Below are 133,138 nucleotides of genomic sequence, written 5' to 3'. Positions count from 1 at the left end.
TTAGAATAACTGTTTGTCTACAGCCATGGCTCAGGAGTTTAACTCACCAATACATCCCCAATCAGCCAGTCATGACAGAAGACAAAGGCTGCAAAGTTGCACACTGAGAGTACTGGGTTAGGCCGGGCACAGTGGCTCATGCCTGTAATCCCAGCACTTTGGGAGGCCGAGGCGGGCAGATCACAAGGTCATGAGATCGAGACCATCCTGGCTAACACAGTGAAACACCCGTTGAAAGAGATCTAACATAAATACATTCCTCCATATATCTCAGCCCTGGGCCCAACACAAACACATTCCTCCATATACCTCAGCCCTGGGCCCAACACAAACACATTCCTCCATATACCTCAGCCCTGGGCCCAACACAAACACATTCCTCCATATATCTCAGCCCTGGGCCCAACACAAACACATTCCTCCATTTGTCTCAACTTCCTGGGCCCAACACAAACACATTCCTCCATATGTCTCAAACTTTGAAAAACACCACCTGGCAATAAGGCCACAACCGTTTGTGGTTTTACTAAAAGTGCAGGAACCAATAGAAAACTGCTAAATGTATAACTTAAAATGTTAACCAATTGTAATGCTGTAACCAAAAGAATTCCCTTGTTCCTCTGTAACCTTACATATCCTGTTTACATCGGGCTGTAAAAAGCGAGCACTGCATCGTTCGGGGCCCTCTTGAATGTTGTGGAATGGAGGGACCAAGTTCGAACTTGCAGTAAAGATCCTTGCCGCTTGGCTTTGACTCCAGACTCTGGTGGTCTTCTTTGGGGAACAAACGGTCTGGGCATAACATTTGGGGGCTCGTCTGGGATTCCCCAAGCCCACCCGACCCCTGGTCAATGGATCTACCAGGATCGATCTGCTGATAGGTGAGCCGGCTCATCTCTGTTTGTCTGTCTATGTCTGTTCTGAACCTGTTTGTCTGTGTCTGTTCTGAACCTGTATCTGTGACTCGCAAGGTCTGAAACTGAAGCTGGCACAGTCCTGGCGGACGCGCTATAGGACGGCCAGCGGAGACCGGTGGGAGACGTCCCCTGGCTCTCGCCTGATTTAGATTTCTATCTGAACTGATTCTGAACCGGGCTTCCGGAGCGCGCACGCGGCTAGATATTATTAATACTCCAGTTTTCCTTTGCAGGAATTCTAACCCATATTCTTTTGCAGAAAGAGACTACAAACTATTACAGAATGGGTAATACCCAGAGCACACCCCTACCTCTCCTTATAAATAATTTCAAGGATGTTAGAGCAAGGGGCCATGATCTTAGTGTGGAAATCAGGAGGGGAAAGCTAATTACTCTGTGCCGCTCCGAATGGCCCACCTTTAATGAAGGGTGGCCACCCGAAGGGACATTCTGCCTTCCTGTCATCACTAGAGTAAAGTCCAAGGTTTTCCTACCTGGGCGTGCTGGCCACCCGGATCAAAGAATCTTGTTCACAACGGAGGAGCGAGAGAGAATACAGGTAGAAGCTAGAAAGTTGGTCCCGGGGGACGACGGTCAACTGACTGCCAACCCTGACCTCATAAATGCGACTTTTCCTCTGACCAGACCGGCGTGGGACTACAACACGGCAGAAGGTAGGGGACAGCTACACCTTTATCGCCAGACTCTAATGGCGGGTCTCCGGGCAGCTGCTCACAAGCCCACTAATTTGGCTAAAGTATACTCTGTTCTGCAGGGAAAGGCAGAAAGCCCAGCTACCTACTTAGAAAGACTAATGGAAGCTTTTAGACAGTACACCCCCATAGACCCAGAGGCCCCAGGAAGTCAGGCAGCTGTTGTAATGTCTTTTGTAAATCAGGCGGCCCCAGATATTAAGAAGAAACTCCAGAAATTAGAAGACTTAGAGGGAAAACAGATTCAGGCCCTTCTTCAGATAGCCCAGCGAGTTTACAATAATAGAGATACTCCAGAGGAAAAGCAATTTAAGGCCACTGAAAAAATGACCAAGGTCCTGGCAGCAGTAGTACAGAAAGAGCATCTACAGCCAGAGAACCCCCAACCTAGGCGGTCCCCCAGACATGATAATCTGAACAAAGATCAATGTGCCTGCTGTAAGGAGGCTGGCCACTGGGTAAAAGACTGCCCCAAAAAGAAACAACGCAGAGGACAGGGACCCCCTAGGTCTACACCCGTACTAGTCACTCAAGACGAAGACTAGGGAAGACAGGGTTCGGACCCCCTCCCCGAACCTAGCGTAACTTTGCAAGTGGAGGGGTCCCCAGTTCAGTTCTTGGTCAATACGGGAGCACAGCACTCGGTCCTAGTTAAAACCAATGGAAAATTATCCTCCAAGTCCTTGTGGGTGCAAGGGGCCACAGGGATTAAGAAATACCCCTGGACGACACAAAGAACAGTAAACCTCGGAGCCAGGAATGTAACCCATTCTTTCCTGGTCATCCCTGAGAGCCCCTGTCCCCTATTAGGGAGAGACCTGCTAACTAAAATGGGAGCGCAGATCCATTTCCTCCCTGAGGGGCCCGTCGTGACCAACTCCCAAAATCAGCCCGTGTCCGTCCTGACCATAACCCTAGAAGATGAGTACTGGCTCCACCAGGAGCGAGCGGCCCCTGACCAGGACATAGCAACTTGGCTCCAACAATATCCAGGAGCTTGGGCAGAAACGGGGGGCTTAGGACTAGCAAAACACCATCCTGCCTTGTTTGTTGAACTCAAGCCTGGGACAGACCCTGTCCGGGTACGCCAATACCCGATGCCCCTAGAGGCCAAAGAAGGGATTGCACCACATATACGCCGCCTCCTCGATCAAGGGGTCCTCCGCCCATGTCACTCGCCCTGGAATACTCCATTGTTGCCGGTACAGAAACCTAATAGCGGAGAGTACAGGCCTGTACAAGACTTGAGGGAAGTCAATAAGAGGGTTATGGACATACATCCAACTGTGCCTAACCCGTACACCCTCCTGAGTACCCTAAACCCTGAACATCAATGGTACACTGTTTTAGATGTGAAAGATGCTTTCTTCAGTTTGCCTTTAGCCCCTCAGAGCCAAAAGCTCTTCGCCTTCGAGTGGACTGATCCTGAGAGGGGCATAAGTGGCCAACTGACATGGACCAGACTGCCGCAGGGATTCAAAAACTCTCCTACCCTGTTCGATGAGGCCCTCCATGAAGACCTGGGTGAGTACCGACGCAAACACCCTGAAATAACCTTACTACAGTGTGTTGATGACCTTCTGATCGCTGCCAAGACCCAAGAAGCTTGTATCCAAGGGACCAAGGGTCTCTTACAAGCTCTAGGGGACCTGGGCTACCGAGCCTCGGCAAAGAAAGCTCAAATCTGTAAACCAGAAGTCACATATCTGGGGTACCTGCTAAGAGGAGGGCAACGCTGGTTAATAGACGCCTGGAAGCAGACTGTTCTGCAGATCCCCAGGCCACAATCCACCCGACAAGTAAGGGAATTCCTGGGATCGGCGGGATTTTGTAGACTATGGATCCCTGGGTTCGCAGAGATGGCTAAACCCTTGTATCAGGCAACACGGGGACAGCAGTCATTTAATTGGACAGAAAAAGCCGAGCCGAGTTTCCAACAGATCACAACCGCCCTACTCTCTGCACCTGCCCTGGGACTACCTGATGTCACCAAGCCTTTCCACTTATACGTGGACGAGAGCAAGGGTGTCGCCAAGGCAGTGCTAACTCTGAACTTAGGCCCCTGGAGGAGGCCAGCCGCCTACCTGTCAAAGAAATTAGACCCGGTGGCTGCCAGGTGGCCCCCTTGTCTCCGAATGATTGCAGCCATGGCCCTGATGGTACAAGATGCTGATAAACTTGTCATGGGTCAAGAATTACAGGTCGTTACCCCACATGCCATCGAGGATGTACTCAAACAGCCACCTGATCGATGGATAAGTAACGCCCGGCTCACCCACTACCAAGGGCTACTACTAAACCCCCTCAGGATAACTTTCCTGCCCTCAACAACCTTAAACCCTGCCTCGCTGTTGCTCAACCCGGACCTGAACGCCCCACTCCATGATTGCACCGAGATACTAGCTCAGGTATACGGAATTCGAGAAGACCTGCAGGACCGCCCACTTCCTGATGCTGACCTCATTTGGTTCACCGATGGGAGCAGCTTCATACACCAAGGCCAGAGGTATGCTGGAGCAGCAGTGACTTCAGAGACCGAGGTAATCTGGGCGGAACCCCTGCCCCCGGTGACGTCGGCCCAGAAGGCCGAACTGATAGCGCTCACCCAAGCTCTCACCTTAGGGGCAGGAAAGAAATTGACAGTATACACAGACAGCTGATATGCCTTTGCTACGGCGCATATACATGGGGCCATTTACAGGGAGCGAGGGTTACTAACAGCCGAAGGAAAAGAGGTAAAAAACAAGAAAGAGATCCTAGCCCTGTTGGCAGCCCTATGGAGACCGGAAAAACTGGCTATTGTACATTGCCCAGGGCATCAGAAACCAATCACTCCGATTGCTCAAGGCAACTCTCTGGCAGACCAAACCGCAAGGAGTGTCGCAAAGGCTCCCAGCCAACTCCTTGCACTCCAGCTCCCTGATCTGGGTCCCGGGAACTTGCCATATCTCCCTGATTATTCAGAAAAAGATCTCCAGTGGATCGACAAACTTCCCCTGAAACAGATCCAGAATGGGTGGTGGACTGATACTAATGACCAAACTATCCTCCCAGAAAAATTAGGACAGCAAGTGTTAGAACACATCCACCGAACCACCCACCTGGGTGCCTGGTGGATGATAGACCTGATCAGACGCTCCAAGCTCAAGATCAGACATGTAGCTGAGACGGCCAGCAGCATCGTGACAAGTTGCAAAGTCTGCCAGCTTAGCAACGCCTATCCCCAACCCCAGGCTACAACGGGAACAAGGCTCAGGGGAACTAGGCCCGGTATCTACTGGGAAGTAGATTTTACTGAGGTAAAGCCAGGAAAATACGGGTATCGGTACTTACTTGTCTTTGTAGATACTTTCTCAGGATGGACTTGAAGCATTCCCAACCAAAAGGGAAACCGCTCAGGTTGTAGCAAAGAAAATTCTGGAAGACATCCTCCCCAGGTATGGCTTCCCCGTCCAGATAGGGTCGATAATGGGCCGGCCTTCGTTGCTAAGGTGAGTCAGGATTTGGCTTTCCTCCTTGGGGCAAATTGGAAACTACATTGTGCTTACAGGCCCCAAAGTTCAGGACAGGTAGAAAGGATGAATCGGACCTTAAAAGACCCTAACTAATTGACTATGGAGACTGGCGCTAATTGGGTGGTCCTCCTCCCCTATGCTCTGTTCCGGGCCCGTAATACCCCTTACAGATTGGGCCTTACCCCTTATGAAATCATGTATGGCAGACCCCCACCCCTGGTTCCTAGCCTAAAAGATGATCTACTCAAATCTGAAACAGAAAATGTCTCTGAACTCTTATTTTCCCTACAAGCTTTACAGAAAGTTCATCAGGAAGTCTGGCCCAAGCTGAAGGAACTATATGAGACCGGTCCCCTACCGACACCCCATCTGTACCAACCGGGAGACTGGGTCCTGGTTAAGCGACACCGACAAGAGACCCTAGAACCCAGGTGGAAGGGACCACTCCAGGTACTCCTAACCACACCCACCGCCCTGAAGGCAGAAGGCATCACGTCGTGGATCCACTACAACCACGTCAAACCAGTGGACCCGACCTCTGACCTCCTTGGGCCAACCACGGCAGTGACTGAAGCACTGGCCACGTGGACTGTGGACAGAGCTAAGAACAACCCCTTAAAACTCACCCTGTGCCGGCAGCACAGCCCACTGCAAACATGCAGCTAGGTAGTCTGACCCGAGCGTTAGTTGCCCTAGTGGCCGCTGGGGCAAATGCAAAACCAGCTCCTAATCCCTTTGCCTGGAGATTCTGGCTTTATGAAAACCAAACCCACCCTGGGCAACCTCCTAAGCCTGGGAAATTATTGGCCAGTGCTGATTGCCCCTCCTCAGGGTGCAGTGACCCAATTTTGCTAAATTTTACTGGTTTTCGGATAGCCAAACCAAAGGTGCCAATGATATGTTTTGAGTTTGATCAGACTAAGCATAATTGTAAACACTATTGGTGGCACCAAAACGCAGGCTGCCCCTACAGTTAATGTAACATGCTTTCAGTCAGAGGGTGAAACGAACAATCCGGGTGGAACTTCTACCAGCAGGGTAAAGGCGGCACCTATACTTGGATAGTTAAGGACCCTTGGAACTCCCGCTGGACCAAGCCTCAACATGGGGCTGTATACTATTCCTCTTCCTCCACGTGGCCTAGCAGTCACCTCTATTTGTGGCGCGGCCTAGTTCAGGTACAGCCCCTGGTCCATGGGGATATCCAACGACAGGAAGGCAGACTAACTCAAGATTTACGTCCTTTCTCCTGGTTAGAATTGTTACAAGAATTGCTAACCTTACAGGACTTCACAGCTTGTCCGGCTGCTTTCTGTGTGCCACCCTGGGGCGCCCACCACTAACCGCTGTCCCTCTGCCATGGGAATCCTCTGCCCAAACTAACAACCTTCAGAATCTCTCGCATGCCCCTATTCTTTTTTTTTTTTTTTTTGAGGCGGAGTCTCGCTCTGTCGCCCAGACTGGAGTGCAGTGGCCGGATCTCAGCTCACTGCAAGCTCCGCCTCCCGGGTTTATGCCATTCTCCTGCCTCAGCCTCCCGAGTAGCTGGGACTACAGGCGCCCGCCACCTCACCCGGCTAGTTTTTTTTTTTGTATTTTTAGTAGAGACGGGGTTTCACCGTGTTAGCCAGGATGGTCTCGATCTCCTGACCTCGTGATCCGCCCGTCTCGGCCTCCCAAAGTGCTGGGATTACAGGCTTGAGTCACCGCGGCCGGCCTGCCCCTATTCTTAATGTGCCACTATACCTGAACCCCAGTCAGGAGAAGTTTCCCTACTGTTTTTCAGGCACTAACTCCAGCCTCTGCAACATCACCGTAACGCCCCCTAATATCACCCTAAGGGCCCCGCTGGGCATATTCTTTTGGTGTAATGGAACATTATCTAAGAACTTATCTGGTCCCTCTGTTACCAGCCTCCTGTGTCTTCCTGTCACATTAGTTTCCCGGCTAACTCTACTAACTGCCGGCGAGTTCCTGGGGTACACCGGTAACCGGACTAGTACTGCTACTCGCCCAGCCCCTAGACCGAGACCTGCACGAGCCATATTTCTCCCCCTCATCGCGGGAATCTCCCTCACCTCATCCCTCATTGCAGCCGGACTGGCAGGGGGAGCCCTAGGTCACACCCTCATAGAAAGCAACAAGTTGTACCAACAATTTGCCGTTGCTATGGAGGAGTCGGCTGAGTCCCTTGCCTCCCTTCAGCGACAGCTCACATCCCTAGCCCAGGTAACCTTGCAGAACCGAGGGCCCTAGACCTACTCACTGCTGAAAAAGGTGGTACATGTATGTTCCTGAAGGAAGACTGTTGTTTTTACATAAATGAATCAGGGCTTGTAGAGAACCGGGTCCAACAGTTATGCAAGTTAAGCATAGAAATGAAAAAACAGCAATTTGCCTCAGCTGCAAACCAATGGTGGAATTCCTCTATGTTTTCTCTGTTAGCCCCCTTCCTTGGACCCCTGCTAAGCCTACTATTTCTGTTTACCGTAGGACCCTGTGTTATTAACCGAATTTTGCAGTTTGTCAGAGAAAGGTTTGACACCATACAGCTTATGGTCCTCAGAGCCCAATACCAACCTACAGACACTGAAACAGAATCAGACTTATAAGACCCAAGATTGGCTCCAGAGGCACCTGGGAAAGGGGTGAATGAAAGAGATCTAACACAAATACATTCCTCCATATATCTCAGCCCTGGGCCCAACACAAACACATTCCTCCATATACCTCAGCCCTGGGCCCAACACAAACACATTCCTCCATATATCTCAGCCCTGGGCCCAACACAAACACATTCCTCCATATGTCTCAAACTTTGAAAAACACCACCTGGCGATAAGGCCACAACCGTTTGTGGTTTTACTAAAAGCGCGGGAACCAATAGGAAACTGCTAAATGTATAACTTAAAATGTTAACCAATTGTAATGCTGTAACCAAAAGAATTCCCTTGTTCCTCTGTAACCTTACATATCCTGTTTACGTCGGGCTATAAAAAGCGAGCACATGCATCGTTAGGGGCCCTCTTGAATGTTGTGGAACGGAGGGACCAAGTTCGAACTTGCAGTAAAGATCCTTGCCGCTTGGCTTTGACTCCGGACTCTGGTGGTCTTCTTTGGGCAACAAATGGTCTGGGCATAACACCGTCTTTACTAAAAAATACAAAAAATTAGCTGGGCATGGTGGCAGGCGCCTGTAGTCCCAGCTACTCGGGAGGCTGAGGCAGGAGAATGGCGTGAACCCAGGAGGCAGAGCTTGCAGTGAGCCGAGATTGCGCCACTGCACCCCAGCCTAGGCGACAGAGCGAGACTCCGTCTCAAAAAAAAAAAAAAAAAAGAGTCCTGGGTGAGCGTCCTGTGGCACCACAATCATTAAAGAAAAAAAATATTCAGCCTTGTCAAAGCATGGTAGGGAAGGCCTTATTCAGGAACATTGCCACCGGCATATGGACCACAGGCAATGGGGTTTTGCTGCAGGGGAGAGATTCAGCTCAACTCTGAATACAGCAGGAACAAGCCTGAACTGGTGGAGGGTGAGTGGATGGAAAATTACTAAGAGGAAACGTGAGTGATAAGGGGGATTCTGGCTAAACTGACCTAAGAGGATTCTTGCTGAAGACAGGCTGGGGTGATCAGATATCACCTAGAGGATGGTGGAGGGATGAGGAATTTCATCAGTATTGTGGGGAAACAAAAGAGAGATCAGCCTGTTACTGTGTCTACATAGAAAGAAGTAGACAGAACAAGACTCCCATCTTGTTCTGTATTTGAGATGCTGCTAATCTGTGACCCTACCCCCACCTTGTCCTTGCAAGAAACATGTGCTGTGGTGACTCAAGGTTTAAAGGATTTTGGGCTGTGCAGGGTGTGCTTTGTTAAACAAGTGCCTGAAGGCAGCTTGCTGGTTAAAAGTCGTCACCATTCTCTTAATCTCAAGTACCCAGGGACACGTATACTGCCAAAGGTTGCAGGGACCTCTGCCTAGGAAAGCTAGGTATTGTCCAAGGTTTCTCCCCATGTGACAGTCTGAAATATGGCCTCGTGAGAAGAGAAAGACCTGATCCTCCCGGAGCCTGACACCCGTGAAGGGTCTGTGTTGAGAAGGCCTCTTGGCAGTTGAGATAGAGAAAAGCATCTGTCTCCTGACCGTCCCTGGGCAATGGAACATCTCGATGTAAAACCCGATTGTATGTTCTGTTTACTGAGAAAGGAGAAAACCTTAGGGCGAAAGGTGGGACTTGCTAGCTCAATGCTGCTCTTAATGCACTAAAAAGGTTTATGGAGGGCCGGGCGCGGTGGCTCAAGCCTGTAATCCCAGCACTTTGGGAGGCCGAGACGGGCGGATCACGAGGTCAGGAGATCGAGACCATCCTGGCGAACACGGTGAAACCCCGTCTCTACTAAAAAATACAAAAAAACTAGCTGGGCGAGGTGGCGGGCGCCTGTAGTCCCAGCTACTCGGGAGGCTGAGGCGGGAGAATGGCGTAAACCCGGGAGGCGGAGCGTGCAGTGAGCTGAGATCCGGCCACTGCACTCCAGCCTGGGCGACAGAGCGAGACTCCGTCTCACAAAAAAAAAAAAAAAAGGTTTATGGAGATGTTTACATATGCATATCAAGGCACAGCACTTTTCCTTAAACTTAAGTCACAGAGATCGTTATTCATATGTCTTACTGCTGACCTTCTCCCTACAATGATCCTATTATCCTGTCACTTCCCTTTTTCTAAGATGGTAAAGATAATGATTAATAAATACTGAGGGAACTCAGAGACTGGTGCCAGCCCGGGTCCTCTGTATACTGAGCAACGGTCCCCCAGGACCACTTTTTCTTTCTCTATACTTTGTCTCTGTGTCTCATTTCTTCTCTCAAGTCTCTCGTTCCACCTAATGAGAAACGCCCACAGGTGTGGAGGGGCAGGCCACCCCTTCAAGTATTGAGGGTGATCAGATATCAAAAGCAGGGTGGTTGTTGCTAAACTGGAATTCACGCAGATGGACCTAGAAGGTTTAGGAGCCTGATAAACTTTGGCCAGGCAAATAATCTTTTGTCAATACACCACCACAATACTTTTCACTTTTTTTTTTTGAGACCGAGTCTCGCGCTGACTGCCAGGCTGGAGTGCAGTGGCGCGATCTCAGCTCATTGCAACCTCTGCATCCCAGGTTCAAGCAATTCTCCTTCTTCAGCCTTCTAAGTAGCTGGGACTACAGGTGCGTGACACCACGTCCAGCTAATTTTTTGTATTTGTAGTAGAGACAGGGTTTCACCATGTTGGTCAGGCTGGTCTAGAACTCCTGACCTCAAGTGATCTGCCGCCTTGGCCTCCCAAAGTGCTGGGATTGCAGGCATGAGTCACCATACCCAGCCTTGCCCACTGTTTTTTTTGGAGATAGTCTCGTTCTGTAACCCAGGCTGGAGTGAAATCTCAGCTCATTGCAACCTCCACCTCCCAGGTTCAAGCGATTCTCCTGCCTCAGCCTCCCGAGTAGCTGGGATTACAGGCGCCCGCCACCATGCCTGGCTACTTTTTGTATTTTTAGTAGAGACAAGGGACAAGGTTTCGCCACGTTGCCCAGGCTAGTGTCGAACTCCTGAGGTCAGGTGATCCGCCTGCCTCGGCCTCTCAAAGTGCTGGGATTACAGGCCTGAGCCACAGGGCCCGGCTCACTATTTTTATCACTCAAGATTTTCGTCTGCAGCAGCTATTATTGGGGTGGCTACCTAATGGGAAATTTTTCTATTTCCACTATTCCTTCCACATTTATTGACAGGAAAGTTAGTCTAAGGAAGAGCTGTACCCTCACTTACTCATATCCTCCTTCTCCTTTTTTTTTTTTTTTTGAGATGGAATCTCACTCTGTCACCCAGGCTGGAGTGAAAGTGGTGCTATCTCGGATCACTGCAGCCTGGAACTCCTGGACTCAGGTGATCCTTCCACCTCAGCCTCCTGAGCAGCTCGGATTACGCCTGTAATCCCAGCACTTTTGGAGGCCGAGGCAGGCAGATCAATTGAGCCCAGCAGTTTGATACCAGCCTGGCCAATATGGTGAAACCCTATCTCTACCAAAAACATAAAAATTAGCCGGGCGTGCTGGTGGCGCCTGTAATCCCAGTTACTCGGGTGGGTGAGCCAGGAGAATCGCTTGAACCCGGGAGGCAGAAGTTGCAGTGAGCTGAGATCGCGCCACTGCACCCCAGCCTGGGCCACAAAGCGAGACTCCGTCTCAAAAAAAAAAAAAAAAAATGTAGATACTGGGGTCTCACTATGTTGGCCTGGCTGGTCTCGAACTCCTGGGCTCAAGTAATCCTCCTGCCTCGACCTCCCAAAGCTCTGGGATTACAGGCGCAAGCCACCACGTCTGGCCTAACCCTCCCTGTTTTGGATCTCCTGTTATAGTATTAGCAAATGAAAAAGCTCCAGACAGTTGAGCACACGCGTTCTTTGTAAATGATGACGTCTGATACAGTGATGCTTTTAACCGGGTCCTGTAACGCCTGTGTGTGCACAGTCTCTTCTGCAGTCTCCACTGAAGGTGGCCCGTCTCGAGTCCGCTCCTGGCTTACCCCGCTCTCCCTGTTCCCTGCATTCCCGGCGCTCCCCGCGCTTCCCGCGCTCCCCTGCTCCCGGCATTCCCGGCATTTCCAGTTCCCGTCGCTCCTCGCGGCCGCCGCCCTCCGTCCGGCGAGCCCCGCCCGGGCAGCGACTGTTAGCGCGACCGCGGCCTGGGTCTGGTCCCGCCCGCGCGGCCGCGCTATTGGGCCGCGCGCCGCGGACACGCGCGCTACGCGCCACCGATTGGCGGCCTCCGCAGCCCGCTCCGCGGCTCCCCCAATGCGGGGTGGCCGCGTGCGGGGATTGGCCGCACGCCGCGAAGGTCCGCCCTCCGCTCGCCCGGCGCGGCAGGCGGGTCCCGGCGGCTGGAGGGCCTGGACGAGCTTTCCAGATGGCTGCGGCGGTTGGTCGGTGAGGGTCTCCCGGCTGTGGTCTGGCTGCGGGCGGCTCGGGCAGCCCGCGGGCGCCTCAGGTAGGTGCGGGGCGCGAGGGGCGCCCCGCGGGCAGACGGGCGGGCGCTGCGGCCTGCGCGAGGGCGCGCCCTTCCCTCCCGCCTCCCTCCGGGACCGAGGCCGCGGGCGGGGCGGGGCCGGGGCGCGGAGCCCGGCCTTTGTGAGGCAACATGGCCGCGGGCGGTGGGGAGCGCGGGGTGGGGACCCCTCCGGGGCTGGGGGGCTGGCCCCGGGCCCAGGCGTTGCCGACTCTAGTCGCTGTCAGCCTGGGTAAAGAGGCTCCTCTCCCCGCGGGCCCGAAGCCTAGCATCGCCTTCAGGCGGGAAAGGTGTGGACAGGGACAGTGCTCGCCTGGGACCCTGCCGGCGTTAACACAGTTTGGGAAATCCAAGAAGTCGCCTAAGTCTTTTTGTCCATCAAATGCTCACGGGTTGAGTGTCACGTAGATAATTGGGATACGGTTTTATTGTAACAATGAGCATGGCGGAAATAAATGGAAGGTGGCAACCTGTTGACAGTGATGTCTGTCTGGTGTCAACCGATGGACTTGGCTTTCTTGTGGCAGGAGTCTGATTTGCCTTTTTGCATGTTTGCATGTACCTTGTTCCTGCACGGCAGTCCCGTCTATGGCTGTCGACTGTTCGAGGCCAACCACCAGGCGAGGATCCACTGTTTCCTGGCCAGACTAGACTCCTGGCTGTGGGAGTGGCCCAAAAAAAGGGAGTGAATTCACAAAAGGGAGTGAATGGCCAGCGCGGGGTACCCAGTGTTGCCTCTAAGTGCGGCATGTGAGGCCTGTTGGAGGATGACAAAAGGAACGGATGAGGTCATACTGCCGCTGGGTTGGGCGGGAGGCTGCAGCGGGAGAGACTTGACCAAAAGGCAGCATCTATGGCGCTGGCACTGGTGCTGGCCCGTCACAGCCAGTGCCTCGATTAGCCAGCACAGCAAGTGGACTAGGAAGAAAGGTGCTGTCCAAGTGTATGGGTTTTCTCCCCGTGCCAGGGGTCCAGGGGAGCTTGCTGTGAGCCCGTTCCTGTCTGATGGTCCTGTTGGCAAGTCAGGGTTTGCATCCGGTGTTTGGTCAGCTGGAGCAGTGGGGAGGCCTATGGGCGGAGAGCTCCCCTTTGAGCCCTTTGCGGCCAGGCACTGTGTGGAGCACTTCCCAGGGGCTGTTTTGTAGTCTCACCATGACCTTGGGGTAGGAAATGTACTTTCTGGCTGGCTTGCCCAGTCTTAGACTCTCTTGTTGTAGCCCCCTCCTTTGTGATGTCATCCAGCCTCCTGGCTTTAATGCCAACTTTCCTTGACGTCTTAACAGCTCCAGCCCTGGCCTCCCTTCTAGGCTCCAGCCTGGTGTTTCTGGCCACCTCTTCTATATCTCCGTGTGTTACTCTGGTGCCAAATAGCCATATCCAAACGAAACTCAAATCTTCACCCATGCCAAAACACTCCTTGGCCTGTCTAAAGTCCCTTTGATTCCTCTCTTTCTTACACCTTCATGCAGTCCTAAGGAGGCCCTGTCAACTCACCTATTTCTAAGCACAGACCGTTTTCCACCACCTCCAAGTTAACATCCTGGCCCAGCCTACCTGGTGAACCTCTACATCTCTTTACTGTCACCTTTGGTCCTCACTCTGTATCCACCACCTATGGTTTTTCTGGACACAGAGTGATTCTTCTTCTTCTTTTTTTTTTAAAGACAGAATCTTGCTCTGTCGCCCAGACTGGAGTGCAGTGGTGCGATCTCAGCTCACGCAACTTCTGCCTCCTGGGTTCAAGTGATTCTCCTGCTTCCGCCTCCCAAGTAGCTGGGACTGCAGACTTCCACAACCACCACGCCTGGCTGATTTTTGTATTTTTAGTAGAGACGGGGTTTCACCATGTTGGCCAGGCTGGTCTCAAACTCCTGACCTCAAATGATCTGCCTGCCTCAGCCTCCCAAAGTGCTGGGATTACAGGCGTGAGCCACTGTGCCTGGACACAGAGTGACCTTTTTTTTTTTTTTTGAGATGGACTCTCACTTTGTTTCCCAGGCTGGAGTGCAGTGGCGTGATCTCCACTCACTGCAATCTCTGCCTCCTGGGTTCATGCCATTCTCCTGCCTCAGCCTCCTGAGTAGCTGGGACTATAGGCACCCGCCACCATGCCCGGCTAATTTTTCGTTTTTTAAGTAGAGACAGGGTTCAGCATGTTAGCCAGGATGGTCTTGATCTCCTGACCTCGTGATCCGCCCACCTTGGCCTCCCAAAGTGCTGGGATTACAGGCGTGAGCCACCGCGCCCGGCCCAGAGTGATTCTTTTAAACCATAAGATAGAATAAAACAGAGGTGGTGTAGATGCAAGCCAGCTTGCCTGCTTGTAAAGCAGTTCCATCACTTAGCTGTGCGACCTTGAGCACATGAGTGAACCTTTCTTTCATAGTGCTATGTGAGAACTGGGTGAGTTAAAATGCTTAAAAGTGCTTAGAACAGGGCCTGGCTGAGGGTTGGTTGCCACCGCTATCCTGGAATCAGCTGATGCCACTGCTTGGGCCTTCCTATCCGGTGGCCCATCTCTCTCACTAAAAGCCAAAGTCCTGGTAGCAGCCTTGGAGGACCAGCCCTGATCCATCTGCCCTCATGGACCTGGCCCACTGTCATATCCCCTCAGCACACTGCCCCAGCTGGCCACACCACATTCCTGACCCCAGCCCTCTGCTTTTCCTCTTAGTGTCACGTGGAACTTCCCCTCCTCCCAGCCCTATTACCCACCTGGCTTACTCCTCTGCCTTCACGTGGACGCAGGCCATGAGGCCTTCTTGGATCCCCCTTCCTAAAACTGCCTCCCCTTCTTCAGGCGCTTTCCTTGTTTTGTTTTTGCTTGAATACTTCTTGGCATGTGACAGTGTACATACTCTTTTTAGTTGTTAGCGGTCCATCACCCCCGCTAAAATGTGAGCGCTGTAGAGCAGGGTTTTGTCCACCTTGTGTCTGCAGCATCTAGGATGGTGTGTGTGCGCGATGAATGGAGAAAGCTTGTAGAGGGGAGGAAGGAACTTGACCAGGACTGCCCACCACTGAGCTCTGGGACCGGGCAGGTTTCCTGCTTTCCCAAGGAGCTCACTCATTTGCATGGCGCCAGACTTCCCTGCTGTGCATTTCTTCAGGGCCGCTGCTCAGCCCCTATTAGCACCTTTGCTTGGAATGTCTACTCTGGTGGCTTCTTTGCCTTCTGTGGTAGCAGGCTTCCCCATTCCGCCACACTGTTGGTCTCTAATCCCCTGCTCCTTGTAGCTTCTTCAAGTAGCTTTTGTGTCCCAGAATCACGGATTGACTTACCAGGGTCTCTGTGGGACTGCCAGGTTCTGAGGTGTCTGGCACTGGTAATCTGTGGCACTGGGCGCATTGACCCCTTGGTCTGTTCTCTGAAATGGTCTTTCTTGGCTGCCAGGAGACTGACCTCACCCCACTTAGTGTTCCTCGTGCCTGCCTAGTTGCCGCCCACAGCCTCCCGAGCGTCTTCGGCACTTTATAGTCAGTTATTAGCTATGTGCTGTGTTTCCTGGATCCTTAGCACCTTTGATGGACACATCTTTCGGGACCTACTGTGTGAAATTCCCATTGGATTCAGAAATGTTAGGACATCCTAGAATCCAGGAAATGGGGTGACAGCACAGTGGTCATGCCCTGCCAGTGTGTCCAGGCCCTGTGACCTTGTCTCCATGTAGTGCGTTCCTTAGAGTAGATTGCAAGTGGATAGTTGTTCAGTGTATTGAGTAAACCTAAACTAGTCTCTGGTTTTCATGTCGTGTCCCCTTCGAAGTACAGCCACCATACCCTATCCCTTGTTAAATGCGTGATGTCTGCATCTCCTGTTCTTTCTGGGAATCTTGGGAGGATGTTATGTCATGCAGTGCGGTGTGCATGTGTGCATCTTTACTGGTGTGCATGCATGTGCATGCACGCGTGTTCCTATGCACGTTCTGGGAGTGTGCATGTGCGTGTGTCTGCATGTGCTCCTCCTGCTCTGATGCAGGATTTTCGGCCTGCCCCCTCAGACCCATCTTCCCTGTTTCATGTTGTCCCTTTCTTCATGCTTCCTCTGTAGTAAGGCTTCCTAGAGTTTCGTCCTTAACTCTCATCTCGAGGTGGCCTTCCTCCTGTGGGTTTGGCGACTACCTCCTCAGTGCATCCTGGCCTTCCGTATCTGGGCCAGTCACGGCTCCAGAGTTGTGGCCTCGGCACCTTCAGAGCCTGCCTGGAGGTCCCCTCCGTTCTCCTCGCTAGGCTCCTGCCTGCATGCTGGAATTTGGTTGTCCTTCCTTGTCTTTAGTTCCCTCTTTTCTCTGCTGTCCACTTCCACTGGGTCAACAAGTGCGGTCAGTTCTGTGACACTGTTCTTGGCCCATTGCCTGGGCCTCTTTCACACCTTTGTCCTCTGGCCTGGAGGACTGTCCCCGTGCCTCGGGTGCAGTTGCTTCTGCCTGGCACAGCTGTGGGTCTCCCCTCTCAAGTAGGAGCCTACTTGTGGCATGAGAGTCGCTTCACCTTCAGTGGCTCCTTATTGTCCCCAGGGCGGAACAGGCTGCAGATGGCACCCAGGCCTCTCTGTGCCTCGGCTCCAGCTGTCTCTTGTGGCTCCCCACCCCAAATCCTGGCAGGTCCCTTCCCCACAGCCACCCACCCCTCTCCTCCATCGGGAACAGAACTATGCTGCCACCTCTGGTGACCTCAGCACGCTGCATCACTGTCCCCGTCCACGTGCTACCCTGTGGGCCCAGGAGAGCCCTGGGGTCCCTGAGTAGCAGAGCGCCTGGCCATACCTCTGAGGCCCCTAGTGCCGCAGAGTTGAGCTGAGGGTCTCGCGCTCGCCCTTTGACTGACCCAGCCCTTGCAGGTGAGTGGATTGCTGTGCTCTAGTGGCCTGAGGGAGGCCACGTGGCTTCTGTGTGTTCCAGAAAGGGTGCCTCCCACCGCATGCTTGCTTATCTGAGTTAGAAGAATGCTGTGGTGGAGTTTAGTGTAAATTTTTAAAATATTTTTTGAGCCTTATGATTATATAGTTTTTGTGTTTCTGAAGTAGGAATTAAAGTGGGCAGTTAACAAAATATTTAACTTTGGACTTGTTATAATTCAGGTTCTGAAGAAAAAAAGTAAGGTTAATTTGTTCTGATGCCTAAAAGGTCCTCTTAGGGAATATTATTTGAAGCCCTTTACTGTGCTGTTAACAGTGCTTGACTTTTAACTTGGTACCAGGGAAGTGGAAGGTTTCTGTCATTTTGTGATGATATTTTTAAATTTCTTTGCAGGTAGAAGAAGAAAGGTGCCACTCCGGCATGAAGACAGACTCGCTTAGTCGCCAGTCACTTAAGCTGAGTGCATTGTGATTTCCAATAATTGAGGCAGTGGTTCTAAAAGCTGTCTACATTAATGAAAAGAGCAATGTGGCCAGCTTGACTAAGCCGCCAGCGCACAGCGCGGCAGGACGCGCCTGGGTCTCAGCGGACTTGTGCATGTTAGCTGTGTAGATTTATGTGAGGGCTTGTAAAACTCTGGTCTTGTAAACTAGTCTTAAGCGCTTTTAATATGGAGACAGATGAGAGCCCCTCTCCGCTCCCGTGTGGGCCCGCAGGAGAAGCGGTGATGGAGAGCCGAGCTCGCCCCTTCCAAGCGCTGCCCCGTGAGCAGTCTCCACCACCTCCCCTGCAAACGTCCAGTGGTGCAGAGGTAATGGACGTTGGCTCTGGTGGTGATGGACAGTCCGAACTCCCTGCCGAGGACCCCTTCAACTTCTACGGAGCTTCTCTTCTCTCCAAAGGATCCTTCTCTAAGGGCCGCCTCCTCATAGACCCGAACTGTAGTGGCCACAGCCCGCGCACCGCCCGGCACGCACCTGCGGTCCGGAAGTTCTCCCCTGACCTTAAGTTGCTTAAGGATGTAAAGATTAGCGTGAGCTTTACCGAGAGCTGCAGGAGTAAGGACAGGAAGGTGCTGTACACAGGAGCAGAGCGCGACGTGCGGGCGGAGTGCGGTCTGCTCCTTAGCCCTGTCATTGGGGACGTGCATGCTTGTCCCTTTGGCGGGAGTGTTGGTGATGGGGTAGGCATAGGGGGTGAGAGTGCTGATAAGAAGGATGAGGAGAATGAGCTGGATCAGGAAAAGAGAGTGGAGTATGCAGTGCTCGATGAGTTAGAAGATTTTACTGACAATTTGGAGCTAGATGAAGAAGGAGCAGGCGGGTTCACGGCTAAAGCAATCGTTCAGAGAGACAGAGTGGATGAAGAGGCCTTGAATTTCCCCTACGAGGTATGTTGGCAGTCCCTCCTTTAGAGGGCTCTTAGCAAAACCCAAAGAGAGATTTGGGAATTGCAGCATCTTTTGAAAGCAGGGAAATTAAAAAAGAAACAAAACCAAAATCGTCTCTGAGGTGGAATAACGTTAATGTGGAGAAGAGAAAGATGTAAGGAGCCCACGTTTTTAAAGTTTCCTCATGAAAAGTTTGGCCCATGGATAGGCCTTGCACCCCTGATCCAGCACCTGAGGCAACAGGTGCTGCTGAGACGCTCCTTGGCAGTGTGTGCCCCTGGACCAGGCGTGTTGGTGTCAGCTGGTAGCTTCATCCCGTTTGTTTTTCAGATGATCTTGCACCCTAAGGGCACATCTAGGCCCCGTGAGAGCACCTTCTTTCTGTGTCTGTTCTCAGGAATGCTGTTGAGCTCTCCTGGTGCAGGAGCATGAGCGCCAGGGGCTCTGGTGTCTGAACAGCGTGTTTTGCAGGATGACTTTGACAACGATGTGGATGCTCTGCTGGAGGAAGGCCTTTGTGCCCCCAAAAAGAGGCGAACAGAGGAAAAATATGGCGGAGACAGCGACCATCCGTCCGATGGAGAGACGAGTGTGCAGCCGATGATGACCAAGATTAAAACAGTGCTCAAAAGTACGTGGGTGGGTCAGAAGTGGTGGGTGTGTGGTGGGTATTCCAGGGCAGTGGAAGGGTGGTTACTTCCTTAGCAGAAATGCTTTGAGAGAGCTCTGGTACCAGGTAGTGGGCTGGGTGGAGGCATGTTTGAGGACAGGACAGTCATGTCTGAGGAGGGAAACACAGGATGTAAGGTTGCAAGGACGTCCTGGTGCATGACCCAGATTCAGATCTGGTGTGTGCTATGGAAACCACAGAGCAGCAGGCACTGTGCAGAGGAATGGGAGGGGACTTCTGAGGGGGTCAGGAGGAGATGTTGGTGCATGCCAGGAGTCAGCATGACCATCAGCTGGAGGGTGTGGAGGCCAAGGGCAGAGGTGGGTGCACAGTGAGATGGCAGGTGATAGTTGTGGTCCAGGTTCTGGTTCTGTACCAAGTGTCACAGGAAGCCACCAGAAGCAAGTGGTGTTACCTGATTTTTGTTTAACAACATGGCTTCTGGGCCGCACATGGTGCGTTTACTTCAGGTGGGCAGGGTGGAAGTGCCCTGGTAGATGTGGCACTTCCTCAACTTTGAGTTGAGGGCAGTGGGGAGAGCACTTGGGAGGCACCCAGAGTTGCGCTGTGAGGCTCTGTCGTTGATGTAGTGCAGGTGTTGGGGGAGTTGGAGTTGGTGGCTTGGAGGCACCTGCGAGGGTCCTGGTGGAGATGTGGGACTTGGTAGAGGGACTGAAGAGATGCACGGGGACTCTTGCTCACAGGTGAGACCCCAGGCTGAAGACTGAGGTACAGAAGGTGGCAGGGTGCGACTGGGAGCAAAGCAAGGGGCGGGTGGCACATGGCCATTCTCCTTGGGCCATTGAGGGGACAAGTCAGCCATGCCAGGTGCCACATGTTGCTGCCTATGTCGTGTTGGTAGCAGTTAAGCAGGAGGGCTTTTGGGCTAGAAGGTTGCAGGCAGGGTAAACCTGGGGCTTCCACTTCTGGGGCTGGGGACAGGAGGCTTGACCTCGGGGCCTCTAGGAGGCTGGTTTGGTGCTGCAGTTTCAGCAGGCTCATTCAGAAGGTAAATCCACGTTCGTCCTGCACAGCTCACAGGTCAGCAGCCATTCTGGCCTGGATGCCTGGATGCTCACAGATGGACAGCTGCATGTGATCCCTCCCTCAGGTGGCTGGGCCAACTTTGTGTCTACTCACAGTCACAGAGGAGCATCCCCAGTGGACCCGTGGCCCGTCTCTTGCCTGGCTCCTTATTCACTTTGCTTCTTTTCCTAACTTAGCCCAAAGCTGGCAGGAGGCAGCTCCATCTGGACCTGACTCCGTGGGGAGAGCACCCCCGCAGTGTGCGTGCACCCCGACCTTTAACACTCCCTTCCTGGATCATCACCTGATGGTGACCTGGGTGCAGGTGTCAGGTCCAGGGTCAGGGCCACTTGGTGGGGACCTGGCCCTGAGAGTCACTGGCCTTTTTTCCCCTTATGTATATTTTTTAAGATTTAATTTGCTTTCTTCTGTTTTCTAATTTTTTTGTTTGAGGTGGGGTCTTGCTGTTACCCAGGTTGGAGTGCAGTGGCACGATCATAGCTCACTGCAGCCTCAGCCTCCCAGGCTCAAGTGATCCTCCCCCCTCAGCCTCCCAAGTAGCTGGGACCATAGGTGTGTGCGGCCATGTCTGGATAATTTTTTTTTTTTTTTTTTTTTGAGACGGAGTCTCGCTCTGTCGCCTAGGCTGGAGTACAGTGGCGCGATCTCGGCTCACTGCAAGCTCCGCTCCCGGGTTTATGCCATTCTCCTGCCTCAGCCTCCTGAGTAACTGGGACTACAGGCGCCCGCCACATCGCCCGGCTAGTTTTTTTGTATTTTTTTTAGTAGAGACGGGGTTTCACCGTGTTAGCCAGGATGGTCTCGATCTCCTGACCTCGTGATCCGCCCATCTCGGCCTCCCAAAGTGCTGGGATTACAGGCTTGAGCCACCGTGCCTGGCCATGTCTGGATAATTTTTAAAAGGTTTTTGTAGAGTCAGAGTCTTGCTGTGTTGCCTAGGCTGGTCTTTCTAAGTTTTTAATTTGTTCCCAATACCTGTGAGAAAGTTAAGTTTTAGTTACATCTTTGCTTTATGCTCTTCCCAGCAGTCAGGCCTGGTGGCAGGTGGCAGGTTGATAAATCGTGAACCTCTTCCTCACAACTGCCTATAAAGCAAAGAAGGGGTTGGGAGTAGTGCATTAAACTGACTTAGAAACGGAATCATTTGAAGCAGTGTTTTGTATGCTGCTGAGAGTGCAGCTCAGTTACAATGAAGGCTTGTCACCTGGTCCCTGGGAGCAGTGGCTGACAGCCATGCAGTTTATTAGCAAAGCTCACCCAGCCCCAAGGCACCTCTGGCCATAGCCAGGCAGGCAGGAGAGGAGTCCAGTGTCTACAGTGCTTACCAGATGTGGAGGCAGGAGCTGAGGCTGGGACTTGTATCTTGCACGGACCTATTTTGTGCTCCTTCATGTGCTGGTTTGACACGTGTAAATTCCCACCTCAGGCCACATGCTATCTGTCCTAGGCCTAGAAGCATAGCAGTGAGCAAGGAGAGAGGAACTTCGAATCTTTGTGAAGACCCAGATAAACACATGCATAGTACCCAAGAATTTCTTGTGTGGGAGGTGCTGTGACAACAATTCCAAATGTTTTTACAGTGATTATAGGATGTTCTTTGTCTTCCTGTGCAGGTCGTGGCCGCCCACCTACAGAACCGCTGCCTGACGGGTGGATCATGACATTCCATAACTCTGGAGTCCCAGTGTACCTACACAGAGAGTCTCGGGTGGTCACCTGGTCCAGGCCATACTTCTTGGGAACGGGAAGCATACGGGTAGGGGAGGCATCAGTCGTGACTTTAGGCTTGTAAGTTCTCAGACCAAAACGTGCACATCCCCACACACGGCACCGCAGCCAAGCAGAGGCCGGTGAAAGGCATCAGAGTTTCAAACTCTCGGGTTGTCCTTGTAATCCATATTGCAATTTCACTGTCCACAGAAACACGACCCTCCTCTGAGTAGCATCCCTTGTCTGCATTATAAGAAAATGAAGGACAACGAGGAACGGGAGCAAAGCAGTGACCTCACCCCTAGTGGGGATGTGTCCCCTGTCAAGCCTCTGAGCCGATCTGCAGAGCTGGAGTTTCCCCTGGATGAGCCTGACTCTATGGGTGCTGACCCGGGGCCCCCAGATGAGAAAGACCCACTAGGGGCTGAGGCAGCCCCTGGGGCCCTGGGGCAGGTGAAGGCCAAAGTCGAGGTGTGCAAAGACGAATCTGTTGGTGAGTTTTTGAAGGACTCTTCCCTTCTTGCCTCCTGGGACCCATGAGCTTTGTTTTTCTAATGAAGGCCATCATTGTTCCTAGTTGTACTTGTCAGCAAGGGGCTGCGCACCTCCTCTGTTGATGTGGCTGAAAGGCTTGTCTTTCTGTCCTTGCAAGAAGCTGCCTGGGTGCAGCACCCTCCTGTCCCTGGGCTCTGCAGGGCCTGCATGCTGGGGAGATGGCTGCTGGCACTGGCAGTGGGCCCTTTTCTCTCTGGTTGTATGATCTTTCCCTAAGTCTTGCTTTTTCAGTAGGATGTGCTCATGTGGCATTGTTTTGATTTATCGTTTTTTTTTTTTTTTGATACGGAGTCTCGCTCTGCCGCCCAGGCTGGAGTGCGGTGGCCGGATCTCAGCTCACTGCAAGCTCCGCCTCCTGGGTTTACGCCATTCTCCTGCCTCAGCCTCCCAAGTAGCTGGGACTACAGGCGCCCGCCACGTCGCCTGGCTAGTTTTTTGTATTTTTTAGTAGAGACGGGGTTTCACTGTGTTAGCCAGGATGGTCTCGATCTCCTGACCTCGTGATCCGCCCGTCTCGGCCTCCCAAAGTGCTAGGATTACAGGCTTGAGCCACCGCGCCCGGCCTGTTTTGATTTATCTTGATGAGCTCAGTCAGCCTCTTTAATCCATGACTCAGTGTTGGGAAACTGTCACCATTTTGTGGATAGTTCCCTCTTCAATCCTGCAATTGCTTGATGGATGTATACTGGTGTTTCCCATTCTCTCTTCCGTGTCTTTTAGCCTAGTCCCACCACTTAAGTCTTAGTTCTCTCTTCAGGTGCGGCAGGTCTCTGTGAACCCACCTGCTGGATTACTTTCAAAGAGCACTTTCCATTTTCTAGGTTTCTGTTTGTCTGTACATCACTACCCAGCCAGTCTCATAACTCCGTGGAGTGTGGGGTGCCCTAGAAGAGCCTGTGATGGGGGCTCTTGCCGAGGATGGGGAAGTGGCCCGGGAGGAGATGTGACAAATGCAAGACCCTGTGCAGGGAGCTGCCTGGGTGTGTTGCTGACTACAGAGGTGGCCAGGATGGCCAGAAGGAAAAGAGGTGGTCAGAGGTGGCGGGCGCATGGAGCCCGGGTGCTGCTGGCATTTGGGCACCTGTTTTGATGCAGGGAGGAAGTCCTGAAGACCATCTGACTTTTTTAAGCTTTCTTTTTTCCTTTTTATTTTTATATTCTTCTTGCCCCAAATGTAGTAAAAGAACGTCTCAGAAATTCATCCAGAAGGGACCTGCCAGAATAATCTGAGCTGCTGTAGGGAGGGCTTCATTCTTTGCTTCCCTCCGCTTTGAAAGGGATGGGGAAGGGAAATAGTGTAACATGACCTGGGCCTACCCCACGCACTGGGCTGTGAGAACCTGACTCCTATGTTGGAAGTTAAGTAATTTGGTTCTCTGGTAAATACTGGGACAGATCTCGAGGAATTTCGAAGCTACCTGGAGAAGCGTTTTGATTTTGAGCAAGTTACTGTGAAGAAATTCAGGACTTGGGCTGAGCGGCGGCAATTCAATCGGGAAATGAAGCGGAAGCAGGCGGAGTCCGAGAGGCCCATTTTGCCAGCCAATCAGAAGCTCATTACTTTATCAGTGCAAGATGCACCTACAAAGAAAGGTATAAGCCTCTGCATTTTAACATCAGCAGACTGATTCTGTTTTTATTTCTAATGTGATGTGTTGAGGGCGTGTTTTATGAGTTGCATTTCGTTCAAAGCTTACGTTTATCCCATGAATGCAGGGGTCTGCCACATTCATGGTGGCGAGCCCCTAGTTACTGACATGGTAACAGGAAGCTGTGTGCTAGCTTGTGGCACTGCTTCACACTTGCTGAGATGATCCTTTTTGTCACAGAATTTGTCATTAACCCCAACGGGAAATCCGAGGTCTGCATCCTGCACGAGTATATGCAGCGTGTCCTCAAGGTCCGCCCTGTCTATAATTTCTTTGAATGTGGTAAGTCTAACCTTCCCCATGTCAGTCCTAAAGAATCACAAGGTGTCACTTCAGTCAGGGCTGGGGAGGCAGGCGCTGACCACTAGCCCTCCTCTACTGGGATGGGAGGGAAGGGAAGGTAGAGAGCAACGTGCTGCAGATGGGTGGCTGGTTTCCTGGAGCCGCGCCCCGTCCGAGTGGGTGGCTCTGCTTTCCCCTTCCAGTCTGTCCCCTCTCCCCACCTTCCTTTTGTCCTGCCCCATCTCTTTTGCTGGTTTCTGATCCTGTGTTGTCATAGACAGCCTTATTGCAAGCAAGTCCTCCCCACTGTGCACTGGGTCCTTTCCCTGGTCTCCTGGTGCCCCTGGGTGTCTGAAGGGTCCTTGGACATGCATTTCCCACCAGCTCTGTTTTCCTTGGGTGCCCTCATCACACACCTTTGTGAAGACCAGTCTGTCTTCCCCTTGGAAGCCGGAGCCTGGGGGTCACTCATCCTTTGGGGTGGTGTTTCTTTGGCAAGCCACATCTTGTGCTTTCCCATTCCAACAGTCCTGTGTCCGTCTTTCATAGACCTCAGTCCCTGTCATAGGAGGCTCTGCCCCTCAGCCTTCTGCCACCCCTCTGGCTCACCATCTCCCACGTGCCCCATTTCCCTCCACTTTCCCAGCTGTGCCCTTTGCTGCTGCCTGTCCGCTGCCCATCTCCAGTCCTAGGGAGTCCCAGGTCTCTGCAGTTAAACACAGGCTGACTCTGTTCAGGGACAGCCCCTGACTGCGCCTTGTCTGTCGCTGTGGGCAGACTGTCTACACGCTTTTAATGTCTTGACTAGTATGTTTTAAAACAAGTAATTTTAATTTTAAGAGAACCCAAGTGAGCCTTTTGGTGCCTCGGTGACCATTGATGGTGTGACTTACGGATCTGGAACTGCAAGCAGCAAAAAACTTGCGAAGAATAAAGCTGGTAATGTGCTTGCTTGGGTGTCAAAGATACGTGCTGCCTGCCGTGTCTGCCTTGCTGCTTGGTTAGGGAGGGGCTGAGCAGTGGTGACAAGTGGGGGGTGTGGGTGGGGCATGTTTATTTTATTTATGTAATCATCTACTTTGATTTTTAAAATTACATGCTCATTAGAAAAGACTCAAATAGAGTAAAATGTGAGATTTAAAAGTAGAAGGCGTCAGCTGGATGCGGTGGCTCACACCTGTAATCCCAGCACTTTGGGAGACTGAGGCGGGCGGATCACGAGGTCAGGAGATCGAGACCATCCTGGCTAACGTGGTGAAACCCTGTCTCTACTAAAAATACAAAAAATTAGCCGAGCGTGGTAGTGGGCACCTGTAGTCCCAGCTACTCGGGAAGCTGAGGCAGAAGCATGGCATGAACCAGCAAGGCAGAGCTTGTGGTGAGCCAAGATCGCACCACTGCACCCCAGCCTGGGCGACAGTGTGAGACTCTGTCTTAAAAAAAAAAAAAAAAAAAAAAAAAGGCCGGGCGCGGTGGCTCAAGCCTGTAATCCCAGCACTTTGGGAGGCCGAGATGGGTGGATCACGAGGTCAGGAGATCGAGACCATCCTGGCTAACACCGTGAAACCCCGTCGCTACTAAAAAAAATACAAAAAACTAGCCAGGCAAGGTGGCGGGCACTTGTAGTCCCAGCTACTCGGGAGGCTGAGGCAGGAGAATAGCGTGAACCCGGGAGGCGGAGCTTGCAGTGAGCTGAGATCACACCACCGCACTCCAGCCTGGGCGACAGAGCGAGACTCCGTCTCAAAAAAAAAAGAAAAGAAAAAAGTAGAAGGTGTCTTTACTGAGTGACAGCTGGGCCAGTATGTCCCTCCCTAGTCCTGGCCCTGCACATATTCAGCGGTGTGCCTAGAGCCAACTGGGCTGTGCTGGGCACATGCTGTAGTGCTTGTTTGTTTTTAAACTGAGCAGCATGTGGGTATGCCAGGAGGGAGGAGAAACGGGCCAGCGTGCTGTCGACATCCTCCCCCAGTGGTGCTGGCTCTTAACAGCACTATTTCCTGAGTCCTCCCACTCCATGTTTGTGCCTAGCCACACAGAAGACCTGGCACAGCACAGCTCAGGGAAGGCCGTGTGTCCTGGTGAAGACCCACTGCCCTTTTGTACCATGCCCTTGCCATTTGCATTCATGCCCTGTATTCGTGGTAGTTGACATTCTTTCACGAAAAGCCATTTGCCTCAGCGTCAGGGTTAGTTGGCCTCTTGTAGGGTGGTGTTGGGTGTACAGCAGGCCCTGGCACCCACAGGTCGGTTCTTGAGGTATCTGTCATTGCCATGCGTTTTCCAGAAGACCAGCTGCCCATCTTAGAGAGATTCTGCCTAAGAGACTTTTGTAGCTCAACAAAGTGGGTGTGGTGGTGGTTTTGACAGATAACTTGCAGTATCTGTCTTGTGTGGGGGTGGAGATGCCTTGAGCGTGGCTGTGTGCTCTTCCCTCTGTGGGGTCACCCACTTTCCTCCCCATGTGCTGGAACCCACTTCCCCTGCCCAGACTCTGGCTGCCCTATAGACATCTTGGCTCCATGTCTTGCCAGCACTCATAGCTCTGTGGGGTCTATGGAGCCATCAGCCCTTGGCTATGGCACCTCTGACCCCAGTGGCCATGCCTGTGCTCTGCCCTCCGGCAGCCCCCTCTAACGTCTCTCAGACCTGGCTGCGTCTCTCCACCCATGCCAGCCACTGCCGTTGCCACCTGGTCTAGGTGCCTGCAGCAACCTGCTCTCAGGCCTCCCTGTGTGGTCCAAGGCCCACAAAGCTGTTTTCTAGCGTACCACCAAAGTGGTTCCCTAACACACAGCTCCGAGCTCCTCCCTGCCTGCTCCCAGGACCCCAGGGTGAGAGCGCACATACCCAGTATGGCCTGTGAGGCTTTCCGGCAGCCTGCCCCATGTCTCTTTTCCTTAGAACGGGCTTTTCGTCTGTCCTGTCCTGACCCTGTCTCTGAAGTGCTGCCACTCCTCAGGGCCCTCGCTCAGCACCTGAGCTGTGGGGATGGGAGGCAGCAGTGCACAGTTCACTCTGCAGGATGGTGAGGAGAGGGCAGTGCCCAACCTTTACCCTCGGGCTCTTTTTTTTCATAGCCCGAGCTACACTGGAAATCCTTATCCCTGACTTTGTTAAACAGACCTCTGAAGAGAAGCCCAAAGACAGTGAAGAACTCGAGGTGAGTGTTGTGGTCCTGCCCTACTGGGAGCTGCGGGTGCAGTGTGGCTACCCTGCCCTATTAGTGTGAGTTGAGGGTGTCCATGAGCTGTGCCCATGCCTTCCATGCCCTGCAGGTTAGTCATCCAGCCTCCAGGTTCTTCTGTTTGTATTTTCATAAAAGAGGAAACTTGCCTGTCTTTGTATAAGCAGAGAAAAAATGTTCTTTTTCTTTTCTTTTTTTTTTTTTTGAGACGGAGTCTCGCTCTGTCGCCCAGGCTGGAATGCAGTGGCCGGATCTCAGCTCACTGCAAGCTCCGCCTCCCAGGTTCACGCCATTCTCCTGCCTCAGCCTCCCAAGTAGCTGGGACTACAGGCGCCTGCCACCTCGCCCGGCTAGGTTTTTGTATTTTTTAGTAGAGACGGGGTTTCACCGTGTTAGCCAGGATGGTCTCGATCTCCTGACCTCGTGATCCACCCGTCTCGGCCTCCCAAAGTGCTGGGATTACAGGCTTGAGCCACCGCGCCCGGCCTAAAATGTTCTTTTTCTTAGAGATTTTTGTCCTCTGTTTTGCAGCATTGAGTGTGCACCGTAAATGTTGGGTACATGTAGGTTTGTGATGGGATTGAATCTTTTGAGGCAGCGTCTACAAGATTTAGATTTTTTTTTATTTTTTATTTTTTGAGATGAAGCATTGTTCTGTCACCCAGGCAGTGACAGACTTTGATCCTGACCCCACTGCAACTTTCACCTCCTGGGTTCAAGTGATTCTCCTATCTCAGCTTCCTGAGTAGCTGGGATTACAGGTGTGTGCCACCATTTCTGGCTAATTTTTGTATTTTTAGTAGAGATGGGGTTTCACCATGTTGGCCTGGCTGGTCTCAAACTCCTGACCTCTGGTGATTCACTCACTTCAGCCTCCCAAAGTGCTGGGATTACAGGCATGAGCCACTGTGCCCGGCCCTAGATTGTTCTTTATACACTTGACCCTTGAACAATGTGGAGGTTAGGGGCACCAGCCTCTTATGAGGTTGAAAATTCACGCATCACTTTCAGTCCTCCCAAACCTTAACTACTGGTAACCTACTCTTGACCAGAAGCCATACCAATAACATAAATAATTGGTTAACACATATTTTGTTATGTACATATTACTACAGCGGTCCCCAACCTTTCTGGCACCAGGGATCAGTTTCAGGGAAGACAATTTTTCTACAGACTGTGTTGTGGGGCGGGTATGGTTTCAGGATGACTCAAGCACGTCACATTTATTGTGCACTCTTAATTTTTATTGCTACATTATAATATGTATTGAAATAACTATACAACTCACCATAATGTAGGACCAGTGGGAGCCCTGAGCTTGTTTTCTTGCAACTAGATGGTTCCCTCTGATGATGATGGGAGACAGTGACAGATGATCAGGCATTAGATTTGCATAAGGAGTGCACAACCTAGATCCCTTGAATGCACCGATCACAATAGGGTTCATACTCCTGTGAGAATCTAATGCTACTGCTGATCTGACAGGAGACAGAGCTCAGGCATAAAATGAGTGATGGGGAGCAGCTGTAAATACAGATGAAGCTTCACTTGCTCATTCACTCCGCACCCCCGCCCCCTTCACTCATGTCCTGCTATGCAGCCCAGTTCCTAACAGGCCATGGATTGGTACCCGTCCATGGCCTGGGGGTTGGGGACCCCTGGTATATACTGTATTCTTACATTAAAGTAAGTTACAGAAAAGAATGTTATTAAGAAAATCATGAGAGAAAATTTATTTACTATTCTTGAAATGGAAACATCATAAAGGTCTTCATCCTCCACGTCTTCATGTTGAATAGCTGAGGAGGAGTGGGAAGAGGAGGAGTTGACCTTGGTGTCTCAGGGATGGCAGAGGCAGAAGAAAATTTTTGTATAAGTGGACCCATGCAGTTCAAATCCATGTTGTTCAAGGGTCAGCCGTATGAAGAACCATTTAAAACTAGCTGTAAACCGTTTTGGGTAAATGGTTATTTGTAGCAAGGGCTTCTGAAATTTTGAAGGCTACATTCTTATTTATATAATAGCTTTATTGAGATAGTTTACGTACCATAAATTTGACCTTTTAAATTATATAACTAAGTGGATTTTTGTATATTCAGAGTTGTATAACCATCGTAACTACCTAATTTTAGAATATCTCATCACCCCCAAAAGAAACTCCATACCCATTAGCATTCACTCTTAGTTCTCTCCAGCCACCAAAAGCCACTAATCTGTCTTCTGTCTCTGTATATCTGCCAACTCTGGACATTTCGTATCAGTGGAATAATACAATATGTGGTCTTTTGTGACTGGCTTCCTTCACTTAGTGTGCTATGTCAGCTGTAGGTTTTTATCAGAATAAGGAAATTTCCTTTTCTTCCTGGTTTGCTGAGAGTTTTTGTAGGGATGTTAGATTTTGTCAGTGTTTTTTTGCTTCTATTCAGATGATCATGTATTTTTTTCTTTTTTTTGTCTTTTATTTTAGTAATATAGTGTATTGGTTTTTGAATGGTGAGCCAACCTTGCATTCCTGGGATATATTCCAGTTGGTCATGACATATAATGAATTTTTTAATATGTTGCTGGATTCATTTTGCTGGTATTTTGTTAAGGATTTTTGCATTTGTAGTTATAAGCAATATTGATCTGTAGTTTTCTTGTGATATCTTTGTCCAGTGTAACAACGGGTGCAGGTATCAGGATAATACTGGCCTCATAAAAATGGTTGGAACATGTTCCTTTTTCTTCTGTTGTATGGAATAGTTTGTGAAGGATTGGTGTTCATTTTTTAAATGTTTGATAGACTCTGCTCAATGAAACCTTCTGGGCCCAGGCTTTTCTTTGTCCAGAGCTACTTAATTGCTAATTCAATCTTACTTGTTATAGGTCTATTGTGATTATCTATTTCTTCTTGAGCCAGTGTTGATAGTTTGTGTCTTTTTTGGAAATTTTTCCCATTTGATACAGATTATCTAATTGATTAGCATGTATTTGTTCCTAGTATCCCCATATGACCCTTTTTTTTTTTTTTTTTTTGAGGCGGAGTCTCGCTCTGTTGCCCGGGCTGGAGTGCAGTGGCCGGATCTCAGCTCACTGCAAGCTCCGCCTCCCGGATTTATGCCATTCTCCTGCCTCAGCCTCCCGAGTAGCTGGGACTACAGGCGCCCGCCACCTCGCCCGGCTAGTTTTTGTATTTTTTTTAGTAGAGACGAGGTTTCACCGTGTCAGCCAGGATGGTCTCGATCTCCTGACTTCGTGATCCACCCGTCTCGGCCTCCCAAAGTACTGGGATTACAGGCTTGAGCCACCGCGCCCGGCCAACCCTTTTTTATTTCTATGTGGTTGTGATGGTCCCTTGCTATCATTCCTGATTTCAGTAATTTGAGGCTTTCTTCTTTTTCTTGGTCAGTAAATTGTTACACTTGATGATATCTCACAGGTCTCTGAGGCTCTGTTGTTTCTTCTCTGTTCTTTTTTCTTTCTGTCCCTCAGAGTGGATTATTTCAGTTGCCCTGTCTTCAAGTTTGCTCCTCTGTCTTCTGTCAGCTCAGGTTCTGCTGGTGAACCCCTCTAGTGACTGTTTCATGATTTCTCTCCTTTTTTTTTGAAATTCTCTGTTGGGTAATGTATTGTTTCTATACTTTAATTCTTTTTTTAAAAAGTTATATATATAGGGTCGGGCGTGGTGGCTCACGTCTGTAATCCCAGCACTTTGGGAGGCTGAGGCGGGCAGATCATGAGGTCAGGAGATCGAGACCATCCTGGACAACATGGTGAAACCCCGTCTCTACTAAAAATACAAAAATTAGCTGGGGCGTGGTGGCAGGTGCCTGTAATCCCAGCTACCCGGGAGGCTGAGGCAGAAGAATCACTTGAACCCAGGAAGTGGAGGTTGCAGTGAGCTGAGACTGCGCCACTGCACTCCAGCCTGGTGACAGAGTGAGACCTCTATCTCAAAATAAAATATATATATATATAATTTATATATATAATTTTTATATATCTAAAAATATATATATATTTGTATTTTTTGCTGGGGATAGAGATGGGGTTTCGCCATATTGCTCAGGCTGGTCTCAAACTCCTAGGCTCAAGCAGTCTGCCCACCTCAGCCTCCCAAAGTGTTGAGATGACAGGCGTGAGTCACTGTGCTGGCATTATACTTCAGTTCTTTAGACATGGTTTCTTAGTCCTTTGAGCATGTTTTCTGTAGGTGATGTAAAATCTGTTTCTGGTAAGTCCAGTCCTCAGAGAACGTGTATATTAAACCGCCTTTCCCTTCATGTATGGGCTGTCTCTATTTTCCTATTTCTTTGCTTGTCTCAATTTTTTGTTGTTGTTGAGAATTGGACATTAAAATATATGGCAACTCTGGAAATCAGATTACCCCACCTCCCTTAAGTTTATAGTTTTTGTCATATGTCCTTGCTCTCTATTTGTGACTGCATCAATCTGCTAGGGATGCTGTAACAAAGTATCACATACTGGGAGGCTTAAATGACAGAGATGTATAGTCTCAAAGTTCTGGAAGCCGGAAGTCCAAAATGAAGGTGTCAGAAGGCTAAGAGAAGGTCTTTCTCCATGGGTGGAGGATAGTGATCTTCATGTCCATGCCTTTCTCTCTGTGTGCATGTTGGTCTCCACATTCCCCATTTGTTAGAGACACCTGTCTCACTGGATTAGGCCCCACCCTAATGACCTCATTGTAACGTGATGACCTCTGTAAAGACCTTGTCTCCAAATACTGTTGCATTCTGAGGGACTTCAACATGTAAATTTGGGGTGACAGTTTGCCTCATAATAGTGACTTTCCTAGATTGATTTTGTGAAGTATGTATTATTTGTGATTTGTGGCCACTGAATACACTGGCCCCTTTAGCTGAGTGATCTCCTGATGCTTGGACAGGGATTTTCTTTTTTTTTTGAGACTGAGTCTCGCTCTGTCGCCCAGGCTGGAGTGCAGTGGCGTGATCTCCACTCACTGCAAGCTCCGCCTCCCAGGTTCACGCCATTCTCATGCCTCAGCCTCCCGTGTAGCTGGGACTACAGGCGCCCGCCACTGCGCCTGGCTAATTTTTGTATTTTTTTTAGTAGCGACGGGGTTTCACGGTGTTAGCCAGGATGGTCTCGATCTCCCGGCCTCGTGATCCGCCCGCCTTGGCCTCCTAAAGTGCTGTCATTACAGGCATGAGCCACCGTGCCCGGCCTGGACAGGGATTTTCTTAAATTCCCTGAGCCAGTAAGTCTCCCGGCCCGTGCTGAGGTCTCTGGGTCTGTGGGGCTCACCTGGTGTGCTCCGGTGGCTGCTAACTGTCTTAGCCTTTGTCTGCCACCTGCACAGAGCCCCCAGGTCAATCAGCTGGGAGGTTTTCCTGGGCCCGCATGCAGTCATCTCCAGACATACGCTAGAGCCTTTCAGAGCCCCAAGGACATATCCAACTTTTCCTTCTCGGTTCTTGGCCAGCCTCTTGTTTGCCCAGCTAGTGCCCCAGCCTCTTGCAGCTGCAGGGTGAAACAGTTGCTACTGACTCCTTTTGACAAATGCCCTGAGGAACTGGGTTCTTTTCACTGATTGAGGTCAAATAAAGGCAAGCCCTGCCATGAGGTTTTTCCAGAGAGTGGCCAGGTAGACCCAACAGTGACAGTTCTCTGGGCCTGGGGCCTTGAGGACCCATTCTGCATTGAGTGGCTACCACAGAGCTGGGGAGAAGGGCTGGGAATGGGGCAAGTTAAGATGCCAGCAACTTCTTGTTCTTAGCAAGACTCATTGTCTTTCTTGAATCAACACTCCTCAGATTGTTGAAAGACTTTCTTTAGTTTCCAGGGTTCTGAAAGAATTGATTCTGACCATTTTTGCTAGTGTTCTTGTTGCTTTGATGGAGGAGAGCAGATTTTGAAGATCCTTATTCAGCCATTCTAGAACTACTTTATGGTTTTGTAAAGTTTTCTCATCTTTGTGTACTGGTGCTGTTGTAAAATATGGTTAAGTGTCCATGGTAGTACTAACTTGCTCTTAAGTTTCTCGAACTCCTGGCTTCAAGCAGTCCTCCTGCTTCAGCCTCCCAGGGTGATGGGAGTACAGGCGTGAGCCACCACACCCAGCCTCTTGCTCTCAAGTTTCTACATGTTTTCTGTGCTTTTATGTAACTGCTTCATCGTGGACAGGCAGACAGATCGCAGGCCACACTTGGATCAAGCACAGTCTCCAAGTACTAGCTGCTCCAGGAAGAGTCACATTTGTCCCTTTTTTTTTTTTTTGAGATGGAGTCTCGCTCTGTCGCCAGGCTGGAGTGCAGTGGTTCGATCTCCACTAACTGTAACCTCCACCTTCCAGGTTCAAGCGATTCTCCTGCCTCGGCCTCCTGAGTAGCTGGGACTACAGGCGCGTGCCACCATGCCTAGCTAATTTTTGTATTTTTTTTAGTAGCGACGGGGTTTCACGGTGTTAGCCAGGATGGTCTCGATCTCCCGGCCTCGTGATCCGCCCGCCTTGGCCTCCTAAAGTGCTGTCATTACAGGCATGAGCCACCGTGCCCGGCCTGGACAGGGATTTTCTTAAATTCCCTGAGCCAGTAAGTCTCCCGGCCCGTGCTGAGGTCTCTGGGTCTGTGGGGCTCACCTGGTGTGCTCCGGTGGCTGCTAACTGTCTTAGCCTTTGTCTGCCACCTGCACAGAGCCCCCAGGTCAATCAGCTGGGAGGTTTTCCTGGGCCCGCATGCAGTCATCTCCAGACATACGCTAGAGCCTTTCAGAGCCCCAAGGACATATCCAACTTTTCCTTCTCGGGTTCTTGGCCAGCCTCTTGTTTGCCCAGCTAGTGCCCCAGCCTCTTGCAGCTGCAGGGTGAAACAGTTGCTACTGACTCCTTTTGACAAATGCCCTGAGGAACTGGGTTCTTTTCACTGATTGAGGTCAAATAAAGGCAAGCCCTGCCATGAGGTTTTTCCAGAGAGTGGCCAGGTAGACCCAACAGTGACAGTTCTCTGGGCCTGGGGCCTTGAGGACCCATTCTGCATTGAGTGGCTACCACAGAGCTGGGGAGAAGGGCTGGGAATGGGGCAAGTTAAGATGCCAGCAACTTCTTGTTCTTAGCAAGACTCATTGTCTTTCTTGAATCAACACTCCTCAGATTGTTGAAAGACTTTCTTTAGTTTCCAGGGTTCTGAAAGAATTGATTCTGACCATTTTTGCTAGTGTTCTTGTTGCTTTGATGGAGGAGAGCAGATTTTGAAGATCCTTATTCAGCCATTCTAGAACTACTTTATGGTTTTGTAAAGTTTTCTCATCTTTGTGTACTGGTGCTGTTGTAAAATATGGTTAAGTGTCCATGGTAGTACTAACTTGCTCTTAAGTTTCTCGAACTCCTGGCTTCAAGCAGTCCTCCTGCTTCAGCCTCCCAGGGTGATGGGAGTACAGGCGTGAGCCACCACACCCAGCCTCTTGCTCTCAAGTTTCTACATGTTTTCTGTGCTTTTATGTAACTGCTTCATCGTGGACAGGCAGACAGATCGCAGGCCACACTTGGATCAAGCACAGTCTCCAAGTACTAGCTGCTCCAGGAAGAGTCACATTTGTCCCTTTTTTTTTTTTTTTGAGATGGAGTCTCGCTCTGTCGCCAGGCTGGAGTGCAGTGGTTCGATCTCCACTAACTGTAACCTCCACCTTCCAGGTTCAAGCGATTCTCCTGCCTCGGCCTCCTGAGTAGCTGGGACTACAGGCGCGTGCCACCATGCCTAGCTAATTTTTGTATTTTTAGTAGAGACGGGATTTCACCATGTTGGCCAGGATAGTCTGTATCTCTTGACCTCGTGATCCATCCGCCTCGGCCTCCCAAAGTGCTGGGATTACAGGCATGAGCCACTGTGCCCGGCCACATTTGACTTTTATTTCTGAGTGATCCAACTGTGGGAAGAAAGATGGCTCCCAAGGAGGCTTCCAAGGTCCTCTGGGGAAGCGCTTGCGTAGACCCCAGCCCACCAAGACTCTTAGCATGGGTTGTTGCAGATGATGGTGCCTGAGTTGTATGGGTCTCATGCCACCTTCCTGTTTGAGTAAAAGCCCTGCCTTTTCTTTGCTATGGGGTGGTGGAAATGTCCATGACCCACTATGGGTTCTGGTGCCAGAAGAGGGCCCAGCTGGGAGTCAGGTTCTCAGCCTCCGTTCTGGGGCTCTTCTGTGAAGTGGAGAAGCTTTTCAGAAACCATATTGCAAAGTAGTCTGAGAAAGAAGAGGTTTCCCCAGGTAGAGAAGGACATGGGGGTGGGCCACGTTGCCTGGGGCTTTTTCCACACCCTCCTCCAGGCCTCCCACGCTACAGTCTGTCTGCAGCTAGCGTCAGATCTCCCCAGGTAAGGAGCTCAGTGGAACTGCCACCACTTCCTGTGCCAGCTGCAAATGGGGACCCTGCCACCCAGCACAGGACCCCTCTTCATGCTTGGAAATTTGCTAGGACTCAGGGAACTCGGGAAAAACATTTTACATACGAAACTTATTTTTCATGAAGGGCAGAAAGTTCCTCCCCTCTAATGACACATTTGATCTCTCTGGGGAGCCCCCCCTGAGCCATCTCAGCATAAGCGCTGTGGTGGGGTCGTTTTGAATCACAGACAAACTTAGCACTCAGGAAATCCTCAGGGTTTTAAGAGCTCTTTTCTGGGAATCTGAGAGAAGACCATGTATTTTTATGATGCCATGCCTTGGTTTAGGGTGCCTTTTGTATGTGTCCCTCCTGAGAAGCTCTTTGACCCTCTGATTTGTATATATGTCATCTGTCATGTCCCCATTTTAAAATCTGTCAGAGGGGAAAGTAGCTTTTCCCTCAGTTGTAAGGCGCAGGTTTAGACAGGCTTGGCTGTCTCCTATTCCTGGAAGTTCCTATTTGCTGGTCCTCCTGAGCGAGGCTCTCAGGTTGTGCTCCTGCCCCCTGCCCCTCCCAGCTGCCTGTGCAGAGGTGCCAACACCTGTCCTTCGACTGTCCCCTGGACAGTCTGGGGCGTGGGGTAGCATCCCCTCCTCGTGTGGACTCTGGAGGTGGAGCAGACGTGTCAGGAGGGGTGGGTTGATGCCTGTGAAGTGTGGTGGCCACGTATGTGTGCTACTTGATTAAAAAGGGAAAAAGAGGAACAGAACTGGCATCATTTCCTTTTCATAAAGCTTGTGGTGATCTCTTTTTGGTATTTTGTTGCTAGCTTTGGGTTGGTGTTTCATGGCTATTAAATTTAGGTATTAGTGACCAAGTGTTTTTTTTTTTTTTCAACTTATTTTAAAATTTACATAGAGTTAAATTCACTTTTTCATGCAGTACTATGAGTTTTGACAAATGCAGTCATGTAACCAACACTGCAATCAAGATGCGGAACATTTCTGTACACTCGCACATGCTCCTTTGTTGGCCAAACTCTCCCACCTGTATCCTCTGGTGGGCACTGAACTTCCCCTGTAGTTTTGCCAGATCCTGAATGTCCTCTCAGTGGAATCACATGGTAGGTAGCCTTTGAACCTGGCCTGTGGCTTGGTGTGGTATGACGCATCCGTCATGTGGTCATTTGTACTCCTGAGTGCTGGCCACCAGGTGGCTGTGCCCCTCAGTGCATCTGAGGGACACTGGCAGGTTTTTGGGTTTTGGTGATGGGCAGTAAGGCTGCTGTAAGGCTGTCCAGGTCTGTGTGTGATGGACAGATTCGTTTCCTTCAGGTAAACCGCTGGGTTGGGGTTGCTGGGCCATGCGGCAGGTGCACGCTTACGTTAGCATTGCCCTCACACCTTTCTCAGTCACTAGGTGACCGTGGAAATGTGTCTGTTTCGGGGCTCTCTGCTGTCTCTTGAGCTGTGTGTCCTTTCACTGATGCCACACTTTGCTGATGACTTGAAGTCTTGGAATCAGATAGTGGGAATCCTCCGACTTTGTTATTCTTTCTCAAAAAATTATTTTGGCTATTCTATCCTTTGCTGTTCCTTGTAGACTTTAGAAACAATATGTCAGTTTCCATAAAAACTTCTGGGCTGGGTGCGGTGGCTCACGCCTGTAATCCCAGCACTTTGGGAGGCTGAGGTGGGTAGATTACCTGAGGTTTGGAGTTCGAGACCAGCCTGGCCAACATGGTGAAACCTCATCTCTACTTAAATACAAAAATTAGCCGGGCGTGGTGGCGGGCACCTGTAATCCCAGCTACTCAGGAGGCTGAGGCAGGAGAATCGCTGGAACCCAGAAGGCGGAAGGTGAGGTTGCAGTGAGCCAAAATCGTGCCATTGCACTCTAGCCTGGGCAACAAGAGCGAAACTCCATCTTAAAAAAAAAAAAAAAAAGCCTGCATTTTGATTGGAATTGATCCTGTAGAGCAATCTGGGGAGAATGGACATCCTAACAATATTGAATTTTCCAAATCATAAATATAGTTTATCTGTCCATTTATTTAGGTCTTCTTTGATATCTTTCATGGGTGGTTGGCAGTTTTCATCACATAGGTTTCATCACATCTGTGTATATTCTACTAGATTTATAGTTAAATATTTTATGTGTGGCACTGTGGTGAATAGTACCTTAGTTCTGATTGATTGTTTATTGCTAGCATACAGAACTAGAATTTATTTGTACTGACTTATTCTAGTAGTTTTTCTGTAGATTCCGTATCCAATTTTCTTCTTTTATTTGTTAATATAGTTAATTATGTTGATTTTTAAAAAATGTGTTCCTGGAATAAGTCCTACTTGGGCATGGTATATATTCCTTTTCGTGTGTTAATGGCTTTAATTTGCTAGTTCCCCACTGCATCTGTGTTCTTGATGTTGATGTCATGGTACGGTTATTGTCGTCAAGTGAAGGGGAAATAGTCCTCCTCCTGAGTTTTTCAGAAGGGCAAGAGAGATATAGAATTGGTATCATTTCTTCCTTAAAATTTGGGCCTGGAGTTTTCCTAGTGGGAAAGTTTTAAACTACTACTGTATGAACTACTAACTATAACTACGACTACTCTGAACTACTGTTGAGTTTCTTGAACAGGTGTAGGGCTGTTGAGGCTACTGAGATAGTTTGTGTCTTGCCAGGCATTGGTCCATTTCATCTAGATAGTGGAATGTACAGGTGTCAGGCATCTGTGGTGCTCCCGCAGGGTCCTTTGGCATCTCCCAGGCACTGATTGCTTAGGTTTCTCCTGTGCTGTTTGTCAGAAGCAACAGGGATTTGTCTGCAGGTCACTTCTGCCATCTATCTGCTCTCACAAGCTGGAGCCTCCACCTGTCCCTGGCGGGTTAACCCTCAGTAGCACGTATGGCTTCAGGCAGCTTGGTGCCAGGCATCCTGGCACAGGTCTTTTGCCAGAAACTTCTGAGCGTGCTCTCTAGCTTCCACAGCCATGGCTTCTCCAGGGCCAGTCCCGAAGCCACGGGGTATGTGGGTCCTTGTGGGCCAAGAGCACTGGACGTTGCTAATTGGTTGGCTGGTTGACAAGCCCTTGAGGTTCCAGGGCCTGATGTCTTGGTGAGTGACCTTCCCTGGAAAAAGACCCATGTTGATTTGTGCACTTGAGAGGAGCAGTGTCTTCTGAGGACCTATTTGAAGACCGTAGCCAAGCCATACCGTGAGGATTTTTCGCTTGCCAACCTCAGTGCTAGTGCCTTCCTCTTCCATGCAGTTGCAGCGAGTTGGCGTTCTTGCTGCTTACTGGAGTAGTAAGGGCAGAGGAGCTGCCTGCTGCCCTGTCTGTAGGGCCAGCATCCCTGGCCTTGGGGTGTGGGAGTGGGCTTGGCACACTGTGGGGCCTGCACGGCGAGGTGTGTGAATCATTTGATTCTAGGCTTCCTCCCTGCCCATGGGCCAGGCAGACTCCAGGTCCCTGCAGACCTCTCCAGAACAGGGCCGGTGGGGAAAGCTCTGAGAGGGTGTGGCTGATAGGTAATCTCCAGTACTTCAGCGTGTGGTCTTTTTTGGAAAGAGGATGATTGCGGATAGAATTAGTTGGGTTAATATGAGATCACACTGAAGCAGAGTGGTAGTGTGATCCAGTGTGTCTGGTTTCTCTAAGAAGAGGGAGGAGGGGCAGGGCTAGAAGTCCATATGAAAATCAGAGCAATGCTACCTACCATAGCCGAGGGATGTCGGGGCCATCAGGAGCTGGCAGAGGCTCCGTGGAGGCTTCTGAAAGAGGATGGCCCTGCTGAGGCCTTGATTTCAGACTTCAGAATGGTGAGAGAATAGACCTCTTGTTCTAAGCCACTGAGTTTGTGGTATATTGTCACAGCAGCTCCCCCAGGGAAGTTGTCCATGCTCCAGAGTGGGCTGGATGGCATCTTTCTTTCACCCAGGAGGGGCTCTCAGCTTCAGCCAAAGGCCTAGTCGGGGAAGGCACAGCGGGCACTGCCTCTGCACCTCAGCTCAGTGCAGCTTCACCTATGCCTCAACTGTGCAGAATCTCCCCATCCCCTCGAGTGTAACTTAGGGAACTTGTTTACTTGTATGCCTCTCTTGCCCTTCCTGTGTGTGTTCTTGGGTTGGCTGCAGAGCCTGGGTGATGACACTGTTGGGAGCTGCACTGGGCTGGGTCCCTGCTGGCCACCTGGGGCTGGGCTCTGTGTGGCTGTGTGGGGCTTTGGCCTTTGGGGAGCTGGGCCTTTTAAGGCCAGCTTTTAGGTCTGGCTGACTTTCCCTCTCCTGTAGTCTCAGTTGTGGCAATAGTAAAACCTCTCTCCAAAAGTGCTTTATCTTTATATAGAGTTCTGAGAAAGGTGACTTGTAGATCAGAATCAGATCCAGATGAGGTGGGCCTGGCCAGCCAACCATGTGCCTGGTTGGGATACCAGACTCCGTCCCACAGTGCTCAGGGTGGAAGGGTGCTGTGGGCTCTGGAGATGGGCAAGTGGATGGTGAGGTACGGAGCGTGTCCCGTATCCGGTGGGTTCCTTGCAGAGTTGAGGGTATGATGTGCTAGGCGAGCTCACAAGAACAGATATTAAACATCTGGGGAAAGCCAACCCCAGGCCCAGCCGTGAAGAGGCCGGCGGCCCTGGTGGGTACTCATGAGCCTCTGCTTTGTGTTGTAGTATTTTAACCACATCAGCATCGAGGACTCGCGGGTCTACGAGCTGACCAGCAAGGCTGGGCTGTTGTCTCCATATCAGATCCTCCACGAGTGCCTTAAAAGGTAGGGTAGGGGGGTGCCTCCCCTCCTGAGTCAGGTCAGGGGAGCTCCTCTCTGGCGTCTCATATTCTCGTGGCTGTTTGTCCTAAGGCAGAGGCATGGCCAGGTTTCCCTGGTACACAGCAACTCCTTGGCCCTGGCCACCAGTCAGTCCCGCAGGCCTGAATAGGGCATGTGGAGAATTCCCCCCTCTGGCTAAGACGCAGTCCAGGGAGAGGCTTGGTCATTTCCTAAGGGCTTCCCAGAGCAGGCCTCCTCAGAGGCAGCTGGCTGCTCTGCTCAGGGGACACCACCTGTTGTCTGTTTTCTCTTAAAGAAACCATGGGATGGGTGACACGTCTATCAAGTTTGAAGTGGTTCCTGGGAAAAACCAGAAGAGTGAATACGTCATGGCGTGTGGCAAGCACACAGTGCGCGGGTGGTGTAAGGACTCCTTCCCTGCTGCCTGGTGGCTGCCGGGCAGGCGGCCCCTGGTGTGGCCCTGTGCCTCTGTGGCTTGGTCTCAGCTGCTGCCCTGGCATTGTCCCTGAGCCCAGCTTTGTGTGCTGGCCACCACACATTCAGCCTAAGGCAGACTTGCGGCCGTCCTGCCTGTACTTTCTCTGTCTTCTCCCTTTCCCCCCTGCCATCCCTGTCTCCGTCCAGCCCTTGTCCCTATGGCAGGAGGAAAGGCCCTCCTTCTCAAATAGCTAGCAGAATCCTGCTGCTCCCTGTTTCTGGAGGTGTGGGTCTTGGCGGGAGGGAGGCTCTCAGCTGCGTGGCTTTGAGTGGTGGTGCCCTCAGCTCCTGGACTCTGAGGGCTACTCTCAAGGTGGCAGCTGTGTACTGTGAGACTCAGGTGCCCAGAGCAGTGGCAGAGTGCTGCCTGTTCCTGTAGAATGTGCCCTTGCTGGCCCTCGGGGTGTGGGTCAGGAGGGCTGGGGGCAGCAGGGGGCCCCGTGAACACTGGGTGTTTGTGGGTGTTTGTGACACCCTCTCTCCATGCTTGCTCTTTCTCTGTGTAGGTAAGAATAAGAGAGTTGGAAAGCAGTTAGCCTCACAGAAGATCCTTCAGCTGCTGCACCCACATGTCAAGAACTGGGGTTCTTTACTGCGCATGTACGGCCGTGAGAGCAGCAAGATGGTCAAGCAGGTAACTGGCCCTCAGCAGGTCCCAGGGCAGCCTGTGCTGCCACCCTGGAGTGTGTTCCTGAGGCTCTGTGCTCAGAGGGTTGCTCATAGCTGCCTCTCTCCTGGGCCACTTGTGTGGCTTTGTGGGCAGGGGGTGGGTCGTCCTAGCCACATCTCCCATCCCAGCCTGCTGGGAATGGTCAGTGAAATGTGGGTGATTGGGAACGCAGCCTGGGCCCAGCTATGTGGCTTGTAGGGAGATGGCTGAAGTGCAAGGCAGGGACGGGCAGGAGATGCTGAAGGTGCACCTGGCTCTGGGGTATGCAAAGGCTCAGGAGCCAGGGCCAGCCCTCCCTGCTTGAAAGAGAGTATCAGGGTACCTCTCCCTGGTACCAGTGCCCACTTCTGAGGGGTGGAGGGTAACATGGGGAGGTGAGTGTTCACGTTCCTCATTTTCCCCAAATGATTACACAAACCCTCTGGGTTCTGGTCTGTGGAAGGGGAAGTAGGTGTGGAGGGGTTGGGGCTGCAGGTGGGGCGGCCCCAGGACTGTGTGGTGGGTGGGCCCTATGCCGGAGCCAGCTGCCAAGAGCAGGGCCTGCCTTTAGGTCCCTGAGACCATGGCCTCGGCACTGTCCCTGAAGAGGCCCTTACTCTGGACATGATAAGGGAGGGTTAGGGGGCCCACACGGGCCACCAGGGCGTGTTGAGGAACTTGAGGAGAGACATTGTTGGGAAGCAAATTGAAATGTAGGTAGTGCTTGCTTCTGCCTTTGCTGTGCATGGTCCTTGGCTCCGACGGAGGGAGAGAAGGCAAGCCCCACTCTGGCCCGGGGGTGGGAAACTTCCCTAAGCAGGAGGGGGAAAAGTCCCAGCCTGGCACAGCCACAGCTGGGAGGAGCTCTGGCATCCCGAGGAACCACAGCAGCCTTGGGGCTGGTCTAAGATGGAAAGGGGCTGAGGCCAGTCTGATGCTGCTCTGCAGTCATGAAATGTGCAGAGAGCTCAGTGCCTGGGGTTGATGGGCTGGGCTGCAGCGTGCTGTTCTTAACTGGCTGCGGCTGTGCTCTGGTTTCTCTCCTTGATGAGGGCTCTGGGCACCACGAGCACCTCACCTCCCTGCTCTGCCCATGGCAGGAGGCCACATAAGTGGCCTCGTGTGGGCAGAAAGGCCTGGGAGCCGTGGACTGCCCCTCACTCGCTGCTATCAGTGGGCCTGGCATCACTGAGGCGGGCAGTCAGCATGCAGTTATGTGGCCACAGCTCCTGACTGTTTGGTGTCTGTCAGGCCCTGGGCGCGCCTGCCTTCAGGGTTGCAGGCACACGACTGCTGGGCAGTGGGCAGGCCATGGAGCTACAGCCTGCAGTCCTGAGCGTGAGGTGCTGTACTTCCCAGGAGACGTCGGACAAGAGTGTGATTGAGCTGCAGCAGTATGCCAAGAAGAACAAGCCCAACCTGCATATCCTCAGCAAGCTCCAGGAGGAGATGAAGAGGCTGGCTGAGGAGAGGGTGAGTGCCACCCTAGCGGGAGAGCTGCTGGGCCACGGCCGTTCCTGTGGCAGCTGTGGAGGGACAGCAGACCCCAGGACCCGTGTCTGAGTTGACACCTTGGAAATGCTTGGATCCTCCTTCCAAAATCAGATACAGGCTTTTCTTTGAGCTTCAACATGTGTGATACTTTTATAAATCACTTCAGTTTTGGTTCTGTTGTTAGAGAGCTGGCAGGCCAGCCTGGTGGTGGACCATGAAGGTCACAGCCTTGGTGGGCCACCTGGGTCCCATGTCCACCCTGGGTGTTTGGAGGTAGGTCAGTGCGCCTGCCAGGGTTGAATCTGTAGGGCTTGGTCCTGATGAAGCCCCTAAAGCCACCTTGGGAACCTCACTCAAAGAGCGGTCTGTCAGGCTGGCAGTGGTGTCATCTGTCCTCAGGCATCGTCTGCGTGGCCACGGCGTGACCCACCCCCCTGGGCCTTCTGGGTAGGAGTTTTCTTAAGTGTGGCAGTTCCCTGGCCTGGGTGAGAGCCCCAGGAGGTATCTGCCGCCGCCCAGGCCAGCAGGTCCCTCGCTGCTCCCTGAGGTGGGGCTTGGCCTCCTGGAGCCAGTGGGACTTCCTGGTTTGCCCCTGGTCGGAAGAGGGGCTGTGGGGCTCAAGGGCAGCAGGTGCAGGACACAGTGCTCCTGGCTGGGCCTGGGGCAAGCAAAAGCTGGGCAAGGGAGAAACACCCAGTGGGGAGGCCTGGCCTGCCACTGTAACTACACCCAAAATTCTTCACTTTTTGGTACATGTCCTGATTGCCAGGTAGGCTGCTCATGTTGTCCTCTGATGGCAATCCAGGGGGCCTCTGCAGTCAGGCTGGCCTGCCTCAGGCCTTCCCTGCTTCTCCTAGCCTGGCATCACAAGCACTGGTGCCCTTGGGCTCCAGGGCCTCCTGGCATGGTCTGCTGGGCTCTCCCTCCACCTTGTGCCCTCCCGAGCCTCTGCTGAGCCCCCCTCACTGGCACCCCTGACCTTTGTTGTTCTTTCAGGAGGAGACTCGAAAGAAGCCCAAGATGTCCATTGTGGCGTCCGCCCAGCCTGGTGGTGAGCCCCTGTGCACCGTGGACGTGTGAGGGAGGTGGCACGGGCCAGGGCGCGGGGGCCGCCAGCAGCACTTCTGAGGAGACCAGCAGTCATGCATCGTGCACCACAGTGTCAGGCCTCCAACCCAAGCTCCTTCCCTGTGGCCAACCTGTGGGCCTGGCCTGAGGGTGGAGGCTCTGGTGTACAGGGACAGTCACGGCCACACAGCACACATGTGGAGCAGCGGCTCCCCCTGGAAAGCTCCAGGCCTGAATGGATGGACTAAGCGACTGCACCAGTGGCAGCTGGTGACTGTGGACAGTGGTGGACCTTGCTTCTGTGCACCTGCTGCAGGCTCTTTTTATGAAGGCTTTCATGAATTTTAGTATGTAATATGCACTGATGACACATGATACTTGGATGACAGATGACAGGGGATGGCTGAGTCCTGCGGCTGGCCCGTGATGCCAGGTGGCCCAGGTGCCCAGGACGCCTGCAGGGCTGCTGCAGGGACCTGGTTAGGAGGTGCACATGGTGCCCTGCCCTCACCTGCCTTCTGTTTCCCCTTCTTTGAAAAGGTAGAACAGAAAAGAGTATTTTAAACCTTTTTGGCTTAAAATAAGCAGAATTTTAGTATCAGAACTACCTTTCTGGGATTGGAGGCAAACAATCAAGGCGGTCCTTCTGTAGTCTGGACATGCTGCCAGCAAGGATGATGTGCTGCCGCCTCCTGGAGTTGCCCTGGCCTCCTAGGGCTCCTTTTTCTGATGAAGTCTTAACACCCTAAAAGCGCCTCTCTGGACACTGAGGCCCTCCCTGCCTTTCCTGGCCTCCGGCAACAGTTTTTTACAAAGATTTTTTGCAGTCGAGTCCGTATGTCCACCCATTGATTTTTAAAGCTTTTGTGATATCTTAGCATTTTGAAAGAGACTTTTACAGTGAGAGTAGAAGGTAGATTTGGAATCATGCATTTTAGCAAGTGGACCTGTTTAAACAGGAGGCAAGGGCCTTCAGTGTAGCCCATTCTTCATCCAGAGCTGTTGACTGACTGCGGCTTCTCTGGATGTCAAAGGCAGCTGCCCGGTGCCAAGCTTGCTTCTCGACTGGTGGCCCCCATGTGTGGGTGTGGGATGGAAATGTGTTCCTGCCTGAGTCTGAAGCACCAGGGTGTCCTCAAAGGCACCTATGCAGGGTGCCATGCGCTTGTGGTGCACCATCTGAAGCAAGAGTCCAGCATTCTGCCGTGTCTGTCCTCCACCACACCCCCCACAGGTGGTACTGATGGCATTTTTTTTGTCAGGAGAACAATGTTGGCCCATGGGCCGCCCACAACATATCCCTCCCTCACCACCTGTGTGACCAAGGTTGGCTTCTGTTGACCTTTAAAAAGGAAACCCTCAACTCAAGTTGCTGTAATTAGACACTTGCTTCTGTCTTGCCTCCTGTCTGCAGCTGTGAATAGTCATTTGACTGTGACTGTTGCCCTTGGCCAGCCAGATGCGCCTGTGAACCAAAGCTTTGTGCACATGTGTTCCCCTAAAGGTTGGGGAGCCTCACTGCGTCTTGCTGTTCCCAGGCACCACCACCACAGCAGGTGCTGCCATATTCTTGTGGTCTCCATGCCCCCCCCACCCCCACCCGTATGCCAAGTGTGGGTGTGAATCTTGCACACAGCCATGCTTCAAGGCTAGGCAGGGGAGCCTGTGCTGATGCCATCCAGGGCACTGGGCTGTGCCTGGAAGGTGAGCCTCAATTGTCTGAACGCATAAAGCAAACTGTCCAGAAGGGAATGGCTAATGTCTTTATTCTCAGTGTGAGAGGCTGGCACCCTGTGGACCCTTGACTGGGCAGATCCCCTCCTGGAGCCTCTCTGCAGGCTGCACCCTGCCTTTGTAACAGCTGAACAGCACCACAGGATGGACCCTTGGTTGTGAGGGCAAGGCTGGCCACGGAAGTGTTCTCCACCCCCGCACCCAGCTGGTGCTATTCCCAGACACTTGTCTCTGCTTCCTCAAGTTTAAGTATCAAATCCAACATTCTGTTTAAAAGTAAGCTCTATGCCCTGACTCCCCTAGCTGTGCGAGGGGCTTGCAGAGCTGTCCAGGCTGTCTGACCCTTTCCCTGGCACCCAGGCCCTGTGTTCAACCCCTGGCTCTCATCACAGAAACACCACTCATTGAGCAGTTGTTTATTCTGGCCCTCAGCCTTGGCTAGTCCACAAAGACCCTGCGGGTGGGGAACAGGCTGCAGGAGCCCATCTACCTTCCTGGTCAGGCACCCTGGCCCCCAGCAGCAGGCCAATCCTGGTGGGGCGCAGAGTTCTGTGCCCTTTGGCTGCCTACCTCTGAACATCCTGGCCAGCAAGCTATGCCTTTGCCGCCCCTAGGGCCCTGGGAGCCCTTCAGCTCCTGTCCCCATGATGGGTCCTGGGCCTAGGATAAGGGGAAGGCCCCAGTTTCTTGTGGGGTATCATTTGGGGGTCCTGGTGTGGGTTGAGCTGGAGGGCTATGGGGCTCCAAGACCCCTGTGCCATTGGGGTGCTCCACCCTCTCGAACAAGATGAGCATCTCACAGTGCGGGGTCTGTGGGAACAGGTCCACTGCCACGGCCTTGACTGGCTGGAAGGGGCTGCCCTTCACCCGGTTAGATGGGGCTCTGCAGAGGCTGTGGGGGGAAAAGGCAGGCGCCAAGGTCAGCCGATAGGCTAGTCACAGGCTTCTGTGGGAGCTGGGGGCTTGGTGCCAGGCCTGGCCCCCGTCCGGGCCCCTGCTGACACTCACTCCACAAAGTTGCCCATGGCTGCCCGGGGGTTGCACGAGACGTATAGCAGTCGCCTGATGTTCTCGGCTCTGCGGATGGCCAGGATCACCTTGGAATCTGAGGAGGCAAATACCAGCTGGGTCCCCACAGCCAGAGAGTGCACAACCTGGTGAGTCACCCCACTGTGTCCGCGTTCCCGTGCCACCTCCTCAAGCAAAAGCCACTCACGCAAGCCGGCACGGGGTGGGTCCAGTATGGCCACGAGGTGCTGGGAGGCCAGTCTGCTCACCAGGGCGGGCACCAGGTCCTCAGCCCTCCCGCAGTGGAACTCCACGTTACTCAACTCTGAAAAGATGGCACGGCGGCCTGTCAGAGGGCTGCATGCCCTCCCGGCAGGGCCAGCCCAGCCCCGGGGAACCCCTAGCCAAAGAGCTTGTTCGCTTGCTCTGCCTGTTGGGTAGCCCTCAAGCCCTGGCCATGGCTGACGCTTGCAGCAGGGGTGGCGGCTGCCCCCGTCCCACCCCCACGCTCGGCCTTGCCACTCACCATTGTCCTGGGCATTCACCCGGGCGTCCTCCACGGCCTCTGGGCATAGCTCGACCCCAATGACTCTCTTCACCTTCTGAAACAGGAAAGTGTGGTGTCGCCCCACCCAGGGCTACCTCAGGGAGGGGAGTGCATGGGGCCCAGGGCAGCAAAGAGGAGCTGGGCCTGGGGCATGATGGAGTCAGTTGCGGTGCCTTCGAGCTGGGGTCAGTGGGGGTCTTGGGGGTGGGAAGAGGGTGCCCTCAGCAGGGCGGGAGGGCTCACCCGGGCCAGGGCCAGGCCAATGGTGCCGGTGCCACAACACACGTCCAGCACCGTGCTCCCTGCATCCAGCTGGGCCCAGTCCTGGATGACCGTGTAGAGCACCTCGGCTGCGGGTGTGTTCACCTGGGGGCAGGCGGTGCCCAGCATGTCAGTGGCTCCTCTCCTGTGGTGCCACTGGCGCCCTCTGAGGTCCACATTCCTGGTCCCTCAATCCTGCTGGGACCTCCGGTGTCCACTCCCCTACCTTGGTGCCCAGCCCCTTCCCTGACCCCATCTTGGATCAGCCTTGCTGATGCCCTCACCCAGCCCCCAGCTTTAAAAGCCAAGCCCGTGCTGAGCACAGCCTCCTCCTTGCCTCACTTGGTTGAGGGCTCACGAGGCCCCACAGGCCAGTAGAGTGCACCTTCCCTGCCCCAGCAAGGGGGCTTTGCCTCCCATAACTCACACCAGGGTCCCTGGATTCACCCAACTGCAGCTCCCACCCCTACACCTGACCCTCCAGGAGGTCCTGCTGGGCCTGTCTCCAAAAACAGGGCTGCTCCAGGTCCCCACAGCCTTCCTGCAGCAGTAAGCGGACAGTGAAACAGTGTTTCCCAGTCCAGAAGCCACCATGGCCTCCCTCCTGCCAAGCCCAGAGCAGCACCCCGTGGTAGTGCACTGAGGGCCACTCCTCATCCTCCCTGTGACAAGGGCCACTACCACGTGTACCTCTAGATTGTCACGAGTCAAATCAGTGATAACAATCTCTTTCCTACTTCACCTCCCCTGTGGCTTCCCTGCCTGGATGCTCCCCCAAATCTTCCCACCTGAGCCCACTGTTCCCATCACGTCCTGATGGTGTGCCAGGCCTCCCTCAACATGTCCCCATGCCCACCAGGGACTCAGGGCTACCTGGAAGAAGGCGTGCGGAGAGATCCGGAAGGTCAGCCCTAGCAGGTCCTCGTGGATGCACCGGTCCCCAGCCACGTGCTCCAGGGGCAGGCCCTCCTGGCTGGGAGTCTTTCTGTGGGCGGAGGTGCAGGTCGTTCAGTGTCACAGTCCCTGCAGGGACCCACCCCGCCCCACTCGGGCTCCTCACCGCTGTCCCTCCTCCACGAAGTAGAGGCAGGTCACTCCACTGGCCCTGCCTGGCCCTGCTGTGAAGTGCTGTGCTAGGGAGGCTTTCAGCTCTGCCAGCTCCTCAGAGCTCAGTTTCTGGAGTAAGTGGTGAAAAGGTCCCATCAGGCTGTGCCGAGGCCCACCCAGGCCAGGCATCCTCCCCCTGCAGGGCCCCCGTTGAGACCTGGGGGTGGAAGTAGGCAATGGCCATGGCCTGGCGGCGGCGGCTGGTGCGCACAGTCAGCTGCTTCCAGTGGCCTGTGTACGTCTCTGGGTCGTATGCCGAGTATGGAGTTGACCTATGGGAATCACGAGCTGGCCTGAGTGCCCAGGACTGGGGAAGCAGCTCCCCTGCTGTCTCCTCTGGCCACACCTTCCTTCAACTGGCTGAAATGGCAGGCACTCCAGAATTCCCGGGGCAGGATCCCCACCCTCTGCTCCCACACCGCACAGGACTTCCCAGGAGCCCTGTCACATGTCCTCACCGGATGAACTCCTGGAAGGCCTTCACCACCTGCTTGGTGGCTTCGGGGATGTGCACGGTGTCAAACGGGGCCGCCACAGCACACGTCCCGCCCTTGTACTTGCCAAGCCGACAGCCCACGGTGTTATCCTCCCCATCCACCCCGACGCCAACCAGAAACTCACACTTATTACGATACTCAGTCTGCAGGGAGAGACAGCTGCACCTTACCCTGGTTGCCCAGCGCTTGTGCCTGGAAACCCTGATTTCCCCACAGGGGCTGGCAGTCAAACAAGAGGAATAGCTGACAGCTATGCAATAAGTTACCAGAAGAAAACAAAAAGCAAGGAGATCAACAGGAAGGGTGAGCAAAAGCAAAGTTTTCAAATCCCGGGATAGGGGTTTGTGGCCACCAAAGTCTAGCCTGACCTGCTGGGGTGATGGCCTGACCCCCTCCAGTGGGCAGCAGGCCTTGTTGTGCTTGTGCCTCTGCTTGAGCAGCCAGGGCAGCAAGGCACGGTTGGTGCTCCCGATTTCCCTGTAAGAGGAGCAGATCTATGGTTGGACTCCACCTACTGTCCCCTACCCATGCTAGGCCACTCCCCAATGTCCAGGCTCCCGATGCCTCCTTTAGGATCTCATTGTGCCCCCTGTAACATGGGTGTCCCACTCGCTAGCTCCCAAAGGGGCCGCCAGATCCTGTGCTGGGCCTCCCGACTGGTGCACAGGCAGGCTGAGGAAGCACAGAGCCGGGCAGAGCCCCAGCCAGGAGGGGTGTCTTGTGCCCTCACTCACTTGGCGAGTTTCTGCAGCACCTGCTCACACTCCAGCTGCTTCCGCTCAAGCTGCTCAGCATAGGGCACTGTCCATAGAGGGGTCACCACGTCGGCCACTCGTGTTGCCGGTGGCTCACTCTCACCCTCCTGTCGCCTCCTCCTGGCCATGGGGTCGGCCTTCGGTCGGGCCAGGCGCACACTGAGTGGGCGGCCTTTCCAGAGGGCACCATGCAAAACGCGCAGGGCCTTGTCTCTCTCTGCAGCGCTGCGGAATGTCACAAAGGCGCAGGGTGGTTGCCCAAAGAGTTTGGTTTTGTGGGGCTGCAGGCCAAAGCGGCCCAGGAAGCGCCGGACGTCGCTGAAGCTGGCGTGGCGAGGCACGTTCTGCAGCTCCAGTTTGAAGATCTCAGAGGTAAACAAATCATCCCTGATGTAGCTGTAGAGCCCAGGCTGAGGCCCCGGCCCTGTAGCTGCCCCAGCGCCCTCTTTCTCCACCTCCTCCAGGGCTGCCGGAACTGCAGGGAGCACCGAGACTGTAGGGCAGCTCGGGGCACTACTGCTCTCCTGGTCACAGCTCTCCATGGGCTTCGGGCCCTGTGTGGAGACAGATGGGGTGCTAGGGTGAGGACTAGGCCCTGGGGCCTGGCCCCCCAGGCTCCCTTATGGCACACCCAGACCTCCGTCGGTGCACTCTGCACTCAACCCTGCCCCCCCCCCACCATTCTACCCTCCCGACCCCATTCCCGTCTCCTTTCCTCCCCCATCGCACCCTCCTCGTCCCCACCTATTCTCTGGCAGGTTTCCTGCCCCACCCCGCCTCCTCCCATCCCATCCCCGTCTCTACCCAGCGTCTCCCCGCACTCTACCTCGTTGTCGAGGTTCTCACTCATCGCTCAGGCGGTTCTCCGCCTAGACCAGGGCTGCCACGGGGGCCGCCTGGTCACCTCGTCCTGGGCCTGTCACAAGGGAAGTGCTCAGAGGGGACGTGCTCAGAGAGCCGGTGCAACGCCGCGAGGTCGCCGCCAGCCCCGGCTTCGACCCAGATGGGGCGGGACTCGAACCTGTGGTGCTCAGGTCCCGGTCTCAGGCTTGGGGCTGCACCGCCCGCCCGCCCGCCAGGGGCCCGCGCCGGCCGCACGCTTCGCCAGCCACTCTCAGTCCGCCAGCGCGTGCCGCGGAGGCCAAGCGTCTCTATGATCCTGACGTCCGGCAACGTCATAGCCACGCGCCGGCTCCAACCACTTTAGCGAGCTCTAGGGGCGCGCGTGGCCGGGACGGAAGTGCGCGCGGGGGTCGCCGGGAGTGCGCGCTCCTGTGGCTGACGGGCGGGCCGGGCATGCGCCACGGGCGTTTTGGCGGGAAGCGCGGGGCGGGCCGGACAATGAGAGTGTCCGCCGCCTGAGCCAATAAAGCTGTACTGGTTTTGAATCGCGGCGCGTTTCCCGCCGCTGGGGTCAGGGGTCGAGGTTCGGGTCGCGGGGCGGAGGGAAGAGCGGGCGGGCGGGAGGCGCCGGCGCCAGACGCGGAGGGAAGGAGCTACGAGTAGCCGCCCAGAGGCCGCGGAGCCAGCGACGACCGACCCAGCCGAGCCGCCGCCGCCGCCGCCGCGCCCCCATGGCGGCCGCCAAGGTGCGGCCGGGCCCAAGTGGGGACAGGGTGGGCGGGCGGGGCCGGTGGGACCGGGGCCGTTATCAACGGCCACGTGGGCGGCCCGCGCAGCCGCCACCAACCCCCGCCGGCCTGCAGGTTCGGCCGTCTGCTGGGCCTCGGTGGCGCGGGGTCGGGACGCGTGGGGCTTGGGGGCTCGAGGCATGCGGAGTTGGGGCGTCTGGGGGTGCAGGCTCTGCAGAGGCCTGGGGGCTGCAGGGCGCCCGCGTGACCTTGGGGTGGGTTGGGGAGCGGCCGTCGCCACGCGGGGCGGCCCCAGCCTCCGGGAACTGGTGTGGGCGGCGGGTTTCCTCCGGCTCGGCCCACTTGGGGCTTCCCACTAGTACGGTGCATTTATTCCTTTCGTCGCCCACGCAGCACTTCATTCATTCGGTTCTCACGTCTGGAACCGCCTCTGGCCTCTGTGGCAGAAGCTCGCGTTCCAGCGTGGGGCACAGGTCCTGGACGCGCCGACCCAGGCGGCGGCTTTGTTGGCTGAGGTGTCTGGTTGAGTGCGGGCCGCTGCAGAGCCGCAGTGCTGTGGGAAACACTGAAGAGCAGCAAAAAGCTTATGTTTTCTTTTCCAGTTTGAGTCTAGTGGTGAAGTCTTGGGTTTCTTACAGACTTCTGGGTGACCAAGGCACGTGTTCTGGAAGACTAAAATATGATTATTGGTGCGCTCTTATCCTCTAAATTGGGTCAGGATTTCATGACTGTCACCGGTACAATTTATCTAGTTACTAACTTAATTTCTTGAACTGTGAAAAAATTTTGGCAGAACTATGAATCCAATGTAAATACTAGCAGTCTTGTAGCGACTTTTTTCATTCTAGTAAGCAAGAGCACAACTATTTGCTAATTAGTAAAAGCTGAAATAGTTACATTTTGCTTTAAAGTAACATTTCAAAATCTATTTCGACCCATCATTGTGTCCTTTGATCTTCACACAGCAGGTATCCTCTGCATTTTATGGATGAGGAAGAAACTGATGCTCAAAGAGATGAGGCAGTTACTCCCAGGCCACTCTGCAAGTGCTGGCGGAGTTGTAGGGCCCCCCATCAGTTTGTGCACAGATCTGACTGATGTCTGTGAATCTGGGGGAGGGGCCCCAAACTCGGGTGTCTCGCTGTAGGCTCACACACTGAGTGTATGGAGCTGGGCGTAAATGCAAACTTTCTCTAGTGTGGAAGAGAGGGCCTAATTTCTTGCTTTGGGGTGGGGCCCATCCTTGTAGCTGAAGTCCCTTTACTGTCGGAGGGCTGACCACTGCAGGCACTGGTTGGGCTCTGGCTGTGAGCCAGATCCATAGGCCAACAGTGTAACCTCTTTGTATTTCCGCAGGACACTCATGAGGACCATGATACTTCCACTGAGAATACAGACGAATCCAACCATGACCCTCAGTTTGAGCCAATAGTTTCTCTTCCTGAGCAAGAAATTAAAACGCTGGAAGAAGATGAAGAGGAACTTTTTAAAATGTAAGTAGGCTGATATCCCAGAAATAGGACTCTTTAAGGTTGAAGTTACAGCTTTTTTGGGTGTCAAGGTCTTGGCCTGACTTTGAATCAGACTAAGGTTCTTTAAAGAAAGGGCCTAAAGTTGCTTGGTGACTAATCCCATGTGGAAATTTAACCCATTCCTTTCATGAATCTTCACCAGGTGCCCTTGCTGCCCTGCAGCCAGTTGCATGAAGGGCATCCCATTATTGTTGCTTTGTTCACTGACATGGCGGCCCCACTACCGTTTCTTGCCACTGGCTTCTGAGTCCCTTTGGTTGAGCAGGGGATTTTAACTTTTTGCAGCAGAGTTCTTTGGCATTGTGAAGCTTATAAATCCCCCACCCAGTGTTTTGTTGTTGTTGTTGTTGTTGTTTTTTGAGCTGGAGCCTCGCTCTATCGCCCAGGCTGGAGTGCAGTGGCGCAATCTCAGCTCGCTGCAAGCTCCGCCTCCCGGGTTCACGCCATTCTCCTGCCTCAGCTTTCTCCAGGCACCTGCCACCACGCCCGGCTAATTTTTTGCATTTTTATTAGAGACGGGGTTTCATCGTGTGAGCCAGGATGGTCTCGATTTCCTGACCTTTTGATCTGCCCGCCCCAGCCTCCCAAAGTGCTGGGATTACAGGCATGAGCCACCTCACCTGGCCCACCCTTAATATACAACATAATACTTGCGATTACACATGAAAATAGGTGATGGTTTAGTTATTAAAACCACCTGAAAAGATTCTGTACATGTGCTTGACAGTTTCAGTTAAAAGCTATTTGCAGTGGTGGGTACCAGCCTTGTGTCTTTTGACAGCGTCACAGCACCGCAGAGACTGGCCTGTCGCCTGTACTCAGGATTACAACAAACATCATGTTTAGTTACACACCTTAGTGAAATGAGATTGTAGTTTTTCCCTGTTCAAGTTTATGGAACCCCCCACCCTTGAAGTTGCTTTAAGAGTACAGGTTAAGGTTTGGTTGCTCTGGGGTGGGAGAGGGAAGCAGAGAGAGTCATTCCTACTGTGAGTTTCTTCTCCAAGGAAAGGGCCAGGAGGGATACCTGGGAAAGGAGAGCTGTGTGTCACCCTTTGGTCACAGAGGGTGATGGACATCTCCCTGAAGCCACTGGGTGGCCATGTCTCCACTCTGCTGATGCATTGCTGCAGCCTGTTTGGGAGTAGCTCCTTGCTGGGGTGAAGTGCTTGCCTCTATCCTCTCACTGCCCACGTCGGGTGGGAGGTGCTCCTGGTGGCCTGGGCCCGGGCCCTCACTAAGGGAAGTGAGGCCAGCAGGGTGGGCCCGGGTCTTTGCGGTAAAGCCTCAGGGGCGTCCTGTTGGGGAACCTTGTGAGATAGTCTCTTGCCAGAATCATGTTGGGGCAGAGAGTGGAGTCGTCTGAGAGGCAGGTGGAGCTGTGCACAGAAGGAAGGTGCCAGCCTGAGCCCTGAGTGCATTGCTAGGTTCTGGGTGCCCTGGTCCCCAGCGGGAAGGGCTGTTCGTGGGCAGGAGGACCGGGTGTTGGCCAGGACCTGTTGCCTGGTTAGAGGCCTGGGCCTCTTCTGTGGGTCATCGGACCTCAGGTGATCCGCCTGCCTCGGCCTCCCAAAATGCTGTGATTACAGGCGTGAGCCACCGCACCCGGTCGTCTCATTCTCTTGATTGTGGAACTGGAATTCAAGATGATCTGGAGTTTGTTGGGCTGCTGCGCTTTCTGGTGGTGTCGTGACGGAGGTCCTTGGCCCACACCTGATCCATGCTGTCCTTGCAGATCTCTGGGGCTGGGGTGCTCTTGCACAGTGACCATGGGATGCCCAGCCCACCCAGGGGGCTTCTTTCCCTATATTGGGCCATTTTTCTCTCATTTTTTTTTTTTTTGAAACAGTCTTGCTCTGTTGCCCAGGCTGGAGTATGGTGATGTGATCTTAGCTCACTGCAACCTCCGCCTCCCAGGTTCAAGCAATTTTCCTGCCTCAGCCTCCTGAATATCTGGGGCTACAGGTGCCTGCCACCATGCCCAGCTAATTTTTTGTATTTTTAGTAGAGATGGGTTTTCACCGAGTTAGTCAGGATGGTCTCGATCTCCTGACTTCATGATTGGCCTGCCTCGGCTTCCCAAAGTGATGGTATTACAGGCGTGAGCCACCGAGCCTGGCCTCTTTTTTTTTTTTTTTTTTTTTTGAGATGGAGTTTTGCTCTTGTTGCCCAGGCTGGAGTGCAATGGTGTGATCTCAGCTCACTGCAACCTTGGCCTCCCAGTTCAAGGGATTCTCCTGCCTCAGCCTCCTGAGTAGCTGGGATTACTGGCATGTGCCACCATACCTGGCTAATTTTGTATTTTTGGTAGAGATGGGGTTTCTCCATGTTGGTCAGGCTGGTCTCAAACTCCTGACCTCAGGTGATCCCCCTGCTTCGGCCTCCCAAAGTGCTGGGATTACAGGCATGAGCCACCGTGCCTGGCTTTTTTTTTTTTTTTTTTTTAAATAGGGTCTCACTCTCACCCAGGCTGGAGAGCAGCGGTGGGATCATGACTCACTGCAGCCTTGAACTCCTGGGCTCAAGGGATCCTGCCTCTGCCTCTGCCTCTTGAGTAGCTGAGACTACGGGTGTTAGCCATCACGTCCAGCTAATTTTTTATCTTTTTGTATAGATAGTTTCTTGCTTTTTTGCCCGGGCTGGTCTCCACTGGGGGAAATATTGTGACTGTAGGTGCAGTGGGACGATCTGCGCTTACCGCCGCACGCTCTGCTTCCTGGGCTTAAGTGATCGTCGTGCCTCAGCCTCCTGAGTAGCTGGGATTACAGGTACCACGTCCAGCTGATTTTTGTATTTTTAGTAGAGACGGGGTTTCACCATGTTGGCCAGGCTAGTTTTGAACTCCTGACCTCAGATGACCCTCCCGCCCTGGGCTCCCAAAATGTTGGGATTACAAGTGAGCCACTGCGCCTGGCCATCTTAATTCTTTCGGTTGTGGAACTGGAATTCAAGGTGACCTGGAGTTTGTTGGGTTGCTGCACTTTCTGGTGGTGTCATGACAGGCAGTTCTTGGAGCCTGAAGAAGGGCTGGGGCGTTCGTGGAGGCATCGGGTCCTGCAGTGCAGGGTTGTCCTGTGTCCTCCCGCGCAGGCCCTGCATGTGGGCTGCAGGTCTGCACTCTTACTTCATGGCTTTTCTTGCAGGCGGGCAAAACTGTTCCGATTTGCCTCAGAGAACGATCTCCCAGAATGGAAGGAGCGAGGCACTGGTGATGTCAAGCTCCTGAAGCACAAGGAGAAAGGGGCCATCCGCCTTCTCATGCGGAGGGACAAGACCCTGAAGATCTGTGCCAACCACTACAGTAGGTGGCCTTGGGCGGGCGTTCATGCTGGGCCCAACAGTCCTCAGCAGCTCAGCCTGGGACCTTCCGGAAGATTCTTTCAGGGCTGACTGGGAACTGGGGAGTGTGTTATTACATGGAGTGCAAGTTTGTGGTGTGTTTGTTGAATTTAAAACCAGAAATACGTTTTTCAGACATGCCTCTGAACTCAGAGCAGGCCCGCGGCGAAGCTTAGAGCACACGGGGGTGTGGAGTCAGCCAGACGGGCCCTGATGGGAGGACGTGGCGCCCAGGCTGGGCTCGGGACGAGGAGTGAGTGCTGCAGGGCAAGGGGGCGCTGTGTGTGTGTGTGTGTGTGTGTGTGTGTGGTGTCTGGGGAGTGGGGGATGGTGTCTGGGAGGTTGATGGGGAGTATGTGTGTGGTATCTGGGGGGCTGTGGTGTCTACTGGTGGTGGTGTCTGGGGTGTGTGGTTGGGGGTGTGTAGTTGGGGGTCTGGTGTCTGGGGGTGTGGTTGGGTGTGGTGTTTCGGGGTGTGTATGTGGTATCTGGGGGTGTGTTGTCTGGGGATGTGGTTGGGTGTGTTTGGGGGTGTGTGTGGTGTCGGGGTGTGTGGTTGGGTGTTTGGGGTGTGTATGTGGTGTCTGGGGGGCTATGTGGTGTCTGAAGGTGTGGTGTTGTGGCATTTGTGGTGTCTAGGGGAGGGTGTGTGGTATCCGCGGGTATGTGTAGGGGGCATCTGGGGGGCAGTGTTTGGTGTCTGGGGGGGGTTGTGGTGTTCAGGAGTGTGTGGTTGGGTGTTTGGGGGGTGTGTGTGTTTAGGGGGTGTGTAGTATCTGAAGATGTGTGGTCTGGGGGACTATGTGGTGTCTGAAGGTGTGGTGTCTGGGTGTGTGTGTGGTGTCTGGAGGGGTGTGTGTAGGGGGCATCTGGGGTGGTTTGTGGTGTCTGGGGTGGGAGGTGTGTGGTGTCGGGGGGGTGTGGTATTGGGGGGTTGTGTGGTGTCTGGGGTGGGTGTGGTATCTGAGGGTATGTGGTGTCTGGAGGGGGTGTGTGTGCGCCCGCACGCGTGAGATTGGGGGTGTGAGGGCAGATGTGTGAGGTGCCCAGGCGCCGGCCTCCCCAGTTATGGCGTGTTCTACTCTCACCAGGATCTTCCCTGGGGAGGAAACGGGAGGGGACGGGTTTGAGAAGGTGACCAGGTCCTGGGCGCCTGTGAAGCTACATAAGTAGAGGGCCTTGGGCAGATTCAGCCAAGAGCTCCAGCCACCCTGTGAGGGGTCCAGCCTGGCCTGCAAAGAAGTGGCAATAGGTTGTCCCAAGTGTGTCTGTCTGCCAGCTGTCCTTAGATTGAACCTGTGCTGCCTGGCTTGGTGGCATGTTGGAAATATACTTGTCCTGGGGTGTCCCTTGGTAAGCTCCCTAGTGTCATTTGGCCGAGTGTCATGTGTGTCCGGCAGGGCAGGGCCCCTCATCCCAGGTGCAGGATGACTGCTGGCAGGAGTCTGAGTGGCTCAGCCCTTGAGGGCAATGCAGAGGGGTAGACAGTGGTCTGCCTGTGCCGTGGGTACCTCGCTGCACGGCCTGGCCTGCCAGACTTCCTTGGGAACTGGCTCCTGGATTCCCCGCCCTCCCTGGCCAGCATATCTAGTCCTGGGGAAGCTTGCACTCTGACTGGTCCTCCTCCTTGAGCCCAATATGAATCATTTCTTTGGGGGTCTTCCCTTATGCCCTGTGCTGCTTCCAGAGCCTGGTCAGGTTGTGGGTTGTGTGTGCATCATAAGTTGGTCCTGGGCCCCTAGGCATCTGAGCAGAGCCATCTGCGTAGCCAGTAGTGTCTTGTGCCCATCATGGGCCCTTAGTAGACAGGGAAAGTGGCAGTGGGTAGAGGCTGGCCTCTGGGTAGGGTGTCGGGGAGGCTGTGGGCTGGCTCGGGGGCAGGGTGTGAAGGGGGCATGCAGGGGGCCTGCATCTGCTGTGGCGGGCTGCAGTAGGTGAGACCCCCCAGCTCCCAATTCAGATGGTGACATGTAGGGGTATCCTGGGGGTGCATGTGGCCTGGGCTGGGCCTGGGCACCTGGGATGGTCCGAGTTCTCAGGGAGCTGTTCTGAAGAGTGGTCGCCTGCAGGGCCATCTCCCCTTAGGGCTGCCTGTGCCTAGGGAGTTGGGGTGGAGGCATCCATTGCAGGCCGTGGCTCTGTCTCCTGTGTCCTCCAGGCATCTGTCATGGGGATGCAGGTGGGCACTCATGCATCAGTCATGGGGATTCATGGCCATGGCCCCAGTGGGCTCCCTTCTGGCAACTGCCCCACTTTCTAGCCTTCTGCTGCCCCCCACTTTCAGATAGGCTGGCTCCATATGTTGGGTTCCCTCAGCAAAGTCTTTACCCCCTGGGCCTTGTGCCCTGATGTCTGACCCCGGGCTTCTGACTTCACGGCCGGGGTCAGGATGATCGGGGTTGGGCTTGAGTGCAGCCCTGGGATACAGCTGGGGCCTGCTTTGCCAGCTCTGCTTCTCTGTGTGCCAAGTTGTGTTGAACACGGCTCAGGATCTCCTCGCAGAGATAGCTTTACGGTCAGGGAGCAGGCTGCCCATTCCTGGTTAGGATGGTCCTGGTTTTAAGTAAATATGGGGCATTTTCAAAGAGGTTTGAATAAAACTCAGGCCCTGTGGTACTTTGTCTAAGCCTGGTTCTCCCACCCCAGACTGACCATCCCCGTGTTGTCTGAAGCAGACCCCTCAGGTTGGTGAGCAGGGTGCTCTGTGGCCCAGGGCTGGGTGGGCTGGCCTTTGCCCACCATCCTCACGAGCTTCTCTCTCCTCAGTCACGCCGATGATGGAGCTGAAGCCCAACGCAGGTAGTGACCGTGCCTGGGTCTGGAACACCCACGCTGACTTCGCTGACGAGTGCCCCAAGCCAGAGCTGCTGGCCATCCGCTTCCTGAATGCTGAGAGTGAGCCAAGGGGCCCTGGGGACCTGCCTGACTTAGGGCTCACCTGTGTGGCAGTGTGGCGGCTTATGTGCAACAAATGCTGTTGCCTTTTGGGGAGAGGGGGCAGTAACTGGAAAGTGTGTCGTGTGGGCTGCCCTGCCCCGCTGTTTGGGGGCCATGCCCAGACTGAAGCCACGAGCAGTGCCTTCCCCGTAAAACTCAAAGCTGTGCCAAGTAGCTGCTGAACAGCAGTGGCCCCTCAGCCGCCTTGTGGCTGGCACTTTGGTTTGCTCTCCAAGCTCCGGTTCCCATCAGTTGATGCAGAGCCTGAGACCCAACCCAGGGCTTCCTCCCATTGTTGATCCGTGTGCCAGGCTTTGGCTTACTGGGGCCAGGGGCCCCTCATGGTTGCCTGGGTGCCCACATCTCTCCTGTGGAGAGATCCACAGGCCCAGGCTGATCTCCCCCCTGCTCAGAGGTCTCTACAGTCCAGATCGTCCAAGCTGCGTCCACTGGCTCCTGGAGTAGTCAGTGGGTACTGTGGCCTGGCGCCTGGTAGCTGACCATCTGGTGCCGAGTGACCTTGTCCTTGCCCTGGGAGTGGCTGCCCCAGCAGCCCTTCCAACATGGTTGGGAGCCAAGACTGTGGCAAAGAGGCCCATGCCCCTTGGTTGCCCAAGGGTCCATGCTCTCCACCACTCTGCCCAAATGGTTACAGTCAGATGAAGGAGACAAAAGGCCAGGGCCAAAGTCAGGTGGTCCAGTCCTTTCTTAGGTCAGAAATTACCATGAAATGGGTCTTCTGTGAATCCCAACTCTTCAGGCCCGGCAGAGCATGTCCCTTCCACTGCTCATAGCTCTTAGGAGATCTCTCTCTCTTCCACAGATGCACAGAAATTCAAAACAAAGTTTGAAGAATGCAGGAAAGAGATCGAAGAGAGAGAAAAAAAAGGTGATGTGGTGCCATGGGTGGGGGCGCTTCTTTGCAGACTCACTCTGCACCTGACTGTACTTCCAGGCGGGTGCTTTTTCTGTCTGCCAGATAAAGATTCCAGAGTGCTGTGGCTGCCTCACCTATCCAGGGCGATGCAGCTCCCTGGGGACACAGGTGCTTCCTGGGGAGCCCTGAGCACTTGTCAGTGTTGCTGGCCTCACGTCCAACTGGGCAGGCATTGGAGTCCGGGCACTGCCTGGAGCTCACCAGAAGGTGCTTTATGATGGCCCTCGGTTTGTCTCTCAGAGGGCTTGGTCACCTCTCCCGTGAGGCTGGACTGCAGCTGTGGTGGCAAGTGACCAGATGTCACTGAGCAGCCTGACTAGGCAGTGCTTGAATGCATTCACTTGGCTTCCTTTGGTCATTGAATTTCAAGAAGACAGACTCCAGGGGCGGCTTGGCCAGGCAGGAGTCTGTCCTGAGGGCGGGCAAGCCGCTGTGGGTGGGTGACAGTGCTTGGGACCGTCCTGGCGAGGGCCATGTGCTTGAATGCACTGTGCTTCTGTTTTCTCACTACTGCTTGTGTTTTAGCAGGATCAGGCAAAAATGATCATGCTGAAAAAGTGGCGGAAAAGCTAGAAGCTCTCTCGGTGAAGGAGGAGACCAAGGAGGATGCTGAGGAGAAGCAATAAATCGTCTTATTTTATTTCCTTTTCCTCTCTTTCCTTTCCTTTTTTTAAAAAATTTTACCCTGCCCCTCTTTTTTGGTTTGTTTTTATTCTTTCTTTTTTACAAGGGACGTTATATAAAGAACTGAATTCAACTTTCAGGTTTTTTTTTTTTTTTGTCTCTTAAGTTTTTGCCCTATTGAAGATGACTTCAGAAAATCCATTCCCCAGTCATGAAAATGTACTGTGCTAACTTTCTTTTCCATAGTGGAAACACTTATTTATAGTCATCAAAAATAGTGAATAAAAAACACATTTGGAACCTGGACCAGACGGCAGGATTGTGTGTGTACGGGCCCCTGTGCTGTGAGCACTGCTTGCGTAAAAGCCCCCCAGGTGTATGTCCAGGCCTGTCTGCAGCGCAGGTGGGTGCTGCACCTCACTATAGCCTGGGTTCCTCGGAGACATCCTGGTGTCTGAGGTCGTGCGTGTGTCTTGCTGTGGGTCTTGAAGCTGAGGTGTCTGAGCTGGTGCTGGTGAGGGAGCCTGGCCAGGGGTGTCTGGTGCCAAGTGTGGTACTAATGCACAGCTGTGGGCTGGGCAGCGTGGGCTCTGCCGAGGCAGGCTCCACTGCGCCTTATGGCCTGAACAGCCACTGCTTTTTTCTGTGGTGAGGAAGGGTGGGCTTTCTGTGTTTTGAGGAGAGAAAGGAAGACCACCAGGGTACCTTGGCTTTGGAGAAGGAGGCAGTAGCCAACTGAGTGGGTCTCTGGCATCGGCCAGGGCTGACTGGCCCCTATGGAGGGAAAGGCCAGTCTGGTGGGCTGAGTGGGGCTCAGCCCTGTAGCCCTTCTGTTGGAAAGCCTGTCATACCTTGACCTTGGAGAAAACTTCCAGGGTCTTGGCCTCCTGAACTTGAAGTCCACACTTGGCAGTGTTGGAGTTATGGGCATCTGCAGTAACTTTAAAGAAGGAGATGTTTTCCAGTGTGCCCTTGGGGGTTGTCACGTGTAATGGATTGTCTCTGCAAACAGCATCTTAAGTGTGTGGTCTCAACTGCCATAACGTGCCGTCACCATTTATCATGAACCAGACATGTTTCACTGTGAGGCTGGCTGCCTGCTGCCATCACTTGCTCTTTTGTGCCCTCCACCTGGGCCTGGGCCCAGTTCTCTCTGGCCTCCATGTGCTGTGTCCTGTCTGGTGACTTGTCAGCTGGTTTAAACACCAGTCCTTTGTCCCTCTGGGGCAGGGGTCCCCAACCCCTGGCCTACTGACCGGTACAAGTCTGTGGCCTGTTAAGAACTGGGCCACCGGTGGCTCAAGCCTGTAATCCCAGCACTTTGGGAGGCCGAGACGGGCGGATCACGAGGTCAGGAGATCGAGACCATCCTGGCTAACACGGTGAAACCCCGTCTCTACTAAAAATACAAAAACTAGCCGGGCGAGGTGGCGGGCGCCTGTAGTCCCAGCTACTCGGGAGGCTGAGGCAGGAGAATGGCGTAAACCTGGGAGACGGAGCTTGCAGTGAGCTGAGATCCGGCCACTGCACTCCAGTCCGGGCGACAGAGCGAGACTCCGCCTCAAAAAAAAAAAAGAACTGGGCCACACAGCAGGAGGTAAGTGGTGGGCGAGTGAGCTTTACCACCTGAGCTCCTCTCAGATAAGCAGGGCATTAGATTCCCATAGGAGTGCGAACCCTATTGTGAACTGCGCATGTGAGGAATCTGGGTTGTGCACTCCTTATGAGAACCTAATGCCTGATGATCTGTGGTGGACAGTTACATCCTGAAACCACTCCCCTACCCCTGATCCATGGAAAAATTGTTTTGCACTGAACTGATCCTTGGTGCCAAAATGGTTAGGGACCACCGCTCTGGGGGATGTACTTCCAAAGGCAACTACTCTCAGGTTTGTTCATTTTTACATAAATGGGAACCACTTTATGGTCTCTAGCATCAGCCAAGGCTGACTTTGGTTGTCCCCTGTGGCAGAGTGTCCCCTGCAGAGGGAAAGGCCAGCTCAGGAAAGAAGGCTGTGCTGACTCCTCGTGGTTTCCAGTGCCCTACATGTTCAGAGAAAGTTCTTTGGTAATGAACTATGGAAATGATCCCTGAAAGTATGGTCCTTGCTCCTGGTTTTAAACAGCCCACCTGAAGACTCCTCACTGGCATCTTGCCTGTGTTCTGTTAGCTGTGGCCTCATGCTTGTGGACGGCTTTTTAGCAGGTTGGCAGGGGGACAGTGGTGCACTTTGCACCCAAGAAGAGAGGTGAAGCCTGCGCCCCGTGCCGAGTGAGGTCCTCGTGTTGGGAGGGTGACGCTGTCTACTGCAGATGGTGCCTTGCTGTGCCATGTCACCCCTGGGGCCACAGGCTGGGTACAGGTGTCAATTGGAGGCTTTGATGTCTGTGAAAGGGAGGGCCCCATGCACTGGCTGGAGCTTCCAGGAGGGAAGCCCTTGGCTAGGACAGGCACCCCACGCCCCCAGCACAGAAAGGATGTTTAGCATTCTGTATTTGATTTGGGGTTCTAATAAAATTCCAGGCTGACTTCCTTCATCTGGGGATGGGAGAAATGTCTCCAAGGAGAGTCCTCAACAGTGGGAAGGCCCCTCGGAATGGCTGGGATACAGTGCCATCCTGTGGTGGGGCTGTGTTGCAGGGCGCATTTGAGGATGCAGCTTGTTGACACTGCAGGATGTGATGTGCTGCAGGAAGGGAGCTGTGCTGGCCCCACGGGAACACAGGGTAGGCTCTGCAAGGACACCCATGTGGGCACTCGCGCCAGCTGTCCAGCCCAGTGTGTTTCCAGTGGGTCCCCTTTGGCAGACAATGGTGAGCGGAATGGGGTCCCGCCGGTGCTAGGGACTGTGTGAGAAATGCAGTATGGTTCAGCCTTCCATCCCAGGTCTGTCCGCCAGGCTGCAGGCTGGGGAGCCTCCTGCTTTCTGCTTCATTTTCCTTTTCCCTGGGATCTTAGCTCTTCTTGGGGAGGAAACTAGGGCATGGGCTCAGCATCCATGTTGGTGGGGGAGGCTGGTGCCGACCTCGCTTGGTTCTCTGTCTCCAGTAGTGGGTCTGTACTACTGGGGATCCCTCTGCCCAGGCCTCTGTGTTAAGGAAAAGGGATCCCAAGGCCAGATGCAATGGTTGACACCTGTAACCTCAGCACTTTGGAAGGCAAAAGCGGGAGGATCACTTCAGGCCAGGAGTTCAAGACCAGATTGGGCAACATAGTGAGAGACCCTATCTCTACAAAAAAATGTAAAAAATAACCTGGCGTGGTGGTGCACGTCTGTGGTCCCAGCTACTTGGGAAGCTGAGGTGGGAAGATCACTTGAACCCTGAAGGTTGAGGCTTCAGTGAGCCATGACTGCACCACTGCACTCCAGCCTGGGTGGCAGAGGGAAACCCTGTGTTAAAAACTCAAGGGAAAAGGCATCTCACCAAGTAGGCCTGATTCCGCTTCTTCCCACGGTCAGCATTTGGTAGTTTACTCCAGGGTTCAGCTGGTGGAGGAAGGTGACTGTCCTGGCACCCTGCACAAAGCATGAACTTGGAGTCAGACCTGGACCCTGAGAGGTTCTGTGGTGTGTATCACTAGAGGAGGCACTTCCTTGGGGAAGGTGGGAGGAAGGGGGAGGCTAGAGATGGGCGCCAGGTGGCAGGTGTGTTGCCAACTGAGAGGCTCACTCGTGGCCACTGCAGAGCCCAGGTAACGAGGCATCTGCTCCAGTGGTGTCTGCTCTAGGCTTACTATTGTGCCCTGAGACCCCTCCACTGCCTCAGTGCTTGTGAGCACCCCAGACTGGGCCTCCTGGAGCAGGGCACCCTGAGAGCAGTGCTTACCACTAGAGCTGCCTGGGAGAAAGCCCATCACCATTTCTGCTGTGCAGCAGTTAGCTGCATTAAAGTCTGGGTACCGGCCCCAGTCCTGGGTTCTTCCTCCAACAGCCACAACCCTGGCCTGCCCACCCTGAGGAGCTGGGGCCGGATGCTTCCCCAGGCGAGCAGGGGCCTCCAGGCCAAGGAGCCTCATGCCTGCACAGCAGGGTAGGGCCGCATGGGGTTCTGGTTGTAGGGGAGCAGACACTCAGGGCTGGGGGTGATGGATGAGGTCCCCCCCACAGATCTCCACCTAGGGAGGAGTCTAATGGGTCTGGATTTCAGAACAGGGGGTGCCTTGGGCATGTTGGCGTCGCCGAGGACAATGACCCTCACTGGGGAGGCTCCGGAGCTTGAGTGAGGGTCTCCTGCTGGCGCCGCCTGCTCTGCCAGGGGGAACCCACACGAGGCCCCGCCCACGGCGCCGAAGGCTCCGGTTCGGTCCACCTTAAGCGGCAGCGGGGCGGGTGGGATTTCCTGCGGGAGGAGACGCTCAGGGCCTATCGGACAGGGCCGGGGCGCCGGGCTTCCCAAGGGGCCCGCCTCGGGGAGGATGGGGGCTTCAGCCTACCCTCTTTCAAGCCTGCAGCTCGGGCCAAGACGCGGAGGGCCTGGCGCCCGCTGGCCGGGCTCCTCCAGCCCAGTGGCCCGAGGGAGGGCTGCGAGGTGGTCAGGAGGCAAAACAGCCACGACACCGCTGCGGTGTCACACCCGCGCCCCCTCGTGAATGCCAGGGGGCTTCAAACCAGAGGGGTCGTTAGGGAGAGGGCTGCGTCCACAGACGCCCCCGAGGCCACCTGCACGCCTCCGCGGCCCGGGACCAGGGAGCCCTGGCCTTCGCCGTGGTGACCACCGGCCGGCCGGGCCGCAGGGGTGCGTGGGTGCCCGGCCCCCGAGAGCCGCAGGCGCTCGCCGGGTTGGGGTCCCCGAGCCCGCGAGGCCCCGCCCCCTCCGAGGGTCCCGCGAACCGGTGGGCGGCCCGCGGGACCCGTCGACTCGCCCCGCCTCGTCCCTCCTCGCCGCGGCCCCCGGCGCCTGGTCCACCTTAAGGGGCGCGCTGACATCAGCGCGCCGCCGCCGCCGCCGCCCGTGGGGTGGGATTTCCTCCTCCTCCTCCGCCGCCGCCGCCGCCGCCGCCGCGGGTCCTGCGCCGCGTCCAGTCCGCCCGCCCGACCCCGGCCCGACCCCGGCCGGCCCCGCCCGCCCGGCCCCGGGGAGGGATGCGGCGGCGCGGCGCCCAGGATGCCCCGCAGCCCCGGGACGCGCCTCAAACCCGCCAAGTACATCCCGGTGGCCACGGCCGCCGCGCTGCTGGTCGGCTCCAGCACCCTCTTCTTCGTGTTCACGTGAGTCGGCGCCGCGTCTGGGAGTACCGGGGCAGCGATGGGCACGGCCCGCACAGCCCGGGCACGGGGGCGGCGGTCGCGGGGGCTGGCGGGGCCCGGGACAGTGGGCGGGCGGGGCGCCGGCTGCAGGCGACGGCAGTCCCTCTCCCCCCGCCAGGGCCGGGGGAGCTGAAGCCGTGTGCGGGCATCCCAGGCACCGGGGTGAGTCCCTTGTGTGGGGACACCAGTGCGGGCTGGGCACCTCGGGAGTGCCCTGTCGGGGAGCGCTGGGCCCGGGTAGGGGAGGAGGCCGGGCTGCTCTGGGTGTGGCTGCAGCCCTTCCCTCCCCATGGGGCTCCCGAGGGGACGTGGGCCACCCAGAGCCATGAGCCCTCTCTGCAGGTGGCTGTGGGTGCCTCTCGGGTCTCCTCCTGGCTGCCCGCCCCAGGCCAGAATCAAGTTGTCCCCACGTAGGTGTGGCCTGGCCTGGTTGCCACATGCCTGCCCCACAGCCACTGGTGACCCGGGCCTGGCCCTTGGCCTCCCTCTCAGGAAGACCCAGTGGTCATCACAGCTGGAGGACCCAGGCCAGGCCACACCCAGGGCTCGATGTTAGCATAGCACCTCTGTGGGTTGGCCATGGTGCACACCAGGAACCTTGAGGTCCTGTTTCTGGGAGTGAGAGCCCACGCCTGCAGGACACTGCGCCCCTCCAGCCTCAACTTCTTCACCCAAGATACAGGCTGGCTTAGGACCAGAGAGGCATGTGGACAGCACAGCCTCTCTCTGTGGCTGTGGGGTCACCACAGGGCTTTTTCAGGCACAAGGAGGGTTGGGGGCTCCAGGCTTCCGTTGCACAGATCTTCAACCACCCACCCCCCTTCCACCAATCTGGGGTTGAGACATAGCCCAGGTGACATGAACGATGGCGACCTATTCCAAGGTGGGGCCACCCCTGAGCATGTGAGCCTGGAGAGGGGCAGGTAGGGGCTGCCTGACACTCATCACCTTTGCAAGAATTTGGGGAGTCGCTGCATGCATGGCGAAGCTGAATCGGGTGCCCGTGGAGGCGAGAGAGTTACCTGCAGGCTGGGGCTGGGTGGGCACCGCAGGCTGCCAAGAGCATGTTTAAAAAAGGCCTGTGTGGACGGGCTTATTTCTGGCTTGGGCAAGCCAGCGTGTTTTTGTCACTCAGTGCTGGTGTGGGGCAGAGAGAGGTGGGTGGTGGGCAGCCTGGGGAGCCTGGCCTGGGGGAACACATCCCACCAAGGCTTCTGGAAGGGTGGGCCCAGCCCAGCGCTGGTCCCCAGGACCTGTGTCAGTGTGGGGGTCTGGGTTGGTTCCTTACTCCCTCCATGCAATTCAGTGTCCTTTCTCATGACTTCAAAAGTAATGTGTGGGCCGGGCGCAGTGGCTCACGCCTGTAATCCCAGCACTTTGGGAGGCCAAGGCGGGCAGATCACCTGAGGTCAGGAGTTTGAGACCAGCCTGGCCAACATGGTGAAACCCCATCTCTACTAAAAGTACAAAAACTAGCCGGGTGTGGTGGCGGGCGCCTGTAATCCCAGCTACACAGGAGGCTGAGGCAGGAAAATCGCTTGAACCTGGGAGGCGGAGGTTGCAGTGAGCCAAAATCGCACCACTGCACTCCAGTCTGGGTGACAGAGCAAGACTCTGTCTTGGAAAAAAAAAAAGTAATGTGTGTTCTTTTTGGGGAACTTGTGAAATACAGAAAAAAAATATGGTAAGAAATTGAAATCAACCCTGCACACTCCCCAAATCCTGTCCTCCTTGGACGGCTCCTCTGTTCCTGGCACCACATCTGCAGCCGGCTGTGGTGGCTGCGGCTGCTGGTTCCCTCGAGTGTGATGTCAGAGGGCCCTTTCCGTGACTCTGCCTGTGAACCTGACCCAGCCCCAGGCATGGAGTGCTTGGGTGGCTCCCACTCTGCTGAGCACCAGTTTCTCCTCCTCTGTTCTGGAGTTCTGTTTCAGCGACACCAGCAGTCTTGAGGTATGGGGTTCCTTCTTGGGGCAGTGTGGGCCATGCCTGCACCCAACCCTACGCCTGGCCTGTGCTGACCTCTGACGGCCCTGCACATGGGAGAAGGTGCCATGTGTCCCTGTAGAAGGATGGTGGCCCAGGTACTCACCTGGGTTTGATGTGCAGTGGCCACCTAGCAAGGCTAAGAAGCCCTGCTTCACATCCCTGGGCTGAATGGCTGTCAGTGATCCTGGCCTCTTCCCCGACCCGCCCCAACTCTGCTGAGCTCCTCCAAGACTGCTCAGTTCCTGAGAAGGGGTTCTGTTGGGTCGGCTGGCCCATTGATGACACCCATGGCAGCTGTGCTGATTCTGAGTAGGCAGGGGTCCAGGCGGCCCCCTTCATGAGGCAGGCCACTTGTCCACCTGTTGCCCAACCTCCTGCCCTGTATCTGGTCCAGGTACACAGGAAGGGGAGCAGGTTGCTCCTGTGCCCCTTATCCCTGCCCTCAGGGCCAATACAGGGTTCCCGACTTCACTGTTTGCTCCTCGGACGTTACCAGACAGTGAGTGGCCCCAGCCCCGTCTCTGCACTCAGTAAACATGAGTTGCTGCCAGGAGGGCAGCTTCACCCATGCACCAGGTAGGCAGGAGTTCTGGGTGTCATGTGGTGTGGGGAACTGGAGGCCTGAGAACCAGGGACCCGTCCGTCAGCCAGATGGCCAAGGGTCTTGGGACCAGCAGGACATTCACACATCTCTCTAGGAGGGTCTGGGCATGGAAGCATGCCAGGTTGTGAGGGGTACCCTCTCAGGATGGGGCACATACAGCAGGGCAGCTTGTCAGAGGCCCTCTTCCTTCAGGAAACCTTCCCAGGATTTTGTTGTTGTTTGTTTGTTTGAGACAGGGTCTCACTCTGTCGCCCAGGCTGGAGTACAGTGGTGCTACCTCGGCTCACTGCAGTCTCGACCTCCTGGGCTCAAGTGATCCTCCCACCCCAGCCTCCTGAGTAGCTGGGATGACAGGTGGGCACCCTCACACTCGGCTAATTTATTTATTTTTTGTGTTTTTTTAATAGAGATGGGGTCTCGCTATGTTGCCCAGGCTGTTCTCCTGAGCTCAGGTGATCTGCCAGCCTTAGCGTCCCAAAGTGCTGGGACTACAGGTGTGATCACTGCTCCTGGCCCCTTCCTATGTTTCTGGGTGTTTTGTGTCCCGCTGGGCTGCAGAAGCCCTTTACACTGTGGCATAATGCTAGGCTGGGTCAGCTGCTGGCAGAGGGTTCAAAGACTCTTAGGCCAGGCTCCCGACCCTGCCCTGACTTCACTCCAGAGCCACATTGCAGAATGACAGGGACCCTGTGAATGTCCAAGGGCTGGGGCTGCCTGGCAGGCTGCCAATGCCTGGGGCTGAGCCAGGCTGGCTTATCTGTCTCTGGGGCATCTGGGATGGTGTGGCTGGTCCCTAGATCGTCCTGAGTCCTCTCCTTGCCTGGAGGCCCAGCTCAGGACAGCAGTCAGAACAGGCCCTGGGCCAGACTAGCCTTGGGGGGCCAAGAGGGACTGAACTGCTGACTGGGACCTCATGAGTCTGGGGAGCCTGGGGGTGAAAACTCAGTGTGAGCCCCCCTGCTGGGATCTACTGAATGTGGCCTGGGGTATTCCTGGCCCCCGAGCCTCAGTTTCCCCATCTGTCCAGGTGTCTGTAGGGATTGGACAGGTAGGTTCAGGTACTTTGAGGTCCAAAGGCCTGGCCTGACAAGGGCACAGCGGATTTTGTCCCGCTGGTCCCGGGTGCCCCACGGGCGAGTGCCACTCATACACAAACAGTGCTAATGAAGAACCTGATTTAAATGAAAACGTCTGAGTTAAAATTTTCCATTCCACATTTAGCTGTGGCGGACATTCTGCCCCTAAGCCACCCCCCCTTGCTGGGCGGTGTCTCCCTGCCAGCCCAGGCGGGACTTGGGGCCTCAGCCCGGGTGGGGCCTATGGTGGTGCTGCATGTCCCAGCCTGTGGCCCTGGATGAGGGATTGGAACTTCGGGGCTGGGCCCCCCGGACCTGCCCTCCGCCCATAGCTTGGCTGGAGCCAGCCAGGAGGGGCTCAGAGGGACATGGCGGGCCAGACACTCCACCTCCAGCCCAGGCCCAGAGCCTGTCTCTGCCTGGCCCTCCGACAGGCAAGCGTGGTGTGCACCATCAGGTCTGGGTGGAAGTGGAGCCTCCCCGAGCCAGGACCCAGACTACTGGCTGCTGGGCCCTGCCCATAGAGAGTGTGTGTCTTCGAGTGTGCCTGAGCATCCGCACATGGCCTCCCCTGTCTCCATGTGTCCTCATGCATCCTTGCATGTCCTCGTGTGTCCTCCCGTGTTCTTGCACATCCCTGAGAGTGCTTGTGTGTCCCCACACTTGTCCTATCCACAGAGGAGCAAAGGGAAGCCCAGAGAGTGGGAGGGCCATGTCTGAGGCCAGAGTGAGGGGCAGCTGAGCCGAGGCTGGATAGGGCTGGATGCGGTGTGAGGAGGCGTGTGTCTGTGCACACCTGTGTTCACGTGTGCACACACATCGGTCTTGGGTGAGTGATGTGCAGGCATGTCTGCATTCTTGCATATGCGCCAGCATGTGCATGTGTGCATGTCTGCATGCAAGTGTTCATGCATGTATGTGTCTTGTATGTAGATATGATTCATGTATGCGTGTGTGCCTTCTGTGTACCAGAGCAGGTTGTCTGTGTGTTTATGTGTGTACATGCCTGTATATTTGTGTGTGTGCACACACCCCCGTGCACATGTGCCCTGGAGCATGTTTGTGCATATGTCCATGTCTTCACACATGTGTCTGTATGTGCCTGCACATGCTCCACATCTTCTCCCCCACTGAGCCCTGAGAGCTCTGGGCCCTGGTGGGTTGGCCTGTGAGCTGGTCCCTGTTAGGCAGGATCCGACCTTGGGGATTACAGAGAGGACAGCTGCCTCACCCTGAAGGACTGGAGAGGTGGGCAGCTCAGGTCCCAGTCAGAGAACCCACGACAAGCCTCCCCCACCCCTGGCTTAGTGCCCATAAGGGCCCTCACAGGCATGTGGGCCGGTGATACCCACACTGGCTGGGGGGACCCGGTCACACTATAGACTTCCCAGAGTGGCCTTGTGGCTGTAAGGCTGCTGTCTGGCCCGCCTCGTGTGGGAGAGTCCAGGCTCAGGGAGGACACAGCAGTACCGCCTGCTTGGGCTGTCAGGGAGCTCAAGTCAGCATGGGGTTCAGGCCCCACCTGCCTGATGGGCGAACGCACTCCCGAGGCCCCAGTTAGGGCCAGGAGGCAGGCTGGCAGCCAGCGCAGGTGCAGAGGGGCCCCGAGGTTTCTATCCTCAGGTCCACATTGGGAGGATAGAGACTGCCTCCCTCCTCGCAGCCCAAGGGTTGACCAATGGCACTTGCCCCATCCCTTCGCAGAGCAGGCTGGCCCCACAGGCACCATGAGGGCCTGCGTTTGGTTCAATGCTCTGCTGTCAACATCTTAAAATTTTCTGTAATTTTTAAATAAGGGGCCCATAGTTTCATTTTGCACAGATTACGTAGCCAGCCTCCCCTAGAAGGCTTGTGGGGAGCACAGGCCCTGCCTCTCCCTGGAGGGCCGCTCACCTGCCTGTGCCCACCTTGCTGGGCTGACCATGCCTTAGGGACCTGTGGTCCTTGCTGAATGGCGTTGCATTGGAGGCCAGGCACGTTTGAGTGCTGCCTGTGTGCCAGGCAGGGCTGGGGAGGGTGGAAGGAAGCCTGGGGGCTGGGCCACTGGGCAGGGACAGGGAGAGCCCTCCCAGCAGAGGGAGCTGTGGCCGCAGCTGTGTCCTCACCCCGGGGTCTGTTCCACGGGCTGGGCCCTGGACAAGAGGAAGGGTAACTTGGGCTCCCGGCCGTGCCAAGGATGGCTGTCGTGGGAAGCAGAGTCTTTAAATAGCCTCTTGCTTTCCACTAAAAATAGTGAAGCTCTGCTGCCGTGGAGGTGGTTGCCGGGGCGGCGGGGCTGGCTGCTGGCCAGGCGGGTGTGGGTGCAGCAGCGTGGCCACGTGCGCTGGGGTGGTAAGCAGCGCGTGGGCCCCATCCACTGCTAGTGGCCGCGGAGGTCAGGGCTGCTGTGGGGGATCCCCACTAGCCCCCCAACTATGCAGAGGACCTGGGTACAGGGAGGGATGCAAAATCCTGTGTTCCTGTCCCTGCTGCTTGTCACAGCAGCCGTCTCAGGATAGGCAGGGGAGAGATGAGGAGCCTGAGGCCAGAGGGGCTTCTCGGAAGCTGAGTGGGTGGATTTAGGAACCTGCTTCAGGCCGTGTGGCCCGAGGACTGGCAGGTCTCCTCAGAGGGGACTCAGGCCAGGCCCCTTGAGGGCTGAGGAAGGCACCTTTCAGGAAGATGTGTGAGGGCACACCTTGCAGGGAAGCTGCGGAGGGCAGCCTGGAGTCCTGGAAAGCTTCCCGGAAGAGGGGGTGGCCTTGGAGCCAAGTGCTGAGGGCTGGGAAGATGGGAAGTGGTGGGGGACATTGTGCATTTCTAGAGTCCCTAAGTGTTCTACTTTGTCATCTGGGGAAGGAGGTGACAAACTCAAAAGAAGGGGCTCTCTGGATGGGGCTGTGCCTGTCTGGGAAGTCGGGGCATCACATGCATTTACTGACCAAGGATTGAGGCTCCCCACACCCCAGAGTCTCCCTGGTGAGAGGCCCCACTGTGCCAGGGATGGGCCTGGATGAGGCGTCGTGGGCGCATTTTCCATCTGGGGCTCCCACCTCCAGCCTGTGCACTGTCCCCAGCCCCCGCCCCCCGCCGTGGTAGTGGAGCCCAGGGACATTGCTGGAATGGTGTGACCTTAGGCCTGTGGGCCTGTCTGAGATGGCTGCCCTGAGGCGTTGCCAGGTCAGGGCATGGGTAGCCCACATGCTGTACTGATACGCACAGCCTCTGGTGGTTACTCGAAGGAGCGATGTGGCTGAGGTTTCTTGGCAGGGCTGTGGCAGCCTCCCCACTGCCTTTGAGGTCTGAGGGTGACCTTGCAGGCCCAGTCTGCCGCACCACATAGCTCTGCCCCTGCATCTCCTCTGCACCCCCAGACTCCACTTCTGCTCCCACTGTCTACTGCAGGTGCCCATGGTTGACACGAGCTGTGTCCCCAGCTGTTCCCGTCTACAATGGCATCATCTTCCTCTTTGTCCTCGCCAACTTCAGCATGGCCACCTTCATGGACCCTGGTGTTTTCCCCCGAGGTAGGGCCCTGTGCTGGGCAGCTCATCTCACTTTCACTAGAGTGTGAGTGGCTAACTCGAGACAGCCTCAGGGGTTCCTCGTGGGTGGGCTGGACTTGGGGGAGGGATTCACCTGCCAGGAAAGTCAACTTCGTGCTCCCTGCCTGGCTCCTGGTCTGCAGCGGATGAGGATGAGGACAAGGAGGACGACTTCCGGGCCCCACTATACAAGAACGTGGATGTGCGGGGTATCCAGGTCCGCATGAAGTGGTGCGCCACGTGCCACTTCTACCGCCCGCCGCGCTGCTCCCACTGCAGCGTCTGTGACAACTGTGTAGAGGTGACCGCCCTGCTGCCCTGAGCTCCCCCAGCCCTGTGCCACATCCCTGCCTGCCATGTGCCCTGACGCACTGCTCCCGCCCAGGACTTTGACCACCACTGCCCCTGGGTCAACAATTGCATCGGGCGTCGAAACTATCGCTACTTCTTCCTGTTCCTGCTGTCACTCAGCGCACATATGGTGGGCGTCGTGGCCTTTGGCCTGGTCTACGTGCTGAACCACGCTGAGGGGCTGGGAGCCGCACACACCACCATCACGTATCCTTGGTTCCTGTGGGCCTCATTGCAGAGGCGATGTGGACCGGGGACACGTTCACTGGGGAGATCGAGCCTCAGAAGGCTTGGTTCCTGCCCAGGGATCCCCAGCGGGCAGGTGGCCGTCCCTAGGTTGGGAGGGGGTTTGTCCACAGGCACCTGCTCCGTGCTGCTGCGATAGGGTCTGTGGTGTCCTGGCCTGCGCCGTTGGCCTTAACAGGCTAGCATGGCTGTCATGTGTGTGGCCGGCCTCTTCTTCATCCCTGTCATTGGCCTCACTGGCTTCCATGTGGTGCTGGTCACTCGGGGGCGCACCACCAACGAGCAGGTGCAGACCCCATGGGGGATGGGTGGCCCCAAAGGGCAGAGACAGTTGGGGCTGCATGGGGACAGGGTGGGGCCTGGGGCACCCTTCTCAGGTAGCTTGTGCAGCTGTGTTGAGATGAGGCTCCAACTCTGAGACCGCCATGTGGGGTCACGCCTGCCCCATCCCCTGTGCACATCCTATCTGTGGACAGTGTAGCCACCAGTGACCCAGAAATCCCACAGCTCCCTGCAAGGACAGGCCGGGTAACCTATGTGAGGGGCAGCCCTGGGCTGACCCTGCCCAAGCCACTTCCCACGAGTGCCAGCTTCTAAGGAACCCCAGCTCCCCTGCCCAGCCCCCTGCCCACCCTTCCCTGAACCTTGGGAGGCCAGGCTGGCTGAGGGTCCTGCATCCACAGGTGACTGGGAAGTTCCGCGGGGGTGTGAACCCTTTCACCCGAGGCTGCTGTGGGAATGTGGAGCACGTGCTGTGCAGCCCCCTGGCACCCCGGTGAGGCCCGGCCTGGGCAGGGTGGTGGGGGGCCTCTGCTGGGTGTGGGGCGGGCAGCCTTAGACCCTCAGCTTGGTCCGTTTTGGCTCTTGCTAGGTGTGGCCAGCCCTGCCCTTGTGTGTTTGTGGCAGGTAGGCTGGCCACTGACCCCTGTGCCCTGGTGCAGGTACGTGGTGGAGCCGCCCCGGCTGCCGCTTGCGGTGAGCTTGAAGCCGCCTTTCCTTAGACCTGAACTCCTGGACCGAGCTGCACCGCTCAAGGTCAAGCTTAGTGACAACGGGCTGAAGGCTGGCCTGGGCCATAGCAAGGTGGGGGCCTGGGCTTGGGGATGGGCTGGCAGTCAGGCCCGTGGATGGGGAAACAGGCAGGTTGGTGGGGGCCTACAAGAGGTGGATGGGGCAGGTAGAGCTGTAGACGGATTCTGGGGAGGGGACCAGGTCCCAGGCTAAATCCCTAGTGAAGCCCTGCCCCTCATCCAAGCCCCACATACCACTGACCCCGCCCCCTCCCAGTCCAAGGGCAGCCTGGACCGGCTGGATGAGAAGCCGCTGGACTTGGGGCCGCCACTGCCCCCCAAGATAGAGGCTGGCACGTTCAGCAGTGACCTGCAGACCCCGCGCCCAGGCAGTGCTGGTGAGGTCGGGGCAGCCACACCTAGGGAGGGACGTGGGTTGACCCCCATGTGACCTCAGTCTGACAGTGGTCTGCATCCCCAGAGAGTGCCCTGTCGGTGCAAAGGACCAGCCCCCCGACGCCTGCCATGTACAAGTTTAGGCCGGCCTTCCCCACGGGTCCCAAGGCACCCTTCTGTGGACCAAGCGAGCAGGTAAGGAGGCCTAGCCTGCCCCCTGGCAGGCCTCGTCCCCCAGGCCCGCCTCCAGGACCTCTCCCCACAGCCCTTACCCCATGGAGGCCCCACCTTCAGAGCCCCGCCTCTCCAGTGGAGGCCACATCCCCTGAGACCATGCCCCTCAGGGCTCTGCCTGGGTCACCAAGGACCTTGTGTGACTGGTAGGACCCTGCCTGTGTGCACCCAGAACTGGGACCCATGAAGGAGAGCAGGGTGTCCTGGAAGGGACTGGCGTGGGCCATCCAGGCTTAACGTCTGTCCCTTGGCTGGCATTGCCCTAGACCAGGTGGGCGGCTGCCCCCAGGAGCACTGTGTACCAGGATGCCTGGAATTCCACCATTAGTCACTCTGTAAGGCCCACGGGAAGACTTCGGAAGAATTTGAGACGTGCTTGAGAAAGCATATTTCTCTTCCCTGAGTTGCATGAGTGCTCTGTGGTCGCTGGAGTAGTAGGCAGTGTGGGGCGGTCTGTGCAGTGAACCAGAACACCCAACAGTCCCACAGTGTCATCCTTCTTTCTGGGCCACCGCAAAAGGCACCCTGTGGCTGGGCCCTGTGCACCCAGATGAGCCTCATCCCCGGGAACCTCTCCCCTCAGGATTGATGTCCTTCCTGGAGAGAGTCACTGGTGGAGCAGTGAGTCTGGGCCTCCTTGGCCAAGGGTCTGAGTCTGTAGGCATGTAGGAGCTGTGCCTCGAAGGAGGAGGCAGCCCTGCTTGGAGATGAGGGCTCCGGATACATCATCTTCCTGGGACTCCTGGGTCCAGTGGGGGATCAGGTCTGGTTGGCCAAGTGCATTGAGCCCACATTTGCCCTGATCCCCTTCTGGCTTTGTGGTTCCTGAGGCTCTTGCCCCAAGCCCAAGCCCAGGCCCATGTGCCTGTCACAGAGGCTAGACGAGGCCCCTCCTCCCTGTGGCTGTCCTGAGTGGTGGGCCCCTGGGGCTGTGTGGCTCCAAGGGCAGAGCCCTAGGTGTCTGCAATAGCCAGCTATGGCCTCCCTCCCACTGCAGAGCCCCTGCCCCTTAGCCATGGATGCTCAGGAACAGGGCCTTGGGTGCTCAGGGACAGGACCATGGGTCATTGTGTGACTCTTACGGCTCCTTGAGGCCCAGTTCCTGAGGCCACGGTGCCAGGTGTGGCCCCTGTGGGTGCCGACTGGTGGCTGCAGGTAGGGTGGCAGGCGGGCAGTGGTGAGAATGCCTTCTCCCTACAGGTTCCAGGCCCTGATTCCCTGACCCTGGGGGATGACAGCATCCGTAGCCTGGACTTTGTGTCCGAGCCGAGCCTGGACCTCCCTGACTATGGACCCGGGAGCCTGCATGCAGCCTACCCGCCATCCCCCCCGCTCAGCGCCTCTGATGCCTTCTCGGGCGCTTTGCGTTCCCTGAGCCTCAAGGCCTCGAGCCGGCGGGGCGGGGACCACGTGGCCCTGCAGCCCCTCCGCTCTGAGGGTGGGCCCCCCACGCCCCACCGTAGCATCTTTGCCCCCCATGCACTGCCCAACCGCAACGGCAGCCTGTCCTACGACAGCCTGCTCAACCCTGGCTCACCTGGTGGCCACGCCTGCCCCGCCCATCCAGCAGTTGGCGTGGCCGGATACCACTCACCCTACCTGCACCCTGGGGCGACGGGCGACCCACCACGGCCCCTGCCCCGCAGCTTCAGCCCCGTGCTGGGCCCCAGGCCCCGGGAGCCCTCGCCTGTGCGCTACGACAACCTGTCCAGGACCATCATGGCATCCATCCAGGAGCGCAAGGACAGGGAGGAGCGTGAGCGCCTGCTGCGCTCCCAGGCCGACTCACTGTTCGGCGACTCAGGCGTCTATGACGCGCCCAGCTCCTACAGTCTGCAGCAGGCCAGTGTGCTGTCCGAGGGCCCCCGAGGTTCCACGCTGCGCTATGGCTCCAGAGACGACCTTGTGGCCGGGCCCGGCTTTGGCGGCGCCCGCAACCCTGCCCTGCAGACATCACTGTCCTCGCTGTCCAGCTCCGTGAGCCGTGCACCGCGGACGTCGTCCTCCTCCCTGCAGGCTGATCAGGCCAGCAGCAACGCCCCGGGGCCCCGGCCCAGCAGTGGCTCACATAGGTCACCTGCACGCCAGGGCCTGCCCTCCCCGCCCGGCACTCCCCACTCACCGTCCTATGCAGGCCCCAAAGCTGTCGCCTTCATCCACACGGACCTCCCAGAGCCACCGCCCTCGCTGGCCGTGCAGAGGTGGGTGCCGGGAGGTGCGGGTGGGCTTCCTGGCACAGGGCAGCTGTCCAGCCGTCCACAGGGCCCCTCTTGGCTGGGCACTCATAGGTCATCCCAGGGGCCTGAGGTTTTCTCTGGGGTCGGGACAGGGAGGATGCGCCTCGCCCTGCCTTGAAGGCCCTGGCTAGCCCGTGTGGCCCAGCTCTGAGGATGTCCTGGGCACGCTCTGGGGACAGGGTATGAGAATTTGTGTCCTGAGCCCGACAACTCGTTCCCCCAGAGCTGGCACAGACCCGGCATGTGGGAGGCCGTGGGGCTTTCTCCTTGGGGCCGGTGTCATGCGGCAGCCTGGGCCTCCTTTAGGCTGTGGCTCTGGCTTCCTGGGTCACAGTGGCCCTGTCCACCTGGGGCTCTCCCTGGGTCTGCTTTGCTGCATCTCTTGGAGGCTGGGGCTGAGGACATTACCTAGCAGCACAATGTGCCACTGGGTGGCTGGTCCCTGGCCCTCCCTGTGGGACATAGTTCTAGGAAGCAGGGGTTTCCCTGCTCGTAGGTGGGGAAACTGAGGATTGGAGAAAGCAGGCTGGCTCCAGGCAACCAGCAGGTTGGTAACTGAGAAAGCGGGGTCAGCTGGCTCGCAGGCCCAGGCCCAGGTAGGAGAACTGCACACCTGCTGGGGCCAGGACCCAGGCTGCGGCGCATGGTGTCCTCATGGCGTCTGTCGCCTGGTCCAGGCCTGGAAACCTCAAGCACAGGCTCAGCTGTTTCCCGTCTGCAGATGCGGCCCCAGGGGGAGAACCCAGCCTAGCCCAGGCCACTTGGCCACAAACGGGCTGAGGGCACAGCAGTCCATCCAGCCCTGAGCAGACCTCCCCTACCCCATAGGGTGGGAGTCTGTTCAGCTTTTGTGGAGTTGGGGAGGAGGCTGTCATTGGGTGTGATGAATGGGGAGCCCGAGACCTAGAAGTGGGCAGCATTGCAGCCAGGCAGGGATCGCAGCCCTGGGACAAGGGCTCTCGCCTCGAGAAGATTTAAGCAGCAAGGGTAGAGCTGCTGTTGGTCAGTGCTGGTGGGCAGGAGGGCAGCCCCTCGTTTTCCTGAGAGAGAGCAGGAATGAGGCCAGGCAGAGTGACCAGGGTCCCAGTGCAGGGCAGGACAGGGGCTCCAGTCAGTGCCCACCTGGCTGCCCCATGCTCTCTGTGGCCAGTGCTGCCTAGGAGGGACCCAGGGACCCGGGAGGGTGGTGGCAGTTGTGGTGACATCTGTCTGTCCTGTGACGGCACAGCCACTCCCCAGGCAGGCTCTGCATCTCCCACCTGCTTTCCAGGTGAACCCTCCGAGCCCAGAGGGCAGGGACTGCCTGGGGCCCCACAACCCGGCTATACTAGTCCACGTCCGCGTCGTCTCTGTCCTGCTGCCTCCTCTGTCCTCTGTCCCCATGTGTTCCTGTGTTCACCGTGTGCATGCGTGTATGTGCTTGTTTTGATGCAGGGACCACCCTCAGCTGAAGACTCCCCCAAGTAAGCTTAATGGGCAGTCCCCGGGCCTGGCCCGGCTGGGACCTGCCACCGGCCCCCCAGGGCCCTCTGCCAGCCCTACAAGGCACACGCTGGTTAAGAAGATGTCTGGGCCGGGCGCGGTGGCTCAAGCCTGTAATCCCAGCACTTGGGAGGCCGAGACGGGCGGATCACGAGGTCAGGAGATCGAGACCATCCTGGCTAACACGGTGAAACCCCGTCTCTACTAAAAAAAACTACAAAAAACTAGCCGGGCGAGGTGGCGGCGCCTGTAGTCCCAGCTACTCGGGAGGCTGAGGCAGGAGAATGGCGTAAACCCGGGAGGCGGAGCTTGCAGTGAGCTGAGATCCGGCCACAGCACTCCAGCCTGGGTGACAGAGCGAGACTCCGTCTCAAAAAAAAAAAAAAAAAAAAAAGAAGATGTCTGGTTGCCGGGCGCGGTGGCTCAAGCCTGTAATCCCAGCACTTTGGGAGGCCGAGACGGGCGGATCACGAGGTCAGGAGATCGAGACCATCCTGGCTAACACGGTGAAAGCCCGTCTCTACTAAAAAAAAAAAAAAAAAAGATGTCTGGCGTGGGTGGGACCACGTACGAGATCTCAGTGTGAGGACTAACCACCACCCATCTGCTGTGGTGCCACAGGGACAAGGACCCCACAGCGCACCCCCCCCACCAACTTTTCTGCCCCAGGGACACGAGGCCACCTTAGCCTGGTGTGGACCCATTGGCGGGAGAGAGTGCCATGCCTCCACACCTTGCCCCAGGCGCCCTGCCTGCCTGTCCACTCATCTGCCCATGGGGAAGTCGGCTCACTGGGAGAAGGCCCGCAGGGCTGGTCTGTGTCTGGGCCCATCCCATGGCTAGGGCAGTGCGGGGGCCTAGTCAGCCTCTTTGGGGCACCCTCTCTCAGCCAGGCTTGGCCCACTCCCATCACCCATGCACCCCAGATCATCGCCAGGCCAGCCCCCAACGGTCCCTTTACAGACAGGTCCCAGAGACGGACAGAGGCATCCAGGGCCTCTGCCGTCCTTCCGACACAGCCTGTGGGCTCCCGGACCGAGCGTCCCCCGCCAGGCTACTCCTAACGTATTGCCTTTCACGGACCCCGCTGGGAGCTCGTAGCTTAGCAAGGCCGATGCTTCTGCTCTGGCCTGTTCTGGGTGGTGGTGGATAGGTAGACAGATGGCTAGCCGTGTGTCAGTGCTCCAGCTGCCACTGTCCCTTTCATCAAAGCCTCAACCTTTGCTTTATGCTCTTGTGGGAAGTGACAGGACAGGTGGGAGCAGGCATGGGGATGCTGCTGCCACGGGGCCTGTGACACCCAGAGCCCCTCCCCAGCCCTCAGGCCCTTCCTGCCAAACTGGAGAACCCTGCCCCAAGGCATGCCATGTCCTCAACCCTGGCCTGGCTGCGGTGCTCACGCCGTGGAAAGCACTGGGGAGGAGTCCGTGCTTCCCTTGGCGTCAGGGACCTGAGAGTAAGCACACGACAGCATCCACCTGCGTTGTGTCTGTTTTGTGTTTATATCTACATCTATATAGCTATAATTTTATTAAAAAAGAAAAACTTATTTTGATTCTTTCCTTGGGCAAGACCAGGGCTGTTGCTGCAGGACCCCCAGGTTAGGGGAAGGCAGGGGCCAGGCCCCAGAAGAGGGGGTGGCTGCTGTCTGGTGTGCAGGGGTAGGTGGGTTCCTCAGGGGCATTTCTGCCGACTTGGGCCAACTCAGAGGCCTGCGAGGAGGGGGCGGCCAATGGTCTGTGACTGGGAAGCGTGAGGGTCTCTCCTCTTGGGTCTGTGTCAGTTCTGGCAGTGACAGGGTGTTTAGGGGAAAGATTTGGGTCTGCTGCTACCCACAGGGGAATCCCAGGAACCCAAGAGCCTGGGGAGATGAAATGGGGGTGCATAGGGGCCACCTGCTGGCTCAGGGCCCTGTGGGGCTGCTGAACCTGCTGGAACTCTCCTGCCTGCCAAATCCCAGGGGCAGGGCTGAGGGAGTGTGAGGGATGCGCAGCTGTTCGGGGCTGAGACAACCTAGGCTGGGGCTGTCCAGTGCGGGAGGTGTGCGGGCTATAGGGCCCGGAAGCTGACCTCCACCTTTCTGCTTCTCTCTCACGGACGCCGCGGCCCACAGGGGGCGGATTGGCACCTGCACCCGTGGATGGGGGCGGCGTGGCCAGCCTTGGGTGCCTCCTGGGCTGCACCTGTGCCACCTTGGCCGCCCGGAGGACCGCCCACCACTGCGGGCCCCCTGGAGCCCGGCCGCTGGGGCGGCCCCACGTGGGGCCATGTGCCGCCTGCACTTGGCTGCCTCCAGTCTTTTCCCCAGCCTCTCCGGGCCCTAGCAGGATGACAAGTAGGCAGCACTGGGGCCCAGGACAGCCGAGCTGGGGACCCAGGAGGTCAGACTACCATGGACCCTCGGGCAGGGCTGGGGGTGGGCTGGGCTCTCTGCTCCACCAGCCACAGCTTGACAGACTCCCAACCTGCCAGGGCCCGAGACCCTGTGTCCACGTGACCTCAGTGAGTCGTCCCCCACCTGCTGCAGGGGGTCCAACACCCCACAGGGGGCAGCACCAGAACTGCGGGGACCAGCACAAACTTTGCTGAGCCTCCCTGTCCAACCAAGCTCTTTAGACCAAGCCACTTCCTCCTCGGGGAGCCCAGGCCTCCATGGGTTGGGCTGGGTGGGGGGTCTCAGGTTGCCCCCGAAGGTCTCTGCACTCCTGCCCTTCGCCTGACACATGAACAGATGCCTTAATTTCCTGGAGCCGCCAGCATGGTGAGCCATTGGCTCCTGCCTGCCTCCAGGGTCCTATGGTCATGGCCAGCTCTGCTTGGGCCCCACTGGGGCTGCCTGCACCCAGAGACGATGCTGCCGGGCGCTCAGAGGGCCCGAGGCCTAAGCCCTGTGTCCTCCAGCAGAGGTATGGCCTGTGGCAGGGTGGCACTCCAGCCAGCCCTTCTCCAGCACAGGGTCCCTGTCCCTGGTTTACCCTGGGCTGCGGGTGTTATTTCTCCCATTTTGGGATGAGAAAGCCACAGAACTCTCCTGCATTGTTCTTAAGGGCACCGCTGCTAATTCATTCCCCAAATAAAATTTTCGGTGTTGATCTCCACAGCTCTGTCTACCAATGTGGTGCCCTGTACCAGACAGGGCCCTGAGTTGGGAAGGTGACAGGACCTGGGCAGGGAGGGTGGTGGCCAGGAAGGGAGGGGAGTTGCATGAAGGGCATGAGGTCAGTAGATCAGCAGGTTCAGTGCTGAAAACCTGACCTCTGAGGTCCCCAGGAGGGCCTGGCCCAGGGGGCAAGACCTGAGGACCCCCTAGTCCTCACTGCTGTTGCCTTTCGGTGGAAACTCCTAAGACCCCTTGGGGGTCAGAGCCCTGTGCAGAGGGGCTGCCTTCTGGAGGGCAGGTGGGATGTGGGGTGGGAAGCCAGCCCTGAGGCTGGGGTCTCCACCCTGAGGGACCTTCGCTGTCGGATGGTCTGGGTGTCCCTTCCCCAGTTTCCACAGAGACGTGCTTACCGACCATGTATGTCATGACTCTATGTCCAGCCACAGGCCCAGCCCTCAGGACAGACCCCGCCTCCACCCTTCTCTGTACCTCTTGGCAGGGATGGTGCGCAGTGGTGCCGACATGGCCACTGGGCATCTGGGGCAGTGCTGGTCGCCTGGCCGCCTCCTCGCTGGAACCGCTGGGCCCCCGGCCTAGGACAGGAGGCCATCCACCTCAAGGTGCAGGAAAGGGTCCAGCAGGGCCCGGAGCTTCCAGATGGTGGCATGGCTCAGCAGGGGTGGCACCAGCCCCTCGAAGGGCCTGGGGTTCACCATGTACACGTAGGCGCCCAGCAGGGCACTCAGCAGCAGCCTCAGGGTCCGTAGCCTACGGGTGCTGGCAGTCAGGGGCAGGGGTACGCAGGGGGCCTGGGGAGCTGGGCTCTGCCGCACAGTAACCTACCAGAGCTGGCCTGCCAGGCCCTTGGAGCTTTCCAGCTTTGGCCTCCCTTTCTGTTGGGGAGCCCACCCTGATGGTCCAGGCTGAGGCTGGGGATCCCTGACTTTGGGAAACCCTCCTCAGACAGGGCTTCCCCACCACAGCCCTGGCCCCTTCCTCCTGGACAGGTTCCTGCAACCACTTTTTAGATGCCCCCTGCCCTGAACCTGCTCTGCTGGAGCCCATTTCTCCCCCTCGCCCAAGAAGGGCCCTGGGTGGGGGGCTGGTCTGCAGACCCAGAGTGGGGCATTGGGGGCTCACTGCCACGCTTGCCATCTGCAGCTCCTTCCTGGCCCGAGTGCGGCACTGGGCCCGCTCCCTGCAGAGGCCTGTCAGGACCCCACGCGCTCCACCCCCAGCCTGGCACCCACCCCCTGGCTCAGTGCTATGGAGGTGGGGGATCAAGGATGGATCTGCCCTGTCCTGACCAGGACCCCTTCCAAGACCGTGCTTAGCCGACCCGGTCCCTGCCCCCATGTTACCTGAGAATCCCCAGCTAGATGTTCTCCTCCTGGTCCAGCATGCCCCGGATGTCCTTCTTGAGGTGTTGGGGGCCAGAGGAGGTAAGCACAGCAGGTCCCGGCCCTGCCCTACCCGGCCTCTCACCTGCCCGGCCCCATCCTTCTGGGTGCTGCTCTATGGGGACCTACCAGGAGCCTGGTGGCCTGGTTGTTCAGGGCCATGTGCATCTCGGCCATGCTGTCGGGAGGATGGTGGGGTCACGCCTGAGGAGGACCCACTGGGTGGGCCCCCAGCACCCCTCCCCCTCAGCCAGGCGGGCACCTCTGTGATGACCGTGTTCTCAAAGCACAGGCAGATCTGCTGCAGCTCGTTCTGAGGGTGGGGCCCAGGGTGGGCTTGGGCAGCATCAGCAGGGTGGCTGGTACCTTCCTGCCGGGCCCACCGGCCTGCTGCACGAAGGTTCCTCCCCTGACAGCCCTCCCCCAGGCCCACCGGCCTGTTGCACGAATGTTCCTCCCTCCCCACTGAACACCCCCAGGCCCACCTGGAGTGTTGCATGAAGGTTCCTCCCCCCGCGGCCCCTCCTCCAGGCCCACCTGGGACTGGTGCACGAAAGCCTCTTGCCCCTAGCACAGCTCCTGCCACAGCAGCTGCACAGGTGCCCTGTTCCCCAAGGGCTGCATGCTAGCTGGGTCGGGGGGCTGTGGGAGAACCCCCAGATCAGTCCCAAGGCTGTGGGCTAGTGGGGCGTTGGCTGCATGGGGTCCCTGGGCTCTGTACCAGGCCAGGGGAGTGCAGCTTGAGTGTTTGGAACACAGGGGCAGGAACTGCTGCCCCGGCCCCAGGAGGGCCCCTAGCTACTCCCAAAGGTCCTGGTTCTGCCTCTTCTGGGGGTGAGGGGCAAAGAGAGGGGACTGCCTGTCATGGCTGCTCCTGGGGCTGGGGCTGGGGCAGGGGTGCCAGGCGGTGGGTGGGGTGCTCACCAGACTGTGGTTCTCCTGCTCCAGCTGCAGGAAGGACTGTTCTGCAGAGCCCAGCGGCTCTGCAGAAGCCAGGGCCCTTCCCTCCGGCGACAGGGATGGGCATGGACAGGGTCTGGGCCCTGAGCCAGTGGATCCCTCCTGCCCGGAAGCCCCCTGATTTGACCCTGGGTGCAGGGGCCAGCCCCACCCAAGCCCTGGCTCCACGTCTCCTTGTCTTGGCCCCTCAGGGTCTCTCACTCTCTGCTCCTGGCTGGACAGAAAGAACCCAGGAGCCTCGCCCTCCACTCTGGGCCCCCTGCCCCCTGCCCCTGGGACTGGAAAAGTCTCTGGGACTGCACTGAGTGAGCAGAGGAGATGGGGCCCAGGCATGGCCACCCTGCAAATCCCTGGCAGGGCTGGTCCAGGCATTCTCCACGGCTGCTGGAGGCTGGCGCTGGGGGACACTGGGGGTGGGGTGGCCGCAGGGGCCCAGGGTTTTCAGCCCCTCCATCCCTGCCTGCAACCCCTTCCTGACCCCAGGTCCAGGCTCTGGCCCGGCCCGACTTACTGCCCTCTTATTGAGGGCTCTGGGCGACCCACTGGCTCCCAGGCTGCCCCAGGCAACAGTCACAAAGGCCTGGGTGCAGCCAGGGAGGTCACAATGGGCCCCTTCCACCTGGTCCTGAAGCTGCCCCACCTGATGACCTCACTGCCTCTGACCCACTGACCCACCATGTGAATGTTCTTTCTTTCTTTTTATGGGAAGGGGCCCAGGCTCTGTCACCCAGGCTGGAGTGCAGTGACGCAATGATGTCTCATTGCAGCCTCCAACTTCTGGGCTCAGGCAATCCTCCCACCTCAGCCTCCCAAGTAGCTAGGACTACAGGTGTGTGCAGCCATGCCCGGCTCATTTTTAAATTTTTTGCAGAGATGGCAGTCTCACTGTGTTGCCCAGGCTGGTCTCAAACTCCTGGCCTCAAGCAATCTCTTGCCTCAGCGTCTAAAAGTGTTGGGATTACAGATGTGAGCCACTGCACCTAGTCTGGTTGTTTTTCTTAAGATGTAAAACAGATAATACACACACACACACACACACACACACACACACTGTGGATTCCAAAAATATTAAACAATAAAAATGGTGTCCAAGCCTTTCCCACCTCTGTCTCCTGTCCCTGCAGCCAGGAGCCCTCCTCTTTAAGCTCCTCCTGGAGATGGGCTGCCGTCCCCTGCCCCTCGTTCCCACTGAAGAGGTCATCCCGTAGCCCAGATTTTCTTTTCACCTGATGGATCTCTGAGGTTTTAAACCATTCTTTTCTAGCTATGTATTGAACACTTACTTTCTGCCAGATCCAGTACATGCCATTGTTACCCTCTGTTTACAGGTGGGGAAGCTGAGGCAGGAAGCCCTTTAGTCACCTGCCGAAGGCCACGCTGTTACCAGTGGGATGGGATTTGGGCGGCTGAAGAGCACTCATGCAACAGTGGGGTCGGATTCATGCCCTGGGCCCGTTCCCTCCTGCTCCCTGGTGCTCCTCATGCCATCGGCCCCACTGCCCCTCACTGCCCCTGAGTCCCAGTGCCTGTGTCTTCCTTCTTGAACCCCTCAACCCTCAGTTAACCCTCAGAAAGCTGGCTCGGAGAAGTCCTCGTGTGGTAGGAACAGCCCCGTTCCCTGCTCTCTCAGTGTCCTGGCCCTGCCACAAGGTGACTTCGCCTCCTACATCAAGAGGTGGGTCCTGGTCTCCACCCCTGGGCTCTGGGCCGGCCTTGAATGCACTTGGCCAACGGGATGCTCCTAAGCTGCTGTGGGTAGAGGGTGGCACGACACTTGTGCGCTGGGCCTGGACCTCTCTTGCTTGGCTGTGGGGACTGTCCTGGGCTGCAGGATGAGAGGTCATGGGGCAGGAGAGGCTTCTGTCAGCCCAGCCGGTCCCCAGCTGCCTGAAGATGGGTGGACAAGCCCAGCGAGACCCCCAGAGAACCGGCCCAGACGCAGCCAAATTGCTGGCCATGTACTGCCGAGCCCCGGGCTGTCATGGTTGTTTTGCTGCTGAGTTTTGGCGTGGGCTGTGACGTGGGAGGAGACACTGAGAGGCCTCACAGGCCTACAAGCATCTTACCCTGACTTCGCGCCTGCTGGACATCGGGCTGGGGAGAGAATCGGGGCCAAGGGCGTTTTCCCACAGGACTGGAAGGCCGGTCGTGGTGCTCGGTGGTGAGAGCTGGCCGGGCCGCCAGCTTTCTCCCCAGAAGCCTGTAGGGTCCCCTCTGATCCCTGCACCTCTGGGGGTCACACCAATTGCGGGTGTTTCCTTCCTCACAGCGCTGGGCACTTGGAGAACACGTTCTGCCTTGAGACCTGGCATTTCTTTGATAACATTTCTTCTCATTTCTTGCTCATTCTGGAACTCTGTCAGTCAGATGTTGGGCCTTTTGAATTGATCCTGTGAGTCCTTCTTTCCACCTTTGTTTGTAGATAGACTTCCCTGAATCCAAACACACACACTCTTTCTCTGCTTTTTAAAAAATTGGTTTTGGGGCTGGACATAGTGGCTCACACCTATAGTCCCAGCACTTTGGGAGGCCGAGGCAGGCAGATCACTTGAGGTCGGAAGTTCCAGACCAGCCTGGCCAACATGATAAAACCCAGTCTCTACTACAAATACAAAAATTAGCTGGACGTGGTGGTGGGAGGCTGTAATCCCAGCTACTCAGGAGGCTGAGGCAGGAGAATGGCTTGAATTCAGGAGGCGGAGGTTGCAGTGAGCCGAGATTGTGTCACTGCACTCCAGCCTGGGCAACAGAGCCAGACTCTGTGTCAAAACAAATAAATAAGTAAAAATTAAAAATTGGTTTTGGATTTTAGCAGTCCCGTTTTTCATTTCCAAGACATCTCCATCGTTCCCCAAGCTCCCCTCTTCTTGTTCCAGAGAATTCTGTTCTGCTCTTAGGGATAAAGTGGGTTTGGGGGAAGGCAAATCTTTTCTTTCTGCATTTTCTCTCTTGTGGTTCTGTTTTGTTTAGTCTTGGAACTTCCCATGAGACTCAGTGCTCAAATGTTTGGCTTTTCCTTCTTTTCGATCCCTGTTTATAGGGGAGGCAGGCAGAGCTGCCGGGCACTCCTCTCTCCTTTTTAACTTGAGGAAGCCAGACACCCAGGTCTTGGGAGGGAGGCCTCCTGCCTCCAGGCAGCATCTCGAGCTGCAGGGCTGTGGTCTGGAGTGGGGACAGTACCAGCTCCCACTGCTGTCCTGCCATGCTTGTTCGCAGCACACGTCTCCTCACACCAGTGACGAGGCCACTGCTTGGCTGCTGCTTGCCTTCTTCCTGCCAGGCTGTCCTGCTACGTCAGCCTTCACTCTCCACCTCAAGTGTCTCGAAATATCTTGTCTGCAGATGACCTCTCTCCTGTTCTCGGTGCCACGTGGGGCCTCCCCAGCAGAGGCGGCTGGACACCTGGTCCTAGCTGCCAGAGGCTGTTTGTTTAGCTGCCAGAAGGTGGCGGCATCCTCCAGGACCCTTCCCTAGCCTGTGCCCTTTTCATTCTTTGCTGGAATGTCATGGGTCTCAGGAGGTGCTGAGCTGAGAGACCCCATGGGGCAACTTGGGATGGGGGCTAAGGAAGGCCTCTTGGAGGAGCCCTGAGGCGAGGTGGCCCTGGGGTGGGGTGGGGGAGGTCCTGAGCAGCAGGGGAGGGGGCTGCCCCTTGCTCTCTGTGTTCCTGAGTGGGGGGAGAGGGGGGTTGCAGCTTGCTCTCTATGTCCCTGAGTGAGTGGAGCGGGGGCTGCACCCTGCTCTCCGGGTCCCTGAGTAAGTGGGGTGGGGTTTGCCCCCTGCTCTCTGCATCCCTGAGTGGGGTGGGGGCTGCAACTGCTCCGTGTGTCCCCAGCCTGCTAGGTGCCCCACAGGGGCCAGGATGCTGAGGAGGGAGAGGTCTTCATGGAGACAGGTGGCCCCTGTAATAAGGAAGACAACACTGGATTCCTGGGCGAACAGCAGGGTGGGGTCCTTAGGTCCCAACATAGGTGTCCAGGCTCAGATGAGATTCCCCAGTGGCCCCGAGGGGGTGCCCAGGACACCCTGGGTGGCCCAGTGTCCTTCCATCACCCTTGCCCCTGGGCACCATCCTCCTTGGCCTGGAAACCCTGAGCTCCCTGATGCCCCCGCCCCTCTCCCCACCTGTGCTGGGGAAGGCTGCTGCTCTCTGTCAGCCCTGGAGCCCCTCCTCCCCCAGCTCCTCTCACCCCTCCCTGTGGTCCTTGCCAATCACCCCGAGCCCAAAAAGGTAGGGGACTCTTGGAGAGACGGGGTCCTGGATCCCCAGCCCTGGGATCCCCCACTCACAAGGTCAGATATGCTAACAAAGGCCAAGCGCCCTGCCAAGCGGTGTCCTGGATTGGGGTGGGCATGGGAGTTCGCCTCAGGTCCAGGCTCCGGGATGTCGTGCAGGACAGGGCGCGGCTGCGGCTGTGGCGGGGGCACTGGCTGGAAGCCGGAACTCCCGGCCTCAAGGGCGGAAAGTGTGGCCAGCACTGCGTGCTGGGGGGGCCATGGCCCCGTTGCCAGGCAGCGCCTCCCTGGACGCCAGTTGCCATGGAAGCCGGTTCCTGCCCATGTTGCCACGGTGTCCAGGTGGCCTCGGGGAGCCTGGTTCAGAGGGGCCGCCCTGTGCCCTTGCCCCTCCTCCGCTGCCCAGGTATGGGCTGGGAGGGCAAAGAGGAGGAGAGGCTGGGATGCCCAGCATGGAGACCCAAGTCCTTCCTGCTAGAGCTGGGCTGCGGCCCAGGGCAGGGGCCAGATGTGGCTGTTCTGCTGTCCGCACTGCGGACTTGATGTTCATACCCCAAGCTCATTTTATTTATTTTCTATTTTTATTAAGACAGGGTCTCACTCTGTTGCCCAGGCTGGAGTGCAGTGGTGCGACCACAACTCACTGAAGCCTCCAACTGGGCTCAAGGGATCCTCCCACCTCAGCCTCCTGTGTATTGGGGACCATAGGTATGTGCCACCATGCCCAGCTAAGTCTTTTTTTTTTTTTTTTTTGAGACGGAGTCTCGCTCTGTCGCCCAGAGTGGAGTGTAGTGGCCGGATCTCAGCTCACTGCAAGCTCCGCTTCCCGGGTTTACGCCATTTTCCTGCCTCAGCCTCCTGAGTAGCTGGGACTATAGGCGCTCGCCACCTCGCCCGGCTAGTTTTTTGTATTTTTTTTAGTAGAGACGGGGTTTCAGCGTGTTAGCCAGGATGGTCTCGATCTCCTGACCTCATGATCCGCCCGTCTCGACCTCCCAAAGTGCTGGGATTACAGGATTGAGCCACCGTGCACGGCCGCTAATTCTTTATTATTTTGTTTTTGTAGAGACTGGGTCTCGCTATGTTGCCCAGGCTGGTGTTGAACTCCTGGCTCAAGTGATCTGCCCGCCTCAGCCTCTCAAAATACTAGGATTACAGGTGTGAGCCACCTCGCCCGTGCTTGGCTGCTCCCAAGTATATCTCAAAAGCCAAGAAACAGGCCCTGAGTGGATGGAACTTCGGGTCACTGGGCCAGCTACAGCCCTCAGAGGACTCCATCTCTGTGCCCCCTAACGTGGGCTCCTGGCCCACACCCTCCCAGGCTGCCTTCAGAGCTGCCCTACGTGGAGGGTTGGGAGTCCCAGAAAACCTGGGACCAAGAAGGTGGACTGGCCAAGCCGTGGGCCCTGACGTGGGCACTACCCTTCATGTCCTCCCAGGGCCTGGGCTGTGGCCTGAGGTGTGAGCACTCCTTTGCCTCAGGAGGGGAAGAGGTGCGTGGTGGCCTTCAGTCAGGCCCATGGGGTTCCAAGAGTGTTCTTGGGCCTCCCAGGTTCCCCTAGACTCACAGTCAAGAGGACGGGTCTGCGGGGGGCTGTGTGAGGGATGTGGTGGCCTGCAGAGTGCCCCACCGTGTCCAGGGCCAGGGTGGCGAGTGGACACATGTCCTGAGTGCCGGGCAGCCTCCCCTGCCTTCCCACCCTGTGGGGCACCCCTGAGGGGACAGAGAACAGATGGGGGCTGGGTCCTGGGAACAGGGTGTGGGGGAAGGGCAGAGTGCTGGGGATGCCGGGCCCATGACCTCCCTGTCCCTGGGGCTTCCCCATGTCAGAGACGAGGCTCAGAGAGGTAAGGGCACCCCCTTTGTCTGCCCTGTCCCCAGCATGGCCAAGCCACTCCCAGGGTGCGGGCGATGACAGGCCATTTGTCTCCCTCCTGGGTGAGTCTCTGGACATGGATTCTCACACTTTTTATTTAAGAATCAGAGAGATATAAGAATGTCAAGGAAAAATCCTCTCATGGACAAGGCAGCCCCAGTAAATGACTATTAGCCGGTGTGACCAGGGCTCCAAAGCCCCAGGAGGTGGCTGTGCTGGGGCTGCCAGGCCTCTGGCTCCAGAGTTGCCTGGGCTGAACTGAACATGCCCACCCCTGCCCAAGCCAGAGACACCCTGCCCCTGAGGAGACCCTGGCTTGGCCAGTCCACCTTCTTGGCACTCCCTGCCCACCTGCCCCTTCTAGTCAGACAGTGGAGCTTGGGGGGACAGGGTGGCAGAGTGCCTGATGGTCGGTGCCAAGGTCATCTCCCAGGTCCTTGTTGGGGCCAAGAGCCAGGACTCCTTGCCCATCCCCGTCGCTGCCCTGTGCCCGCCCAGCACCTCCTGGGGACTAGGCTGCCTGTTGGAGCAGGAAACACAGTGCTGGGCTGTGAGCCCCTGGGACCTGTCTCTGTGCCCCAGGACCAGGCTACTGGGTTGAGGGAGAAACCAGGGGCCGGTGAGGAGCGGCAGGGCTCCCGGAATCCCTCCATGCCCGCCTCTCGGTCTCCAGGACTTGTGTGCCGGTACAGGCTGGAGCTGTGGTGCAGTTTCCAGTCTTACCACCAGATGGCACCATGCCCCTGCAGAAGCAGTGCCCAGAGCAGGCCAGGCGGTTCTCGGGAGCTGCAGCCGGGGCATCCGCCCAGCCGAAGTTCTAGCAGGGCAGGGGCAGTGCTGGGGGAGCCCCCTTCCCACTTGGATCCGAAGTTCCCATGGGGGCCTAGGGCAGGGGCTGGCCGGGAAGTCAGAAGTTCCCTTGCTGAGTTGAGGGTGTCTAGCCCACATTTCACATGGAGACGAATCATCCCAGACACCCCGGCACTGTCCCGGGGCCGTTTGCTACCCCTCCCAAGGGGCAGGGCTCCTGTCTTGGGGCCTTCCCAAACATAGTAGCCTTCGGGCAGCCCCGGCCTGGCCCCGAGTTGTCCCACTTGTCAGTGGGCAGCGGGGTCTGGGGGAGGAGTCCCAGCTCCTGTCCAAGGTCATGACTGCCCCTGACCAGGGTGTGGCAGCCACTGTGGCCTGGGTCAGTGAGGCTGTGGCCAGAGAGTGGCCCGGGTGTAGGCGTTGCTCTCAGCTAAGAGACAGCCCATCTGGAGGAAGAACCAGGAACCAGAGGGATGGCTGGGTTCCCAGCCCGTAGGAGGCCAGCTTAGGGTCAGCAGGGGCCCCCGGCAGGGACTGCAAGAGGCAAACCACATGGAGAGTCACCTGAGAGGGAATGACAGAGGCTGGGGGAGGTGGAGCCCCCACCTCCAACTGCTGCCTCGGCCCCCACAGCAGGCGAGGGCGGGAGGCTGGCCCTGGCTCTGGCCTGGGAGATGCCACCCGGGCCTTGGTCTGGGGCGGAGGGCTGGCCAGGAGGCTGGGTACGGCCACTGCTCTGGAGTGACCACACCATTTCCACCCTGCTTGCCTCATTCTTCTCATGAGGGCCTCAAGGGGACACATCAGAGGTTTACTGGGGGCAGGGCTGGGGAGGGATCTCAGCACTGGCCTTCTGGGGCCATGTGTCCGCTCTGCCCCTTTTTGACCTGGACTGGGGCCTCTGCCTTCCCCTGGGCCTGGCGACAGAGCCCTTTTGGAGGCCCTCAGGCCCAACAAGCCTGGTTCTTGGAGCCAGGCTGAGGGCTGGGCTGTATCCTGGTGGGGTGGCGTGGGGTGGGGGTGAGGCTGGGAGCAGGTCGAGGTTGGTGCCTCAGGCTCTGGGGAATGGGCCTGGGATGGCTGGAGAGTGGAGAGTGGCTCTCTCAATCCTGGGCTTTGGGGTCTGAGCTCAGCCCTGTGCCGAGGCAGGCCGTCCCCCCACAGCTCTGGATTCCCATGTTGGTTGGAGTCGCGGTGAGAGGTGCTGGGGCCTCCCTCGCCTCTGCCCAGGACACGCAGCTGAGAAGTCACGCCCTGCTGCCTGACTGTAGGGGTTTCAAGCCCCACTGGGGCCTCTAGGTGGGCCCTTGGGCAGCAGGACCTCGTGGCGGGAGGAGGGGACCCTGGGAAATCAGGGACCAGACAGGGGAGAGAGAGAAGGCAGGAGCATAGTTGTGGGTGTGGTTACCCGCCCCTTCCTGAACTGTTCCTCCCGGTGCACCCCACTCCAGTCCTCTGGGCCAGCTGCCAGGGGGTGCCCGAGGCCACCTGCCTCCCCAAAAAGAGGTCACCTTCAGAGCCAGTCTTTGAGGCTCCTGGTGAACTCAGCCTGTTGCCCTTGACCCTGAGTTCGCCTAGATCAATTGGGAGGCGGCTCTTTGGGCCTCAGTTCTCCCATCCTCAGGGAGCAGATCCTCTGTCCCCTGACAGCACCCCTCCTCGCTGTGCCACCACCACTGCCAGGGTTCTGACCTGTGGATGTTCCCTAGGGGGTGGCTCTGTGCCCTCAGGCAACCGGCTACTCTGGGTGGTGGTTTGCACATGAATAGTGTCACACTTGGGTCCTTTGCTTGAAGTTGGCTCTGCTGAGTGCAGCCTGCAAACATTTTCAGGAAACTCAATCCACAGCTGGAGGCTTGGGCTTCTACCCAACCCAAATGGCCCCCAGCCAGCCAGAGAGCCACGAGAATCCAGCCACTAGCAACTGCTAGCAGGAAACCCACTACCAGCCGCTCGCAGATGGACAGCAGCTGACCCCACCTCCCTGCCCCTCTGCTGACCAACCCAGCAGCTCCTTGGGTGGGTGTGGCCCGCCCTGCTGCCCCCACCTGCTCCAGGACCCTGTGCCAAGCGGTGCTTCACCTCAGCGGGGCCTCACCTCCCTCAGAGCTGCTCTGCTGCCTGACCTGGCAATGTCATGGGTCCTCTGGGCACCAGTGCAGTTGGGTGGGACCAGCTTTGGCCAGCAGGTTGGGGACAGGTGAGTAAATCCTCCTCCCTCTATGCTGTCTCCGCTTTCCTCCTCTTGCCTGGCTTCCCTGTCTTTACCCCACTCTGGCTCCCAGGGTTGCACTGCTCAGAAAGCTGTCGCTGCCGGGCTGCTCGCAGGCCTGATTTTCTTGGGAGCCTGGGCTCCCAAAGAAAAGACCCTGACCAGCCCTCCCACTCACCACCCACACCACCAACCAGCTAGCCAGCAACTGGGCCAGGAGTGATCAGGAGGGACCCACCCGGCCACCCGCCCGGCACCTCCAGCCAGACAACTCTGCCCACTCGGGGCCATGAGCTGGAGGTGCCAGGAGCCTTCCGGGAGGCAATGTGAGGCATTCTTCTTAATAAGTCCTGCATTGATGATAAAGGGCCGTATCAACCCCTCGCTGATGCGCAGTGAGTGGCTTACCATACAGGGGAAACGTTTAATTTATCTCGGAAACTGGGCGTAAGTTATAAAAATGGTAATTTCTTGGAGATTCAATTACGTGTTTTCATTGTTACCCTCGGTAATCAAGGAAACGATTTTTTATAAAAGGCCGTGGGATGATACTGATCTCAGGAGAGGAACTGGGTTGGGTGGGAGCTTTGGGGACAAAAAGGAGGGCAGTGTCTGCTGGGGACAGGCAGGGCAAATGGAGCTGAGCCGCCTGGCTCACCAGTTCCTCTAGCCCTCCAGCTCCTCCAGTCCTCTCTGGCCTGTCTTCCCATCTGCCGATGGGCCCATCTCTGGTAGGGAGGTCTGTGTTTTGGGATGAGGGTTGATGAAGTGAGGCGTGACTCCTGGGCCATGAGGGTGGCTGTGAGGGTGGCTACATCCCTTCCCCTCCCTGCCTGGTGCCTGAGCAGTCTCATCCATCTGCTGAGGCCTCTGCAGGGAATAGAGAGGGGTTCCTCGTGGAATGCGGGACCTGATTTTTTCCCCAAGTGATGTCTTGGCTCTAAATAACATCTCCAGGATTAATGGTGCCGGCAGCCAACAGCACCAGGTGATTGGAAAAAGGGTTTTATGGCCCCGTGGGTAAAATTGAACTTGCATCCGAGGTGTATTTCCAAGATGGGATTTTCCTCCCTGGCAGAGGCGGCACATTCCATGCTAATTATAATGGCAACTCCTCGACATTCATCACCCGTGGTGAGGGGGACACCGGTCTGAGGCACAGGGGCAGGGTGTCCCTGGAGTCACCTCCAGGCCCCCTAATCTCAGCAGACCCTGGGGGGGCTGTTTCTAGGAGATGCGCCCTTACCCATTGCGGGGCCAGGGAAGGGGGAGGCGGGAGCCCCCAGGGGATGAACGAGCTCTAGCTGGGCTGCACCAGGGAGGAGGCTAGAAGGAGGCCCCAGGCTGAGGGTAGGACCCAGCTAGTGCCTGCCCAGGGACCCACAGGAGCCTGGATGAGCAGACTCCGGGGAGGGGCCTGGCCCATCTTGTCGCAAGGGGCTGGAGTCCTGGGCTGAGCTGGGCAGTTGACCTTAGATCTGACTCTTGTCTTCCCTGAAAGTCTTTTTACCCCAACTCAGGCTTCTGCAGCCCAGCACAGCGCCCAGCCAGGATGGGCAGGAGGAAGCCCTTCCTCCGAGGGGCCCTCACCGCACCCTGCCTGAGAGGCCTCGAGCCCCAGGACTCTTGTCTCAGCACCGGGCCAGAGATTCGGGAACTATGGGAGTTTGGGGGAACTTGGTGGCTGAGGGTTGTGATCGTGGAGGACTCCTTGAGTTTGGAAGATGAGGCCCACTTTCTGCACAGCCAATAGGTCATTGTCACGGGGACACTGACCACCAGCACCAACCTCCATTCCCCGCCAGGGGCACCTGCCTTTATCACCCATTTCCCAGGTGAGGACAGAGGCTCAAAGAGGGGCAGGGTTCCTCTGAGGTCACACAGCAGGTGAGCAACAGAGCCAGTGTCCTTGTGGTGTCCTGCCAGGAGCTGAGGTGTGCCCACACACAGGAATCCAGGGGTCCTTGGGCCAGGGCCCTGCTAATAGTTGGGGGCTGGGGGAGGGAAGGGAGCATTGCCAATCCTGCAGCCCCTGCCCTGGCGGGTAGGGGGAAGACGCATCCCCAGGAGCCCGAGGGCAAGGTGGGCCCATGCTGTTCCCTCTAATCTGCCACAGGTGAACCTGACAGGAGTGAGGATGGAGCCTGGCATCCCCAGGGAACCTCCTGGAGTAATCACTCCACATGCTCGCAGTAAATACTGGGCTCTTCTTCCCCTCCCAGTAATTGAACTTACTTACTTTTAACTAAGATTAAATATTCTCTGTGAGCTCAAGATACTGACTGCCCTGTCAGGCTCAGTGCACTCTCTACTCTTCCTGCCTCCAGGGACTCCCCCAGGCAGGGAGGCACCAGGCAGCCCTAGGGGAGCAGAGTTGTTTCTCCAGGAAACTCCGGGTGGAGAATCCATTTACATCATCACCACTGTCACCATGAGCATGGCCATAACCATCATCATGGCCAGCTCCACCAGCATCACCACCACCACCACCACCATCACCATCACTACCACCACCACCACCACCACCACCACCACAACCTCCATCACCTCCACCATGACCACCACCACCAGCATCACCATCACTACCACCACCACCACCACCACAACCTCCATCACCTCGACCATGACCACCACCACCGCCATCACCATCACTACCACCACCACCACCACCACCTCCATCACTTCCACCATGACCACCACCACCACCATCACTACCACCACCACCACCACCACAACCTCCATCACACCCCATGACCACCACCACCACCATCACCATCACTACCACCACCACCACCACCTCCATCACCTCCACCATGACCACCACGACCACCATCACCATCACTACCACCACCACCACCACAACTTCCATCACCTCCACCATGACCACCACCACCACCATCACTACCACCACCACCACCACCACAACCTCCATCACCCCCCCATGACCACCACCACCACCATCACCATCACTACCACCACCACCACCACCTCCATCACCTCCACCATGACCACCACCACCACCATCACCATCACTACCACCACCACCACCACAACTTCCATCACCTCCACCATGACCACCACCACCACCATCACCATCACTACCACCGCCACCACCACCACACCTCCATCACCTCCACCATGGCCACCACCACCACCATCACCATCACTACCACCACCACCACCACAACCTCCATCACTTCCACCATGACCACCACCACCGCCATCACCATCACTACCACCACCACCACCACCACCTCCATCACTTCCACCATGACCACCACCACCACCATCACTACCACCACCACCACCACCACCACCTCCATCACCTCCACCATGACCACCACGACCACCATCACCATCACTACCACCACCACCACCACAACTTCCATCACCTCCACCATGACCACCACCACCACCATCACTACCACCACCACCACCACCACAACCTCCATCACCCCCCCATGACCACCACCACCACCATCACCATCACTACCACCACCACCACCACCTCCATCACCTCCACCATGACCACCACCACCACCATCACCATCACTACCACCACCACCACCACAACTTCCATCACCTCCACCATGACCACCACCACCACCATCACCATCACTACCACCGCCACCACCACCACAACCTCCATCACCTCCACCATGGCCACCACCACCACCATCACCATCACTACCACCACCATCACCACAACCTCCATCACCCCCCCTATGACCACCACCACCACCACCATCACCATCACTACCACCACCACCACCAGAACCTCCATCACCTCCACCATGACCACCACCACCACCACTATCACCATCACTACCACCACCACCACCACCACCTCCATCACCTCCACCATGACCACCACGACCACCATCACCATCACTACCACCGCCACCACCACAACCTCCATCACCCCCACCATGACCACCACCACCACCATCACCATCACTACCACTGCCATCACCACAACCTCCATCACCTCCACCATGACCACCACCACCACCACCATCACCATCACTACCACCGCCACCACCACGACCTCCATCACCTCCACCATGACCACCACGACCACCATCACCATCACCATCACTACCACCACCACCACCACCACAACCTCCATCACTTCCACCATGACCACCACCACCACCACCACCACCACAACCTCCATCACCGCCACCATGACCACCATCACCACCACCACCACCACAACCTCCATCACCCCCCCATGACCACCACCACCACCACCATCACCATCACTACCACCGCCACCACCACCACCTCCATCACCTCCACCATGACCACCACCACCACCATCACCATCACTACCACCGCCACCACCACCACCTCCATCACCTCCACCATCACCACCACCACCACCACCAGCATCACCATTACTACCACCACCACCACCACAACGTCCATCACCTCCACCATGACCACCACCACCACCACCACAACTTCCATCACCTCCATCATGACCACCACCACCACCACCAGCATCACCATCACTACCACCACCACCACCACAACCTCCATCACCTCCACCATGACCACCACCATCACCACCACCACCACAACCTCCATCACCTCCACCATGACCACCACCACCACCACAACTTCCATCACCTCCATCACCTCCACCATCACTACCACCACCACCACCACCACCTCCATCACCTCCACCATGACCACCACCACCACCAGCATCACCATCACTACCACCACCACCACCACAACCTCCATCACCCCCACCATGACCACCACCACCACCACCACAACTTCCATCACCTCCATCACCTCCACCATCACTACCACCACCACCACCACCACCTCCATCACCTCCACCATGACCACCACCACCACCACCAGCATCACCATCACTACCACCACCACCACCACAACCTCCATCACCCCCACCATGACCACCACCACCACCACCATCACCATCACTACCACCGCCACCACCACCACAACCTCCATCACCTCCACCATGACCACCACCACCACCACCACCACCATCACCATCACTACCACCGCCACCACCACCACAACCTCCATCACCTCCACCATGACCACCACCACCACTATCACCATCACTACCACCACCACCACCACCACCACCACAACCTCCATCACCTCCAGCATGACCACCACCACCACCACCACCATCACCACCACTACCACCGCCACAACCAGAACCTCCATCACCTCCACCATGACCACCACCATCACCACCACAAACTCCATCACCTCCACCATGACCAACACCATCATCACCACCACTACCATCATCACCACTACCACCATCACTGGTTCCACACCACCATCAGCAATAACACCACCTCCATCGCTACCTCTGTCACCACCACAACCATCACTATGGTCACTGTGACTGAGCCCATTATCACTGCTGTCATCGGCACTGTCAGGCCCACAGTGGGTTTGAGGGCTGCCATTGCTTGGCACCAATTTCTCAGGCACAGGAGACTCCATGCTGGTCTGATTGCAATGGAGGGGATGCCTGACAAGGCTCTTTATGGGGTGGGCATTGTGGAGTGGGAAGGGAGAGGCTAGGGCAGGCCTGGAGGACCTCATGTCATGGGCAATCTCCCCGGCCTCCTTCTGTCTCAGCAGCACCTCACGCTTCTCCTTGACTGAGCTGGAGCAGAGGAAGCAGGCAGGGGTGGGAGAAGGGGCAGGGGCGGCCACAGCCACCTCCACCTAGGCTGGAGAACAGCCTCCCAGTCTCCTTAAAGTGAGGGGCCACCCAGAGGAAGCACCTAGCCATTCTCGCCTCCAGACTCCACCCAGTGCTTGGATAGCCAGGGAGGCCTGCTTGGGGTTGGGGCTGGGCACTCAGCCAAAGGGGCCCAAGAGCAGAGCCTGCTCCCATGAGGTGGTGAGAGCCTGCTGCACTGGTCTTCTGCCCCGAGCCTTGGCTTGCTTATCTGTGAAAGGGGTGACGTGGTGCCTACTGCACAGCAGGCCACAAGGGCAGAACAACAGGGCAGAGTGAGGGGCCGTAAGGTGCTGCCTCGTAAGAGAGCTGTGGACTGGCCTTGAGGGGTAGCCTGTGTCCTTTCGCTGAGAACAATGGGAAGTGAGCTGCGACTTGGGCCCACAGTGGTGGTCTTAGGCTGCCATGGTCACATAATGCCACCTTCCAGTGCCTGCGGCAGCACCCCTGGGCTCTGCAGCCCCAGCCACCCGTCCATGTGGCCCGTCTGTGTGCACCCAATGGAGTGTCTCCTGTCTCCTATGGCTCCCCGAGGCTGCTGGTCACAGGGCTGATGAGGACACTGGAGGCCGCTGCAGGGCTGGCTGGGAGCCCTGCGGGATCGCAGCAGCCTGGGATCTGCAGCTGGGGCTGACCTAGCACAGCAGACCACTGATGCCACCTCTCATGTGGCAGGTGCTTCACAGCCTCCCACTGCAATCCAACCGGCAGGACTCGGTGCCAGGTCAGGCCCATCCTGGGGGCCATTGAGGACCTGTATCGGCCACAGGGCTTGCAAGCAAGGGCACCCCAGGGCCCGGTGGAAACAGCTGGAGGGAGGGTTCAGTCACCCAGGCCTGCCCAGAGCCCTGCTCAGGGCCCAGGGTGAACTGATGGGGGCAGCCTGCAGGTGGTGCCAGCAAGAGTGGGGGCTCTCCACAACAGGGTGGGCCCCAGCCAGCCTCACCCAGAGCAGGAAGGGAATGTGTGGACGTACAGAAAACCTCTCCCGTGTCCAGGAAATATTGTTAACAATTGAAAATGTTAAATCTTGGTGACATTCCCGATGGCCAGATAATTAATATAAGAGCAGATAATAGTTACTCAATGATTAATAACTGCACTGAATAGTTTTCAAGGTAATTGTGATAAAGAGAATGTTAAATGAAAACTCATCAGAGTTGCTGATGCCCCGTACAGAGGGCACCTTAGTGCTGGGGGTGACCACGTCGACTGGGCCGAGGTTGGCTTCCCCGGCCTGCTGTGTCCTGGTGGCACGTATGGGGGGTTGTTACCCATACTTGGAATGTGAGGACACCCCCCGCAACACACACGGGGTGAGGACCCTGCAAGCACATGCAAAGGCAGGGGAGTCTCTTAGTACTGGGCCAGATGGGCAGAGTCTGTCTCTCTTCCTGCCTCACTGGGATTGTGGATGGCCATGGGGTTGGCTCAGGAGTCTGCCCTGTGCCTGCAGGTGTTCTGGATATCTGGGCTAGTGGGCGGGTTATCATCTGCCCCATGGGCCAGTCTCTGGTTCTTCGATTGCCCCAGTCCCTCCAGGCCTTGGGTGAAGACCCTCCATCATCCAACTTGACCTGCCATGTTCCGGGGATCTAGCCCAAGGCTACTTCATCTGCCAATTCTCGCTAAAGTGTGAGTGGTTGCTTGGTGCTACCCTAATCTTGGCAGCCTCATGTGTTTATTGGTGTGGAGGCTTCAGCTGCAGGGGGATGAAGAGGCCGATCCCAGGCAAAGCAGGCCTGCTCCCTCCACCCTTAGGCTACTGGCCCTGGACAGTGGCTGGAAGTTGCCAGGAGCCCAGGTCGGAGCAGGCCCTGGGGACCTATTGCCCATCACATAAGCCAGTTTCTCTGATCCTGGTTCCTTGCCTTGTCTGGCATGCCTCCCAACTGACACCACTGTGCGGCTCCCTCACCTCATCCTCTGAACAGGACTGTCCTGAGTTGTTACAGCTTCCAGACCCCTCAAAGCCACCTGGTCCCCTGTCAGGCTGATGCTGTCCAGACATGGCCTTCCACGAAGCCCTGAGTGCACACGCTGGCCTGGACACCAAGGATGAGGGACCCTGGCACTTTGCATCTCAGGGATGCTGGGTGCTCACCCACAAAGACCCAGAGGGAAGAAAGGGAGAAAAAGTCTGAAGGGCTTGTGACCACCTTGGGGTCTGGTGGGGCCAGGCGAGGTGGCCATACCTATAATCCTAGCAGTTTGGGAGGCTGAGATGGGAGGGCTGCTGAAAGCCAGCCTGGGCAACATAGAAGACCCTGTCTGTATGGAAAATAAAGTAATTAGCTGGGTGTGGTGGCAAGTGCCTGTAATCCCAGCTACTCAGGAGATGAGCCCAGGAGTTGGAGGCTGCAGTGAGTCATAATCGTGCCATTGCACTCCAGTCTAGGTGACAGAGTGAGAGCCAGTCTCAAAATAAATAAATAATAAAACAAAAGAAGAAGGGCTTCCGGATCACCCTGGGGCCACGTGGGGATCGGCTGGCTCTGGAGGCCACAACTCTATTCTAACCACAGTGGTAATGATGGCTTTGGGCAGGACCACCGATGGCACAGAAATCACTGGTTAAAAGGCTGATGCAGACGGGCCTGTGGCTGAGCTCAGCTTCCCCACAAGATCCTAATTCCAGAGAGAGGAAGGTGTCCTCCCGGTGGAGAGCCCTCGGAGCTCAGCCCATGAAGGAGAGACACGTGGTGCCCCTGCTGCAGCTGCTGCTCCCCAAGTCACCAGGAAATGCAGACCACTGTTCGCGGCCACTGCACTGCTTCCCTTGTTCAGAGGTTGTCATCCCACAGTGATGGCAAAGATGACAGTGACCACAGGGTAGGTGAGAGCCCAGTGGGCTGTGGGCCAGACAGGTGCAGGCCCAGCCTCAGCTTCCCATCCCTGGCAGGGCCAGGGCACCGCAGATGGGGCTCTTAAACTGCTCTTGCTGCTTCGAGAGTAAAATGTTTCAAGGCACAAGATTTTAAAAAGGAGGCACCTGGAGACATGAAGGCCAAGGGTGACAGCCTCGTGGGGAGGGCCATTGGGGGCCTTCCAGATGCTTGGCACAGATGGATGCTATAGGCTATGGGCCCGGCAGGTGTGGTCCCGGCCTCAGGTTCCCATCTCCCACTTCTGGGAGCTGTGCCTCCCTTGTGGCCTCTGTTTCAAGGTCACTTCTGGATGGGCAAACAGAGGCCCCGTGGCTGGGTTTGTCCAAGGTCCTGAAGGCCAGTGTTGGAGCCCTCAGGTACTTGGCTCCTGTGGCCCCCACGCCGCTACCCCTAGCCCAGGCTGTCAGGTCCAGAACCTCTTGCCCTCCAGCCTGGGGTCACTGTGCCGGGAGTGTGCCCCGACCAGCACTCCCTCATTAGCTGTGTCCCAGCTCTGTATTCTGGGGTCAGAGCCCTGGGGCTGTTGTCCTCCGGGCCTGGCTGCTCACTGAGGCTCCTCCAGGGGCCCTGCCACCCACGTTGTGTGCCTGCAAATGTCCTTCCCATGAGAGCACCAGCACCATGGCCCTGACCCCCTGCCCTGCCTCCCCCATCATGGCTCCCCACCAGCCCAGCTGAGCTGCTGCCCAGAGCCCATCACCTCCCTATGCCCCAACTCGCTCCTAGTGCCTGGCATCAGCCTGGGAGGGGCTGATGATCTTGGGGGAGGATCCTGCCACAACTGCGGGGCCTGGGACAGGGATGGAAGTCCAGGCCTCCAGGGAGGCTGGGAGGCTGGTCCCAGTCCCTGCTCAGCCATTAGGGCTGCCCCCTCCCCACGCTGGCCTCAGTTTCCCCATGTGTAGTGTGGGTTTACGGTAAAGGTGATGCACTGCCATGGCAAAGATTTGTTATTGAGGGTCCTTTGAGCTGGGCCAGTGCAGCGTGAAGTCCCCGTGGGACCCCCTGGGTGGGGTTGGGCTGTCTCAGGAGATGGTCCCAGCTGCTATTTCATGTATTGTGAGGACACCAAGTCCCACCCCAAGGCCATGAGCCTTCTCTATTTGGAGACATTTGCCCTGGGGAGCAGCTGTTCCCAGACCCTATGTGCCTCCCCCATGAGTGATCTGCGGACTGCGGAGGGCACTGCTTTCATCTGCCCCAAAGCCAGTGGCAGAGGCTTTGTGGGATGAGGGTGGTTTATGCTCTCAGAGGCACTGGGCTCAGCCAGTGGCTGGGATAGAACCGGGGCCCCCAGGGGCAAAACATCAAAAGTCTCTGAGCTCCTGTCCAGGGCTTGGATGAGTTGTGATTGGTGCTGCCCCAGCACCCAGGCTCCCCCAATGCACCTGCCACATGGCAGTCCCTCCCCAGGTCTCAGCACCCACCACGAGTCCTTAAGGATTAGGGTGATTGAGTGGCCTGCCTCACTGGGCTTCCCGTTAATAATGCATTCCTGCTAATAACCTTCTCTACTGTGTGTCATTAAACACATCCTCTCGCTGGTGGGTAGTGGAGCAGCTGGTGGTGGCTGGGGAGGCCCAGACCCCCAGGAAAGAGGGGACCCTGGGAGGCTGGGGGTAGGAGGGGACAGGGCTGGTGCACCACCTGGGAATAGGTAGAGAGGCTCCAGCTCTGGGCAGCATCATGAGATGCTTGCGGGGTGGTGGCGCAGCAGGGCTGAAAACAGCCTACAGGGGCCAGGCTGGGGGCTGCCCTCCTCATCCTGTGGTCATTGCACTGTGGGAATGGGAATAAGGGCAGAGCAGTGCTAGTGGCCCACAGCCCTGGGGGGCAGCAGTCCAGGGATGGTTACAGGACAAGGTTTGCATAAAAACGGGCTTGAAGGCAGGTGTGGGGTGATCCCTCCTGGAGGTGACGGAAGGGAGCAATGTGGCAACGTCCTGGAAATCATGGTCAGAAGGCCCAGCTGGGGACTGTGACCTGGAAGAGGCACTGCCCCCACCCCCACCAGCCAGGGTCTTTCCCTTGCCCCTGCCCACTCCTTAGGGCCTCGCACTGTCAGCCCTGCCTGTGGGTTTCTGCCCCATGGGCAGAGCATCAGACTTAGCCCAGGTGGAGGACATTGTTGGTCCTGGGGGCAGGTCGGGGGAGTCCCAGGCCAGAGCCCAAGGCCACCCAGGGGGAGCCCTGCCCATGCCTCATCTGGTGGACCAGGGAGGAGTCCTCCATCAGGCATGGTTACAAAACTTCTCAGACTTAATTAAAATCAATCTCCAGTTACTCAGATGCCATTGATTTGGGTCTTGACTGATGGGGAAAATATGATCATCATCATGGGAAACGTCGATGGGAAGTGCCTGGGCACAGGGCTGGTCTGGACCCAACACAGTCACGGAGCCCCCACTCTGGGCCCAGCCACGGGGCTCTCATGCAGAACCCTTGTCCAGGTCCTTTCGGAAGGGTCTGCCACATGCTGCTTTAGTGTCCCTAAATTCTCACCCCTGGCTGAACCCAGGGGCCTCACAGAACCAGGATCCTGCTGGGCTGATGGGAGGCTCTAGGGTGCGTGTCTTGGGGCCGGCAGCAGCCAGTGCTCCATGGAGACCACCTACCCTCGTCATGTGACTGGGGTCCTCTCGGTGTTGCTCCAGGGACCCTGGGCTGGCAGGACTAAGTCTAATTGGGGATCCAGGTCTCCTGCCCAGTCAGCCCCAGTGAGTGAGTGCAAGAGGGAAGGGCCCTTTGGTCAGTGCTGCACCCTTCGCTTACGTGGGCTTTGAGGCCTGGACCCAGCCCGAGGCCCATTGGGCAGCAGATGTCAGCACCTCTGTAAGAGGCAGCTAAGGCCAGACTTCTCCGTCTAGCCTCAGCAGGGAAGCAAGGGTGGAAAGCAGGTAGAACATCAAGAGGTAGAATATCAAGGTGGAAGGAGGTGATGCTGTTCGGGATGCTGGGGAGAAGTGCCTTAGACCAGAGCACCTGAGGTTCTCTTCTGGCCTTGCAGCCTGGAGCCAGGTCTGGGGCCAAGAGGCATCGCAGCTGTGAGGCCTCAAGTGCAGGCCCAGGCAGAGGAGACCTGGAGGCAGCTAATGTCGGGGAGGGTTGACTGGGGATCGTAATCTAGTTTTCTGTTTTTCCTTGGAAAAAGAAAGACATAGCCCCTAACTTACCTGCCCTTAAAATAAAAAGTGACAGGCTGGGTGCATTGGCTCGTGCCTGGACTCCCCACAGTTTGGGAGGCTGAGGCAAGTGGATTGCTTGAGCCCAGAAGCTGAAGACCAGCCTGGGCAACATAGGGAGAGGAACCCCCTCCCTACAAAATAATACAAAAATTAGCCGGGCATGGTGGCGCATGCCCGTAGTCCCAGCTACTTGGGGGCCTGAGATGGGAGGATCCTTTGAGCTCTGGAGGTGGAGGCTGCAGTGAGCTGAGATTGCACCATTGTACTCCAGCCCAGGTGACAGCGTGAGACCCTGTCTCAAACAACAACAACAACAACAACAACAAAGCAAAAAACAAACAAACAAACCAAAGTCACATAAAATGTCTTTATAAATACAACAGAGGCAAACCTCACGTGATTTCTGTTCATGGCCTTGGAGGGGCCAAAGGCCCAACAGGAGTGAGAGGAGGAGGGAGGGGAGGGGTGCGAGGGCCAAGGGTAGAGGCTGGGAGGGGCTGGCATGGTGGTCTGAGTCCACTGCAGGTGGCAATACTGGCTTTGCTGTCCTTGTTTCATCTCCTGTGACCTCTGCCCTTGGTGTGTCCCCAGGTACCTCCTGTGGGCTCCTGGCTGCGGTGGGGTGGGGGGAGGAAGCTGAGGGTGGCCAGGATCTGTGTCCATTGAGGGGTGTCCAAATTCTAGTGGAGGGAGGGCTGGAGGGGCTGGGGAGGGGCCTTTGGCCAAAGCCAGGTGCTGGGGTGTGATGGGTCTCCATGGTTGCCGGGACCTTGTGGTCATTCCTGGAACATGCCTTTCACCTTAACAAGGGCCCTGGGTGTTCCAGGGGTCCCCATCCCCTGCCCCTGGGGGTTCAGCACACAAAGCCCAGCCTGGGGCCTGGGCCATGGTGGCCAGGGAGGTCAGAGTGCAAGGCCTTGGTGACCTTCAGGTGGGCGATGAGCCAGGGGTTGTGGACATATGCACAGTGCCGGGCCTCGGTCCTGCGCTTCGTCAACCCTGCACACCTAGACCACAGCCTCTCCAAGCAGGGCCCGGCTTGCTTTGTGCTGAGTCTTTTGTTACTTTAATTAATGCCCAGCTTCCTGACACTTCATTAAACTGGAATTGCTGCATGTCCAATAGCTGAGCATCCCATTAGATACAAGTTAATGCAACTGTCGCAGCGGCCGTGAAATGAGGCTGGCACGGCCCCCAGGGAGGGATGCAGAATGCATCTTGGAGGACGGTGTGGCCTGACCAGGCAGCTGCACACAGGGCCGCACTGAGCCCGCACTGGCCAGCCCTCAGCCCACCCAGTACTTCCATAAGGCCCTTCCCAGGCCCCTCGAGGAGGACTCCCCTTGTGGGCCCCTGGCCTCCATCTCCTCTGCACGCCTGAGGGCAGCCTGGTTGCTTCCTGCTGAGGTTTGCTGTTCCAACTCCATGAGAAACTCAAACCGGTGTATCAACATTTGGAAAATGCAGAAAAATCAGAGAAAGGAAAGTAGGGACCCCCCACCCCAGAAACAAGCCGTCCTCCCATGGGCCTGCCTTTCAGGCTCCACAGGGGCTACAAGATGCTCTCCAGGGCCTGCAGTGGGGGCCGGGGCAGGAGCTCTGGGAAGTCGTCGGGCAGAGGCCACGTTGTGAGGTGCCATTGGTTCCTCAGGAGCCGGAAGTTCTAGGATGGGGGGGGCAGGGCTGGGAGCCAGTGGGGGTGAGGCGGGCTGGGGGTGCTGGGGCGATACCGTGCACCCACCAATCTCCGGTGCCACCCTCTCACCCTGATGGCCCTGTGTCCAGAGCAGCCTCAGGGTGCCCTCTGCCAGTGGCCAAGGGCATTGTGCTTGGTAGGTCCATCACTCCAGAGTCTTTTAAAATTAGACTAAATTAAATTATAATTAATTTTAGAGACAGGGTCTCGATCTGTCACCTAGGCTGAAGAGCAGTGGCACCATCGCAGCTCACTGCAGGCTTGAACGCCCATGCTCAAATGATCCTCCCACCTCAGCCTCCCAAGTAACTGGGACTGTAGGTGTGCACCACCATGCCGGCTAATATTTAAAGTAACTGGGACTGCAGGTGTGTGTCACCACACCCGGCTAATATTTAAAAACTTATTTATTTGTTTGTTTGTTTGTTTTTAGATGGGGTCTTGCTCTGTCACCTGGGCTGGAGTCCAATTGTGTGATCACAGCTCACTGCAACCTTGAACTCCTGGGCTCAAATGATCCTCCTGCATCAACCTCCCAAGTAGCTGGGACTATAGGTGCAGGTCACCACACCTGGCTAGTTTTTAAATTTTTTTGTAGAGAGGGACTTTCACTATGTTGCCTAGGCTGGTCTCAAATTCCTGGCCTCAAGCGATCCTCTCACCTTGGCTTCTCAAAGTGCTGGAATCACAGGCCTGGGCCACCATGCCCGGCCAGCCCAGACTCTTGGTTCAATCCTCTAGGGGGCTTGAGTGGGGCGAGGAGGTGGCAAAGCGGGCAGCGAGGGGGCCGCCCTGGACAGGTCTCCCTGTCTGCCTACCCGATGGTACTGAGCGGCCTCTGAACTGGGCTCCCAGGCTAGACCCGGTGGTTCTGAGGCAGGAGCAGCCTTCCCCTGGAGGCCAGCTCAGGTGGCAGAGACCTGGTCTGCCCTGGAGCTGTGGAGCGGAGGGTAGATCTCTGGTGTATGGGCTGCTGGGCCTGGCTCTCTCTCAAGCTTTTTTACCGTCTGGGTCCTCCTCTTTGGGGCCAGGGCTGTATGCACCTTGTCTCCGTGCTGCACCTCTGCGGTATTAGCTTGGTGCCTGTGAGGGGCTGGGTATCTCAGGAGATCACAGCGGGTCCCGGCATCACCTGGTTGCATCCTCCAAGGACTCCCCGCAGCTCAGTGTCTGTGGAGCAGGGGCGAGGTGTTGCCTCACATGTTCCTGCTTAGAAGGATGCAGCCCTGGAAACTCTCACTGTGGAGCCTCTGAGCCCCTCATCCGCAGAACAGCAGTTGCTGCTATTTGCACAGAGAGCAAATCCGGGGCATGTTTGTTTAGTAAGATTGCCTCTGCCGGGGCCTGGCCCAAGGGACAGGCCAAGCGCAGAGGGGTGGGGGCTCTGTGCATACTGAACACCCCTCGAGAGTGGCTCTGTCCACAGCCGGACCACTCTGGAAGTGACGGCACTGCAGGCCTGAGGGCTGGAGCAGTCCAGTTGGACACTATGCCCACACAAACAACAGGGGTGGGCGCTGAGGGAGGATCCTGCTGCCCTGCTTAAGCCCTGCAGCCTGTGGGGCTGTGTCCACCCCGGTCCCATGTTGCTTCTACCTGCACAGTGGCCCCACCACACCAGGTGCCATCTTGCCCTCCAGTCAACCTCCTGGGGCTCTGAGCAGCCTGTGGTAGCACCCCACCTGGGCGGAGGGTTGGAGGGGCAGCCCCCTTCCCTCTGTGCAGGGAGCCTGAGTGGGGTTCTGTCTTGCTATGAGACAGTGGGGCGGGGAAAGTGTGGCAGGTATCAAGTGTAGACAGCAGATGTGGATGCATGTAGGGGGCTGGGCTGGGGCCAAGAACACGGCCCTGGAGTCAGGGATGCTGGCTTCATGTCCTCACTCTGCCATTCAAGAGCTGGGGAACCTTGGGCAGGTGGTGTAGGAACAGGGAGGAGTCTGCCTGGAGCACGCGGAGGAGGGCTGTGCTGGTCAGGAGGCGTTTTGGGGAGAGGGCATCAAGGGAGGTTGACTTAGGGAAGGGGGTCAGAATGCAGAAGAAGTGGGTCCAAATCCCGCTTCAGCACTGAGACCCTGCTTCGGCAGGGGTCCTCAAGTTTGGCTCCACCCCCTGAGGGTCCAGTTACTGCACACCTTGCCCACCCAGGAGCTGGGGGCCCTGGTCCTGTTTCCCAGGGAGCTGTTGGCATTTGTGGGCTCCTGGCTGGGGTGCAGGTGGGCTCTGCTCCTCTGTCCTGCCAGCACTTTGTACCGAGCCCATCCTGCAGAGACTCCAGGGGGCCATTAAAGGTGGCCACACATTCCTTGACCCTCTGTGTGTCTGTCAGTCTTCATCCCTCCCTGGACCTAGGCAGGAACTGGACAGCTTTGACCATTGGTGTTGGGTGGACATGGTGCTGCGCTGCACCCCAGGCCCTCAGAACCCGGCTGTTCCGCTTTCTGCTTTTGACCCTGAGCTGCCTTGAAGGAATCTGACCATCGGGGAGAGCCCATGGAGCGGAAGGGCCTGTGGGGCTCAGCCCTGTGACCAGCCTGCCGAGGCCAGGCCTGGGCACACAGCTGGGGCTGAGTACACTGAGTACCCCCTCGATGCCACGCGCAGCAGAAGAGCCACCCACACTGCCCTGCTGGGCCCTGCCTGGACTCCAGACCCACAGACCAAGTACACAAGAGACCAGCTGCTTTGTCAGGCAGCAGCAGGTAACCGGGCCCGTATTTCCCCATTCCCCTGCCATCCTCTCAAATCCTGTAGGGAGAAAGCAAGTGAGGTCCAGTGGACGTTGGAGTGAGGGTCTGACTGGGGGCTTTCTAACTCAAGTCTGAGTCCCATCCAGCACCAGTGCCACAGAGGAGGGTGACTGGTGCTGCTCACACTGGCAAGCTCCTACCTAGGCCTCGGAGCCCAACTCCACAAGGCCCCTGAAATACCCCTTTAGGGCACCGCAGCCCCTTGCCTTCCTCTGCTATGACATCAGCCACTCTGATGGTATTTGTGGTTTGATGTGTTTAAGTAAAAGGCTTGTTGCCAAGTTTAATCGACCCCATATGTCTGCCTGAGGAGGCCGTGAGCTGTTAAGGGCAGGTGTAAGCTGGATTCTTCCCTGGGTCCCCATGTCTTGCTGGGCACTCACAGAGCACACACGAGCATGTGCAGCAGGGGCCGGGACCAGCGGGGGATGGGGAGGCTTGGCGCCCATGCCCCCGCTGCCCACTGTTTCCACTGCAGCCTAGGAGAAAACAAGGACTTCACGGCTGTCACAAGCATTTCATCTTGTGCATTTTACAGTCCACAACTGCTGTGAATGCTGGGCTCCTGTCAGAGCTAGAAGATTCATAAAATGCATGTGAATTATTTTATTTTATTTTATTGTTTTGAGATGGAGTCTCACTCTGTCACCCAGGCTGGAGTGCAGTGGCGCGATCTCTGCTCACTGTAACCTCCACCTCCTGGGTTCAAGAAATTCTCCTGCTTCAGCCTCCCAAGTAGCTGGGATTATAGACGTGCGCCACCACACCTGGCTAATTTTTTTGTACTTTTAGTAGAGACGGGGTTTCACCATGTTAGCCAGACTGGTCTCAAACTCCTGACCTCAAGTGATCCTCCTACCTCGGCCTCCCAAAGTGTTGGGATTACAGGCGTGAGTCACCCCGCCTGGCCAAATGCATGTGAATTTTTATGTTCAATTATTCCAGGTTCCCATGTGCAACCCACCCCTAGGTCCCTGCCCAGCCCATGCTCAGCAAAAGCCAGCCCCACACCCACCCCACATCCTCTTGGCTAGTAAACACTCTCCCCCTTCTTCCTTCTCCCACCACATCTCAACTGCTGGAAGGGAAGAGCTCCTCAGTCTACTTGGAGTCCCTCCTGCACAAGAGGATCCAGGGTGGTCCAGGAGGACCCAAACTCTGGGCAGTGGATCGGGGATCCAGGGCTTGTAGGGGTATGCACCCACCAGGGCAGGTCCCTCAGGCTCAGCCTCCCCACGCCTCAGTTTCCTCTCCTGAAAAGTGGGCTTGTGACTGTAAATGTTGCAGGGAGCTGCTGAGAAAATGGCTGCTAAAAGCTTGGCAGGAGGTCATTGTGACCAGGGATGGGGCTGGGGTGTTTCTGTCAGGCCAGGGCTGGAGGCAGGGCCTGCCTGGGGTCAGGCAGTGCAGGGGCGTGGCCGGCGTGGTGGGCGCATGGGGATTGGCTCATCAGTTGCGGCCTCACGTCCCTTCATTACAGCGCCTGCAGAAGATGTTCTCTGATTAGTCTGCTGAATTATGAATTAGGTTCCGGGTCCCTGTGCAGCTGTTCTCGGCTTGTCATCCCCACCACTTTATTTCCCCATCTGCTTATAAAACCAGGAGCGCCGTCCCGCAATAAACACTTCAAACGCTTTTTTTAGGGGCTAATTAATTGTGTTGCATTTCTTCGACACAGCATGCAAGCTGGACCTGCCCCGAATTCCCAATGCGGGTGCGGGTGCGGCTCCCGCTGAGCACCTGGGGAGGGAGCTGGGCCTGGAGCCTGGGGGGCTGCATGTGGCCACCCCAAGTTTGCTTTCTCCAAGGCAGCCCTCCAGCTTTATGTGGCGGGCTGGGCTGTCTCAGGAATGCGCCGGTCACGTCAGGTTCCCCCCAGATTCCCCCTAGGCACCCTTTGGCTGAAGTCCTCCTGCTGGGACCATTGGACACTCCTCAAATTATCTGTGGCACATCCAAGGTCAAGGTCACGCCCTGCTGCCAGCTACAGTGCTGACCCCGAGGGCCCCACCTCCCAGACCCCCTGAGCATCACGCTAAGCCCTCTCTGCCTTGCCTGCCCAGAGCACCTCTGCCCTCCAGGACCCCCTCGGCGAGTGCGGTGGGTAGGTGGCTCGTCTAGGCGAGCCAATCTCTCCTCGGATCCATGCGCCTCTTTGGAGAAGGCCTTTGGGAGCCCCAGCCCTGCTGTGCACTCTGAGGCCTCACTCTGTTTGAGGAACCCAGAGAGCATCACGGGGGAGGCTTAAAACAATGACAATAAGAAAACAAAATCACAATCACCAAGTCACAAAACAGCTAAGAGGCAGTTGAGTTAGGCAGCCGCCCACCGGTGCCCAATGCCAGGAAAGCAGCTGTTTAGGAACTGAGTCTTAACGTGGGCTGCGCATGGTCAGAGGAGGTGTTCAGCCTGTGGCCAGGCATCGGGGCCCCAAGCCAGCCCTCCACCGCAGGCAGAACCTTGCCCAGCTAAAGCTGGAGTCTGGAAGCATCCACTGCGTGCATCTGGCAGGGTTGGGGGTTCTTTGTCCCCAAGGCCAGCGTGGCTCCTATGGGCCACCATCATGTCCACGGGGACTGGTGGGAAACTGGGTCTGGGGACTCGCACCCTCTGATTCCTCACGTCCTCATCCTCAGGCGCCCTCCCAGCCCAGCAAGGGTCCTGTTTTCCAGCCGTGGGCAGGATGTCGCTCCTCTGCTCCATCTATCTAGAACTTAGGGTGCCAAGGCTGGTGGAGCCTCCCTGCAGCCCCAAGGAAGGAGGCTGGGGCCAGAGAGGCCCTGGGGTGGAGCACGCCTCTTCCTAGTGAACCTCAGATCCCTCGGGCACCCACGCTCCCCACTGAGGGCCTGGGGTGACAGCACTCTGCCTGTGAGGGGTGGGCGCTTGGAGGCTTGGGGACGTGTGCTCCCACAGGCACGTGAGGAGAGCCTGCTGAGTGCTATCTTGGTGCTGGTTCCTCATACTGGCCCCTAACATAGGGCTTGGCCTAGCAGCTTGTTGGGGAGGTGGCACGTGGAGCAGGATGGGGACCGGGAGTTGGTTGCTGTGGGCTCTGCGGGCCGTGAGGGCTGGCATTTGCCCCAAGCTCAGTGCCCGCCTATGACCACACCTGCTCATAGGTGACCTCTGGGTGGCCCAGGGGTCAGTGGAGAGTGGACCTGAGCAGGCGACACGGGCCTGGACGGGAGCTTTGTCTCTCTAGGAGAAGGCAACCTGTCCTGCCAGATCTGGCATCGCGCCACCCCAAGGCAGGCCTCACAGAACCCTCGGGAGCCCCACTCGGAGATGGAGACACGCTTCCCTGTGGCGGGGCTTCGCTCAGAACATTTTTATGGGCTGTTAATTGTTATGCTTTCATTTAATTCTGGGTGTCATTCCATGTCAGCCAAGCCCGACAGGCTGGGATTTATGCCTCCAAATTATGGGGCTCAGGCTGCTCAGAGGTAAAACAATTACCCATCAATCAGCCACCAACCGGCTTATGCTGGGGCTGGCAGCCCCATTAGCCGCATAGGCGGCCATGGCCCAGCAAGACCCCTTGAGGGGCAGGACTGCCTTCGAGGGCAGGACAGCCTGGGTGAGGTCTCACCCCAGGTTGGCCCTGTGCTGTGGCAGGGTGCAGCTCTCTGGGGAGGTGGCCACTCAGGGAAGGAGCCCAGGGTCCACATTCACACCCAACTGGCTCCAATGCTGCAGCCCTCAGCCTCCCACGTGGTGGTGTGGCCCCAGGTGGGCTGAGGGTGACCCCCCGGAAGATGCTGCAGCGTTATCAAGGGCAGGACTAAGTGTCCCATATGCTGGGGGCCTGGGGGTCTGGGGGGCCCTGGCCAGCCATGGTCACTCCGTGGGAGGGGCAGGGTAACCGGCCTCCTGAGCACACCCATCCCTAGGAGGGAGGGACCAGGTATGACCCACTTAACAGGGAGAGAAGCCTTGGCTGTCAGAGGGAACACCTGGGTCTGTCATTGGGAGGACCTCCTGGCCTGGGCTTGAGGCCTACCTGGATCTGTGCAAACGTAGATGTGGGTAGGGTGGGTCAAGGAGGGGATGTGGGCACGGGAGGTGTGGCTGGCACAGGGGAGGTGAGGGAGGGGAGGTGGGGGAAGGGAGAGGAGGTGGGCAGGGGAGGTGGATTGGACTGGATGTCAGAACAGCTCAGGAGTGGGGGTTGGGGAACCTGGGCCACAGAGCGGATCCTGTCTCACCTTGACCCTGGTGTGGTTGAGTTGGCGGCAAAGCCAGGCCCTGTGGTACTTTACCCAGGGAGAGCCTGTGCCTCTTGGGCACTGCTAGGCCAGCACACAGCAGTCCTGACTGAGCGCCTCCTATCTCAGGTGGTCTCCCAGATGCCCGGCTGGCTGCTCATAGGGAGGGGGCTGGATGGGACAGTGCTGGGAGGTGGGCTCCCCCAGCCCCAGTGACCCTCTAGGCCAGGGATTGGCTTCTCTCCCTGCAGAGACCACCCTTCCCTGCGCCTCTGTCCAGCTGCCCTGGGATTCGTGTCCCAGCCTGCCCAGTGTTCATCCTGGGTGATCTGCACATGGGCACGGTGCCTCACCAGGTCAGGGTGGTGTCCGGGTAAGCAGGCGGAGGACTCTCCTCACTGCCCAGCAGTGCTGCTCCAGCTGCTCTGACAGCCAACCTGGTCCCCAGCTGGGGCATCTCACACCCAGACCTGCTGCCCATTGGTGCAGGGCAGCCTCCACCAATGCAGACACTGTACCTCAGTCTCTGGGACCCCCTCTGCCCCTGCAACTCGACACTCTGCTCCTGCCCTGCTGGGAGCCCACATCCCTGGACCCTCCCTCTGGCAGTCTCGCCCCATGACCCTGCTACAGGCCTGCCCTGCCACCCCTGGGCATACTCCCTCATCCCGGGGCTGTGCAGTCGCGTGTGGACTCCCAAGGCGGCCTGTGGCTCCCTGCTCACGGGGGGCTGAAAGGGGGCTTTCCAGTCACGCCTTGCCCTGGCCTCCTGCCTAAGTCCCTAGCCCTCATGGGCCAGGCACGGTCCTCAGGTGCTTGGCTCTGCCAAGGCTCTGAGACTCCGCCCTAGAGAGACCCTGGCCCACCCCGCCTGCCCCTGCAGCAGTGCCCCAAGTGCCCCCGAGCCCGGCCTGGCTGCTGCCAGGGTGACCACCAGGGGCGGGCAGGCAGGCAGATAGAGGGTGGTGGCTGGGCCCAGTGTATCTGGGTGACCACAGGGCCTGAAGGCGTGGTGGCCCTGTCCTGCCTTCAGCCCGCTCGGGTCAGAGTGAAACTGGACTCCTAAGTCAGGGTCGGGTCCTCCCAGGGTCGTGTCCTCTGGGACCGGGGGCGAGTCACTCCGCCTCAGTGGGGTTGTGGGCGGAACCTCCCACATGTAGCATTGAGATCTTTCAAACTGAATGGGAAAAGCCCCACGTTTTCTGAGCCCTATTATCATAGACCAGTACTGTCCTAAGTGTATTCTAGGGACAGACAGTGGCCAGCCCTGTAGCTCAGTCATTTCCGTCTAAAGGGTGAACAGGCTGGGTGCAGAGCTTGAAGATCAAGGTGTTGAGTGGAACCCAGTGGGCCACGCATGGCTCTCACACCCATGAGTCATTCACACGATGCCACTTGCTCATTGCTGTCCCACCCCAAATGCAGCACTAGTGGGCAAGATACCCTCGGCATATTACCTGCGGGATGTGGCTCCAGCTCCTCACTCCCAGCTCACTGCTGCCTCAAACTCCTGGACTCAAGGAATCCTCCTGCCTCAGCCTCCTGAATAGCTGGGACTACAGGCATGTGCCACCACACCTGGTGAATTTTTTTTTTTTTTTTTTTGTAGAGAGGGGATCTATGTTGCCCAGGCTGGTCTCAAGTTCCTGGGCTCAAGTGATCCTCCCACCTCGACTTCCCAAAGTGCTGGGATTGCAGATGTGAGCCACCACACTCAGCCTGCTCATCCTTTAAACAGAAACAACAACTGAGCATACAGGGCTGGCCACTGCCTGTCCCCGGTGCCTGTGCCGGGGGTGACTTTCCAGCTGGGGCTCAGTGTTGCGGGTGGGAAGACCTCCTGGGGCCAACATGGCTTGGATTGTCAGGGCACGTGGGTGGCTGTGGGGGCAGAGTCCTGCAATGGCAGCAGGGCCTCTGGGCTTCTCGCTCCCAAGCTTGAGTGGCCATGCTGGCATTTGGAGCCTGGGGAGCTGCTGACAGTGCTGGTCCTGCCGGCGGAGGAGGTGGTACCAGGCTGTTTGGAAATGTCAGGCTGATGGGTGGCGGCATTGCCCAGTACCTCACCCCTGCTCCCATGCCAAGAGGCTGGACACAGGCTGGGGCCCTGGTGATGGAGCCAGGCTGGGAGCCAGGAGACGCGGCTGGGCAGGGAGAGCTGGCTGGAGGCTCCCAGGCTGCGGGGGATCCGAGGCTGATAGACGAGGGCCTCTCCTTGCCGTCGCAGCTGCGGCCTTGGTGGGCCGGTCGATGCGGAAGAGTGATGGTGCACGTGGGGCGGTGGGGCGTCGGACGGAGGTTTATTGATGTTGGCTGATTTCCCTGGGGGCCCCTTGCTGGCAGCAGCCACCATGCTCCCTGAGAACTAACTGTATCAGGCTGGAAGGGTGGTGGGCAGTATGATGGATGGACTCTGGCTGTTGGCTGGCTGGGTCTGGATGGAACCCCGAGATGGGCACACTGTGGGCTGTGATGAGAGTGCTGTGGCGTCCCTGGGGGAGCAAAAGGAGGCCTCTGCGAGGGTCTGTGCTGGGAGATAAACCTGAGAGAGGGGAGACAACATCCCAGGGTGGGCATGGGCAGGGGGCAGAGGGCATGGGTGACACCAACGTAGGGCCCAGGGGGGTGAGACAGAGGGGCCTGGGTCTGGGGCATCAGGAGAGGCCTGGGACTCTGGACCTGGTCCATCTTTCTTGTCCCCTGTGTGAGCACCAGCCCTTGCAGCCAAGCCCTGGGAGGCACCTCCTGCCCACGCAGCAAAGCTCAGGGCTCTGTGGCCTCCTCCGGGCTCCCAAACAGCAGGTTTGCTCCCAGCTGCTTCCCCAACCCTGACACCTTCTAGGACCATGTGACTGCCATCCCCAGGCCTTGGCCCTCGATGAGGAAGGGCCCTTCTCCACCTGTGGCTCTGAAATAGGTCTCATGATGGTGCCAGTTTAAGGACAGGAGCAGTGGCTAATCCAGTGGTCATTATTGCATGGGCTGTCATGCCTTTCTCTGTCCGTGCTCCCTGAAGAGGCGGGGGCTCCACTGCCGACTGCCATACAGAGGAGCATGGCCACGGAAGGAGGCTCCTCTGCTCTGAGCAGGATGTTGGCTCCTTGGGCCATGCTGGACTGAAGGACAAGGAGAGGCAGGGGTGGGAGGGCCCTGGGCTGGGTTGGGCCTCACAGATGGCGTGGCCCTGTGGACAGTGAGTGGCCTCTCCTCCCCAGGTCTCGTCCCCTGAGCCCTGCTCCTCCTCCTGGCCTCCCCTGGCCCCACACCTCTCCCACTGGCTTCCTCTCCTGGCCTCTTTCTCTCTGCTCCTTGTCTCCATCTCTCATTCCTCTGGGCCTTGCTTCACGGAGTCACCAGCCCGTGTGACAATGTCCACTTTCCCCGGCCTCGTGTCTCCACCCTAGAGTGGGAATCTGCCTTTCCCGGCTCTTAGGCCACATGAGATCATGGAAACACGTGGCTGCTGCACCCACGCTGACCTGGCTCAGCCCTGGCTCATGATGCTTCCTGTGCACCCTGGTCCCATCTGTACCTCAGTTTACCCATCTGCCACACAGGGCTGAGGGCATCTGCCTTGCGTGTGACTGCCAAGCCATTTTGGCTTCCTCACGTCTGGCCACTCTGTGATGGACATGGCTGTGCCCTCCGTCTGCCCTGTGTGGACCAGGGCATATTAGCCCCTTCCACAAGCCTGGTCTATAGACGAGCACCCACGGGGCTGGCAGTGTCTGAAGAGTCTTGGGCAATGTCCACTCACCTCCCAATCTGGTCCCAGCTCTGCTCAAACTCAGACTGGAGGATCCCCCAGGGCAGTGACTCCAGCTCAGAGCCTAGCTGAGTGTGCCCCTAGCAACTAGGTATGGCCCAAGGTCCAGAGTTGGAGCCTGACCTCTCTGTGCAGGGCCTCTGGGAGGTCCCCAGGCCCCAAGACAGCTCAGGGCCAGTGAGGTAAGGACAGGTGGCTATTTGAAGCCCCCAGTGGGGGATCCTGCCTGGGGCCCCTGGGCACAGTGGAGACAGATGGCTGCCGGCAGGACACATGCCCCCATCCTTCGGGGCTGGATGCCTTGAATTGGGCATGGAGCAAGGACCCTGGTAGACACAGAGGCCAGGGCGGAAAGGGCCAGGGCACCGGGCAGTCTCTTGCCCTGTGTCAGGGCTCCAGGCCTATGGTGGGGCTGGGCCTACCCACCCTGTCACTTTCCCCACACGGCTTCGGGGTCCCAGGGGTTCAAGGGCCCCTCCTGCCTGACTCAGCCTTAACTTTTTGTGTCTTCTCATTACAAAAGGAGCATGTTCAAAAGAACCCCACAGTCCTCCATGAACCCTACAGTACCCCATGAACTCCAGAGTCCTCCATTAATCCCGCAGACTCTCATGTACCCTACAGTCCCCCATGTACCCCACAGGCCCCTATGTACCCCACAGCCCCCCATGCACCTCACAGGCCCCCATGTACCCCACAGGCTCCCATGTACCCTACAGTCCCCCATGCACCCCACAGGCCCCCATGTACCCCACAGGCCCCCATGCACCCCACAGGCCCCCATGTACCCCACAGGCCCCCATGTACCCCACAGGCCCCCATGTACCCTACAGGCCCCCATGCACCCCACAGGCCCCTATGTACCCCACAGGCTCCCATACCCCACAGTCCCCCATGAACCCCACAGTCCCACATGCACCCCACAGTCTTCCGTGAACCGCACAGGCCCTCATGAGCTCCACGGCCTCCTGTGAGTCCCGCAGCTCCTCACAGCCCCCATGCGAGGGCCTCACTTCTGGCCACTGACTGACTTGCCAGTTTCCTGGAGTTCTTCATCCAACTTTCAAGGTTGCCGAGTCCCAGGAACACCTCAGAAACCTCATGAAACAGTGACAGGTTGTCAATCAAGCGGCAAGGTTGACATGTTTGAGCAATGTTCAGCCCGGGAGGCACTGGGGCCAATTAGAAGAGACTCCCAGGTAGCAGAGCCCCTGGGTTCAGGGCTACAGGGTGGATGGTCAGCCCTAATGCTGCTGCCCCCACCCAAGGATTTCTCCCCAGCCCTGGACTTGGGGCTGAGGGACTCCTGTACCCTCCTGGCCACCTGGACAGGATCCCTGCTGTGGCCCAGCCTAGGGTGTTGGCTCAGACCGCACCTGCCCAAGGATGGAGGCTGACACCCAGGAAGCAGCTCCTTGCAGCGCCCCGGGCCTCCGTGGGGCCCCTCTGGGCAGAGTGACCTGGGGAGAAACCCGCTTCTGTGAAGCAGGTGAGGATGCTGCCTTGCGGGCTGAAGGCCAAGGGGAAGAGGCACACTAGGGCCACTCAGGCTGGCCAGTGGTCAGAGCGGCCACCCCTTCCTCTCCACAGGCTCTGGCGACCACTGTTCTGTTTAGCCCCTACCCCTCCCCACCTTTTAAAAAGACAGGGTCTCGCTCTGTCACCCAGGTTGGAGTGCAGTGGCTCAGTCAGAGCTCACTGCAGCCTCCAACTCCTGGACTCAAGCGATCCTCTCGCTTAAGCCTCTGAGTAACTGGGACAACAGGTGCGTGCCACCATGCCCAGATAATTTTTTTAAAATTATTTTTTGTAGAGATGGGGGTCTCACTTTGTTCCTCAGGCCGATCTTAAACTCCTGGCCTCAGGCAATCCTCCCTTCTTGGCCTCCCAAAGCCCTGGGATTATGGGAGCTGGGTTCCCAAACACTCTCTGCTCTTCCCTCCACCTGGCATCTCCCTCCCCAAAGCTCTGCCCCATCCCAAAGTCCCCACTGCAGATGCTGCCCCTCCCAGAAGGTAGCTGGGCATGGGCTCTGCAGCTGGAGAGGTATGAACTGGGCCTCCCTGGGCAGCTTCCTGGGAGCTGCGCCATGCACAGGTCATGGGACCCTCCTGGGTAGGTTGAACTGGGAGGTGACAGAGACCCTTCTAAGGTCCCTATGCCGGGTGCTGGGCTGCAGTCACATGGTGCCCTCCCCACGAATCTCTGAGGGATGGGTGTGCCTCCCTCAGCAGCACCTGCAAGGACCAGCGGGGAGGGGCAAGCATCTTTGTTCTGTCCAAGAGCCTTTTTGGAGCATGAGCATTTGCCATGTGCAGGAGAGAGCCATGTTCACTTTCCTTTCATGGCTGAGTTTGAGATGTCTGGATAGAGGGTCATTGGCCAAGGCATTGATAAGGTCTGCAGGGAATACACTGTAAAGGACAGAGCCTGGAGTGGGGACTATCTCTCCTGCTCGAGCTGGTGTTGGGGGTTGGGGTGGGTGGGGTGAGGCTGCCACTCCTGGCCTGGATATATGGAGCCTTGGGCAGTCCTGCCTGTCCCATGGCTTTGCTGGACACAACAAGAGCTGCCATATGTCATTTGTGTGGGAATCATTTTGCTGTTTGAGCAAAGCTGGATTTGTGAGTTTGCTTACCAGTGTGGATGGGTGACTTTTGACCAGGAGGCTGCCTGTTGTCTGTCCTTTACAGAGGACCCTCCACACCCAGGGTAGAGCTGGGAAGAAGGAGTCCTGGGGAAATACTGAGTTAAACAAGGCTGACGTGTCCTCTGCAGGACTTCTCAGTGCCTTTAGCATGGCGGGTGTAGGTGATTCTAAGAGATGGCCAGGTAGCCAAGGTGTGGACACCACCAGGCGAGGGCTGCTGTCTCCTCTGCTTACACTCCTGTACAGGGAGGGACTTGAGGGTGGGCCTGGGGAAACTGTGGAAAGTAGGAGTCTCTGTCCCCAGACACTGTCTCTGAAGTGGGGCCAAGATTCAGCCATTTCATGTCTCCACTAGGCAGTGCTTACAGGTGTTGCCCAATATGGTCTGCATTGATTAAAGGTAGAGCTTTCCGACCATCAGGTGGGGGCGCTCTCCTGGTGAGTGGGGCTGGGAGGCAGAGCCCTGTCCTCCTCCTGAGGCTGAGTGGAGCTGGAGCCAAAGGGCAGGGGCTTGCGCCTCCCACAGGCCCAGCTGTGTGGGATCTCATGGCACACTCTGCTTTCATTCTGTTTGCACGGATACCTTCTATTTGCCACCTGCGATGCTTGTTTTCCATTTCCAGTGGTGCTGTAAGACTTCCTTTCAAAATGTAATCACTTAAGTTAAAAAAGCCCATTCGAAGAACACCCTTGCATAAACAATAGTGGAGCAGGTGGGCGGGTGGAGCCGGTCCTTGGAGCCGGTGTGTGGGCTGGGGGCAAGCGGGAAGGGGTGGGGTGGAGGAAAGGGGAGTAGGGGATGTGGGGACCCTCCCATGGAAACTCCCAGCACCCCCCCACCGACCTTTGTTACTGCCTGGCTCTGCTGGGCCCCCTGGGCTGCTGTGTGGTGGCCAAGGCTGGCGTTGGCTGCCCAGATGCCATGGGGTCTGCATGCAGCAGGGGTTGGGGGACAGCGTCACAGGAGGAGGAAGGCCACCCGGGGGGACACACAGGGGCTTGTCTGAGCCCCATGTAAGGATTAACAGAGGGGATGCATTGCAGTAAAGAGCATGAAGCTGCTGTGACCGTTGCCTCTGACCGCCCACCTTGCAGGGCCACGCCTGCACGTAGCCTCTGGGCAGGTGCCATGGGGTCTGCCAAGGCTGGCGTTGGCTGCCCAGATGCTTCCCAGCCCTGGGGTTCCATAGTCCTCCTGGTCCATGGCCACTGGGGCCTCACAGTTTCCAGCTGTGCTTTTTATTTGCCTGTTAACCTCCCAGCATACTTATTCATGACCAAAGTGACGGGGAATGGGTTAAAGTCCGAAGTGTCCTTCACTAGCAAGGGGCTGCTGGAAAAGTGGGACTCCTGTCCCAGGCCACTCTGGGTGGTGTCTGTGTCCAGGGACTCTACAGCCAAACCCAATGCAGCTGGGGGCCTTCCACCCGCAAACCCACATGAGCAGCGGTAAGGACCTGCTGTATTGAGCCAGCTCCTCACACACGCCTTCTTCCCAGAGGGTAAACTGAGGCCTAGGGTGTTGCCTCTAGCCTGAGGCTGCATGGCTGGGTGAAGCCAGGCCCTCACCTCTTTGCTTCTTCACCTGCCCAGAGCAGGTGTTTGGATGCTGAGTCGACTGGTGCCCCAGGGCGACAGGCCCTCCTTCCATCTCACGGACCCTGCCCCTGAGGCCCGTGTGTTGGGGCTGTGTGAAGATGGCCCTGTCTCCTTTCCAGGTGAGTGGTGCGCACCCTGGTGAGCAAGGACCCCAGGCCCTGGCTGCAGAGCCTCCCTGTGGCTGGAGGTGTCTTCCACATGGCCAGTGGCCGGCACGAGCACTCTGGGGTCGTACACTTGAGATGGGCTGGAATGAGGGGGCATAGAGCCTTGCACAGACAAGGGCAGCTCAGGCCTGGGTTTGAATCCTGACCTAGGCACCCTGTGGTGAGGACAGCCACAGGCCGAGGACACTGGTGTCCAGCATGTGCCCAGCTGTCACCTCCACCCTGGGTTTGGCATGGGGCTGGCAGCAGGCCACAGAGGGATGGGAGTCAGAGTGAGAGGGAAGCGGTGGGAACTCGGGACACTCTGTGGGCTCCATGGGAACAGCACTGGCCCTGTGGTGTGGGCAGCCTCAGCAACTGGGCAGGGGCTGTCAGAGCCCAGGGGATGCTCCCAGAAAGTGGGATGGGAGCCCAGAGCCCACAGCCCCTGATATCACTCAGCCCGGAGAGGGCCTGCTGCCTCTACCGTGCAGACGAGGAAACTAAGGAGGGCCCTTGAGTTCCCTGCCCAGGCCTCACAGAGAGCAGGTGACAGCTGGAGCCACCCCAGGCTTGTCCGCCCCCATGAAGGGATCCCCAGGTGCCCACCCTCTTCCTGCTGCCTGGGGGCATGACTCCTACTGCTGACTTGAGAGTGAAGCTACTGTCACCGCCTCCCTCCACACCTGGACCAGCCTGGGCCATGCCAGGGGCATGTCTGCTTCAGGCCCCATGGGCCTCCTGGACTTGACCATTAAAAAGCATGTGTTGGGGCTGGGCGCAGTGGCTCCCACCTATAATCCCAGCATTTTGGGAGGCTGAGGCAGGCAGATCATTTGAGTTCAGGAATTTGAGACCAACCTGGCCGATATGGAGAAACCCCATCTCTACTAAAAATACAAAACTTAGCTGGGCCTGGTGCCTGCCACCTGTAGTCCCAGCTACTTGGGAGGTTGAGGCAGGAGAATTGCTTGAACCTGGGAGGTGGAGGTTACAGTGAGCCAAGATTGCACCACCGCACTCCAGCCCGGGCGACAAAGTGAGACTCTGTCTCAAAAAAAAAAAAAAAAAAAAAAAGCATGTATTGGGACTACAGTCAACAATAATTTATTGTGCATTTAAAAATAACTAAAAGTGGCCGGGCGCGGTGGCTCATGCCTGTAATCCCAGCACTTTGAGAGGCCGAGGCAGGCGGATCACAAGGTCAGGAGATCAAGACTATCCTGGCTAAGACGGTGAAACCCCGTCTCTGCTAAAAATACAAAAAATTAGCCGGGCACGTTGGCAGGCACCTGTAGTCCCCACTACTCGGGAGGCTGAGACAGGAGAATGGCGTGAACCCAGGAGGCGGAGCTTGCAGTGAGCCGAGATCACACCACTGCACTCCAGCCTGGGTGATGAGCAAGACTCCATCTCAAAAAAAAACCCAAAAAATCCAAAAACAAAATAAAAATAACTAAAAGAGGCCAGGCGCGGTGGCTCACGCTTGTAATCCCAACACTTTGGGAGGCCGAGGTGGGCAGATCATGAGGTCAGGAGATCGAGACCATCCTGGCTAACACAGTGAAACTGAAACCCTGTCTCTACTAAAAATACATAAAAGAAAAATTAGCTGGGCGTGGTGGCGGGCGCCTGTAGTCCCAGCTACTCCACAGGCTGAGGCAGGAGAATGGTGTGAACCCGGGAGGTAGAGCTTGCAGTGAGCCGAGATGGCACCACTGCACTCCAGCTTGGGCAACAGAGCTAGACTCCATCTCAAAACAAAACAAAACAAACAAACAAACAAAAAACTAAAAGATTATAATTGGGGTGTCTGTAACACAAAGAATTGATGAATGCTTGAGGTAATGGACACTCCATTTCCCCTGATGTGATACTAACCATTGTATGCCTGTATTAACATATCTCATGTACCTCATATCTCATGTACCCCATAGATATACCCACCTACTATGGTCCCACAGAAAAGGCATGTACTGAGGCCAGGCACAGCGGCTCACACCTATAATCCCAGCATGGTTTGGGAGGCCGAGGCAGGAGGATCACTTGAGGCCAGGAGTTCAAAACCAGCCTGGACAACATAGCGAGACTCCCATCTCTACCAAAACCAAAAAAACTTAGCCAGGTATTGTCATCTGCACCTATAGTCCCAGATACTTGGGAGGCTGAGGCAGGAGGATTGCTTAAGTCCAGGAGTTTGAGGCTACAGTGAGGTATGGTTACACCATGGGTGATAGAGCAAGACTATTCCTCTAAAAAACAAAAAACAAAAACAAAACACAAAAAAGCATGTGTTTTCCTGTCCTCTCACCACCCCATGACAAAGACAGTACTCGCTATTGACACAAAAGGTGTGAAATGCCCACATGCTAAGGAAGAGAGAAGCCCCCAGAACCCAACCTGGGGGTGATACAGAAGTGCTGGAAATGGAAGAGTGTGGTCCCTTTAAATGATATGAAATAGGGGAAGGGGGCTGGGCGCGATGGCTCACACCTGCAATCCCAGCACTTTGGGAGGCTTGAGGCAGGCAGATCACCTGATGTCAGGAGCTCGAGACCAGCCTGGCCAACATGGTGAAACCCCGTCTCTACTAAAAATATGAAAATTATCCGGGCGTGGTGGTGGACCCCTGTAGTCCCAGCTACTTGGGAGGCTGAGGCAGGAGAATCTCTTGAACCTGGGAGGCGGAAGCTGCAGTGAGCAGAGATCAGGCCATTGCACTCCAGCTGGGCGACAGAGCAAGTCTCCATCTCAAAAGAGGGGAAGGAAAGTGCTGGGTAGAGGAAGGTGTGGTCCCTGGCTAGGGCTCCACCCCCACAGACCTAGGTGAGGACAGGCATTTCCTGCCCAAATGTTGCACTTCCCAAGACCACCCTTGCCTGCCATGCCCCATCCTCTGCCTATAAAAACCCCTGAGACTCTAGCAGGCAGATACTCAAGCAGCTGAACATTGAGAGGAGAGGATCAATGGAAGAACACACAAGAGGCTGGACGTCGAGTGGAATCCACCGACAGGCACTGGCAGGCCTGGCATTTGGGAAGCCAGCTGCAGCAGAATGATGTGGAGTTTGGCTGGGGCAGTCGGAGGAGAGCTCAGGCCACCCAGAAGAAAACCATCTCCCTTCTGGCTCCATCTGCTGAGAGCTACTTCCACTCAATAAAACCTTGCACTCATTCAGATTTACACAAGGCAAGAACCCCAGGATACAGAAAGCCCTCTGTCCCTGTGATAAGGCAGGGGTCTAGTTGAGCTGGTTAACACAGCTGCCTATACATGGCTAAACTAAAAGAGCACCCTGTAACACGCCCACTGGGGCTTCACGAGCTGTCAGTATCCACGCCTAGACACTGCTGTGGGGTCAGTGCCCCACAACTTGCCCGTCGGTATGCTCCCCTACAGGGTTGAGCAGCAGGGCACCAAAAAAGCGAGCCACACTCTCATTGCATGCCCTGTGAGGGGTACAAAGGAACTTTTCCTGTTTCAGGGGAATGGTCCGCACTGCCTTGTCTAGCTTTTCTGCCCTGACCTGTGAGGACAGCACGGCTTGGGCTCTGTCCACAACTCGTACTGGGAGCCTGAGGCTCTGTCACTCACTCGGCTGCTTTTTCCTGTGCTACATGAAGCCCAGGAGCTGGCTGTGCAGGTGTGTCTGAGATGTCATGGACATAGACGACTCCAGGACAGCTCCTTAAACACCAAGCTCAAGCAGGTGCTGCCAGCTAAGTGAGGTCGATTCCTGGCAGCGGATCTCAGGGAACTGGCCTTGGACCCCACCTGCCTGCCCACCCCCCGCAGGCAGAGACCTTTCTAGAAGATCACAGATGCTGCTGCGGGATGGATCGGGTCCCAACCCTGGCTGGGAGTGCTGCCCGACAAGCTGCTGTAATTCTCAGTTCTGCTCCAGAGGCCTTGGAGATGCTGCAGGGAGGCGGGTGGGCAGGTGGGGTTGGGGGTCAGCGTCACAGGAGGGGGAAGGCCACCCATGGGGTCACACAGGGGCTTGTGTGAGCCCTGCATGAGGATTAACAGGGCATGCATTTCAATACAGAGTACAAAGCTGTTGTGACCTTCCTCTCTGATCACCCTCACAGGGCCTAGCCTGCAGTAGCCTCCTGGGTAGGCACACCCCTGGACCCCTCCCTGGTGCTCTGCTGGAGGCCATGCTGGGCTCTGCGATCTCAATGTGCAGAGCTCTTGAAGACCCACACTCCACCCTTGGGCCCCCTCTTCCTTCCTGGGTCCTGGAGGGGGCTGTTAGGGGGAGTGAGACCACACCGCCCCTGAGCACCTACTGTATGCAAGGGCCTGGCATTTGCGAAGCAGGCTGCGGCCATCCCGGCTGGGAGTCAGGGAATGGGGGTCCCGGAAGTGCTGGCTCTTCTAGTGGCTGTGGGGGCATCAGGGGCCTTGCTGTGTATCCGTGCGCTGAGCGATCTTCTGGGGGGCTGAGCGCTGGCAGGAGCCCATCACGTTTCCCAGGGGCAGGGTTGGGCATGAGAAGCCCTATCCCGCCTCTCAGCGAGGCCATGTTTCACACTCCACAGATACTTTGGAGGTGACAGATCTGGGTCAAGACTGGTCTTCCTGGTGAACGGCCTTCAGATGGACGCTGGGCGGCAGGTGGTCCTGGGTTGCCATAGTTGGTCCCCTGTGCTGGTCCTCAGAGCAGCCTTCCTCTCCCCTCCCAAGACACCCCATCCCCTGACGAGGCCTGCGAGCAGCTGCTGTGTGCCCACCTTTTGCTTAAACCCCAGGATGGCCTTACCCAGATGGGGCGCCTTGGTTGGATTGAAGGGCCTTGCTGGAGGTGCAGGGGGACGGGAGGGCAGAGCCCACATGCATCCTGAGCTCCCTCATCGTCCACACCCCATGCTCATCCCCCCAACCTGGCCCTGATGCTGTCAGCCCTCAGCTGGGGGACAGACCCCGGGGACCTTAGAGGCAGGGCTCCCGCAAGCACTTTGCTGCACATGTCTGTTCCTGAAAATGCCTCAACCCCACCAGGGCAGCAGGCAGCAGGGTCCGTGGGACAGCCAGGAGTCCCGCTGATTGTCCCGAGGGGTCACCCCAGCCTCAGGAGGAGGACCTGTCCTTCTCAGGGCCCTGCTGCTGCTCCTTCAGCTTGCCTCCTCCATGCTGGCCTCCGGGCTGCTCACACAAGGATTACAGGAAGGAATGAAGAAAACCAAAGTCAGACCACTACCAGGACCAGGCGGCAAGAGACCAGGCCTGGACACCACTTGTGACTGGGGGTCTTGGGCTGCTCAGCACATCCCCCTCAAGGCATATACACAGTGCAGCGGTAAAGGCTGTCCCATGTGGGGCTGTGTCAGGTCTCTGTGGGAGGAGGTATGTGGCAGGCCCAGCTAAGTTGATGGATTCAGATCCATGCATTTGGCCAGCCCCAGTCAGGGCAGATTGCAGCAACCGCCTGCTTCGCACTGGGCAGGAGGAAGTGTCCTTTCTAAGAATGGAGGGAGCTCCTGCTCTCAGGCCTCAGGAACGAGGTGCTAAGGGGGCTTTCAGGCATTAGCCTCAGGCGGGAGGAGCTCCCATGCCATGCGATTGGCTTTGCCCTGACACTGTGTGCCTCAGGCAGGTCACTCTGCCTTCTGTGTCCTCCTCCTTGGTGGGCTGGTGGACTGAGCCAGGAGTCGGGCTTGGGGCCTGTTCCAGGCTTGCAGGCAGGAACAGGCCTGGGACACTCCAGAGACAATATTGATGCTGTTTCTGTCCAAACAAATGCCAGCTACTAATTCCAAACTCTGTTGGAAAAACAGAAATCAAGGCTCACTTGAACGGGGAGGCTGGCCCTTGAGGAGCAGTGTGGTGTTGGGACCCCAGGCAGTGATTACGACAGGACAGGCAGGCAGGTGAACAGAGCTCTCGACCTTAGACATGTCCCGTGTGGCTCCCCCAGTGACCCGGACTTGGGGCAGCACGTTGGGGGTCAGACCAGTGGTTTCTTGGGGACTTGGCCTCGAGGGGCACCCCTCATCCCTCAGCACCCTCCTCTACAAAAGGGAAGCAGGACCTGGACATGATCCCCCATCCTGGCTCCTGCCATGTTCCCCTGACTTTATTTACCACCTAGGAGGCTCGTAAATAATAGTTGAGGGGTCAGCGAGCGAATGAACTAGCCAAAAAACCGGCCAGGGAATGCGCGTGCAGGTGGAGAGAATGGGTGTTGGGCTTGCCCGGGCACAGGTTCACAGGCCTCTGGATGCAGCTTACCCTGTGGAAGCCCACAGCCCTGCAGGCCGGGCAGCCTGAGGGCCGGGACAGCCCCACTCTCCTCTCCAGGTGCTGGTCCGGGCCTGTTTCCCCATCCATGTGGCATCTTGATCTCTGGGTCCTACCACATCCCTTGAATCTCAGGCTCCTAGCCAGAAGGGGCTCCCACCACCATCTCATGACCTTCCGAAGCCCCAGCCCTGGGTGTGCACCTTCTTGCCAGGCTCCATGGGCAGCAAGCACTTGCCCCTGGCCTGCTGGGCACTGCACCCAGGAGGTGTCCAGGACTTGCTGGGACAGCCGTCTGCTGCTATGTCCTGGGCTCGTGTCCTGCCTGCAGCTTCCGGGTTGGGGAGCTTGGGCAAGGCTCTTGGCCTCCCCCACCCCCACCCTAGTGTCCCTCCACCCTCCTCCGGGACATGGGGTTGGTGCCTGTATTGGAGGAGCTGGTGGGTCAGGCAGCTCTGGCCTGCGAAGTCGGCCCTGGGTCTGCCAGCCGCCCCTCTGCCCTGCCTTTCCCGGGTCCCGCCTCCCCTTTCTAGGGCTGGCTGCTTGTGGACAAGCGTTCATGGGTAGGAAACAGGGCCTCTGAGAGCTCCTGGCCTGGCTGGGTCCTCAGTGTGTGGGTCTGCGAGCCAAGCCCATGCCAGGCAAGGGTTTTTACCTCTCTGAGCCTCAGTTTCCTCATCTGTAAAAATCAGCAAGGGGATGTCTCCTTGTTGGATACACAGCAGGACTGAGATTATAGCCACAGCTGGCCCCACCCCAGCCCCTGGTCAGGTGGGGGTGCTGCCATCTCCCAGCATCCAGCCCGGGCCCCTCCCTCACCTATTTTGAGACCTCCTGGCCCCACACGGGCACCCAGCGTCCTTGTGGGGTCACCACAGGCTGATGCCCCAAGCCCATCCGTCTGGCCTGGCAGGGGGCGGACTGCTTGGAAATGCCAGTGTCTCCTTGCAGACCCCTGGTCAATGCCGTAGATTCTTCCCTCTTCTGTCATGGGCCCCAGGAAGGAGGGTGGGTGGGGCCCTGGGCTGGTGCTCCACCCTAGAAGGCCCCAGCTCCTGGCAGGAACCCCCTCCCCCTGCAGCCCCTCCTCTGGGAGCCACTGCCTCCCTGTTCATTCCAGGCTGGATGCGGCCCCCATTATGACCCTTTCTCTCCAGTCCATGGGCCTGGGGTGGGGGTGGCTCTGGCCAGGCCCTGTGTGGCCTCCCCAGCTTCCCCTTCACACCCTTCTTGTGGGCATGTGGCACATTCTAACTACAAGCTGATACCACTCACTGAGGGCACTGAAAAACCGGAGAGCCCCAGGAGCCAGGTCACGTGGTGACCCTGACAGAGACACTCCACAAGGTGTCCCAGCCAGGCAGCTTTCCACAGAGTGGCCCTGGGTGGGGGAGGCTTTTAGGTTGGATGCTTGGTTAGGCACCTGCCAGGTGACTGTCAGCTGGGGGCAGAGAACCCGGGGCCAAAATCTGGGGGCTGTGGTCCCGGGGCGCTTTGCTGGGCCCCACAGCAGGCACATGCCCTCCCACCACGCAGGGGAGCTCCTTCTGCCCATGAGCCCTCCCTGCACTTCCTCACCTGTCCTTACCCTGCCCCAGGCTCCAGCCTGCCCTAGAGCGGCCCGTCCCTCAGGCCCTCCTGGCCATGGGGTCAGCCTGGTGCCTGCTGCTTTGCCCTCAGGACGCCTTTCTCCTGACCCCTGCCAGGAGCCCTCAGCATTCACTGAGTCTTGGAGGAGTTCCCTAAACACACCTGTGTTCACTCTGGAAGGTTGAGATGCAGGGGCAGGCGCCGGTGGGTTAATGATGTTGGGTGGGGCCCTCAGTGGAGCCAGAGAAGGCCCTCCCAAGGCGAGAGGGGAGGGGGCTGGAGGGAGGGGCAGTCGGGCCATGGTTGAGATTGAACTCAGTTACTGAGCAGCCAGTCTGCCAAATTGTGGTCTCCCGGCTTTCATTCTACATTAAAAATTGATCCGAGATGGGAGAAGTGAAGGCAGTGGCCATGCCACCGAGAAACATTAGCTGTTCTATGAGGCTGCTGGAGACACAGCCTCCTCCTCCAGGAAGGCTCCCAGAGGCAGCTCCAGACCACCAGGCCCGCTTCCTCCACGCTCATCTGCCCTGCGCTTGCCTCAGATGCCGGGCAGATCAGGAGCCCCTCTGAGTCCCCAGCCGGGCCTGGGTGGGTTTGTGTTTGCACGAGGAGCCCCTGGTCCTCACAGGTTCCCCCTGCGGACAGGGCAGTCCATCTCGTCCTCACCCCCGCCCACTCTGCCAGGGCTCCTCTGTCCCTGAGTTCTGCCTGAGGGGTTGAACCACCAGCCCCGGGACGGGGGAAGCCCACTGCACACCACCTCCCTGACATCCCGGGACATCTTGCAGACAAGGAAACTGAGGTTTCAAGAGGCAACCGTGTCTGAGCAGGGCACACAGCCGCAGAGCCGCCTTCTGCACAGCTCCCACTTGCACCCGTGTCTCCAGGGGAGCTGGGATTTTCCAGGGGCAGGTCCTCAACTCTCGGGCATGTGGCTGGGCCCTTCCCGACCCTCAGAGGGGAGCAGGAGCCACGGGACAGGAGTAGACATGAAGAAGCCTCCGCAGGGTTGGGCTTGCCCAAGGCGGCCTGTGGCCAGCGCTGGGGTTCACGGCCCCAGTGGCCTTCTGAGGGAATGGACAGGTCTGCCCCACCTCTCGCCTTGGCTCAGACTCTCCGTGTGCTCACTTAATGCGGCTGCCAGCTGCTGCTCCCCCATGGGGTCTCGCTCACCGCGTGCTGGGCTCTGCTGCTGCTGTCGGTCCTTGGCCTTGAGAATTCCTCTCTGTGAACGTGTGTTTCTCTCTGTGAACATGTTTTGCCTTCCACAGGCCTCCTTAGCCTCATCAGAGCCTCCTGCAATGAGTTTCCTGGTCCTGTGTGGGCCAGGGGCCGCCTGCCTCTCCAGTCCCCCAGGGTCCACAGTAGCCTGTCCTTCTGTCCTGCGGCCTCGGGCCCCTGGGGTGTGGGGGGTCTCCTGTCCTTCCCCTGAGCCCTGGGGCACGGGACCCCTGGGTGGATGCCCCACATCCTCATCCTGTGTGCCCACTGCTGGCCCCAGGCCCATCGCGAGGGGCCCTGTGGAGTTGAGACAGGAGCCCACCTATAGGCCCTGTGTGGCCCGGAAGGTGGGGATGCCAGAGGAGCTCTCCTCCAGCACCCCTGACTTCCAGACTTCCGGAGGGAGGGACTTCCACTAGGAAATTGACCCCGGATGGGCTTGGTTCCCAGGAACTCACTTCGAGCCTCCAGGAAACAAATAGCCCCAGAGGGCAGGACACTCAGTGTCGGAGGCACAGGAGTGGGCAGGGTCGCCTGGGTGCCAGGGACCTCCGCCAGCTCATCCTTTGTTCACACCTGGGTGGGCTGTCCCTGGAGGTCTCTCAGGGTGGAGGTGGGGGCTGGGTGGGGGCAGGGCAGGAGCAAAGGCTAGTGAGGCCTGCTGGGTGGGAGGTAGGGGTGACTGCTCTCTGGCTGCCTTAACTCCATTCATCAGCCCACAGGCACCCCTCTCCAACCCCCAGTCTTTGAAGCCACAATAAATATTGATTTGGGCAAATCGATGCATTTTTAAGGACCTGGGTCGACAGCAAAGTTACAAGGATCAGGGCAAAGTCATCTACGTGCTCAACTCCAGCACTGAGAAGAGCCTGGCCAGAGCTAAAAGGCCACTGGCCATGTCCCGGGTGCCAGTGCCACCAGCTGGGCTACCCCAGGGGATGGGCAGTGTGGCCCCTCACTCTCACCTGGCCACGGCCAAGTTGGGGTTGACTGTCAGAGTTCGACTGCCTGTCTCTGCACCTCCCCGGGCCTGCCCCCTGCCCAGCTCCTGGCTGCATGGCTGCCTCTCCCAGTCCTGTCTGGGTGTCTTCCCGTCGGGATCCTAGACACCCCTATGGGGTGCTTGGCACTGGGATCTGAGCAGTTCTGCACATGGTAACCACGGGTCCAGGGTAGAGCTGAGGGCCCTCACGCGACGCCTCCCTCGGGCTCTCATTGTGGCCC

At 57.0% G+C, this 133,138-nt stretch overlaps 5 protein-coding genes, 1 long non-coding RNA gene, 1 other non-coding gene and 1 pseudogene across 13 annotated transcripts; 4 read left to right on the top strand and 4 right to left on the bottom strand.

The window, feature by feature from the left end:
* The first annotated feature begins 12,028 nt into the window (after nt 1-12,028).
* On the top strand, nt 12,029-46,109 carry DGCR8 (DGCR8 microprocessor complex subunit). Of its 2 annotated transcripts, none has more exons than XM_033232891.1 (14): nt 12,029-12,171; nt 17,442-18,438; nt 18,910-19,069; nt 21,769-21,911; nt 22,076-22,358; nt 23,816-24,013; nt 24,250-24,351; nt 25,192-25,290; nt 27,432-27,514; nt 40,556-40,656; nt 40,970-41,076; nt 41,658-41,785; nt 43,160-43,273; nt 44,291-46,109. In XM_033232891.1, exons 2-14 carry the CDS (start codon nt 17,719-17,721, stop codon nt 44,372-44,374), a joined length of 2,322 nt encoding a protein of 773 aa, XP_033088782.1. In that variant the 5' UTR covers nt 12,029-12,171; nt 17,442-17,718; the 3' UTR covers nt 44,375-46,109. The 2 variants fall into 2 exon arrangements, with proteins under 2 accessions (XP_033088782.1, XP_033088783.1); XM_033232892.1 differs by lacking the exon at nt 12,029-12,171 and adding an exon at nt 14,367-17,029.
* A 1-nt stretch (nt 46,110) lies between these two features.
* On the bottom strand, nt 46,111-51,493 carry TRMT2A (tRNA methyltransferase 2 homolog A). Of its 2 annotated transcripts, XM_033232894.1 has the most exons (12): nt 51,098-51,493; nt 50,251-50,825; nt 49,885-49,993; nt 49,478-49,659; nt 49,177-49,291; nt 48,973-49,088; nt 48,786-48,897; nt 47,895-48,017; nt 47,631-47,706; nt 47,313-47,429; nt 47,105-47,201; nt 46,111-46,988 (listed from the first exon to the last, which is right to left on the bottom strand). In XM_033232894.1, the coding sequence occupies exons 1-12, from the start codon at nt 51,119-51,121 to the stop codon at nt 46,757-46,759; spliced, it is 1,878 nt and encodes a 625-aa protein (XP_033088785.1). In that variant the 5' UTR covers nt 51,122-51,493; the 3' UTR covers nt 46,111-46,756. The 2 variants fall into 2 exon arrangements, with proteins under 2 accessions (XP_033088785.1, XP_033088784.1); XM_033232893.1 differs by having other exon boundaries at nt 46,498-46,988; nt 49,478-49,993.
* A 206-nt stretch (nt 51,494-51,699) lies between these two features.
* On the top strand, nt 51,700-61,538 carry RANBP1 (RAN binding protein 1). 3 transcript variants are annotated; one of them, XM_033232896.1, is made up of 6 exons: nt 51,700-51,860; nt 53,220-53,356; nt 56,539-56,696; nt 59,501-59,629; nt 60,495-60,560; nt 61,137-61,538. In XM_033232896.1, exons 1-6 carry the CDS (start codon nt 51,846-51,848, stop codon nt 61,232-61,234), a joined length of 603 nt encoding a protein of 200 aa, XP_033088787.1. In that variant the 5' UTR covers nt 51,700-51,845; the 3' UTR covers nt 61,235-61,538. The 3 variants fall into 3 exon arrangements, with proteins under 3 accessions (XP_033088787.1, XP_033088786.1, XP_033088788.1); XM_033232895.1 differs by having other exon boundaries at nt 61,134-61,538; XM_033232897.1 differs by lacking the exon at nt 51,700-51,860 and adding an exon at nt 51,950-52,518.
* On the top strand, nt 60,594-60,718 carry LOC117096778. Its single transcript, XR_004442629.1, has one exon. It is a non-coding gene; the product is annotated as a small nucleolar RNA SNORA77 (small nucleolar RNA).
* A 1,273-nt stretch (nt 61,539-62,811) lies between the features above and the next one.
* On the bottom strand, nt 62,812-66,172 carry LOC117096017. The gene is made up of 3 exons (XR_004442312.1): nt 66,141-66,172; nt 64,659-64,750; nt 62,812-64,079 (listed from the first exon to the last, which is right to left on the bottom strand). It is a non-coding gene; the product is annotated as an uncharacterized LOC117096017 (long non-coding RNA).
* LOC117096806 lies at nt 63,148-63,339 on the bottom strand (annotated as a pseudogene).
* Nucleotides 65,606-82,730, top strand: ZDHHC8 (zinc finger DHHC-type palmitoyltransferase 8). Of its 3 annotated transcripts, none has more exons than XM_033232888.1 (12): nt 65,606-66,442; nt 73,535-73,656; nt 73,818-73,975; nt 74,060-74,232; nt 74,455-74,557; nt 74,955-75,046; nt 75,213-75,354; nt 75,559-75,679; nt 75,763-75,872; nt 77,112-78,112; nt 81,744-81,965; nt 82,073-82,730. In XM_033232888.1, the coding sequence occupies exons 1-11, from the start codon at nt 66,339-66,341 to the stop codon at nt 81,952-81,954; spliced, it is 2,337 nt and encodes a 778-aa protein (XP_033088779.1). In that variant the 5' UTR covers nt 65,606-66,338; the 3' UTR covers nt 81,955-81,965; nt 82,073-82,730. The 3 variants fall into 3 exon arrangements, with proteins under 3 accessions (XP_033088779.1, XP_033088778.1, XP_033088780.1); XM_033232889.1 differs by lacking the exons at nt 81,744-81,965; nt 82,073-82,730 and adding exons at nt 79,583-79,714; nt 80,175-81,737 and having other exon boundaries at nt 65,609-66,442; XM_033232887.1 differs by having other exon boundaries at nt 81,744-82,730.
* Nucleotides 82,731-82,814: 84 nt separating this feature from the next.
* On the bottom strand, nt 82,815-85,890 carry CCDC188 (coiled-coil domain containing 188). Its single transcript, XM_033232890.1, is given in 6 exon segments — nt 82,815-84,147; nt 84,260-84,308; nt 84,616-84,734; nt 85,055-85,377; nt 85,380-85,508; nt 85,511-85,890. Coding segments are annotated over 6 exon segments (696 nt in total). The 5' UTR covers nt 85,545-85,890; the 3' UTR covers nt 82,815-84,105.
* Between the last annotated feature and the right edge of the window lie 47,248 nt (nt 85,891-133,138).

Source organism: Trachypithecus francoisi, unplaced genomic scaffold, assembly GCF_009764315.1.
Source record: "Trachypithecus francoisi isolate TF-2019V2 unplaced genomic scaffold, Tfra_2.0 Lachesis_group14, whole genome shotgun sequence".
Lineage (NCBI taxonomy): Eukaryota > Metazoa > Chordata > Mammalia > Primates > Cercopithecidae > Trachypithecus > Trachypithecus francoisi.
The sequence above is the reverse complement of the archived record's forward strand: the minus strand, read 5'-3'. Positions and strand labels throughout refer to the sequence as shown.

Bases quoted from the DNA above. Each gene is read 5' to 3' on its own strand.
- RANBP1 (XM_033232895.1), top strand. The intron at 56,697-59,500 runs GTAGGTGGCCTT...CTCTCTCCTCAG, and splicing joins GATCTGTGCCAACCACTACA to TCACGCCGATGATGGAGCTG. The intron at 59,630-60,494 runs GTGAGCCAAGGG...TCTCTTCCACAG, and splicing joins CCGCTTCCTGAATGCTGAGA to ATGCACAGAAATTCAAAACA.
- ZDHHC8 (XM_033232888.1), top strand. From the start codon at position 66,339: ATGCCCCGCAGCCCCGGGACGCGCCTCAAACCCGCCAAGTACATCCCG. The intron at 73,976-74,059 runs GTGACCGCCCTG...GCTCCCGCCCAG, and splicing joins TCTGTGACAACTGTGTAGAG to GACTTTGACCACCACTGCCC. The intron at 75,047-75,212 runs GTGAGGCCCGGC...GCCCTGGTGCAG, and splicing joins TGCAGCCCCCTGGCACCCCG to GTACGTGGTGGAGCCGCCCC.
- TRMT2A (XM_033232893.1), bottom strand. From the start codon at position 51,121: ATGAGTGAGAACCTCGACAACGAG. The intron at 49,292-49,477 runs GTGAGGACATGT...TGATTCCCATAG, and splicing joins GCCTTCCAGGAGTTCATCCG to GTCAACTCCATACTCGGCAT. The intron at 48,898-48,972 runs GTGAGGAGCCCG...CTCCGCCCACAG, and splicing joins TTCGTGGAGGAGGGACAGCG to AAAGACTCCCAGCCAGGAGG.
- DGCR8 (XM_033232891.1), top strand. From the start codon at position 17,719: ATGGAGACAGATGAGAGCCCCTCTCCGCTCCCGTGTGGGCCCGCAGGA. The intron at 18,439-18,909 runs GTATGTTGGCAG...CGTGTTTTGCAG, and splicing joins CCTTGAATTTCCCCTACGAG to GATGACTTTGACAACGATGT. The intron at 41,077-41,657 runs GTAAGGACTCCT...TTCTCTGTGTAG, and splicing joins GCACACAGTGCGCGGGTGGT to GTAAGAATAAGAGAGTTGGA.